Genomic DNA, 144,179 nt, shown 5'->3' with positions numbered 1-144,179 from the left:
GGCAATAATTACCGTTAACGACCTGCCATTGAAAGGGCGGAGATGTCCAGTGCTTGAACGGCCTCCCAGCCCTTTCCAATGGCATGTTCTTAAGGGCTCTTACAGCCCGCTGTGCGCCGCCGGCATGTGGCGGGCAATAAGAACCGTTAACGACCTGCCACTGAAAGGGCGGAGATGTCCAGTGCTTGAACGGCCTCCCAGCCCTTTCCAATGGCATGTTCTTAAGGGCTCTTACAGCCCGCTGTGCGCCGCCGGCATGTGGCGGGCAATAAGAACCGTTAACGACCTGCCACTGAAAGGGCGGAGATGTCCAGTGCTTGAACGGCCTCCCAGCCCTTTCCATATGCAGCCTGCTAAAGGCTCTTATTGTCTGCGAGGTGACTGGGGCGGGGAGCTGGTAATTAGACGACCAGATCCCCGCATTCGTTTTACCCCCAAAAAATAAAGCTTGCAGCCGCGTTGAAGCAAATGCGGTAATACCGCGCCGCGTTTATTTTAATGCGACTGCAAGCCTCGTAAAACGGATGCGGGGGGGGGGGGGCTGAGCCATCTAATTACCAGCTCCCCACATTTGTGTTACAAAAAAAACGCCTTGCAGGCGCATTAAAGCAAAGGCGGCAACACCGCGTTTGCTTTGATGTGCCTAGATGTTGCGCCTAGAGGCGGGCTGAGGCCGCCCTCTTTATGTTGACAGTTTGACCTGTCACCCACCAAGTATTCACTTGTCATGGAAGTTTGGGGGGTTAATATCACGGACTTCATTAATTGTCGCTTTACTTTATCCCATCCTAGTTTCAGTTTTTCTTCAGAAACTAGAGCAGTTTCTATTTTAGGGTTTCTTTTGTTTTGTGTATGCTCTTTAAAGTTCTGGATGGGCAGTTCCCTCCAGTAACTTGTAAATATATAGACAAAAAAAAACCTTTTTCATGTTACTTTATATTCTTATTGTATTTTTCTATATTGTTGCTGTTCCCTTTCCCATCTTTTTCATTTTACATTTTTCTAATCAACAACATTATAGACACAATATATTCGAACACGACGTTCAGCATTTATTTCAATGCGCCCTTAAGCAAGGCTGACTTTCCATCAAGCGGCTCCGTTTGGGCATTTTCGGACTTGTCTGCGTGTTTATTTCTGGCCGCGGCATTGAGGTGGGGTTTTCCTTCCCGGCTTGGGCTCCTGTTTCTCCGTGCCCAGCTGCTGTTTATTTATGGCCGTGGCCCTGAGGTGGGGTTTCCTTCCCAGCGTGGGCTCCTGTTTCTCCGTGCCCAGCTGCTGTTTATTTATGGCCGCGGCATTGAGGTGGGTTTCCTTCCCGGCGTGGGCTCCTGTTTCTCCGTGCCCAGCTGCTGTTTATTTATGGCCGTGGCCCTGAGGTGGGGTTTCCTTCCCAGCGTGGGCTCCTGTTTCTCCGTGCCCAGCTGCTGTTTATTTATGGCCGCGGCCCTGAGGTGGGTTTTCCTTCCCGGCGTGGGCTCCTGTTTCTCCGTGCCCAGCTGCTGTTTATTTATGGCCGCGGCATTGAGGTGGGGTTTTCCTTCCCGGCTTGGGCTCCTGTTTCTCCGTGCCCAGCTGCTGTTTATTTATGGCCGCGGCTTTGAGGTGGGTTTTCCTTCCCGGCGTGGGCTCCTGTTTCTCCGTGCCCAGCTGCTGTTTATTTATGGCCGCGGCATTGAGGTGGGGTTTTCCTTCCCGGCTTGGGCTCCTGTTTCTCCATGCCCAGCTGCTGTTTATTTATGGCCGTGGCCCTGAGGTGGGGTTTCCTTCCCAGCGTGGGCTCCTGTTTCTCCGTGCCCAGCTGCTGTTTATTTATGGCCGTGGCCCTGAGGTGGGGTTTCCTTCCCAGCGTGGGCTCCTGTTTCTCCGTGCCCAGCTGCTGTTTATTTATGGACGCGGCATTGAGGTGGGGTTGTCCTTCCCGGCTTTGGCTCCTGTTTCTCCGTGCCCAGCTGCTGTTTATTTATGGCCGCGGCATTGAGGTGGGGTTTTCCTTCCCGGCTTGGGCTCCTGTTTCTCCGTGCCCAGCTGCTGTTTATTTATGGCCGCGGCATTGAGGTGGGGTTTCCTTCCCGGCTTGAGCTCCTGTTTCTGCGTGCCCAGCTGCTGTTTATTTATGGCCACGGCATTGAGGTGGGTTTTCCTTCCCGGCGTGGGCTCGTTTTTCTCCGTGCCCAGCTGCTGTTTATTTATGGCCGCGGCATTGAGGTGGGTTTCCTTCCCGGCGTGGGCTCCTGTTTCTCCGTGCCCAGCTGCTGTTTATTTATGGCCGCGGCATTGAGGTGGGGTTTCCTTCCCGGCGTGGGCTCCTGTTTCTCCGTGCCCAGCTGCTGTTTATTTATGGCCGTGGCCCTGAGGTGGGGTTTCCTTCCCGGCTCCTGTTTCTCCGTGCCCAGCTGCTGTTTATTTCTGGCCGCGGCATTGAGGTGGGGTTTCCTTCCCGGCTTGTGCTCCTGTTTCTCCGTGCCCAGCTGCTGTTTATTTATGGCCGCGGCATTGAGGTGGGTTTTCCTTCCCGGCGTGGGCTCCTGTTTCTCCATGCCCAGCTGCTGTTTATTTATGGCCGCGGCATTGAGGTGGGGTTTCCTTCCCGGCGTGGGCTCCTGTTTCTCCGTGCCCAGCTGCTGTTTATTTATGGCCGTGGCCCTGAGGTGGGGTTTCCTTCCCGGCGTGGGCTCCTGTTTCTCCGTGCCCAGCTGCTGTTTATTTATGGCCGCGGCATTGAGGTGGGGTTTCCTTCCTGGCTTGTGCTCCTGTTTCTCCGTGCCCAGCTGCTGTTTATTTATGGCCGCGGCATTGAGGTGGGTTTTCCTTCCCGGCGTGGGCTCCTGTTTCTCCGTGCCCAGCTGCTGTTTATTTATGGCCGCGGCATTGAGGTGGGTTTTCCTTCCCGGCTTGGGCTCCTGTTTCTCCGTGCCCAGCTGCTGTTTATTTATGGCCGCGGCATTGAGGTGGGTTTTCCTTCCCGGCGTGGGCTCCTGTTTCTCCGTGCCCAGCTGCTGTTTATTTATGGCCGCGGCATTGAGGTGGGGTTTCCTTCCTGGCTTGGGCTCCTGTTTCTCCGTGCCCAGCTGCTGTTTATTTATGGCCGAGGCCCTGAGGTGGGTTTCCTTCCCGGCTTGGGCTCCTGTTTCTCCGTGCCCAGCTGCTGTTTATTTATGGCCGCGGCATTGAGGTGGGATTTCCTTCCCGGCGTGGGCTCCTGTTTCTCCGTGCCCAGCTGCTGTTTATTTATGGCCGCGGCATTGAGGTGGGTTTTCCTTCCCGGCGTGGGCTCCTGTTTCTGCGTGCCCAGCTGCTGTTTATTTATGGCCGCGGCCCTGAGGTGGGTTTTCCTTCCCGGCGTGAGCTCCTGTTTCTCCGTGCCCAGCTGCTGTTTATTTATGGCCGTGGCCCTGAGGTGGGGTTTCCTTCCCGGCGTGGGCTCCTGTTTCTCCGTGCCCAGCTGCTGTTTATTTATGGCCGCGGCATTGAGGTGGGTTTTCCTTCCCGGCGTGGGCTCCTGTTTCTGCGTGCCCAGCTGCTGTTTAGCTCTTGAAGGCGGGTGGTGCATCATGTTAGTAGTATCCGCCCGCTTGGATACTTATAGATGCATTTCGGGAGATCCTCTGCAGTCCCAGGGTTCCGACGGGCTCCCGCGCCATTCAAAGAATGGCTTCTTGGTGGGGGCCCCCCCTTAGTGCTGACGACCTCATTTGGGCATGGCGGGAACGAAGGCAAGGGGGGGTGGGGGCCACGCAGGTTAGCACCCAGAAGGGGGGGTGGGGTGACCCCATCAGCAGGCGACGCACAGGAAGTATGCCATAGCCGGAGACCCCTAGAAAAGGGGCCGGCTTGAGGTTACGGGTCTCTTCTCTACTTCGCCTGTTATCGTTGCCCTCCCACCCGCCCTTTTTCATGGTGTTGTTTATTGTCATATTTTCTCTTGCAGACACGCCCAGCGAATGTTACATGGTGTCCCGTTAGAAAGTCCTGGCGGATACCACAAGGGAACTGCGCCGCCATCAGCTTAGAATGAACGGCGCCCAGGAGTATTAGACTCAGGGAAGGCCCATGTTAAAGGGGAGGGTTAGGGGGCTTGGAAGACCTTCCAACTCCAACGGGGTGGGGGAAAATGGGGAGTGCATCGATGGAAAAGAAAAATTAAGAGGAACAATGAAGACAACAAAGGGGGGAAGGAAGGAAAAGAATTTTGAGTAAACTGGGCTCTGGCAAGTAGCTTGGGAAAGTTGGGGGGGAGGGGAACTGCCTGGGCCTTTGGGTCAGAGAGGGGGGGTAGTAAGAGGAATGGGGCCTTCGCAAGTGACAGCTAAGGAGAACTGAAAGTCAGGGTATGCTTGGGAGGGGGGTCCTTGGCATGCAGTGGGAAGTGGCCTAAGAGGAACAAGGGGGGAGTGTTGGGGAGGATCCCTGTTCAAGCGATGGACCTGGGGAGGGATGGGGAAGGAAGGCCGTTGGGCGGGGTGAAGGTAGCTTTAGAAGGGGCTTGTGAGAATATGAGGGTGACTTGGCTTTGGGTGATGCCTTTGTGATAGATCTGCACAAGTATGCCCTGGAAAGACACTTCGATGGCAATTTTGGTTTCGAAGGAGTGGACGCATTGTGGTGTGCTGTGTATGACCGCAGTTTTGCTGACGTGCATGCACTTTGCAGAGACCTGTAAACTTTTCGTACTGTCGATGTTCTCGTCATGCACTACGGTGGTATGCATATGTTTTACCTGGCTTGTTTAGGTTTCCTCCGTCGACTGAAGAGGTTGCTAAATGTCGTAAAGCAGCTTTTTCGCACTGCCAAAGTGCTTTGCTTGTCCATAACTCTAAGAAGAGTATGGGACAATGGTCATGGAGGTTGTTCCGAGCAAGAGTATGTAAGGTGTCTCTTGAACAGAAGCATGTATACTTTTTTGTCCGCTTGTGGGATGTTCTTCTGCAACAATGAACTCATTAGTTGTGGAAATGCAGAGTTTTTCCAAGCAAATGGCATTTCGTTGTCGCCCATTGGTAATGCTGTTTTGTTTGCCTGTCTACAGGATGCGGTGAAGACTTTACTGTAACAATGTGAGCACAAGAAAAAACAAAAGCATGTTTCACTAGAAGCACCTGCAATACAAAATAAAAAAAGGCTCTTTTCAGAGCCACCCTTACACACAAACTCCCCTACCCTGGTTGCAATTTATACCCCCACGCCCGCACGGAGCACGAAATCCACATCCGGGTATTTGGAGGATGGCCATGGAAATGGGACTGTGCAGGCTGAGGAATTGCGTAAATCCGTTTCTGGGTGTGGTGTGTACATAGAGGACTGGTGTAAAGAACTGATACTGTTAGATGGAGAGCTCTTCAATGTGATTGGTGGATGTGTGTGGAACCTTCTAACAGCAACCAATGACGGCGTGCTGGAAAGAAGGAAGAGGAAAGGGAAGAAGGAATGTTTCTGCTTCATTGGGGCACGGCCCTTGCCGTACTTGGAGAAAACGCACGTGCCACATACTACTGTTTTCAGTATGCTACCCATGGGAATGCGACAGTGGGGACTATCGAAAAAGAGGGTGTGGTTCATCGGAAGGGCCCTTAATACTTTTCTCGATTACTCTGCGTAGCGAGCCGGGCTGACATGGTTGCCATTGCTTGCAAAGGCAGTGTAGCAGAGCACATTCGGTCCGACATCAATTACAGGGCAAACCTATGTGGCCTGCTACTGTGCTCTGAAAAGCTACAAACACATTGCAGAGCAGCTCCGGGGTGCAGCCTTTTATAGCGCTGCTGTGAAGAACCTGCACCCGGAAAACAGGCCTACATTGTTCAAAAACATACATACATGTGCAAAGGCACATTCTGGTGTGTTTGCAAGTGTGTACTTTCTGAAACACACTCTGTACATTGCACAACACTGTACTTTTCCGCTGTCCAAGGGTCCAGATTGTGCCCCAAAATAAGGGCCCAGGCGTAGCGTGGGTGCGTTCGCCTTGTGACGTCGCCACTGTTCTCCCTTGGGACGGCTGTTTTGGGTGGAATACATTGTGCGCATGAGCATAAGTGTCCGATGCACACAGTTGCCACTTGTCTACTGAATAATAGTGCGACACACATGTGCGCCGGCCATTTTGGGAGACGCTGGTTGTTTACAGGGTGTAGCAGGTGGGATGTTTATCTGTATAGCTACCTGTAGGACGTGAGCAGGCGCCTCAAGCTAAATAAAGTTTGTTCCCATATGCTGCACAGTGGCGGTGTTACCAGGACACACAGGAACACATACACATGCGCCTACTTGCACAACAAACAAACGTCCGCTCCCACATGTAATTATAGGTGGTGCACAACATGCGGACATGAGGATTGTGCTGGCGTGGTGTTAGGGAGAATCCTCTTATAAGGCTGATTTCCCAAACCTAGTGAGTTCCCCAGCAGCTTTGCTGGATTTTTGACGTTTGTTTTTTTCTCCTGCTAAGAGTGAGACTGTTTTCTTCCCACGCTTAAGCATGATTTGAAGTATGTCTTGACTGTTTGTGTGCTTATGGGGGGCTATGGGGTCTTTCACTCCATAGGGTATCATCTTTTTTTGTATGTGTGTTACACAGCACCCTCAGTGCAGTAACACAAGGGTGTCATAGTGAGCCCCAAACATAGACTCCATACCCTAGGACTGACTACTGTCTCCCAGGGCATGTAAAGTCACCATTGGCTTTATTAGTCCTAAATTGTGAACAGAACCAGTACAAACCATCATATTGTGGAAGTACTGGAAGGGGTTAATAAGATTACCCCTGGGTCTGTCTTCAAGGGGGCACTGTCCAGTACCCCCTTGTCGAGTTTCTGGCTGGTGGCAGTGGTTATCACTCGAAATATTGCACCAGAATATTTCCTATTAGATTTTCCCATTCATTTTAAATGCACCACTTTTTGGTTCAATGTTAAAGATACCGCCGGTTTATTTATTTAATATTAAATCACCGGTTGGGTCTTTTTGCCAGAACTCGGTTCCAAAATGGCGTTTGTGTCCGTCTCTGTAACTCTGACCCAGGTCGAGCCCTTTGTTCCACTATTTTGGTGGGCTTCTCCACAGAAGCCCTCCAAATGGTGCCACTCTGTCTGGGGTCCACAGGATGTGTGGGAGGGGGAATAGGCACCCTGGACTGCGTTGCCTCGGCAACTCAAGTTGCACTCTATTCTGAGTAACAGCTAGGCTGTTGAATGGGGGTTTTTCTGCATAAAAGCAGGGCTTTGGGGACTGGAACTTCAGAAGTCGCCACCGGACCTAAAGAATCTGAAGAGGGGAGAAGGTGAGCCATCTGCAACGACGACACCACCAGTGGAGCCCTGCTGCAACGACCTCACAACTTTCCCGACGACAAGAGAAGATCTTCTGCTGAAAGAGTCTTCTTCCTTTGAGCTGGTGGGACCAACCAGTTCGCCATTCGCCTTCCAGGACGTCTCTTGGTCGAATCGCCGGTGCCAAGCACCCCGGTGGCCAGATAGCCAAGCTTCACCACTGTGACCGCGAATAAAAGATACACACCTTTTAACCGACGAACTCCGCGGCTGGTTTCATCCCTGGGCAGTGCACGACTCCAAGTTTTTCTCCTCGACGAGATCATCTCTTCCCCTGGTCGAAACAATGAACTGCACCCGCTGCCAGGAACAACTGCCACCGCTGGAGCTTCCTCACTTTTCAAGGTACTGTGTTCCGCCTGGCCTCCCTTTCTACGGATTGCTAAAGGTGACCCTTAAATCCTAGGCTTTCCAATTGGGTTGGCCCCAGACCTTCTAACTTTACCTCTCGTATTGAACCAACTTCTTTTGAACATTTCGCAAAGACTTTTAGTGCCGTTTTAACTGTGTGATCTTGGACACATTCCGCCTTGCTCTCTTCATAGTGGGCCTGGCCTGTGAACTTTGACTCTACAGTAGACTCTGCCTTCGCTAACTTGTTGTTATCTCCTAAAAGTGTTGGTAACTGTTTTATATTCGTGACCTGCCTTTTTCTCTCCGTTTAGTTTAATTATTGGAGTGCCATCTAAATTACGCGCTCACATCTGTTTTGACAAATAGCGGTGTTTTAACCTTGACTTGTCTAATAATTACTACAGGAGGTGTGTATACTTGGTTGATTGTGTTTTTGAACTTGCTTTGCCATATAGTGCTAGTGTAATTTCTAAAGTGTGTGTTAAATAAATAATTATATACTTTTGATACCAAAGCTCTGGTCAGTGTTTGCTTGTTCTACTGTGTTTTTAGCCCTATTGTGTATACTCTGCATACTGCCCTACTCACCTTGAGAGAAGTCTGACTGCTCAGCCACAGCTACCAGGTAAATCTGGGTGGTGCGGACTGCTACCAATTGAGTTTACTGCTTACTCCTGTAGTCTTAATCTTTTTGCAGTGTTCCCTAAGGGAACTGCACAGGATTCTGCCTAACACGTGGTACGGATGCCTAGATTGTAATTGCAGATAGACCGGGCAGGTGCGGTGTCTGTAGGACACCCACACTTTCATAAATTGCGGTCATTCCTACGAGGACTGTGAGCCGCTGTGTCAGAAGGGCATTTAAAAAAACAAACAATACCACATTTACACTCAGCAACAATTTAAATATCAACGTTACTTCCACACATTCATACACAGCATTAGGAAAGGGACGGGTGAGCAGTAGTGGATACTTATTGTGGGGATTTGGGGATTTCCACAAGTTGGTTGTGAGGGGAGGGGACGAAGAGATTAAGGTATCACCGTACCATCTGCCATCACACGGATTTTGAGGGGATGGCGGGCTGTGACATGGGGAAGGGGTACACGTGCAGGTCTGGCGGTGCTGTTTTATTTAGTCCATAATATACCCTTGTACGCAATCTTTTAAGGCAGCACAATAGTACACCAACTCTTCCATTTTGGCTTCCAGGCTGTCCATTTAGCTATTTACAGAGTTTATTTCCTTTCCTATGCCCGTATACTGTTGTGGAAGGGGTGTCGCTTGTGCTGCCTTGCTTTCCTTTCCAATATGTTCTCTTACGGAAAAGAAAATGTGTTAGGTGTACATGAAGCAATATATATTACATAATTTACGCTTCACACTTCTGGACAGATAGGGCATAATAGAGCTAAACTCTATGTAAAAATCAAATATGCCCGCCCTGAAACCCTGTTGTATATCCTTCGGGAAGCCTTGGAGGGGGGTAAAACGGATGCCCTGAACACATTCCAGGAGTTAAATTATCAACTCTTTGATAGAATCGGATGGTCTCCCAAATGGGAATATGGGGAAGGGGCTGTGTTAAAATCTCTCAAGGATTCGATAGAGAAGTGGGACTGAGTTGCCAGCCACGATAAGGTAGCTACTATGAGTTCTCTGTCTTCGTTTGCCAAGATGCCTTTCTCATATAAAAAGCCTCAAAACTATCTGAAATTGATGCCGTCTCAGGCCAATCGTATAATATTTCTGGATATTAGACTTAACTGCTTGAATGTATTAGGGATACGGGGATCCTGGTCTGGTGTTCCAGTTGAGAGAAGGAATTGCAGACTCTGTCTAGATGATATAGTGGTGGAAACTACTGGGCATGTGGTCACCTGCCGTCCGATGATGAGATCGACCTATGACAAATATTTTGCCAAATTTAAATATGATCAGGTATATATTGAAAGTGAAATCTTCCGGCTGAGGTGCCTCTCTGGGATGAATAAAAGTTTGGTCATTGCTATTACCCTGATTTGTAAGGTGGTTAATGAACACCTGCGAACATTTGAAGAGGAGGTCAAATTGCTGATGGATCTAGATACCTAGCCTAGAAGTAAAGATGCTAATGGTCACTATGTTTTCTTATTTGACCTGGCTGGGAGGTTGGTTATTGTATGTCTGACAATTGGGCATTATGCCCTTTGTTATTATATATACCACGTGTTTCGATATCGCTTGTGTGACTCGTGCCTAAGGAACCTGCTATGTAAGTTTGCTGTGCTCATTGTATCTTATGTCCTTTGACCTATGTCCTTTATCTTAATTCTTTTTGATTAGTTATAATTTCTAGCCCTGGCCTGGCCTTTTTGTTTCTTTTTATGTGTGTTTGTCTTATGTTATGTAATTAAGTTTAATCTCTTTTAAAATGTTACTGTAATGTGATGTCATCTTTGATGCCCTGGGTGTTAGTCTTAGCAGTGCAAAGTGGTGGCGCGAGTTATGGTTGCTTAGGTTACAATAACTGGCGAATTTGTAATGTTTTTTGGTCTTACTTGTAACCATAAGATGGATAGGTTGTTATTAGTGCAAAGTAAGTGTAACGTTCCTTTCAAGTACTTGTTGCACTGAATTTGATAGGTTTTTCTTAGGGGAACTGAAACATATTGTCCCTTTAACAACGTTTTTTGTCAGTGAATTACATAGCTTTGTAGTAGTAAGTGCAACTTACCCATAATGTCCCTGTAACAATGTTTTTTGTGAGTGAATTGCATAGTTTTTTACTAGTGCAATTTAACCATAACGTCCCTTTAACAATGTTTTTTGTCAGTGAATTACATAGCTTTGTAGTAGTGCAACTTACCCATAACGTCCCTTTAACAATGTTTTTTTGTGAGTGAATTGCATAGTTTTTTACTAGTGCAACTTAACCATAACGTCCCATAACAACGTTTTTTGTCAGTGAATATGTATATTCAATAATATAATTGCAAGCGGAAAAAGAATTGCTGCTATGTTTTTGCTAACAAATTAAGCACTTTCTTACGCATTATGCACTTTATTAAGGAAACAGCGATTGTTGCTGTTATGGTTCTGATGCACTAAGCACTTTACAATCCTAATGAAAACAAGAACAGTAATGTTCACCTTCTTTAAATGCATTAAGCACTTTATGATCACAATGCCGGAAAAAACTGCTGCTTTGGTTTTATTTACGAGCAAAGCACTACTCAAGTGTTATATGTTTTCATTGGATCCACAATAATTTTTGTGGTCATAACTCTGATGTATTTTAGCAACATACAAAAAATTGTCATTTTTTGTAAAACTGTATTTTCTACACAGGAAAATAGCCTCTGAAACATGGCTAATCATATTTGCCAGTGAAAAAACATGCCATAACTAAGCTCACACAAGCGTACCACTATTGGTTTAGAAAGTGGCTTAAAATGGCCGCCATGGTATTCGTGTGTAAAATAACAAACAGAATGCATTGAACATGGGGAAAAGAGGAAATAGACATAGGAAAATTGTGGAGTGGAAACCATAGAGACTAAAAATGTCAACGAGTATATGTATCACCTTGGTGTTTGAAACATCTGTACGTGAACAAGCAGCGAGCACGCTTCGAAACGCGTCATACTGAGCGTTCTCCTTTTTATAATCCTTTTTAATGGTTTAATAACCAAATTAATTTTGGACATTGCGAGAGGAAACAACCAAGTCAGGCTGGTTCAGGCTGGTTCTTGAAGTTTCAGCACAGCACAGACGTGCGGATCGATTGGAGTGCAGATCCTCCTTTGGGGTGCCGGAGGTCCGGCTGTTGTCCCCCTTTTTCAAATATATATATATGTTTATGTAAATGTTTTTTATAAGTAGAACCAGCCAGATTGATTAAACAAAGGCGCTGTTTGTAATAAAATAAGTTTTCATGTAAATGCTTTTATATGTATACCACTTCAAACTGTATAAACAAAGGATCTGCTTGTAATCAAATACACTGATTATTTATACCAACCAAACATTATTGCGTCTAATTATTTCAAGAATGTATATCACAACATTTTGTATTTTAAATTATTAATTAGAAATTAGACAAGTAAGAAAAGAGGCCATTGTTTAAAAGTACAACATGTTTTTTTTTTAATTTAGACATGTACACACTGCTAGTGTTTAGTAACAAGCGTACATTTCTGACAAAAGCTATATACATTTACAGGGGGACGGCGATATTTGATCTTGTTCACAAAATCAGTCACAATCCGATCATTTTGTCTGAGATTAAGAGAATAGGGCTGTATAATGGCCCGCAACAACTGTTTCTCAGACATTTTAGATACAAAGTAACAAGGGTGCTGCCCGCATGTCACATCTTCAGAATGTTGCACCTGTGTTCTATTATAATGTAATATGGGTGATATATGTTTAACATAGGCCAGTAGAGCAGCACCGTATATAGGGTGGCTTGGGAAGTTCCCCAGACTATCAGAAACAGTTATTGCACCATTGTCTATAAACATTGCTATCCAGTGGGTGCCTTCTTGATGCTGGGGATCGGTGCTCATCCCAAAGCAGACGGGCCGCTCACCAGGTTTATCCCTTGGAATGTCATCACACGAATACACACCCCGGAATGTTTTCATAGCCTGTTTGTCTTTACATAGGAAACACATGATCTGGTAGGTATCCATTACATATCATATAGCACCTGCCGCTGACTGTTGAGTTCTATGACCGAGTCAAATAGAGCCATTATAATAAGATTCACATGTTTGGTAAATTTGCTGCAAACCGGACCTCAATGCGTAAATTACCATTCCTAATCAGATTATAATGGCCTGATGATACATTATCGAGTCTCAAATCAAAAGGCAACAAGGTTTAACTGCAGTCGTAGCCGTCATGAGGTATCACAAATCCTTCATCACGCATGTGCTTGCCGCTGATGGCGACTAGTCCCATATACTCCCTAATTGTATTTTTGTGTTCAAAACTGGGGCTGTAGGCCTTGGCAGGTATGATGACCCCATCCTTAAAAAGAGCAGCCTTGTTAATGTTGTAATATTTAAAATTAAATGGATTGCTCTCATAATCCCCTGAAAAAGCAGCGTTATTCACAAAACCAATAATGATTATTTTAGGTAGTTGTCCCAGGAAAAAGCTATCTTGACTGGCGACCCAACTGCCCGCTGGTACACTGAAGATTTTCAAGGATGTCCTCTCCACTGGGCATTTCAAGTTAGATACTTGTAGAGTGTCAGCATGAGCGAGTCTGACCATAGGTGACATGGTGGCACTTTTAATCAATAAACTAGCTGATACTATTACCAGCTTGTATGCTTCTGCATCATCATTGTTAAGACAGAAGGTGTCTTTATTTTGAGAGAGTTTAATTTTCAGTTCAACACCAGTCACCATAAGTTTCTCCTGGAAAAACAGATCTGCGTGTAGATGCCCTAGTAAATCAAAAGTTCTGCTACTGCGCGCATACTGTCATGATCTCTGCTTCCAAGAGGTCAGGACTTGCCCAACTCCCTTGGAAGCAGACCCATAACCCAGGTTCCGAGCGCCAGCCAGTCCCAATTGGGACCTTTTGGACTCTGTCCTGGCGCCGGTGGCGCCAGGCTCATAAATGTGCCCAGCCCCAGCGCTGGAAGCGCCGGGCTCATAGTGCTTGGGTGGACTTACCTGCGGCAGACCATGCTGCTTACTTACCTGCCAGTTGAGCCTCTGATCCTCTTCTGTTCGGGACTACTTTTCCTGTTGGGTGGGGCAGGAGCCACTCCCTATGTTCAGAACCCTGGAACTCTTCTGGAAAGCAGGGACTCTTTTCTTTCCTAGGCATGGCTGTGGAAGGAGACACCTAAGCACTACAGGAGGCTATTTAAACCACACCCGATGGATGAATCTTGCTTTGTGTTATTCTGCATCCTCTGCAGCAGAACGCTCATCGTGTCTTCTGCATCTGATCCTGGGCCTAAGGAAAAAGGCTTACCATCCTGAATCCAGTCTTCAGCAACACCTATAAAGACAAGAAAGAACAGGTTAGCATTACGGTCTTCAGTGACAGCGCTCCTTTTACCTGATCCATCGGCTGTCATCAACGCCTCGCACTGCATTCCGGCATCTGAAAGACAAAAGCTTACCAATTCTGCGCACGCTCCGGAGGCCTTCGGCGCTGCATCCCGCATCTGAAAGATAAAACAAGGTGCGTTTAAAGACTTTGGGGAACTTAAATACTCACGAGCCATTACTCCTTTCACATCTAACCCAGTGGGTATTCGGGCACCCTGCAGCCACTCCGAACTTATACCTGCAAAAGAAAAAGACAGTTAGAGCGCGCCGTGAAGCAGGCAGCAAGCGCTTACTTACGTGCTTTAAGGCGCTTCTATTCATCACACGGGCTCCATCTTCGCCATCGCCGGAACCCTGCAAAACAAGATACAACATTACTAAAGACTTTTAAAGACATTTGAATTACTCAAAACTTACCGTGCGTGAAGAAAACGACGGACAGCAGTCCTCTGAAGTCAAGAGGCCTGCTTCCCTTATCCAGTGAGGAAACTGGTTTCAGCACCCTGCTCCGAAGCAGATGGAGAGCACGGCGTTCACTTACCTAAGGTGAGCGCGTTAACCTTTGGGGTCCTACAGGAGAAGAGAAAGGGAAGAAGAGAGAGACATTCAATAACCCAGTTCATTAATCCCATATTTTCTATCTGCAGACACCTTACCCTTCAAGTCAGACATACAGTGCACAGGGGTCCAGCCCAAAGAGCCAGCCGTGTGTTACACATCACCTTAGAAGATACGATATACGCCCAGTCAAGACCGGCGCCTCTACGGGAATCAGGTGAGCGTTACAGAACACAAAGCCTACCACAAAACTCCCGTCCAGGCGCTATGGAAACCTCGGATACCGACCAGCTAGCCCAGTTGCTTGGGGAACTAAGGGCAGAAGTGCATGCAGCCCGTCAGGAAACCAACGCTCTAAAAAGGGAACTGATTATTTCCAAGGAGCGAACAGATGATCTCGCTAGGCAATTGCTACAGTCACAAGCCGGACAGACCCCGTTACCCGCATCTGGGGGAAATCTTCCTTCTACATCCTCTATGAGTCCAGTGCAGATCAACCTACCTGGGAATGTACCTCTGGCTCCGCCCGAACGATTTTCTGGTGACCCAAAGAGGTTTGCAGTATTTATCAATCAGTGTCGGTTGCATTTCTTATGCCGGCCAGCAGCATTTCCAACTGATCAGGCTAAAGTAGCTTTCGTGCTTTCGTACCTTAGTGGTAATGCGGCAGACTGGTCGATCCCTCTAGTAAATCAAGATGATCCGGTCCTCCATGATTTTCAAGCTTTTCAGCTCAGTATGGAAAAACTTTTCGCAAGACATTCACAGGGGCAGGCTTTGGACAATGAGCTTCTTTCGTTGCGACAAGGTAATCAAGACCTTTTGGCTTATATTGCATCTTTCAACAGACTGATAGTGGAAACTCAATGGCCTGAGGACAAAAGGATTACGCTGTTTTATAGAGGTCTACGTGGAGAGCTCAAAGATGTGTTAGCCCAAGTAGTGAATCCCCCACAAGATTGTTCGGACTATATAGATTTAGTTGTTCAAATAGATCACAGACTGCAGAACAGGAAGGCTGATCGTTCCAAGTTTGATGCTCGAGTATTTTCCAAACCGCCAACCCCTTCCAAAGGAGTAGACTCCTGGGAACCCATGCAAATAGGGGGCCTGAAAGGTCCTCTAACACAAAAGGAGCGGGAAAGAAGAAAACAGTTGCAATTATGCCTCTATTGCGGAAACTCAGGGCACTTTCTTCGAGACTGTCCGGTGAAACCTGCCAAGAAGGCAGTTGGAGCTGCAGTTACCAAAGTTACAAACTCTGAGCAGGGAAACGACCTCGCCCGACAAGAATAGAGGTCCTCTTGCAGAGCGTGAAAACCAGTTCCGTGACCTCGCATTTCGTGATACCTATGGTCCTCATTAGCCCTGATAATCCGGATCGATTACATGCAATTGAAGCTTACGTCGACAGCGGTGCCATCGGCAATTATGTGGACCATGCAATGGTTTTGAGGATGAATCTAACTCTTTGTCCCAAGGCTGTAAAGGACGTCATTACTACGGTGGATGGAACGGAGATAGCCTCCGGACCAGTAACGCATACCACTCAAGAAGTGACGCTCGTAAGTCAAGATGGACACCATGAGAAGATAGTGTTCGATGTGATCAAGGCCCCTCAGTTTCAGGTTATTCTAGGAATTCCTTGGTTAGAGAAACACAATCCTCTGATCGATTGGTGAGCAAGAACGGTCCAGTTTCCAGAATGTGTCTCTACTTGTCATCCTCCACCTGGTGTCGCACTGGCAGCTACTTCTTCAGAGACGACTCCCCAGTTACCACCCGAATACCAAGAATACCAAGATGTTTTCCGGAAGGATCAGGCTAACTCTCTACCTCCTCATAGGTCTTATGACTGCCAGATAGACCTAATACCTGGATCTACTCCTCCTTGTAGTAGAATTTATGCCCTCACCGAGCCTGAGAACCTTCACCTTCATCAATACCTGGATCAATACCTGGCAAATGGGTTTATTCGTCCTTCCAAGTCCCCTGCTTCTTCAGCTTTGTTCTTCGTTCCAAAAAAGGAAGGAGACCTTAGAACTTGTATAGATTATCGCTCCCTGAACCAGATCACCGTCAAGAATAGATATCCGTTACCTTTGATCCCTGAACTCTTGGACCAGGTCAGAAAAGCATGCATATATACAAAGTTGGACCTTAGAGGAGCCTACCATTTGGTTCGAATAAAGGAGGGCGATGAATGGAAGACGGCCTTCCGCACCAAATATGGGCTATTTGAATATCAGGTCATGCCCTTTGGACTTTGCAATGCCCCGGCCGCCTTTCAATATTTTATGAACGATGTCCTCAGAGAGCTCATAGATGTGTGTGTTGTTGTTTACATTGACGACATCCTCGTTTATTCTTCATCGGAATCTGAACATCGGAAACACGTAAAAATGGTCCTCGAAAGATTGCGTCAACACAAACATTTCGCTAAGTTGGAAAAATGTGTTTTCAACGTGACTGAAGTTGAATTCTTGGGATTCATATTATCACCTAGCGGAGTACGTATGGATTCAAAGAAGGTCGATGCAATTCTCAAATGGCCATCACCATCCTCCTTAAAAGGTGTGCAAAGCATGTTAGGCTTCGCTAACTTTTACCGTAGGTTTATCCCCGAATTTTCTCGAATAGTCCAGCCCATCACTGCCTTGTTAAAGAAAAACAAACGTTTTGAATGGTCTACCGAGGTGGAACAAGCTTTCCAGGATTTGAAGACTAAATTTATCTCTGCACCAATCTTAAAACACCCTCGCCCCGAACTCCCCTACATCGTGGAAACTGATGCTTCAAGCCTTGCCATGGGGGCAGTTCTATCACAAAAGGACCCGGTAACCAATCAGTTGCATCCTGTGGCATTTTGGTCCCGCAAATTCTCGCCTCCTGAAATCAATTACACGATTACTGACAAGGAACTTCTGGCTATCAAGTCTGCTTTTAAGGCTTGGCGGCATTATCTGCTGGGGGCCCGACACACCGTTACTGTGATTACGGATCACCGAAACCTGCAATATTTGAAAACTGCAAAAGCCCAATCCTCTAGACAACTTTGTTGGGCATTATTCTTTGCTGAATTTGACTTTATAATTACCTATCGACCCGGTACAAAAAACGGTAAAGCCGATGCCCTTTCTCGAATGGGAGTGGAAGAACACTTGATCAACCCTAAACCTGTACCTATCATTCCCGAACAAAGAATCCTGGGTGTAATCGCCACACAATCCATAGAGGAAGTTAAGGATAAAGCCAGGCAACTTGTAACTCCAGCAGACATACAGAATTGGCCTTTAAAGGGAAAGGACTTTGCAGTAAAGGACAACTTGTTGTATTTCCAAGAACGATTATACCTGCCCAGCACAGATTTACAGAAAAAAGTAATCTCTTGTTATCACGATTCTTTAATGGAAGGACATCCCGGTATGACCAAGACTTCAGAAAAGATCAAGCGCTACTTCTGGTGGCCGTCTTGGAAAAAAGATATCAGAGACTTTATAATGTCCTGTGGAGTATGCGCCCAAAACAAGAGTCAAAAGGAAAGACCAGCAGGCCTCTTACGCCCTATTGACATCCCACCTCGCCCTTGGCATACGCTTTCTATGGACTTCATCACCGATCTACCTCCATGCTCCGGATACAATACGATTCTAGTAATCGTGGACTTATTCTCCAAGATGGCGCATTTCATTCCGCTCAAAGGCTTGCCAACAGCAGCAACTCTGGCCCGTGAATTTCTGGAAAACATCGTCCGACTGCACGGTTTTCCTTCGGTTCTAATATCGGATCGTGGTAGTCAATTTATTTCTAATTTTTGGCGAAGTTGCTGTCGGTCGGCTCAAATTGATGTGAGACTATCGACCAGTCACCACCCTCAGACCGACGGACAAACCGAGAGGACCAATCAAACTCTGGAACAGTATTTACACTGCATGCTGCAACAAACTGAAAAAACTTGGAAAGACATACTTTGGATAGCCGAATATGCCTACAATAAATCTGTCCATTCGGGAACTGGGAAAACCCCGTTTTTTCTTTTATACGGCAGTCAACCTCGGGGTTGGATCCCCTCCAAGATCTTGAAACACCAGCAGTAGAATACCTGCATGCTACAATCACCCAAGCCTTTAAGGAAGCTGTTTCTCACCTTCAAAGGGCTAAAGAACAATACAAGAAAGGAGCAGATCAACATCGGAAGGAAGCCCCTCAATATCAAGTAGGGGATCAAGTCTGGTTATCTACCAAATATCTACCTCTAAAAGGGCCACGTACATTCAACCCAAGATACCTTGGTCCCTATTCCATCACTACCATAGTAAACCCAGTAGCGGTCAATTTGGACTTGCCCCCGCACATGAAGATTCATCCGGTCTTCCACGTCTCTCTATTAAAACCCGTGCAACCTCAAACCCGACTAACTAAATCTCCAAAACCTATCCTAGTTGATGGAGAACTCGAGTTTGAAGTCAAAAGCATTCTGGACTCCAAGATCTCCAGATCTAAACTATTTTACCTAATTGACTGGAAAGGCTACGGCCCCCAAGAGAGATCCTGGGAACCTGCTGAATATGTCCACGCTCCTCGCCTAATCAAAAAATTTCATCGAACATTTCCTGACAAACCCAAACCCCCGGAGAAGCCCGGTTTGGGAGGGGCCTTGAGGGGGGGTACTGTCATGATCTCTGCTTCCAAGAGGTCAGGACTTGCCCAACTCCCTTGGAAGCAGACCCATAACCCAGGTTCCGAGCGCCAGCCGGTCCCAATTGGGACCTTTTGGACTCTGTCCTGGCGCCGGTGGCGCCAGGCTCATAAATGTGCCCAGTCCCAGCACTGGAAGCGCCGGGCTCATAGTGCTTGGGTGGACTTACCTGCGGCAGACCATGCTGCTTACTTACCTGCCAGTTGAGCCTCTGATCCTCTTCTGTTCGGGACTACTTTTCCTGTTGGGTGGGGCAGGAGCCACTCCCTAGGTTCAGAACCCTGGAACTCTTCTGGAAAGCAGGGACTCTTTTCTTTCCTAGGCGTGGCTGTGGAAGGAGACACCTAAGCACTACAGGAGGCTATTTAAACCACACCCGATGGATGAATCTTGCTTTGTGTTATTCTGCATCCTCTGCAGCAGAACGCTCATCGTGTCTTCTGCATCTGATCCTGGGCCTAAGGAAAAAGGCTTACCATCCTGAATCCAGTCTTCAGCAACACCTATAAAGACAAGAAAGAACAGGTTAGCATTACGGTCTTCAGTGACAGCGCTCCTTTTACCTGATCCATCGGCTGTCATCAACGCCTCGCACTGCATTCCGGCATCTGAAAGACAAAAGCTTACCAATTCTGCGCACGCTCCGGAGGCCTTCGGCGCTGCATCCCGCATCTGAAAGATAAAACAAGGTGCGTTTAAAGACTTTGGGGAACTTAAATACTCACGAGCCATTACTCCTTTCACATCTAACCCAGTGGGTATTCGGGCACCCTGCAGCCACTCCGAACTTATACCTGCAAAGGAAAAAGACAGTTAGAGCGCGCCGTGAAGCAGGCAGCAAGCACTTACTTACGTGCTTCAAGGCGCTTCTATTCATCACACAGGCTCCATCTTCGCCATCGCCGGAACCCTGCAAAACAAGATACAACATTACTAAAGACTTTTAAAGACATTTGAATTACTCGAAACTTACCGTGCGTGAAGAAAACGACGGACAGCAGTCCTCTGAAGTCAAGAGGCCTGCTTCCCTTATCCAGTGAGGAAACTGGTTTCAGCACCCTGCTCCGAAGCAGATGGAGAGCACGGCGTTCACTTACCTAAGGTGAGCGCGTTAACCTTTGGGGTCCTACAGGAGAAGAGAAAGGGAAGAAGAGAGAGACATTCAATAACCCAGTTCATTAATCCCATATTTTCTATCTGCAGACACCTTACCCTTCAAGTCAGACATACAGTGCACAGGGGTCCAGCCCAAAGAGCCAGCCGTGTGTTACACATCACCTTAGAAGATCACCGGCGCCTCTACGGGAATCAGGTGAGCGTTACACATACGCTGCGCTCTTTATAATGCCCTTGTTGTTTCCATCTAGAGCATAAGACTCCAAATGCCCCGCAGTGTCCTTATAAAAAAGCCCTGCAGTGAGCTGTGTGTCCAAAGTGTCATTGCTGTATTTCAGAATGCTTTCTATGTACGCTCTATAGGCGTACATATTGTGACTCTGTGTAATCAGTCGATCGCCTGGAATAATATCCACATGGTTGAAAAGGGTTGCCACGGGATAGGCAATCGTAGTGACCTTAGCAGCAGCTCTGATAGCGGTCCCATCCGCTTTTGTTATTCTACAGGATAGGTAGAGTAAGGTGTCATTCAGATCCAGGTACGTCTCCGTTGAGCCCGATATGTAAAACTCTATGGGCACTAAAGGAGATAGTGCTGCTAGGGGCACAACTTCCATGAAATGACTGATTTTGATGCTCGTCTGTGTCAGGGGTACGACTAACAGGCCTAGTTTAGATTTCACACACTCCCCCGAGGCACAATGGATAAAGGCCATCTTTTAGAAAATATTGATGCTTGGTTTGCTTTTATTTCGCTTGCCCCATCTGTTCTTTGACGTGCGTTTTCTCTTCTGAGAGGCTCTAGTTGTTGATCTTCGTTTCTCATGCGGCTTCAGATGCCCCCGGCTGTGCAAAGCTCGCCTTTTTCGTTTTGTTGGGCTTTTACCCACGTAAACCAGGCCCGAACCCTCTTGTGCTCGTTGGTTGAAACGATTTGCGATGGAGATTGTTGCCGTAGATAACACAACCTTAGCAATGTTTGTAGCAGCTCTTTTCATATGCGGCTTGGCTAATTCAAACCCTTTGCGCAGGAAGGGCATGGCTCTCTGAAAAAGATTTCTGAAAATACTTCCTAGACTCTCACCATACATAACCAGCGCTCCTTGGAAGTATGGTTGATCTCCATAACGGCCTGTCTGCAGTAATAATTGCTATAAGCATGCGGCTCCCCGTAATTCTTTATGATTACCATGGTCTAACTGTCTTTCTCTAGTCTAGGGCGCACGTGTAGTTTCACTAGGAACTTCCTTTAAATACAAGGACCTTGTATTTAAATGAGACCAGCTCACCCTGATCGTCCCTTATTGTATGTTGATGGTGTCAAAATGACACTTAGAAACAGGAATATAATCCGGTTTCATGTATTGTATATTAACAATGCTGTCATTTTCACCCTTGACTTGTGCGGTTCCCATCAGGGGGGCATATGAGCCGCAAACCCGTTGGTATTCTACTATATCACTGTAGATCATGAGGCTGTAAAATCCACCATCAATATCAGCATGTGTTCTGTCTGTATTTTTAGGATGGGCGTGAAATTACTGAGTTGAAAAGTCTGACGACCCCGCCCCCACATATACATATGCAAATATATGGGGGTCGGACTTTTGGGGGTCGGACTTTTCCACTTCAGTAATTTCGTCCTATTCCGTATTTTTATTATTATTTTTTATATGTTGAATGTTCCTCAACACCATAGCAAGTTTCCTGCTACATATAAACTCCACGGTAAGATCGGGCGATCTTACAAATACTTTCGGCCGTGAGCTATTTAGAAACAGCTGTATATCTGCATAGCGCTCGATGCTTGCGATCAATTTGATGATAGTATCGAGCAGCACTTGTATTGTGGAGTAGAAGCCATGAGGAAAACCCATGTTTAACAATTCAGCAGGTTCTCCACATTTGATGGTATACCAGGATTCTTTTTTGTCCAGGGTGTCCCACATATAGGGGTACTGAATCTCCATCAGACCCGCTTCCCACTGACCTTGTAAATTAACTGGCTTAGCCAGCTTAACAGAATAATCCACTATTTTGTTGTTGGGGAATGTATCTAAAGAGGCTTTGCTGGTCAAGGTGATATAAAAGCTGGTGTTTTCCATCTTCTTCTTCTTCTCAGGGAGCTCCTCTGCTTTTTACATCCTCTAGAGAAGCCGCGTTGACCCAACTGTTCAATTTCTCAGGCCAACCCACCCATTTTACCAGGTGCTGTTTCTTAGACCCCTTACCTTTACTCTGAATATTTTTCTCAACCCTATAAAGACGCTCGGGATCGTCAACCACTTTTTGTAACTCCTCGGTATAGAAATTACTGCTTACAACCACACCAGCATAATCCATCAGATGGTATTTGTACACCCCCTCGTTCACGGTTGCTTTTGTCACAATGAAAATTTTATTGGTAAAGGATTGATGGTAACCTTTTGTAAAGACACCTTTTAACTTGGATACTTGGACGTGGTAACCTACGCGTAAGGTTGTTTTCTTGATCTTCTCTGTTAACCTTCCAGCATACAGGTTTCTCCACGTCTAATGAGTTTTCAGACGTCACAGATTTTTGAGTCATTCTAATAGACTGGTGATAGCTGTCATTATACACATCTATAAAAGGCTGTAATATATCCACATAGCGCTGTGTATTATAGGCTGTGAAATATCTCCATAGTTTAGATTTCAGGGTTCTATTAAAATGTTCAACAACCGCTGCTTTAACCTCCATGTGTATTATAAAATGATGCACGCCGTGTTGTTTTAGAAGGTTTTGGAGGGTCCTATTCAGAAATTCCTTACTGGCATCAGTTTGTAATTTTACCGGTACTCATCCCTTGCTGAAAATATGCTTGAAAGTCGCGGCCACTCTTGCACCAGTCTTATCCCTCAAGATCTCTGCAAAGGTGTATTTTGATAAAACATCTATCACCGTCAAGATGTACTGTGCACCGTTGTTCTGCTTTTCAGAAGGACAAACGTCCACGAGACCAGCCTGCCACTGATGGTCTTTGCAGGATACAACGGTCATTCTTCTTTTAAAATGTTTTCTAGCATTTTTATGAAGGGTATATGTCTCCTGCCCAGATAGCCAAGTCTTAACATCTCCACGTGTGATGGTGTGTTTATCACGCTGTAATTTTCGAAAAAGCCCTTCAACACCACCATAACTCCCAACACCGCTTTTATGCAATCTTGAATGTTGTTATCCATTGAAGCACTACAAAAAAATAACCAGAGACCAAGCTGTTGTATAAGATTTTATTTTTCATAACGGGTCTTATACATGTGGGGTGTGACGCAGCGTTACCACCGCTGATATTTTATTGGACGCATTATAAAACATGCTATACACGCCCACTTGGTCCCCCTGTCTAAAACACTGCAGACACCAGATACTTATAGCATTTAACAGTTCAGATAGTTCAGAGGCTTGTAAATATGACCTTTAAGGCAGAGGTATCTTGCATGCCATTCAGCATCGTGTTGCTGCAACACCGTTCTAGGACACAGGTATAAAGATCCCACATCGTATCACCAGCATCTTGATGATGTTACATATGTCCCTTGTACAGATTTCCCTGTTATATGAATGTTATATGAATTCAACATAAAACATATCCGCCGTATTGCTGCTGCATGACGAAGGAGGAGTAAATAATCATGAGCATCCTGCTGGGGTCTTCGCCTTTATGGTCTTCACACCATCGGTAATAGCCCTGCTTCAAACATGTTTTCACAACACACGCAGCAAAAGCTTGAACTGCTAAAGGCTCCAAAGGGGTCATAGTTTAATTTTCTTCTTCATCAGAGCTTTCAAAGCATTTTAAAATGTCACATTTCTTATACAGATCACCGCTTGGGAATGCTGGACTTTCAATCCTTTTTGAACAGCACACGCAATAATAATTGACAGGATTGAATGTGTTGGTGAGGCCTACAGTGCCGTCAAGTTTATCTGGCATTTTCTGCAATTCAATAAAGAAAGAAGTTTAACTCCTGAGCCCATGTTTTCACAGGTTTTTTCACACACCTGCACCCTGGCATACTTTATTACTTACCATAGTACACGTTTCAGAGCCAGCATCTTCCAGCAAAGAGGCGCTAGTTATATCCATAAACAACTTGTCTTCAGTGGACGCTGGTTCCAACGAAGGTGTCATTACGGACTCTGGAAGCAGGCTCTCTAAAACATCCAGATTCTCATACGGGTGCTCCTTAAGAGCCGTAACAGACTCATCCATATCCGCATAGTCGGCATCTATATAGGGGTCATCTACACCATCAGAGGGCATGATAGTAGAAACAGGCTCTGTCAAGTAATCACAAGTCATGACAGGCTGGCTTTCACACATCTTATCCATAGCCGCAGCGTCATCAGGTTCGTTTTCGACAGTTGTCGTTGTTGCCGGCTGACTTTCAAGACTGTAGTATTTTTGAAGGGTGCTCAAATCATCGGCCTCTGTATTATTCTTAGAGTAGTAGCTGTAGTGCTTCATAATTCCCGGGATGGCTATCGCTGAGCTATCGGATATTTCCAGGGCTTCAGGAGTGGCTTGTACCTCCCGCCCAAACCCCAGCTGTATATATACACCCTACATGCCACACCCCTAAAGATGGCCGCCGGTCAGACATCACCTTCAGGTGCCCCACCGTGTCAGAACACTGCAACACACTTCTGTGGGGGGACATCGGTCTTTGTGGGGGACATCCGGTGGCAGCACCAGTGTGGGCCCTAGGGACTCCAGGCCTTGGGGAGACCTTCCTGCTAGCACCTATGATGTCACATCCGGTGGAACACACCCGCTAGCACCTGAGCTCTGGTTAAACACCCCTACATCACTTCCGGGATGGGATTTCTGCTCAGGCGGAACTTCTGGGGCACTCGTGCATGATATTACTTCCGACCCCGGGACCGCCGCTAGGGCGGGACATCTGGTTAAAGGGGCATGGCAAACTGTCAAGCTTAGTTTGATGACTAAAGGTATCATCCTTTTCTACTTACAAAGACAGGAAATGTCGAATGTGGGTTTAATTGATTGGGTTGATTAATTCATTTTCTATCAATTCATTGATTTGTGAGCACTTTTATCTTAATTTCCTCAATTTGTTCTTTAATGCCATATCTTCTTTAGCTGAGGGTTAAGGTATGGAAGGGCACACCCTGCAGATTTTACCACCACCACATCCTTCTCTTTACCCCACCTCCTCTGTCACAACTAGCTCCTTCCATGTTCACCTCTTCCCCACCCCTCCACTGTACCTATCACCACCTGCTCCTCTTTACCCCACCTCATCTGTCACTACCAGCTCCCTACATGCTCACCTCTTTCCCACCTCTCCACTGTACCTATTACCACCTGCTCCTCTTTACCCCACCTTTTCTGTCACTACCAGCTCCCTACATGTTCACCTCTTTCCCACCTCTCCACTGTACCTATTACCACCTGCTCCTCTTTACCCCACCTTCTCTGTCACTACCAGCTTCCTACATGCTCACCTCTTTCCCACCTCTCCAATGTACCTATTTCCACCTCTTTCTCTTTACCTCACCTCCTCTGTCACAAGCAGCTCCCTCCCTGCTCACCTTTCCCGCCTCTCCACTGTACCTATTACCACCTGCTCCTCTTTACCCCACCTCCTCTGTCACTACCAGCTCCCTACATGCTCACCTCTTTCCCACCTCTCCAATGTACCTATTTCCACCTCTTTCTCTTTACCTCACCTCTTCTGTCACAAGCAGCTCCCTCCCTGCTCACCTTTCTCGCCTCTCCACTGTACCTATTACCACCTGCTCCTCTTTACCCCACCTTTTCTGTCACTACCAGCTCCCTACATGTTCACCTCTTTCCCACCTCTCCACTGTACCTATTACCACCTGCTCCTCTTTACCCCACCTCCTCTGTCACTACCAGCTCCCTACTTGTTCACCTCTTTCCCACCTCTCCACTGTACCTATTACCACCTGCTCCTCTTTACCCCACCTCCTCTGTCACAAGTAGCTCCCTCCCTGTTCACCTCTTTCCCACCTCTCCACTGTACCTATTACCACCTGCTCCTCTTTACCCCACCTCCTCTGTCACTACCAGCTCCCTACATGTTCACCTCTTTCCCACCTCTCCAATGTACCTATTACCACCTCCTCCTCTTTACCCCTCCTCCTCTGTCACAAGTAGCTCTCTCCCTGTTCACCTCTTTCCCACCTCTCCACTGTACCTATCACCACCTCCTCCATTTTACCCTATCTCCTCTGTCACTACCAGCTCCCCTCCATGTTCACCTCTTTCCCACCCCTCCACTAAACCATTACCACCTCCTTCTCTTTACCCCCACCTCATCTGTCACTACCAGCTCCCGCCTTGTTTACCTACTTCCCACCCCTTCATGGAACCTATTACCACCTCCTCCTCCTCTTTACCTTACCTCCTCTGTCACAAGCAGCTCCCTCCATTCTCACCTCTTTCCCACCCCTCCACTAAACCATTACCACCTCCTTCTCTTTACCCCACCTCCTCTGTCACTACTAGCTCCCTCCTTGTTTACCTCTTTCCCACCCCTCCACTGAACCTATTACCACCTCCTTCTCTTTACCCCACCTCCTCTATCACTACCCATACCCTGAGTGTTAATCTTTTCAGTGGAGGGGTGGGTAAAAGGTAAACACTCAGGGTATGGGTAGTGATAGAGGAGGTGGGGTAAAGAGAAGGAGGTGGTAATGGTTCAGTGGAGGGGTGGGAAAGAGGTGAATATGGAGGGAGCAGGTCATGACCGAGGAAGTGGGGTAAAGAGAAGGAGGTGGTAATGGTTCAGTGGAGGGTGGGAAAGATGTGTACATGGAGGGAGCTGGTCGTGATGGAGGAGGTGGGGTAAAAAGAAGGAAGTGTTAATCTTTTCAGTGGAGGGGTGTGTAAAGGGTAAACACCTCCTTTTCCTTAACCACCTCCTCGTTCACTACCAGCTCCTTCCATGTTTACCTCTTCCCCACCTCTCCACTGAACCTATTAGCACCTCCTCCTCTGTCACTACCAGCTCCCTCCATTTTCACCTCTTTCTCACCCCTCCACTGAAAAGATTACCACCTCCTTCTTTTTATCCCACCTCCTCCACCATGACCACCTCCCTCCATGCTCACCTATCACACCCATCCACTCTTTACCCCATCTCTTCTGTCACTACCACCTCCGACCATGTTCACCCCTTTACCCACTACCAGCTCCCTCCATCTTCAGCTCTTTTCCACATCTCCACCAAACCTATTCCCACCTCCTCTGCCACTACCTGGTCCATATTTTACCTCCTTACCACCCCTCAACTGAACCTACCACCTCATATTTACCCCACCTCCTCTGTCACTACGAGCTCCCTCCATGTTCACCTCTTTACTCTGCACGGTAGGCGTTCTACTAATTCCTACTGCTTACACAAAAGCCCCGCCCAGCACGATGGGCGTGCAAAGTCGTGGAGAAAGTCAAGTTGTTACAGTTTTGCTGGCTTGAGGGCTGGGTTGCTTGCCCTGAAATATTCTCGTTTCAGCAGCATTCTTCTTAAAGCGGTAGGTGACCCATCAGGGCTTGGAAAGTTGTGGATAAACATTTTTATCAAGGCTTCTTTTTACCTATCTTTACAATCATCAAACTCGACTGAAATGTATTCTCAAGTTCACCACTTTGGGTTATAATCTTAGAAACGTGGTTCCTAAAGTTGGAAAATATGGCAGACCAAGCGATTATTTCAAAACAATTCATATATGAATTGAGGAGTGGGGCAAAGCAGGAGTAATGAATGTCTCAGCAGCAATGTCTCTCGCAAGGGAACTTCCTTTACCTATTTCTCTGGTTACAGTTACAGCCCCCGCCTTACAAGTCCCTGTTCTATCTATACCATTGCCACCGGCAAAGCCTGGGGTGGTGGGGGACGACACAGCCATTCCATGAGATAAGACCTAGGGGCCTCATTACGACCCTGGCGGAACGGGTTAAACGGTGCCATAAAAGGCTACGGCGCTGTTCAACCCGTTCCGCCACATTACGAGGTCCCCTCGCGGGACACGTTAGGCACGCCTGGGAAAACCAGGCGTGCATACCGGGTCCTGCGAGGGGAAGAGGGAGCAAACAACGGGCCATCTCGTAATGGCCCGTTGTTTACTCCCTCTCCCATTCCCATTCAGCCCTATGGGGGCTGAAATGGGAATGGGGATGAACCGTGTCCGTGTCCGTGTCCTCGAGTGAGGAATTACAAGACCGTCCAAACTCGGAATGGTCCGGTAAGTCCTCATTCCGAGGACACGGACACGGATGTGGTTTTGCCGGCAGCCATGCCGCAAATTGCGGCATGGCTACCAGCATAACCTGTAATGAGGGCCCAGGTCTCTAAACACAGTGGGACTCATTACGAGTATGGCGGTATGGTGAGAATGGTGCCGGTAAGCTTCCTGGCACCGTTGTCACCATACTGCCATACTCCGAGTTGTACTCGCGGGTCTCGCTCTGCCCACCTGGTCTGACCTGGCAGGAAGTGCAGCGCCCACGAGCACAACTCGTGAATGCACGGGCACTGTTATGAACGGTGCCGGTGCATCCATGCTCTCCATTCCCATTCAGCCCTATGGGGCAGAATGGGGATGGGGAGCCCCTTATTACCGGCACCCGCGAATGGGCAATTACCGGGTCCGCCGAACTCAGCATGACCCGGTAATTGCCCATTTGTGGGTGCCGGTAAAATCACAGGTTTGGCAGCAGCCGTGCCTATAGCACACCACCGCCAAACTCTTAATGAGGCCCATTGCCTCCTATTTCTCTACATTACCAAGGAGTAAAGTGAATGACCAACAACAACCAGGAACGTCGCCTAGGATAGAGGTTCTGAGTACAGTGATCCCTTGTTACCGTTGGTGACAGACCGGCAACTCTTTGTGGTACAGGAGGGAGAAGAAGAGGAATCAGTACAGAGGATTTTTATTTTTAATACCATGCCAGTTATTTCAGAGTCTGCAGATACAGAGTCGGACTCCTCAATAACCTCTTATTCTTCAACTCTGGCCCCAGCACAACAAACATTTGTCCACAATGATCAGGAACATTGATCAATCAGTGGGAGGAGCAACAGACTCCATTTCTATGGAATTAAACAAGGTTCTGAGGTTTTATTTTGGAAAAATGTAATTGCACTGGCTCAAGTTTACAGAAAAAGAATGTCGATTTGCTAATAAAAGACCCCATGGACGGACAAGAGTGTTTTAGAAACTGGGACAATCAACTCTGAGCGTGTCTCAGTCACGGGGTCATCTAGGGTGTCCTAGTAGAGAGGAGGTTTTTATAGTGGAAGAAAGAGCGGAAGTGGAAGGGTTGGGCCCTGAACCTCACCGTCCTCCTTCCAAAGTACTATAAACAAAGAACAGCCATATATTTCATACACGTGAAAACATAGATGCACTCTGTGCAACGATGTTTCACAAGAGCACATCCACAATGAACGATTTGGGTATGTATCTATACCAAATTCTGAAACTATTCAATTTCAACAGCTTCTGCAGAATGCAAGGCATGGCATATTATGCTCTTTTTGCAATCAATTCAGACAATCGTTCCGCCATAGAAATAAACTCACGTGCCAATATGGCATACTAATGCCTTTAAGGTACAATGCAGATGATACCAAAAATAACTGTAAGCTCACCAGCTTTAGACATGGCCACGTATCTCTTGGCAAGAAAACCTTCACAACAGTTGGCATAATATACCACTCTGGTGCCACAACCACTTCAGGCCACTATACTACGTTTGTGAAAAAAGAAGTGGTTGGTTTAAATGTAACGACACTTCGGTTACTCAAAAACCTAGGTTACCAGCAAATGTAACGAATGCCTACTTAACTTTCCTTCCACCAAAATGTTCTCAGTAAACTACACTAACAAATCTTAATACCTACAATACACAGTTAGAATATGCCAATGGGTATCGCACTTATAATTACATAACATATCCATATTAGTACAAAGCTAGGGTAGAGAGAAGGCTGGGCTCCAGATATGAACACTCCTGTGCTGAGCTGGTCATTTAGTCTAATGCTCCGGTTATATCTATGCAAGGTCCCAGGTAGTGCAATGCTAGGGTAGAGAGAAGGCGGGGCTCTAGATATGAACACTCCTGTGCTGAGCTAGTCATTTAGTCTAATGCTCCGGATATATCTATGCAAGGTCCCAGGTAGTGCAATGCTAGGGTAGAGAGAAGGCGGGGCTCTAGATATGAACACTCCTGTGCTGAGCTAGTCATTTAGTCTAATGCTCTGGATATATCTAGGCAAGGTCCCAGGTAGTACAATGCTAGGGTAGAGAGAAGGCGGGGCTCTAGATATGAACACTCCTGTGCTGAGCTAGTCATTTAGTCTAATGCTCCGGATATATCTATGCAAGGTCCCACATTGGTAGAAGCGAACCAACATCTCTAGTAAGGAAATTCTAGACAGTCCTGGTTACCTTGCAGTTTTTGGTTTTAGTGAATCTTATGCATAAACTGATTCTCATGCTAGGATGTAGTATTTCTCAGTGAGATTATTTATTTATTATGGTGTAGATACTTGGTCTAAATGGTGGTCAGCTGACACGTGTTTCGAGCCAAAGGGGTCCTTATCAAGGCAAGAATAATTGAAGAAAAAGATTGGGAGGGGTTGTTGCCCCAGGATGTGCCTCATATTATAGTTATATTGTCTTGTCTCTCCCAGATTTGGGTTAGTTGTTCAAAGCTGTTGCTTAGCGATCGTGGTCTATCCCTCACTTCACTTCCCCAAGTAGACCGCTGTGCTCATTTGATTTCCTGGGCATCGCGATTTCGCTCTTTGCACATCACATGACTCTGGGTTTAGGAGACTAAAAGTCCTTTGTAGGCTGTCTCAACTAACCAGGGCTTGGTTCTAGTGGATATTTGGGCACCAGGCCCCGTATTTGGAAAATTGGCACCAGTTGCAGAGCCCTCTCCAGTAATCTGTTCTGGCTTTCCACTGGGTGTTCCAATTGCTGCCGCCCCGCCGTGGTCAAGGCATTTACCAATGCAGAGGTTGGCGAAAAATCTTCCATATAAGCCAAGCTAAAGTCAGCTGGTTCACTCACACACTCTCTATGTCCGAATACACTTCCAGGATGCTGTGATCCGAACTTTTTACAGATTTTCCGGTGGGTTTTACAAACTTGTCAATTGGGCCCTTTAGCCCTTCCGCTGAGCCCTTTGTTTGCTTATTTGAGATCTTCGTTGCCTTCCTAGGGGGCACATGCTAGCTTTTTGCTTGTGTGTTTTGCAGGGGTTAAATTTGGTGGTGGTTGGTAGTTACAACCTCCTCGATTGTAGGGGGGAGACTGACTATGCCATAGGCTCCTCATGAAACTCTGTGATCCTCTTCACCCTCGTTTTGGGAGAATAGTCAGATTTTTGGGTTTCTTTGATTTTAAACTGACCCATTTTCTTTCCTTCCCCACTGTGTTTAATGTTCTCTGTTTTCACTGCTTGGTTCCTTTCTTTTTTGGAGAGAGGGGCTCAAGGCCAGAACTAGTACTGGCTTCTTGACCCCCCCCTCCCTCCTGACTGTGGTACCCCTACTGTGCCGGAACGTTCATCTTGGCATTGAACCCCTCCATGGATGAAACCCTCCAGAAACGCCAATTGGGAGGACATTGTAGTTAGGAGGGCGTGCTGTTTGCAAAATTCCTCAGAGATTGAGTTGTATGGATTCCCCGTCCGGAAAAGGGTAAAGATCAGAGCATGAAGGGCAGGGCCCGATTTGTTGGGTACGTTGTGTATGGTAGTATGCATGCAGATTGATCCCTCTTCATTTTGAGAGGAATCCTGCAGTGGAAGGTCCAGAGGTGAAGGCATTTGCTTAGGGTCCAAGAACTCTTAGGCAATAAAACAGTGGGGATTGGGACAAGTTTTCATCTGTCAAAAATTGAGGCCGTGGAGAAAAAGAAACATGCTGTGGTTCCAAGATTGGCTCAATCTGTTGTGGCAAAGCATGTTTTATTCGGGTGAACACTTCTTGCACTGGCTCGGCGGGGATCTCTATAATTTTTTTATTTGTTCGTAATAATACAAGATAGTTGTAGGAACGCAGTGTCTGTTCAAGGGGGAAGCACTGGAGATGCAGGGGGGCTTTGTTCTGTCTCGGCCCGGGTGTCTGCAGTAAAGGGCAATTCCTGTTTGCACCTGTCAGACCAGGAGGACCCAGGGCCCCGACCCCCTGCTCAGACAGAAGGTAAGCATGCACCAACATGTGTAACCCCCTCTGTCCCCACAGGCCTTCCCCACCCCCTCTGGTCCCCCTGTGATGTTCCCTTGTACCCCCCCTTCTCGCACACAGGTGTTGCCTGTTTTGCTTGATTCTTCTACCCTGCTCCCCCTCAACCTCCTCCAGCCTACATCTGGAGGAGTCTGTCCTGATACATTCTGGTTTCACCATCACCGTCTTGTGGCCAATGCTGGATTTGACTTTTATGGACTTCATTCATTCACAGTGCGTCACTCTTTCTCAACTCTCATGCTGGACTTTCTTTGCATCTTGTACTCATGGTGGCCCTGAATCATGCTGTTCATCTTGTATCCTGGCTTGCAACATTGGGCCTCATTACGACCCCGGCGCTATTAGCACCATGGTCCATGCTGGGGTCCGCCATGGTGAATGGCGGAATTACCTCCCCATTCCGAGGTTGGCAAGGTGGTAACTCCCCATTCACCATGGGCCCTTCCCCATTCCCATTTTTGCCCCATAGGGCTCAATGGGAATGGGGAAGGCGCTAAGTACGGCGCCGCAAATTGCGGCACCGTACTTAGCACCAAGGTCCCTTTTCGGCACCCTACTTTAACGGCTGGTCTACACCAGCTGTTAAGGTCGGGTCCCGCAAAGGGACCTCGTAATCAGGCGCTAAGTGTTTAACGGTGTCGTAGCCTTTTACGGCGCTGTTAAACACTTAGCGCCGGGGTCGTAATGACCCCCATTATGTGTTACTACTGACTTCTGCAATTGTATTCGCTCTCCACTCTTGCATCTCCACTCTTTTTGACTGCTTACTCTGTTCTCTCCTCCTTTCCCTTCTCCCTTTTCCTATCTCCTTCCCTTACTTTCTTCTATGCACTTACTCTATCAGAATTCTCCCTGGACCTAATATGATAGCAACCTCGTCTGTTTCCTCCACCCTCCCATTACTGTTCTTTTCCTCCCCACCTCCCTCCAGCACTATCTGAAATGTCGTCAGGCCTAGTATGATAGTTGCTTGTTTTGTTCCTCCCTCCCTTTCTGCACCCCTCTCCCTCACCTTTTGTTTTTCTCCGGCTCTACCGGAAATGTCGTCAGGCCTAGTACGGTAGTCGCCTGTCTGTTTCCATTACCTTCCCACTCTCCCCCTCCCTTCCTTATCTATGTCTTAGCTCTTGCACTATCTGAAATGTCGTCAGGCCGAGTACGATAGTTAATTTCACATCCTTACTGTTCATGGCCTGTAAGAATGTCATTGTATTTTCCCTTGTTCCCTCCCTTGCCTTGAAGCGCTTTGAAACACATTGTGTAGAGACGCGATATAAATAAACTATCATATCATATCCTGATCGGTTATCCCAATGTGTGCCGCCAGGTTTTCGGTGTGGAAGATCTTTGCACCACTCCTTAAAGAGTAAATACTCATTTGTGACAGGCTGGGCGGATTGAGCAAGTCTGTATAGAGGGAGAAAATAGAAATAGATGCCCCTTCTGGTTTACAACCTTCATGTCAATGCAAGGAGCGCTCGCTATGCTAAGAGTAGAAGAACCGTTTAGCAGGCACAGCATACCTGGGTGACTCACTTTACTCACCAGCAAGCACCCCCCTCCCCAGGCTTCCTTCCATTGCCTCTTTGAAAACACTGGCTCAAATGTCCCAATGTCCCCTGGGGTGATGCAACTTTTCCATAGAGCAGGGCTGGGAACATCAAGCAACCAGCAGGAAACACACTTGCACTAATCCGCTTCACTGTAGCTGCAGGTTTTCGCGTGGTTGCTCCTCCGTCACACAGATGGAGACTGTAGAAAGACTCTGGTTTGGACTGTCAGTGTAGAGCTCCAGTAACAGTAAACACACTAGCAGCACTCCCTGGCCTAACTGGTTTAATGTGTTGTGTCCATTGATCATTGTTACTAAAGTTCCTATTTTCAGAGCCTTGATTGACATTCTTTTATTTTGACACCATCGTAATATTGTTTGTGTTGCAACTTTATCAGCTCACACCGCCCCTGAAGATTAAGCCCATCCTCAGGCCACGTTAGCAAAAGAGGTGAAGGTGATACACCTATAAGGCTGTGCCAGTTTCACCCTTAGGATTTGGATCACTGCTGGTTTAGTAGCAATGTCGGTCCGGGTAGACAGTTTAGCCGGTACTCATCCCTGTACTCATGCAGATCACGAGTAATTTGTTCACAGCTATGAAGAGCCATGGTACAGTCGGTATGATAAATGCAGCTTGTATGTTGTTAGGTACTGCCACATATTATGAAATAATGTTACGCCCTCTGCTCCCAGACTTGTAACTTATCAAGTTACCCAGTCCATTCTTGCCACCCCAAATGGCTGTGCTCTACTCCCATCCCCTCGTGACTGTCTACTACTTCTACTACTCTATTAAACATCAGTGACACTCTCTCCAACACACTTACACACACCCTTCCAATTTTCGCCAGTCTCTTTTTTTTACCCCCACTCCCTTAGCAGGAACAGCACTCGTCTTTTGGTCGGCTGACACTTCCCATGATTCTTCCAATCCATTATCACCCAGGAACGGTTAAGGTGCTGACACCCCTGCCTTGCACCTACTGCTCTCGCATGTTCAACATCTTCCAGTTCACTGCAATCTTCCTAACCTACAATAGGTTGCCTGCTGTTCTACTCTGTCACTACTTCTGATGGGGGAGTTGGCTGGGGGGTGGCAGGGTATAAGAGTAAATACAGAACAGCTGATTCCATAAACACTTCTTAACACGTTGTGTCTCACTTCTGAACTATTTTAGATTTCATGAGCACATGGTGCTCAGCTGCATCGTCATAAATTGGGACACATGGACTCAGCAGCACCCTCACCTTAACACATTAACACCCAAATCCTATTTGAATTCCACAGTGAAACCTCCTCACCACTCTCTCGGATTTCTGATGCCTTCTGTACTGTTGCCAACTTTGTCCTTTTTGACTGTTGCACCACATCTTGCAGGGCAGTCCCCAAGCCTGTATTGCTACCTACTTACTGAAATGCCAGTTTTTCTCCTTCTTGCATGCCACAACATCCTCTTGACCCCCCTCTATCAGAGGAGTTCCTCAAGTGTGTGTTCTTTGACCTCTACAAGTTCCTCTTTACATACAGCTCCTAAGCAAGCACATTTTCTGATGTGGGTTCCCCTACCAGCTCTTATCCAAATACGTTTCTTTAACCAGAGCATTGTTCCCACAGCACTGATTATCTGTCTAAAATTCCCCCAGTGTGCGACAATTTACCACCCGATACTCAATTTCACCAAAACTCATGTCATCATCACCAGCACCTTTCCTCAAATTCTCGCCTCTTTCCCTCCACCATGACAGGTTCACATTCCCCATGACTAGGAACCCAGAGTGACCTTTCTGACTCCAATAGGAAAACAGGTGGATTCTGCGTGGGCGCAATGTTTTTATGCCCTGAATGAGGCAGGAGGTTGAAACATTTTCTTGGTATGAGTTCTGTCAGCAGGTGGAGCACCTTCATGAGAAAGCACTGGGACAAGGAACTGCTATTTCATGTTATTTATTGTTTGCTTGTTAGGCGCTTATACAGAAAATTAAGTTGGTTTATTAAAAGCGGCAAGAGGGGAGGGGGCGGGGGACATGGGATTGAAGTGCATTACAAACACAAATATAAATATAGTGAGTGAAGGAACGTTCAAACCTACGATGCCATGTGAATATTCAGACCGTGCAAGTGCAGGAAGGAAGAGGGCAGTGGTGTGGGTGCTGGGGTGTGCGTGCTCGTGGGTGTCTATATGGAGGTAATGCAGACTCGTGTGCAAAAAACACCAGAGAAATCACAATCCTGTGCAAAAAAAGCAAAGGAATCACAATGCCATGCAAAAATCATGGGATTTGATTATCTGATGGCATCATCACTCCTTTACCGGCGGTGACCTCCTCCCATGTGACCAGGGGACGGCTGTCACTACCTGAGCTGACCCTGGGGGCAGTTATATGAGGGAGGATCACATGGGGGAAGATATCCTCCAGGAGATGGTTATGGTGTCATCGGGTGAGACATGGTATCCCCATTTCCTTTGTGAAGATACATCTCCAATTCCCCATAGCCTATTGTAACACCTTCCCTCTTTCCCACATGGAGAGTAGTACAAATCTTGTTACACCCCGAAGGCCAACTCTCAAACTCTAATTGGCCTTGTAAAATTACAAAACACTTTTTCCAACTCCACCTACTCTTCTTCCAAACCTAGTTCCCTTTAAAACCCATTGCAAACATTCATACAGTGCATTCAGGAAGGCACCACTATTCCCACAATACTGGGATGAGGAAGAGGAGTGGAGTAATGCAGAGCACAGGAATCCACGAGCACAGGCAGCACTCTAGTAGCAGCAAGTGCACACCTGTGTCCTGTAAGGAAGGCACCACTATTCCCACAACACTGGGATGAGGAAGAGGGGTGGAGTAATGCAGAGCACAGGTATCCACGAGCACAGGCAGCGCTCTAGTGGCAGCAAGTGCACACCTGCGTCCTGTAAGGAAGGCACCACTATTCCCACAACACTGGGATGAGGAAGAGGGGTGGAGTAATGCAGAGCACAGGCAGTGCTCTAGTGGCAGCAAGTGCAAACCTATGTCCTGTAGGGAAGGCACCACTATTCCCACAACACTGGGATGAGGAAGAGGGGCGGAGTAATGCAGAGCACAGGCAGTGCTCTAGTGGCAGCAAGTGCAAACCTATGTCCTGTAAGGAAGGCACCGCTATTCCCACAACACTGGGATGAGGAAGAGGAGCGGAGTAATGCAGAGCACAGGTATCCATGAGCACAGGCAGCACTCTAGTGGCAGCAAGCGCACACCTGTGTCCTGTAAGGAAGGCATGGGTTCAAAGTAAGACAGACACAAGTGATTACAGTTCAAGGATGTTTATTAAACTGCAAAATTGGGCGAAATAAACCCCTAATCTAAACCTAAATCTAAGTTGGGAGCAAACTACAACCATCAAACATTAATAATACAGTCCTAGTGGAGCCTAGTCACATAAAAAGGGCCTATACTAACATAAAATATTGTCCATCCTTACCGCTATGCTAAAAAATAGTGTGGGATAATGTACACAAGAAAAAAAAAAGAGCGTTCACAAAATTCTAAGTCAGGATGCTAAAGCTGGGGTCTCCCTTCCCCACGTTTTTAGCATGGGGCAAGGCGGGACGATTGAGCACAGCACACTTTAGGGTTCCTCTGGCACAAGCTTACAATTCCTTTCCACAATAGAAGGGCCTTCTGTACCAAAGTCTCGTTCATGCAAAGTGTCTTGCTTCAGAGGCCTCATAGTTATAGACACAAAACAAAAGTTCCTTCTGTTAATCTTCCCATCATGCGGCTATTCTTCACCTTGGATCCCCCTCAGCCGGGCTCCGATCCTTTAATCAACATTAGCCCCCCACGATCAGGCTCAGACCATCAACTCACTGTGGACATCCCTCAGTCAGGATCATACTTGTCATCACAAAGTTCACGGGTATATTACTATTTACCCCAATTCGCAGGTATCCCTCAGTCAGGTTCACGTTTGCCAATTATCAGTGTTCATTTAGTTTTCACAACGTGTCAAAGACTTTCGACTGTACAAGGGATTTAGCATGACCCTCGTATGACCACTTTGAAACTTCAAGTTGGCCTTCCCTAGGCCTCTTGGTCTCTGTAGTTTCACTAACCAAAAAGTTCAATACTTTATCTTTCTTTCAGGAGAGCGGTACCAGCTTGAGTCTTTCGAATGAGCACCCACGTGGCACCGGACTACTCTATTGCTGGTACCAATTTCACTCACAAAAGACCTCTGTCTATTATCTTCACATACAATGGGCCTCATTACGACCCAGGCGGTAAGTTACCGCCTGGGTCGTACCTTTACCACCATGGCGTAAACTATGTTTACGCCATGGTGGTTGGCGGACTTACCCCCCATTCCGAGGTGAGTGGGGCGGTAAGTCCCCATTTACCCATTTACCCTTCCCCATTCCCCATTCCCATTTTTGCCCCATACGGCATAATGGGAGTGGGGAAGGCGTTAATTACGCCACCGTAAATTACGGTGGCGTAATTAACAACAAGGTCCCTTAGCGCCATGGATTTTAACACCTGCTAAAAGCAGGTGTTAAAACCTCCATGGCGCTAAGGGACCTCGTAATCAGGCGGTAAGGGTCGGCGCTGTTTACGCCGCCGTAAACCCCTTACCGCCTGGGTCGTAATGAGGCCCAATGTTGCCACTGAAACCTTCAGCCGAACACTGTCTGGTCTTATATCAGCTTCTTTTTACGACTCGCGGGCTGTGCTGAAATCGTTGGCATTTCCTTTGCCGCCAGAGTCAAGGACAGTACCACAATGGCAACCACTTCTCACCGCCCTGGCAAGCAGGGTGGGAGGGGTCCATGTATCGCTCACATCCGACACCACTCGCCAGCTGCGATTCTCAGTGTTGTGTTTCCTTTCAGAGAGGCTTTGCAGGTCTAAGTTGGAAAGGGCAAGGGTAATTCCCTCCTGGTCGTCCTTTCAGATCTCTACGCCTTTCTCCTCAGTTTTAACTGCCTTCCTGGAATGGCTGCTTCCTCGTGCATTCCGGCCTTGCTCAAGTGTGCTCTCATGCTCCGCCGCCTTTTATTCCAGTGGGGAAGGTAAAGGGCAGTCAAGTGTGTGTAGTTATCAGCACTGCCTGACCCTTGTGTTGGGACATGTCAAATAAATGGCTCTGGTGTTAGTCCATTATCTGTCACAGTGTGAGAAAGTGTTCGGGTTGGAAATGGGGGCGGGATAGAGCTTCTATGTATCCTACGGGGTAGGATGGGGGAAAAGGTGTCCTAAGGAAGGGTATACCGCATTTCACCCTTCGGTGTCCCACTTCTGCTCCCCAAAGACAAGCCCATCCAGGGGAACCTCCCGCAGCGGTTCAACCCAGGAAGTGGTTCCAATAGCGATGGCCGTGTCCTGGCCACCTGGATGACAAATACTCTGGGAATAGTGGGTGAGACACCTTCAGGTTTCTCACAGTCCGGGACATTTAAATCACTTAAGCAAGAAACGCAAGCTTGCAGGAGAGAGTTACATGTCTCTGTGCAAAGTGACACCTGGAAGGAAGCAGGTGAAGCTAACCGGCTTAGGAACCTGAAGGGACAAGGCTGCTGGAAGTGGATGACACACAGCAAGAACGCCAAAAGCCAGTGCAGGGCTCCTGGGTACTTGCTGGTGTTGGAGCACAGCGCTTTGCTCACCGGAATCCCATGCGAAGCAGACAAGCACAGCAGAAGCTTCAGGAAGCATGAGAACAGTGGAGAAACGGTTGCATGCAGAAAGCAACAGGAGAACAACAACAGGGGACTGTAGAAGAAGCGAGATGCCATCAAGAACAGTGCGCCCATAAAGGGACAGAGAAAACCGGGATGTATTGGTGGCTGCACCAAACTTAAATTACTGATAGTAAAACCAAAAAAGAGGGAAAATGAACAGTTTCTAAAGCCAGAGAAAGACTGAAAGAGCAGTTTTCTAAGAGGAGAGACTTTCAAGTTAGTCAATACATGCTGCAAGCATATGAGACAAAGACCATATATAAGAAACAATTATATTCGCCAAGGAGGCTAAAAAGAGGAACCATCAAAAGGTGGGAGAGTGGGCAGGAGTTCACATATGAAAAGCCCTGGGAGGAGAGTGTACCAGGTATCCGAATCACACATGAAAAGGAAGACAACCAGTTTGAAAAGAACTTTTGTTGATGACCCAAGGGAACGCAAAGAACTGTTCTTTGCACCCAGGAAAGACGGTCTGACCAATCAGAATCCACCTTTCCCAGGCGAGATTCTGCCTTTACTGCCCGCCGCCATAAAAAAAAGGGCCTTTGTCCCTTTTCAGATTATGTTGGCTATTTTTGAACATATTTTCAATAGCCGCCATCATCTGAAAAGGGACTTAGTCCCTCTTCCATTTTAAGGGTGGCTGCCATTTTTTATGTCATTTTTGTTTTCTTTAGGAGATGCGCTTATGCAGAGTGTATCTCCCGTCATGTAAAAGCAAAAAAAGCTATGCGTATCCTGTTTTAACGGCCCACAGTTCGGGCCTACAAAGCTCAGGCTGGTGGGCTGTTAAACACCATGTCTGACCCAGCAGCGGGGGTGGTTTAAGCTATACTTGTAACCCAAAAAAAGTGATGACGTGTCCAGCGGAAGGGAAAAACCCTCTGGAGCAAGGATGCCCATACTTGAAAGACTTCTTTTTTTGTGGGAGTTATACATTTTTCCTTTATTTTCAACATTTATACAACACTCAAGGCCAAAGATATTGGGCCTCATTACAAGTATGGCAGTACGGTAACAACAGTGCTGGTAAGCTACTGGCACCGTTGCTACCGTACCACCATACTATGAGTTCTGCAATCGGGTGCCTTTCTGCCTCCCAGGGCTGACCTTGCAGGGGACCGGCACCCGCTCGCAGACTTTGACGGTAGCACTGGTTATTAATGCTGCTGGTGCTACCGTCCTCCCCATTCCCATCAAGTCCTATGATCACCAAACAGACCTCCTCCAGACCATCTAGGTCTGCCTATGCCAATTGTATCACTGCACCTCCCACACGTAGAGTACGTGCTGGGGGTTCCAGTTTCCCAACCATGGCCGCAACATTTTGGAACACCCTCCCTGCCCCGATCAGGATGATTGATTCTCATGCAGCTTCAAAACCAGGCTATTTGTCTGAATGGCCCATCCCATCATGCTATGCATTTTTCGATCTGTGTTCTTCCTGTCGCTCATTTACTGTTTGTTCTGTAAAGTAACTTATTAGCCTGTAACCAAGCAAATTGTATTACGCATTTCTCCATGGGCCGCACTCCTGTAAGCCTCAAGCAAGCTCTCTTACATAGCCTTATAGCGCCTCAATGCGTGTGGCTGTAGCGCGTTCTACAAATCCAAAAATAAAATAAATACATAAATCTGGAATAGAGGTGGTCCCACTAATTAAAACAAATGAATCGCCGATGTTTCAGGAGGCAGTTTACACAAAAAGTCAGGGAAAAAGATTTAACACAAATGGAGTTCCTAACAATTTATTTTTAATGTGACATATTTTTACAGTGACATATTGGCTGAAGCTCAATATTCATTTCATCAGCATTTCACTCAGTGTATGAATCCGGGTGGGAGACTTTTACATTAGATATATCAGTTTATCCAAGACCAGCTTTATTTTATAAACACTATTTCTTCATGGAATTTAGAGAACAGCTGTGATATCATTAAACCCAAAATGCTCATTTCAGACAGAAAGGCACCATTTCATTTCCATATTTGCATGACTTTTATTGTCTCACAACACAGTGCATATTTCTATTACATTTGCCCTTTCTACACTATTCACAAAATGACACTTTTCTAAAATACATGTCCACATAATATGACATCTTCTCTGTGCCCTGCTCATCAAACCAATTTCTTTTAAGTTAGTGCTTTAATAGTGGGCATGCACCCTCACTTGTGTAATCACAACCCCACATGTCGATCCCAGGCTAGGGAACCATCTACTAATCCTAAATACTCCAACAGAGATAGGCAACAGTGTAATACAGTACAGGGGATCCTGAGGAGTAAAGAAAACTGTAGAACATGCTACAAAAAGTGGAAACACTGCAGCATTCAGCGAGGATGGCACTCCTGGTGAGGCATGCATTTCTTGGAAGCTGACTTCTAGAGTAATATTGGAGATTCCAGTTTTATGAATGCCATTATCCATGTTTTCCCTTTGGAAAACAGGCTTTGCTCATGTGTTGTGCCAAGCTTAGTCTAATTGCCATGTGAGAATATAGCCTTCTCCATTTTTATTATTCAGATCCCTGTGTGTTGATGTTGAAAGTAATATTACTTTATGGGGGTGTACAAATTAATTCCCAGTAGAGGCATTTCTAATGGATTCCTTCCTGCCACAGTTTACTCATTTATGATATCCATATTCCAGTGCAGCTGTTCTCTAGAAACATTTTTGCCGTCAGGGAGCTCGGCACGGCTCTGTGCCTCTATGCGCTTTGCACCAGAAGAGACATTGAGGCCAGTGTAAGTAGTGGAGCAATGCCCCATGACCTCCGTTCCTTCTTCCTCATTCATGACTAAACGTGAGCACGCCAGAGACCAGATATCCATTTCCATTCATAGTCATTAGTATGTATTGGTAAGCACATGAACAATGTTATAAGTTAGAGACACACATTTATTTATTTTAGAATCAAGACTATGGGCCTAATTATAACTTTGGCGGTACGGTGTGAACGGTGCATCCATGCTCCCCATCCCCATTCTGCCCTATGGGCAGAATGGGGATGGGGAGGGCGGTAACACCGCCACCCGCGAATGGTCAATTACCGGCCCATTCAACTCGCAATGGGCCGGTAATTGCCCATTCGCAGGTGGCAGTAGCCATGCATGCCATACAGGGACGGCTACCGCCAACCAAGCGTTTGCATAAAAGAGAAAAGTTGAAGAGGGGCCATTAAGAATCACTGCAAAAGGGAGTATACAAATTTGACAATTTTTGATTCAGTGCTGGTAAATAAGACATACCTTATGACTAAACCAGTTCCCACACAACACAGTTATGCATTTTTTTTTACCTGCATGTGTTCTCTGGTGGATAATAAGATGTCCCTTCCAAGCAAACCCTTTCCCACATTCAATGCATTCTTAAGGTTTGCCACCTGTATGTGTTCTCTGGTGCTTACTAAGAAATCTCTTTGTATCAAACCCTTTCCCATATTCAGTGCATTAATAAGGTTTCTCACCTGTGTGTGTTATCTGGTGATTAATAAGATGTTCTTTCCGAGCAAACTCATGTCCACATTCAGTGCACTCACAAGGCTTTTCACCTGTATGTGTTCTCTGGTGCTTACTAAGAACTCCCTTTGTAGCAAACCCTTTCCCATATTCAGTGCACTCATAAGGATTCTCACCTGTATGTGTTATCTGGTGATTAATAAGATGTTCTTTCCGAGCAAACCCATGTCCACATTCAGTGCACTCATAAGGCTTCACAACTGTATGTGTTCTCTGCTGGCTAATACGTTTTCCATTCTGAGCAAACCCTTTTCCAAGTTCAATGCACTCATAAGGTTTCTCACCTGTGTGTGTTCTCTGGTGGATAGTAAGATCTCCCGTCTGAGCAAACCATTTTCCACATTCAATGCACTCATAAGGCTTCACACCTGTATGCGTTCTCTGGTGGACAGTAAACTCTTGCTTTGTAGTAAACACTTTCCCACATTCAGTGCACTCATAAGGTTTGTCTCCTTTATGTGTTCTATGGTGGATAATAAGATCTCTGTTTGTAGCAAACCCTTTCTCACATTCAGTGCACTCATGAGGTTTGTCACCTGTATGTGTTATCTGGTGATTAATAAGATGTTCTTTCCGAGCAAACCCATGTCCACATTCAGTGCACTCATAAGGTTTCTCACCTGTATGTGTTTTCTGGTGATTAATAAGATGTCCTTTCTGAGCAAACACATGTCCACATTCAGTGCACTCATAAGGTTTCTCACCTGTATGTGTTCTATGGTGCCTAATAAGGTGTCCTCTCCGAGCAAATCCTTTTCCACATTCAATGCACTCATAAGGCTTCTCACCTGTATGCATTCTCTGGTGCCTAATAAGTTGTCCTTTCTGAGCAAATCCTTTTCCACATTCAATGCACTCATAAGGCTTCCCACCTGTATGCGTTCTCTGGTGGACAGTAAGCTCTTGCTTTGTAGCAAACCCTTTCCCACATTCAGTGCACTCATAAGGTTTCACACCTGTATGTGTTCTCTGGTGGATAGTAAGCTCTTGCTTTGTTGCAAACCCTTTCCCACATTCAGTGCACTCATAAGGTTTGTCACCTGTATGTGTTCTCTGGTGGATAGTAAGATATCTGTTTGTAGCAAACCCTTTCCCACATTCAGTGCACTCATAAGGTTTGTCACTTGTATGTGTTCTCTGGTGGATAGTAAGATCTCCCTTCTGAGAAAACCCTTTTCCACATTCAATGCACTCATAAGGCTTCTCACCTGTATGTGTTCTCTGGTGGATAGTAAGCTCTTGCTTTGTAGCAAACCCTTTCCCACATTCAGTGCACTCATAAGGCTTATCACCTGTATGCTTTCTCTGGTGCCTAATAAGTTTTCCTTTCTGAGCAAATCCTTTTCCACATTCAATGCACTCATAAGGATTCTCACCTGTATGCGTTCTCTGGTGGATAGTAAGCTCTTGCTTTGTAGCAAACCCTTTCCCACATTCAGTGCACTCATAAGGTTTCTCACCTGTATGCGTTCTCTGGTGGATAGTAAGCACTTGCTTTGTAGCAAACCCTTTCCCACATTCAGTGCACTCATAAGGCTTATCTCCTGTATGTGTTCTCTGGTGATTAATAAGGTGTTCTTTCCGAGCAAACCCATGTCCACATTCAGTGCACTCATAAGGCTTCTCACCTGTATGTGTTCTCTGGTGGATAGCAAGCTCCCCCTTTGTAGCAAACCCTTTCTGACATTGAATGCACTCATAAGGTTTGTCACCTTTATTCATTTGCTGGTGGCTAATAATGACGTCCATTTGCATGATACAGTTATCAAATTCAGTGCACTGATAAATAAGGTTTTTCACCTATGTCCTCATGTGGGCAGTAAGTATGCTCTTGAGATGGCAATTGTTCACACATTTTGTGCACGTGTAACGTGTCTTGCCAGTTTATTTTGTCAGGCGCCTTCTCTTAAGAGGAGCCTTTTCAATTAACCTTTTCCAAATTCAGAGCTCAAATGAAAAATGCTTTCCTTACTGCACATAACACATTGTCATTTTCATGCTAGATATACCTCTCCCCCAGGATTTACAGAATGAACACGCTTGGTCACTGGATGTTACCACAAAGTGGTTGCATGGATGGAAGCCATCATGTATCAACAGGCTTCGCTGCCCAGTTCCTAAATACTCTGAAAAGGCAACTTGACCACAAATGTGCGCACTTCTAAGATGCTTGGAAATTGCATATTCCAACAATGAGGCTTTTCACCGCGATAGTCCAGAGAATCGAACAATCACTGTTTTTGCTTTTCTGGGGCAGTCACCTATTAACATAAAAGGAGAAGCACATTATTAGTTTCAATACGTTCACAATCGCAGGCAGCATATTTAATAAGACTCTACTCAGTAGTAGTGATGTTAACTCCTCATGTAGTAACTTATTTGACTTTGAAGTGCAATCTATTGGGGAAAAGGCACCCTAATAGGTGGCAGAGAAGTGGTGCTCCAATGGGAACATTTAGTGGAACAGAGGTAACATGCAGCAGGAATAATACGATTCATTTTTATTTTGAAATGTTTTGCATCCAAAACACTAGGGAAAAACACAGGCTTGGTGAAGAAACATTTTAAATGCATATTTTATATATTTATTCAGAAATGACTAAATTAGCACATGGAAGCTCCCATTTTCCATACACAAATGATAAAAGGCAGCTGTTTGCCACCAATCAGACGCCTGCTTGACCAGTCCATTATGTAATCACTGATGACTTGTGTATTGGCCCAAACATGAATAATATAACCAACAGCACAATCTAGGAAACAAGGACAGAATTGTGATTTAAAAAAGGAAAGCACCAATCCCTTCCCATGGTGAGAATGGCTCAGGTCATGCTGCCACTACATTCAAAACATTGACTTTAAACCTAGATAAACTGGAGATGAGGGATGGATTTGGAGTTTGTGTCAGAGACCAAAAGAATAAAAAGTATGAAAGACTCTGTGAACTCCACAATATCACCCAATTTGCCTTCCTAATTGTTATATAAATGCCCCGTTGCCAAGTACTAAATTTAATTGGCCAGAGGATCCCACTTCCGTTTCCCTGTTCAAAATACCACAGTGTTGTTTTCAGGAGGTGGTACACACTGTTTTACTGTTAAGGAGTGGGTGTAAATGGGTCTGTTACTTACCAGGCTCCCCTAACCTGACCCAGACCCTTTTTTGTGGATTCTGATCCTTGCACCTTAGGTTCAATCTCAGCGTGCCCGTGTATCCTCTGTGCTGTGACCAACAACTGCTTTCATCACATCCCTGGTAACTAATGGGGATGTTGCCCCATCACCATTGATATCCACAAATTGATGCCACCCTTCAGTGATTACACACATGATTCCCGTTGATCTAATGTGGAGATTCTACTCAACCTACTCCAGGGGAATCTGCTCAACATAATCCCACAGATCCATGATCTGAAAGGGTGAGAATTCTAAAGCCGGCATCTCTTGCAACCCATATGGCAGCGACCCTGGTATAAGATGTATGTACGTGTTAATAGTATGCATAGTCACCCCAACTGTCCACCTGTTTCTCTGCCAGACCAACATTTATTGTGTGTCTAGTGTAGGTATTGCGGGTCTAGTGTAGGTATTGCATGTCTGGTGTAGGTATTATGTGTCTAGTGTAGGTATTGCATGTCTGGTGTAGGTATTGTGTGTCTAGTGTAGGTATTGCGTGTCTAGTGTAGGTATTGCGGGTCTAGTGTAGGTATTGTGGGTCTAGTGTAGGTATTGTGGGTCTAGTGTAGGTATTGTGGGTCTAGTGTAGGTATTGTGGGTCTAGTGTAGGTATTGTGGGTCTAGTGTAGGTATTGTGGGTCTAGTGTAGGTATTGCATGTCTGGTGTAGGTATTGTGTGTCTAGTGTAGGTATTGCGTGTCTAGTGTAGGTATTGCGGGTCTAGTGTAGGTATTGTGGGTCTAGTGTAGGTATTGTGGGTCTAGTGTAGGTATTGTGGGTCTAGTGTAGGTATTGTGGGTCTAGTGTAGGTATTGTGTGTCTAGTTTAGGTAGCCATCACAACATTATATGCGTGAACCTTTGAGCTTTCCATTATGGGGGACAAACACCAGTTTGAGGTGACACAATGAAGTCTTTTTTTTGGGAGTGCTCTATGCTCAGAGTGGATAATCCTTAGAAGACAAGCTCCCCCTCATCTGTTGTCAGGTGCATCATCTGTGTAGCCACCACCTTAGGCTGTGCAAGCTTACCCACCCTCCAGAAGCAACACCTCTTTTTTAGGCTGTCAAGGCCAACAATATTTAACAATCTTGGCCTAACCATATCCTTGTGTGGCGCACATCAATCTTGAGTCCCCTTTAAATCCAATTTCTGGGCTCCCCGAATGTTGATCCATTTATCTGGCCACAATGTACTATAATTAGCGATTGCAATAAAAAGTAGAATGCCCTGCTGTACCTCAACACCCTCCATCCTAGTCTCTACATGCGTGCTTCTGAACTCGCTTAGTGGAAACTAATAAAAAACTCCATAATTAAGGTTCTTTACTAATAAGCAGAATGAGCCAGAGTCCTGCCCTTGACCCAGTCCCCTCCCAACATAGCAAAGACCATTGATTCATTCATGAGACATATCTTTATCATCTTCCTCTACCACAAATGTAATGCACAGGTTTTCCCACATCCTTGCATTGTTTCACAAGTTGGTGAACTGCTCTCAGCTGGGCTGTCAGGAACCTACAGCTGAACACTACCACAAGTTGGCAAGGTAATTCTAGCAGGAGTAAAGGCTGTGCCTGGCCCAGACACTCTCTCTCCCTGCATCATTAATATCGCATCAGGCTGCTGTGATACTGTGAATACCTTTGCCCGCCAGTGCTTGGTCTATTAAACCACGCCTTCCTGCTGCCTTCAGCCATGCCCATCTCTCTGTACTCTAGTGCCTGGCTATTATCGTCAATGCTTCCTTTTCCCAGGACGTCTGCCCAATGGACCATCCCACCATGGTAGGGGCAAACCTGCAGGAAGCCTGAGCAACGGGTTGGTGGGAGATCTCTGGAAAGCCTAGATATGGATTGCTCATTCGTTCTCTCCTCGGCCTCACAGGTGTTATATTGTGCTGTTGCCTTCCACAGCCCTCCTCCTCTGCATTGGGTATGCATGAAGAACGAGGCATACTCCTCTCGAGTCCAGATGATCCATGTCCTCTTGCCTTTCTGACATTCCCCTGCTGGGTAGTGTTGGAAGGTTTGGGAGTCTGTGGCAAGCATATAGTCTAAGACGGTGTATATGCAAAGCTATCATAGTATACAATAAGTGGCGAGCACCAACGTTACTTGAGAAACTAAAAACCAAACTGGGGTGTGAAACAAATCACATTAATGTTGGTCACAAATGAATGTATTCTATGCAAATGGACTCCATAAATTTGTTATAAGTAAATCTTTCTCCGTTGGCTAATTGTTAGCTAAGCCCAAATTGTTTGGTTATTACTTACAATCTATTACCGTTGTGTGTTTACTTTAGAAGTACGCAAGATAATTAGCATAAACAGTTGGCACAATGAAATCTCTTGGCACGCTGAAATCCGCGCCTGCCTGAAATCTCTTCTCCATCCCCCGCCCTGACCTCCTTCACTTCTCTCTTGGATCCCTATTCTCCCTCCTACCCACCTTTCCCATCCTCTCCTTTCCCTCTTATGTCTCCTCCTATCCCCCTTGAAACTTCATCTATATTCCCCATGTTGACTCCCTCTTCTCTTCCCTTACTCCTCACCCCTCCCTTCACACCTTTCTACTACCTAGGTAAATTGTTCTACATATTGCTTCATTGGTTTGTTTCACGTTTGTAAATATGCTTCTATTTCATTATTTTTTGTAATCATGTTGTAATAATGTAAAGCGCTTTGGATTAAAGCGCTATATAAACCTTATAAATACAAATAATAGACTTCACTGCAAATCAATGGACACATTTGAAGACACTAATGAGATTGTTATATTTAATGTGACATTTATATTTAATCGGTTGTCTGTCGACATGCTGTGTTTCCATCCACTTCGAGCTTAGTGTCTTATGGCTACGGCTAGTAGGGGACCTTCATCAGGACAAAAACAAGCATTGGCAAAACCATTCGTTTTGGCTTTTGTATGGACATGGGCTCAGGATTTACCAGGCCCTAGTACCTGGCAATAAAATGATAACATCTGGAAAATGGTGCGAGTACCTGGCCATATGATGTCAGTGTGTGCCAAATGTCTATCCTATACACAAGCCAAAAGTGTTGGCTTTGCCAGTGCTTTTTTAACAAAACTTCAATGCAAGGAACAGATGTGAGGAGACGTATTGCTTATAAATCGAGCAGCTGAAGGCACACTCAGTGATGGTATCTTTATTACACCAAAGGTTCCTTTACAGCTGCAATTGAGCCATTCTCAGATAAAAAATAACACTGGCAGGCCATATATGCACAGCATAACATTTGATGTTGCTGCTAGACAGATCTATCTCAAATAGGCTTCAGAAGGATGTATTTTGGGTGGGAAGGGTAGGTAGGGAGTGGGAATGGCCATAGAGATTGGCCTGGCAATAGGCAGTCAATTGAGTCAGTAAAATGCCAAACACAGACAAGCTGTGTTTCCCTCACTCCTATCGGATCTCCCTCTTATCGATATTCTAAGGCAAAACATTTGGCTTCTAGCACCAGCTAATACCCAAAACTAAGAAGGGGTGTACAGATAACATGCAATCATCTGGTCACCCTCCTTTAGTAATAAAGAGAAATAAGATGGTCGGTTTTCACAAAATGGTTGTTCAATATAGGTAAAGAAAGAGAAATAATTTTTCTTAGAGGAGAGAGCTAGTCAATAATTAAAGTGGTATCCATAGTTTGCTAACAAGGTGCTAAACCTTTAAGGTTTGGTTCAGTTGTACAACTATTGAATAGTCAAAGATGATTGTTGCACGAGACGTGACGGAGGGCGTGCTATAAAAGGGCAGGGTGACATTATTGGTGTTCCAACCGCATCGGGAGAAGTACAGAAAAGCCAACTGCTTTTGGGTAGTACCATTCTTTTTACAGGTATTGGTATCAAATAGAAAGTTAAAGACAACAGGCGGTCAATTCAAATGGAAGGCACTCAAATCATCAGGTATTGCTATTATGTGCAAGGTACTTGCACAATTTGGCACGAGTTTTCCTTGCTGGAGCCTTGACACTCCTTCCCACGTTTGGACGCCTCTCACCCTTAACTAGTCATGGTCGCCATTGCTGAGAGGCGGGGGACGATGCGAGAAAAGGGATGGCCATGAGAGGTCAGGAAAAAGCCATTTTTTCTCGCGCGAACCCAAGCACTTCCACTGGCTCCCAGTTTCTGCAAGGATTAAATTAAATTCAAGACCCTCTGCATGTTCCACAAAGCTTTCTGGGGCCTGTGACCCCACTACATCCAACTCTCTCTCCCGAAATACCTACCTGCTAGAGCTCTTTGGTCACTGAGCTCCAACTATCCGCAGATCAGATGTTTCTCCAAGCAGAGAGTAAGGGGAAAGAGCTCTCCTCCACAGGTGGCTTACGCTGGAATGGCCTCGTGAGCCGGATCTCCTTAAGTTCCAGAAGCTTCTCAAGATCCTCCTTTTTCTTTTTCTCTCCCTCTCTTACTCCCCTGCCACAGTGACTCAAGCTCAAGACCTTCCCTTTTCTCTCTTCCTTCCCTCTCCCCTGCCAATTTTACCTCTCTGCCCTGGCATGGTTCCTTCAGAGTCTTACAGGGCACCAGCCCCCTTGTCCAGTCCACCCATGCCCTTGTTCTCCCCGGACCCACCACAACCTCCCTCCCTGTCCCCCCCTCCCCCCCTCCGCCTGCACATGACTGGATGGCCATTCCCTCCCTCTCAATTGCACTTAGCTTTGTTCCCCTTCTCTTCCCCGGCCCTGTCCTCGTCACGGGCCCAACTGCCCTGTTCCAGCACTTCGCCCCTCCTCCTGCACTTCTGGTTACTGCACTTGCATGATCTCAATGTCACATGGCCTAGTAAGATCCCTTTTGTCTCTCCTGTTTCTCCCCCTCTTCCCCCCAGCCTTGTTGCACCTCAAAATACTTGTGTATAGGCGCATTACAAATAAACAATATCGAGAACTACCGATTTGCTACCGCTATCCTTACAGTTACATGAAACTACATAGGGAAATATGGTACCCCGACATAACCAGAACAGCCACGTCTGTAGCTCAGTGGACTAATGCATCAACTATAGGGGCCTTTGTTTGACCTCATGGTCACAGGTTTGAATCCTGGCAGGTTCCCTCTGCCCTTCTTCCTTCCGAGATTGATAGGAGTAATAGTAAATTGGGTAAAAATAAACAACTGCTATTAGCACCAAGATGCCCCTACGGGGGTGAATGTGAGCTTTATAAATACACTGGTTATGTTACAGAGTTGCTAGCGCTATACTTAAGGTTACTTGGCACTACATAGTGAAATTTGGTACCCAGCATAACCATAACTACCGAGTTGTGTGGTGGGTCGGAAGAAGGAGTCGGACACACTGAGGACATTAATAAATATCTTTAATGAAATTATAAATAAAAGTCCCATCTTTCCCTATTGGTAGAGGGAATACTCTACCCATCTAAAGGAACGTGCTAGTCAGTTGTCAGGAAGTCCAAAGTAAACGTGTCCTCCTTCCGAACTAACTATCTCACCCTACAACTATATCCAATTAATTTAAATAGACCAGGAGAGTTTCTTATATTTGCCTGGTCTTCTCATCAGATAGTCTCTTTATTTATAACTTTTCTCTGTGGTACAGATATTTCTTGACATAGTCTCCTTGAATCGTCTCCGAGATCAGTTCTTAGTTTTCGTGCTTTCTGTGGTCCCTTGTAGACACTTCCCAGTCTCTAATTTCAGGCTTTCGCGAGTTGAGGTATCTTGACCCCTTATCAGGCTTTCCTAGTTATGAATAGACGGTCTAAAACTCACTCCTCTTTTATCCTGTTCATACAGTGTCTTCCCTACCTCCTAGGGGGACTCGTTTCCACTCTCTGTGTGTTCCCCCAACTGGTTTGGCTAATGCCCCTTTATATATTCTTTTCACTTCTCTTGTTAACTGGCTTCTTTTTACTATTTTGTCCTCAGGGCTGGGACAGGATTCTCATCTGATAATAACCCTCTTTCCTAACCGCAAAGTATAAATTAGTTTTACATAATTGATTAGCAGAGCAGGCTTTTCTAATATGATAAGTCATTTATAACGCATCTGTACACAAGTATTTCTAGGCATGAAAAGCCAAGGAAGGGAGGACAAAACAACAATCTTACTAGGCCTAGTGTCATTCAGAATGTGCAAGTGCAGGGGGAAGGGAGCGGGACAAGTGCCAAGGGGGTGGGAGGGAAAGAGCGAAGGAGAGTGCACATAACTAGTAAATGCTGACAGGAAGTGGCTCATAAGTGCAGGTGGTCAAGAGACTGTAGGGTTGCAGATACAGTCCCTTACGTGGCTGGGTAGCCTGAAGGCAGTGCAGGGGCAACTGATCATGCAGGAGCCTGAACCCCATAATATCAGTGGGTGGCCAGGTAGCCAGTATGCGCAGCAGTCGGGGACATCAGCAAAGGTGAGGCAGAGAGAAAGCGGAAGTGTAACATCCCCTTGTCTGACAATCCCCTCCCATTCGTAGGTGAATGTTGTTAATCAGTCCTAGGAACCGCCACTTAGCGGGACACAATCCAGGGACTGAAAGTGACCGCTGCATCCACGACACCTGGACCCTCTGCAACCGAACTAAGGGATCCCAGTGAATTTAGGAACCCTAGTGGTGGTTCTTAGCTTAATTGGAATAACGGGGAAAGCTTGCATAGGAATTATACCGCGCACACACCCATAACAGGGATTAAGGGGTGCAAGGTAGCCACCCTAACTCTTCCTTGCCCTATCATGATTGGTGTAGTTCTAGCCAAGGCCAAGGATTCTTTTTTTTTTAAAGGATTAAGGTGACTGCTTTTAATGGAAAATATAAGCAGTAGAACATCTGCTTACATTGTAAAGGGCATGGGCCCCCCTGGACATCGTTTAGGCCCCACTAAAGGAGACGGGGGGACCAACTTGTAGGTGGGGGGCCAGAAACAATATGTTTGTGGGAATATGGAGGTGGGAAGGGGGTAAGTATGAACAGGTTTGGAGACCACTGTACTAGTGTGATCAGATTTGGAAAGGACACCTAATCTCCCACACTTCACTGGAACAATATACTCATCTGTTGGCTTTAAAGACTCTTGACTCACTACAAAAAAATATTCTTCAAATTAAAGGCCACTGGGTCTACGTACCTTAACAGGGAAAGGCTCCACGCTAGAGGGCTTAAAGGCCACTGGGTCTACGTACCTTAACAGGAAAGTCTCCACGCTAGAGGGTTTATGTGTATGATTGGAGGGTTTACCATGATGAATGGCTGAGCCCAGAGTCTGCTGAATAAAAGCAAGTATATGAGATTGATTAAATTATCACCATAAAAGCTTTATTTTGACATACAATGTCATTAAAGCACATACAATACAAATTGTAAAAAGAATAAAATAAAAATACAATGAATCTCAACATTCATAAATATTACACCCTATTGCACAGCATTGGTTTATTATTTATTTATTGGGAATTTGTTAGGAGCTTGTACAAGAAGTAAATTGTGTTTCAAAGCACCCACAGGGAAACAGGGAGGGAACATGGTAGAGAAAACAATACACTGGAGGATAAAGACAAACCTACTAGGCCTTGTGAGCATTCAGAGCGTGCAAGTGCAGAGAGGAGAGTGGTAGAGTGGGGTGGGGGGGAGGGTCAGTGCTGAAGTGCTTGTGAGTGAGTAGCAGGTGTAAAAGTGCAGGCCTACAGTGGCGAAGGCTGTTAAGGTCAAGGCAAGAGCAGCGCACAGGCAGTGTGGGAGGCGATTAGGTGTGGAAGGCCAGGGCCCCGAACACCAATCACAGCGACTGAGATTCGTAGAGGAGGGAAGAAGGGATGGACGAGGTGAAAAGGAAAGTCTTGAAGAGCTTCCGGAATTTGAGGAGATCCGGCTCAAGAAGAAGGGGGAGGCTATTAAATAAGAGGGAGCCAACTGAGGAAAGAGATCTGCCTCCAGCCCTCTGTTTAGCGAAACGCGTGACACGCAGATAGTTAGTACCAGAGGAATGTAGAGGTCTAGAGGGTGAGTATTTAGTAAGAGCAAGTTGTAGATAGCGTGGCCCCAGACATCCGTATTGGATGATACAAAGGGATTTGGACTTGATCTTTGCAGCAACCCATAGCCAGTGAAGAGTTTTTAGGGAAGGAGAGATGTGGTCCCTGGGCTTGAGGCCAAGGATAAGTCTTACTGCTCTATTCTGGATTAGCTGCAGGCGTCATAGAGAGGATGAGGGTAGGTTCAAGAGAAGGCTGTTGCAGTAGTCTAGCCTAGAGAGAACCAGAGCTTTGGTAACAGTGAGCTTTTGTGGGAAAGTGAGAAATGGGAGAATTCCTTTGAGAAGGAAGAGTTGAAAGTTGAACTTCTTGGCAATGTCCTGAATTTGCGGGAGGAAGGAAAGATGAGTTAAAGATAACTCCAAGGTTTGCGGCGTCAGATGAAGAAGGGGGATAGCCCATAAAGGATGGCCAGTCTTGCTGTCATTGAGGCAGAGATTGTTGGAAGTGCACCAGGACTGGGTGGCAGATAGGCAGTCTGCAAGAGGGTCAGCAGGAAGTTGGAAAATAAATTGTGTCTCATCTGTGTAATACTGGAATCTGGGGGAGAAGGAGGAAATGTGGAGTGCCAGCTGAGAAAGTTAAATGTTAAAAAGCCAAGGGGGTGAGATTGGAGCCCTGGGGGACACCACAGGTGGAGAAAGATAGGTGAAGAGAAGGTGCCCAGATTAACTTGGACGAACAATCAGTTAGGAAGGAGGTCAGCCAGTCCAGTGCCTGCTCCAAGATATGAAGGGTTTCATGGAGCAGTTTTATGAGGATGGAGTGGTTGACCGTGTCAAAGGCAGAGGAGAGAGTGTCCAGAGATGGGAGCAGCTCTTCACAGGTGTTAAGAAGAGCAGTTTCCGTGCCTCTGGATGCTCGGAATCCAGATTGATGGTTGTGGAGACTGCCAACAAGTTGAGTATGTTAGGTAAGTTAGGGGAAGGCCAGCTTCTCCAGTAGTTTCCCAAGGAAGGGGTGACAGAAATAGGGCGGTAGTTGGCTGGACAGGTAGGGATCTGCTGACGTTTCTTTTCAGGAGGGGGTGCACAAGGGAGGAGGGGAAATTACCAGTAGCAAGAGTGAGAGAGTGAGAGAGGCTGGAGGAGAGGGTAGCAAGGGTGCTCAGGATGTCCAGAGTTTTAGTGGTGAAGTGTGTGACCAGTGCATTGCAGAGGGCCTTGGGACAAAAGAGAGAAGGAGGAGACTGCAGAAGGCTTGGCTAGTTCCCTGCAGATTTTAAAGAGTTCAGCCGTGTTGATGGATGCACCAGATACCCATGCCTGGATGTGGGCCCTTTTCTTGGCACGGGTAGTCTTTATCGTCTTTGGAGCCGGCGGCAGGACAGTTTGTCAGAGGGTGAACCCAAAGTTTGCCACTTCAGTTCCGCAGCTCTGCACTTGTGTTTCAGGGCTGCAAGTTCGGAGTCATACCAGGTATTGCGCTTGGGAAGCAGGTTTCAGGTGGATCCTCATGACTGGGGCACGAATGTCCAGAGTGTTAGTAATGGCCAGATGGAGGATGCTGAGAGCAGAGTCAGAGGTAGAGGCTGGGGTGGGGAGAGAGGGGATGAAGGTGGATGTGAAGACAGCACCTGACACTTGTTTCATCGGACAGATGTTTGTGAATGATATTTGCAGGGCTGGAGGAGGGGTGGTTAAAAACCGAGGGGTCCCAGGTAAGAAGGGAGGAGAGAGAGTGGTCTGACAATGAAAGTTGTGATCAGTGGCACGGGAGAGAGGGACAGATCAGAGTGGATGAGGGTGTCAAGAGTGTCCTGCTGTGTGGTTTGGAGCCGAGGGAAAATATTAGAGGGAGAGCGAGGTGAAGAGGTCAAGGAAGAGAATGGATGCTGTGGTAGAGTACAAGTGGATGTTGAAGTCACCCAAGAATGGAGTTTAGAGGAGGTTCAGAGGAGAGAGGAGCAGAAATCAGCCCATTCAGAGAGGGACAGGGTGGTAGCACGAGGGGGCCCGTAGACCGTGGCAATGGTCAGAGAGGAGGAGGGAGAGATGACCAACTTGCAAACCAAGCTCTCAAAGGAAGAGTAGAGCTGAGTGGGTAGGAGGGAGGAACCCACTCAGGGATAAGGGGCAACCCCACCGCCAGCACGGGTACGTCATGGCTTGGAAATGATCTCATAGCCATCAGGGAGAAGAGTCAAAAGCAGTGACCAAGCTGGCATTGAACCATGTTTCAGTAAGTGTGAGAATGTCGAGGTCAATGTCTTCAAGAAGGAGGCAGATGTCAGTGGAGTGTTTGATGGCCGACATATAGTGACTATAACATTTAGTGAATCATGTCAAAAATTCAAGAAGTACTCTTTAGATGTATGCATACCCACTCATACCAAGGCATGGAACCTCCAATAGTGCAGATCAAAAACAACACACAGAGGAAAACACCTCTGGCAATGGTGATCATTAGTACAGTAAATTGTCCCCAGATATAATCAACATGGTCTTTTCCTTCTCAGTCTCCATGCCCACACAAGATATTTACATGTTGAGAAAACTACTGGCACATCGCTAGAATCAGAGCAGAAATCACAAATGCAAACACACAGGGGGGCAAGTAAAAAAAAACAGAATGGTCCCACGTATTAGAGGCTAGTGATTGGTTGAGGCCCCATTAGAAATTTAGCATACAATGATCTTTCACATTTGGTGTTTACAAAACCCAAATACACTTCATAACCCATATACTGCTTCATATTACAGTAGCGCAACAAGGCCTGCATAACCCATATTCTGCTTCATATTACAGTAGCGCAGCAAGGCATGCATAACCCATATTCTGCTTCATATTACAGTAGCGCAGCAAGGCATGCATAACCCATATTCTGCTTCATATTACAGTATCGGAGCAAGGCCTGCATAACCCATATTCTGCTTCATATTACAGTAGTGCAGCAAGGCCCGCATAACCCATATTCTGCTTCATATTACAGTAGCGAAGCAAGGCATGCATAACCCATATTCTGCTTCATAATACAGTATCGGAGCAAGGCCCGCATAACCCATATTCTGCTTCATATTACAGTAGCCCAGCAAGGCCCGCATAACCCATATTCTGCTCCAAATTACAGTAGCGTAGCAAGGCCTGCATAACCCATATTCTGCTTCATATTACAGTATCGGAGCAAGGCCTGCATAACCCATATTCTGCTTCATATTACAGTAGTGCAGCAAGGCCCGCATAACCCATATTCTGCTTCATATTACAGTAGCGAAGCAAGGCATGCATAACCCATATTCTGCTTCATAATACAGTATCGGAGCAAGGCCCGCATAACCCATATTCTGCTTCATATTACAGTAGCGCAGCAAGGCCCGCATAACCCATATTCTGCTCCATATTACAGTAGCGTAGCAAGGACTGCATAACCCATATTCTGCTTCATATTACAGTAGCACAGCAAAGCAGTTGAACCTTCGGCTTTAGCAACAAAGTTGCATTCAAAATTCCTCCACATCGCTGATTTCACCTGTCTGGACTGCACCAGTCATAGCTGAGGGAATGCACCAAAGCTCACTCAAGCCCGGTACTCTCATTTCTACCTTAATATGTACGAACCACGCCAGAGCCGCAACCCCAGCCTGCGTCAAAACATCTTTCACAGCCTCCCTATACTTAACTAACAGTTCATTTGACCACAAGCAAACTCAGCAATAAATTGGCTGCTGTCGGCATGTAGACTTTGGATCCCCGTTTCAAACCAAACCGGTATATTCGAGGTAGCCAAATGGAAACCCAGCATGTTCGTTAGATATTTATTTTCAATTGTAGTTAGTAGTGAACAGTTTGTATGCCACCACTGCTCCGCTCCATAGATCGTGCCTGCCTTGCTTGGGCTTTGTAGGACAGCAACATTGCCAAAGTTGCTCGAGAACCTCTAGAGGGCCCCACTGTATGTAGCCAATGAGACCCTCGCTGTGGCCATGTGCAGATCCCAAAAGCAGGACAACGCCACCTTCAAGCCTAGATAATCATAGTGGTAGACCCGATCTATCAACTCTCTTCCAGTTCTAACCTTAGGGGTTTTGGTTTCTTCTTTTCCCCAACACTGAAGACCATGCTGCTAGTTTGTGCAGCATTGATGGCTAGGCAATTTCCCCCTTGGAAATCCCTGAATAGCTCAAATTGTTTCTTGGCACCTACCTGTTTAAGAGCGAGAAGGACTGTCATCACCAGTCAGTTTTGGGGCATCATTACATGCAGACACCAAATAAGAAATAATCCCATTGATGAAAATGCACAAGAGCTTGTGACCCAGCACACAACCCTGGCGGACTCCCTTCTCAATGCAAGAGGGTGGCGGGGCGCTCCCATCAGTGCCCTAGCGCACCATAGCCGCGTTGCCTGAATAAAGTATTTGAATGGCCGTAAGCGAATGCGATGGACTGTCTAAACTATGTAAAACTTCCCCAGGTTGCTCCTTGGCACAGTATCAAAAGCTGTACGAAGGACTACAAAGATGGCATACACATTGATGTTCCTTAATGCAGCGTACTTGTCACATATTAAGCGCAACCTCAAGCTTTGATCCACAGTGCTTAGGGTACTGCAGAAACCTGACTGACGGTTATCACTAATCCAGTCGGCTCAATACTACTTCAGCATATATTTTGCGTATGCGGCAGTGTGTACTGAGAGTTGCCATGGAGACAAGTCCTGATGCTGTATGGTATAGATGATGACCTCCTCATCTGGCAAGGCAGCGAGGAACAACTTGTAGCTTTCCATCAATGTCCCAATCTACGGAACCAACATATAAAATTTACCATGGAATGGGACTTTCAGACAATCAATTTCTTGGACTTACACACATATCGCTCTGGAAACAACCTCAAGACCGAACTTTTCAGGAAAACTACAGACAAAAACAGCCTCCTGCATTTTACAAGCTACCATCCAGAAGGACTTAAATACAACTTGCTGTACGGCCAATTCCTTCGCGTTTGCAGAAACTGCACCGAAAAAGAGAGATTTGAGTACCATGCCAAATAGCTACAAATACGTCTCACAGAGAGAGGGTTCCCAAGAAAATCGATACGAATGGCTAAAAAGAGAGCAAAAAACACAGGCCGCACCATCTGTCTTACCCCCAACGATAAGAATCCCATCGACAGCCCAGTCTGTGTCACCACCTTCAATCCCATCAGTAATCTCACCAAAGCCTCCCTCAATAAACATTGGTATCTCATCAAAAATGAGGGGACCCTGGCAAAAAAAAAAAACCTTTTTTTGCGTTCAAAAAGAACAAAAACCTACGAGACACACTGGTGCACACCTTCTTCGAACCGGAAAAAGAAATGCAAACATTATGGGAATTACCACTTGTGGTTGGACACTTCATCTGAGGTCGATGTGTGGCCTGTAGATGCACAAAATCCAGCAAAACATTCACCTATAAGGATTTTCAATCACACCAACTGCGAAAGCAAATTCGTCATCTATGTCATTAGTTGTCCGTGTGACCTAATCTATATCGGCAAAACAATCAGGCCCATCAAACAACGGATTAATGAACACAGGTCATGCATCAAAAATGCGGTGGCTGATAAACCACTTGTGGAACACTTCACCAAGAAAGGACACACCAATTAGCAATTTACATGGGCAATTGTACAGCAACTGACCCTACAAAAACGAGGTGGAGATATCAATCTATCCCTAACACAATTGAAACAAAAATGGGTACATAGATTAGGCACTGCGAAAAATGGACTGAATATCACAGTCGAATGGAAGCACTTTTGGAATTAACCCACCACACCTGGCACATGACATTGTTTGCCAGGTACCATACCACACGGGCATTTCTCACCTTTACTAACGCCCCACCATCATTTTACATTAGCAAGTACACAGCAGCATAGACTTTTGTAGCTTCAGTAATAGGTCATGACCTTGCCCAAACATATCTCGCCTTTGTAGCCCATAGTCTATTCTACTGAAAACCTGGAACACATCTTTCTTTGATGTACACAAATCAGTACCATGCCATGTATATATACCTGTATGAAATTATGCAAATGTACTGTTTTTGTTTGTAAAAATGCATCTGGTGCTCGAGATCTGCGACATAGACCACGCAATTACGATTCACAGAACAAATGTTGCTTGGGTCTTATTTTGTTGGATTTATTGCACATGGATTTGATCATTGATACCGCACAATTAATTTAGTTGTGTACAGACACACCTCTTTGATGGAACTTGTATCTAGTACCTAATCGAAAACCAGCCATCCATTGCACCTGCATGAAATTATGAAACAGTACTATATTGTATTCCACAAACAATAGCATCCAACACAATGTCTGAAAAAGTTCTCTCTGTAAAATGCATCTGGTGCCTTACACATTCGACTTAGACTACGTCATTACTTCTCATGGATGAAATGTTGCTTGAGTCTAATTCAGTTGGATGTTATGCACATGGATAGGATCATTGCTGTTACATTTTAACTCAGTTGTGCAACATAATAGATATAGCGGAGCTAGAGGCGAGGTAGAGGCAGTCTCCGGCAGTCCGCGGTCATGTCCGCGGTCCATGTTCCACCAACTATGACCACATCCGTCGAAGGTTCAGCGACCCCTTTACTTTCAGACTCGCAATTTTTGCAAGAAGAGCTTGAATCAGAGCAAAGACTCCTTAGAAGCAACTTCAAAATCTCCGGTGTAAAGATGACGACGCTAGCAACATCGGGAAAGCCACTTGGTCCAAAACCAAAGATCCCAAGGATCATAACATTGACCCCGGTGGCCAGCGGAATTCCTGGCTGTACCCCGCTACCACGGAAAACATGCTATGATTTTGAAAGCCCTTATTCTGGGAACAACCACTCACCACGTTTCTCCCCTACGTCTTTTGAGCAGCGTTTGAGCAGTATTACAACGGCTCCTAAAACAGACGATGTATCGCATAACCTTCATCCTCATGAAGAAGAAGAAGAAGAAGAAAACCAAGATGCACTTACCTTGGAGATACGCCCACAAACAACCGAAAAGGGCAGCGACGTGGCTGTTTGCACGGATAAATCGGGGCACCAGGTGGTGAGTCTTCGTGCAGCCTCACAATCGTCTCCCCTGAGAGTTTCTGTCTCCTTCTCCCCCTCCCGTGCCGGCATCCAGTCGGCCGAGCCTCCCCGCCAAAACACGGCGAGAGCTGCGGTCGTTTCAGCTGTCGGAGGACCGCCGGCACCTGCACCTGTGCCCTCTGGCTGGGTGTTCGGCCGAGAGGGGGCGGAGTCAAGTGAGGGTTTCCAGTCTGGCGATGGAGGTCTTGCTACGATAAATACCATGAATACAGAAGCACTGACACAAGAACGCCTGCAGAGGTTTTCGCCTCTTGGCAGCGCCCCGTCTGCGGTAGAGGCAACTTCCGATCTAACTGACGACCTAACAATCGATCTAACTGAGCCCGGAAAGAGTCCGAGGGAAAACATGGAAATGTTCGAAACTCACCGGTCCCCGGTGGAAATCTCAATCCAAATACGATACCGTCTAAAGAAAAAGACAAATTTGGCGAATCGTTACTTCAGTCCATCGATAAACCTCCGGAAAAAAAATGCAACAACGACCAACCGCTTCCTTCTCTCCTTTCGCTCCCAGACTCCACCAACCAAAATCTTCCGGAGACACAAACAAATCAGGATCAGTTCACCCAAACAGATGAATGCATTTTTCCTCTGGAACAACCATCACACTCTTCTCCACATTTTCGCTCGCCACCAAGAAACAGGAGACTCAGTGAAATAATTCCCCCTAACTCAAAGGAATCTCCCTAAAAAAAAAATGACTTAGCAACCATTATGTCGGCAATCACAATATCCTTAGCCCGCTTCGGGAAGCTTTACGAAAATATAAATGACTCTTTAAAGGATAGTATTACGGTGTCGGCAATGATGCACACAAAATTGATCTTCGTAGAAGGTTTTATCACTGCTTTGGAGCAAACCAATAAGAATCACTGAGAAGCCTGGGACGCGAAGCTATCAATTTTGGAAGAAAAACTACGGCAGCTTCAAACAACAAACCCTGGAAAAAACCCACTCGCGAAGAAAGAAGTTTCGACCTCACCGCAAATAATTTCTACTAAAATAGCATCAATCTTCTCTAATGAAAAACCTATTCCACCAGACAGAAGAGCTGATCCATCAAAGTCAGTGTCGACAAAAGCAAATTCTAAAAAAACTTCATCCTCATCTTGCCCCCAACCTTTACTGAAGCTAGCAAAAACTTCAACACCAGACTGTCCTAAGAGACATTTTGAACCTATAATAGAGCAAACAACAACTGCCAAGGATTTTTCTAAACAAACCAAAATACCAATAACAGACAAAGAAATGGAACACGAAAAACCTACCACTGACACAAACCAGCTCACTCGATCACCTCGTTCGGTGGAGGATTTCATCTGTCAAAGTTCTTTGATGGAAGTCTCTCAACATGATGACTCGATCGAAGCTATTGAATTTGATCTCCAGTTGAGAGCCCACAACAGCTATCCCGACAAAACTAAATTTCCACCAAAAAAAGAAGAAAGAAACACACCTACACTTACCGATACTGGTAAGGGTGGAATTGACACAAAGCAGACTGTGGATTTGAGTATTGATCAGCTATACGTGAAACTAAAATCTACCAGCTCCTCCATCTCGAATAGATCTCCAACAAATAAGGATAAACAGGCTAAACCTACACCTCGAGAGGAATCCTCTGTAAGAGCAAACGAAAAGACTCAAGATTCTGTGCGGCTTTTCAAGATTGAACAAGATTCAGTGGACGATCACTATATGATCTTGAACAGGAGAACTGTCCTAAAAATTTTGAAAAGGGTCGATATACTCAACACGCTGAAGTCCGATGATTTCGTGCTTATTGAACCGTACCACAGAAAAAACCAAGCAAAGGCTTATTTGCACATTAGGAACTCAGCGCTCCTGGTCGTCCCCCAAGAAGCCTACGCCAAAGTGGCACAAGAAGGATTTATCCTTTCTGAGATTACGCCTCAAAAATCCATTAATAGCCAGTCGGAAAACAGCAAAACTCCGGCACCAACAAAAAAAAAAAACATACAGATACAAATCACAAACGGAAGATCTTTACAGATCGAAAAGACGGGAACGAACACCATCCCGCTGGGAAAAACCAGTCGCCTATGAAATTAGAACGTCGCGGACAGCCCAACCAAGATCTGCACACTCGAGGTACTATCGAAACGTAAACGAAAGAAAGCCGGATAGAAAAGATCCAAAATACCGGAACGACCAAAGAAGATCAACCTCGCCACCAGATTTTCCCCGCCGGCAAAACAGACGACCAGTTTCGCCAGTTCACACCATGCGGACAAAACAAGAGGCTGTCCAATCTGCTACATATCGAGACGAAACAACCACCAAGGACTCTTGGTCCTGGTTCCGAAATGTGTTCACTCCGGGACAAAAGAAATAGCAACAAAGAGGAGTCGTCTCTAAGGTCCAGTCGCGTCGTGACTTTATAAACGAAGAACATACAAATGAAAGAATATCGATAGCGTCTTGGAACACGAGAGGTCACAAACACCTGACCAAAATCGGTAGTTATAATCTGGGAACCCACGACATTATCTGCCTCCAGGAAACGTGGCTCTTGAACAAACCTGCACTTGATTGCTACACGATCGCAATCTCACCTGCACTACAGGGTCCATTTGGCAGACCGTCTTCGGGCCTCCTGACAGCTATCCGGTCTGGGTCCAATCTTCAACTCCTTAAGACTATTGTAGCCACCTACGCCTTTTTGGGAGTGCTCGTAAGAACAACCCATGAAAACGATTCTGCGCTTTGGGCAATTGTCAATACATACTGGAATCCCCAAAGAATGTCTACCGATAAATTTTGCGATGAAGCTAGTAGGATCATCGACGAAATTATGATAGTCCATAAAACCTCTAATATCTTCCTCTCTGGTGACCTGAACTGTAATTGCAAAAAAGAAACTGAGTTAACGCCCGCATTGAAAAGAGGTTCTAAGTGGCGCGATCTAATGACTTCTAAAAACCTATGCAACGTGGCAAATTCAATAAACCACCCCACTATACCAACTTGGGAGCGTGAAAAATCTTCAGCAACTCTGGACTATATTTTCGTCTCAGAAAATATTGATCGAAGTATCACGTCCTTCAAAGTAATTAGAATGCAAAAAAGCGATCACAATCTGCTTCATCTTACATGTAGAACAAAGAGAGGCGATCAGCAATTCTACAATACAAACGTGGAGTCAAACACCCAACGCTCTCGCTTGCGTATGACGGTAAATGATGTCAAAAACCTAAGCAAGAAATATGAAGCGCTCATCAGAGACACTGAATCGAACAAAGAAATATCAAAGAGCAGCTATATTCCTCTACTCTTGCAATTCAAAAAACCTAGGAAAGAAGTGAGTAAGCGTCAAGAAAACTCTACCCACACCTACAATCGGGTCTTAGTCGTTAGACGGCGCCTCCTAAGGAAACTAAAAAAAGAGGCATCGATGATGAACTCGACCTACAGATGGGAAGCCTACCAAACGGAGCTTAGATCATACAAACAATGGCTTAGAAGCAATAGAGTTTTACTACATCAAGCCGATGCGGAAAGCATGATGTCAACCATAGCCAACAAAAGAACAAGGGATTTCTGGAAACTGATAAATGACACGAATCACAATTCGAACTTGCCCATGATAAATGCTGTGTCTGAAGAAAGTTGGCACAAATATTCTTACGAAGTATTTGATTATCCTCCCTCTGTCAGCGAGAGGGTTTTTCACCCACTCAAACTTAAAACGAATTGGATTGATTTGTCCGATACTGATGATATCAAGGAAATCATCACGAATTTGAAATCTTCACGAGCTCCAGGACCAGACGGTTTGGCAAACACAGACCTAAAGCAATACCCGGAAGAATGGTCATCAGTAATTAGCCTGATTTTCAACCAGTGTATGGAACGCAGGTCCATTCCCAGTTCATGGACGCGAGCAATTATCGCTCCGATTTTCAAAAAGGGTACGAGAGAAGATCCCTCTAACTATCGCCCAATCGCTTTACTAGATGTTATTGGAAAAGTTTTTGCCATCTCGCTGCTGAAACACTTTAGGAAATGGCAAATAACATCGCCAGCAATGGACACATTCCAAACAGGTTTCCTAAAAAACGCCAGTACCGCAGTGAATTTAATGATTCTTAACATTCTAAAAGAAAAAGTCCTACTTGGTTCTCCAAAAATCTATCTTGCCTTTGTCGACCTCTCTCAAGCTTTTTTCGACAGAGTAGACAGAGACAAACTGTGGGCCAAGTTGAATATGTGGAAGTGCCCCAGCCAGATTCTCGATCCAATCATGGCCTTACATACAGACACTGAAATATCGGTCAGACTTAACAACAGTGGCCTACTCTCCAAGCCAATACCCCCAAACAGAGGAGTCAAACAAGGCTGCCCTTTGGCTCCAGCTCTCTTTATATCCTTTCTTGGAGACTTTCAGACTACACAAGATTCGATCAGATCGTTTCCTCCAAAAATAGGAACTACTACGATTGCGAGACTCTTGTATGCAGACGACCTTATTATTCTAGACCAGACGAAGGTGGGTCTCCAACGTCAACTGGACAACTTGCAAAAATACATGGATGAAAATAATTTGGATATAAACAACTCAAAAACGAAAATCCTGATCCTCCAAAAGCAAGGTGGTAAGAAAAAAGAATAATTCAAGTGGTTCTTGAATCGATCGGAAATAGAAATAGTACTTTCTTTCAAATATCTGGGAATCACCGTCGACAGCTCAAAAAAAAAAAAAAATCGCTCAGTATGCAAAAAATTCTGTGGTCCAAAACCAAAAATTTAATAGCCCAATTACGCGCAGTGGATGGAAAGTTTGGCAAATTCAGTCTGCTCCCTGCAATTTAGTTCTACAGGGCCAAAATAGTGCCAGCCTTGACATACGGCATGGACGCGAATCTTACCATCCCCACGTCCATATGGGCGAAGCTTGAAGGTTTTATCTGGAGAACAACCCTAGGACTACCCAAATCAACACCAGTTGCGCCGATCAGACGGGAACTTGGGCTGCTCTCTTTGGAGGCGGTGGTTGCCCAGAGTACCATTCAGCTTTACAGAAAACTTCGAATTCAAGACAGTTTAGAAATATATAAAGTGATATCCGAAGAAATATCCAACGGAACCAACAAAACCCTTTTCGATTGGGCAGAGAAACAAAAACATACGCTTCATGAAATAGCCTGCTCAGAAGAGGAACTAATACAGAACCCTATGCGAATAAAATCAAAAATGAAATGGTTAGACTGGATAAGAACAAACGATAGCGCAATCGCTAACAAGTTACTAACCCATCTGCCACCTATTTGCAATAAACTAAAGCATCCAATGGAGTATTGCTTGAAATACCCGAACAAACGACTCATGAGAACCTTACTAAAAGCCCGGATGAATGTTCTACCGACTCGAGAAATTTTGGCAATTCGGAGTGCATCGAAAGAAAAATCTTGTAGACTTTGTAATGATCCTAGATCCATAGAAAACATTACACACCTTTTGATGGTGTGCCCGTCGATTGACCATGAGAGAGAAGCCTATCTTGGACACATAGTCAAGCAATCCTCCAATGTCATCGACTACAACACATGGTGGAATCGTTTGATCACGGGGGCTAAAACTAGCTGGTTAATAGCAGCCTCCATGCTAATCGACATTGCTTTGGAAAAAATTGCGCCAAAAACAAAACAAAAACCTGAAACTGGTGATCACCAATTCGCTGTGGTTTGAACATTTCTTTAAAACATGGGAGCTTTGTTTGTTTGTCTGACTTCTCTCTCTAGCCGACGACTAAGTAGGAAAGGAAAAATCTCGACTTTTGTAAAAATCTAATTTTGATTATATACAAATAAAAAATAAATAAAAAAAATAGATATATTTTCCGCAGTTGCATTCATTACATCATGGAACAGTCCTTACCAGTCATTTATTGTATCTTGCAAATCATGCCACCTTTACCAGTACCGAGAGTTATACACATAGCCTCACATAGAAACAGGGCTCACGTGTGAGCAGTTTCATCTGCTGCCTCCCAGCGGCTCTAATAACAGACTTTTTGCACAAATCCTGACATGGACGCTTGCTTGTGCAAGACTACAATTCCCATCATGCTTCAGGCATTAGGCGCCGTTTTGTGTGCACCTTGCTCGTATCCATGCAACCACATTTTCCAACATAATTAAGTCGGGATAATCCCCATCATTAAGTCCATTCATTATTGGTCAAGCTACATGTACCTTTAGCCAATCAGACTCACTTTCACTTCAGCTGTGCGCCACGTCACACGCACATCCCTGTCCCCATTGGCCCATCTGGCGCCCCACTATTGGTGGCGTCGGCCTGGGGGCTGGGCATACCATACAGCATCGGGACTTATCTCCAGGGCAACTCTCAGTACACACTGCCACATACTCAGTGAGAGTCAGACGCTCGCGGGTCCTACAAGTAAGTTTAGTCACAGAGGTCCTTTCACACCCTTATTACCCCACGGGTACGGACACGGATTTATGCACGATCCATCTGCCGCACGCACCCCATTGAGCATGTCCTCCAAATGCCATGCACGTTCAATCTCGTAGGTATCACCTAGTGAGTTTCAGACGCTTGAAAAGTCATTTATAACGTCCACGTCCCCACTACATCACGGGCACAGAAATGAACGCATGCATTGCCCATATATTTGGCCAGGATGTGGCAGCGCCTGTGAGTGGCAAGCAGAATCCCGAGGTCTGGGAGAAAAGGGACGAAAAATAACATGTATTTCCGTCAATTTAAAATAAATGAAACATGTCAAAACAAGGGTGATGCTGAGTGTTGGAGCATGCGTGATGACAGTGAAATACAAGGTGCCGGGAGGCATGCCGCATGGAATAAACTTTCCTCCCACCATCAACACCGGCTCCCACCAAACCCTCCGCTAGAGACTGGCAACCACCACCCGCAGCCAATTTCCCTTTACCACCATCACCCTTGCCACTTTTCTTCCCACTTGGGCTCCCCCCTCAAGTCCTAAGGGACCCCTTGTGAGATACACCACCACCAACCCCTGCAGACCCCAGGGTACCCTTACTACCCAATGTGTCACCCTCCCAGGCACAGCAGCCCCTGCAGCCCCCAGGGTACCCTTGCCTCACAATGCATCACCCCTGCAGACCCCAGGGTACCCTTGCCTCCCAATGCATCACCCTTCCAGGAGCAGCAACCCCTGCAGAGACCAGGGTACCCTTACTACACAATGCATCACCCCCCAGGCACAGCAGCTCCTGCAGACACCATAGTGCCCTTACTACCCAATGCATCACCCCTCCCAGGCGCAGGAAACCCTGCAGACCCCTGGGTACCCTTGCCTCCCAATGCATCACCCTCCCAGGAGCAGCAACCCCTGCAGAGCCCAGGGTACCCTTGCCTCCCAATGCATCACCCTCCCAGGCACAGCAGCTCCTGCAGAGCCCAGGGTACCCTTACTACCCAATGCATCTGCAAAGCCCAGGATGCCCTCGTCCTCCCAATGCATCATCCTCCCACGAGCAGCAACCCCTGCAGAGCCCAGGGTACTGTTGCCTCCCAATGCATCACCCCTGCAGACCCCAGGGTACCCTTGCCTCCCAATGCATCACACCTCCCAGGCACAGCAACCTCTGCAGACCGCAGGGTACCATTACTACCCAATGCATCACCCTCCCAGGCGCAGCAGCCCCTGCAGACCCCAGGGTACCCTTGCCTCCCAATGCATCATCCCTCCCAGGCACAGCAACCCCTGCAGACCCCAGGATACCCTGGCCTCCCAATGCATCATCCCTCCCAGGTGCAGCAACCCCTGCAGAGCCCAGGGTACCCTTACTACACAATGCATCACCCCCCAGGCACAGCAGCTCCTGCAGACCCCATAGTACCCTTACTACGCAATGCATCACCCCTCCCAGGCGCAGGAAACCCTGCAGACCCCTGGGTACCCTTGCCTCCCAATGCATCACCCTCCCAGGAGCAGCAACCCCTGCAGAGCCCAGGGTACCCTTACTACCCAATGCATCTGCAGAGCCCAGGATACCCTCGTCCTCCCAATGCATCACCCTCCCAGGCACAGCAGCTCCTGCAGACCCCAGGGTACTGTTGCCTCCCAATGCATCACCCCTGCAGACCCCAGGGTACCCTTGCCTCCCAATGCATCACCCCTCCCAGGCACAGCAACCTCTGCAGACCCCAGGGTACCATTACTACCCAATGCATCACCCTCCCAGGCGCAGCGGGCCCTGCAGACCCCAGGGTACCCTTGCCTCCCAATGCATCATCCCTCCCAGGCACAGCAACCCCTGCAGACCCCAGGATACCCTGGCCTCCCAATGCATCACCGTCCCAGGAGCAGCAACCCCTGCAGGAGCCCAGGGTACCCTGGCCTCCAAATGCATCATCCCTCCCAGGCGCAGCAACCCCTGCAGACCCAGGGTACCATTACTACCCAATGCATCACCCTCCCACGCGCAACAGTCCCTGCAGACCCCAGGGTACCCTGGGCTCGCAATGCATCATCCCTCCCAGGAGCAGCAACCCCTGCAGAGCCCAGGTTACCCTGGCCTCCCAATGCATCATCCCTCCCAGGTGCAGCAACCCTTGCAGACACTAGGGTACCCTGGCCTCCCAATGCATCACCCTCCCAGGAGCAGCAACCCCTGCAGAGCTCAGGGTACCCTGGCCTCCAAATGCATCATCCCTCCCAGGAGCAGCAACCCCTGCAGAGCCCAGGTTACCCTGGCCTCCCAATGCATCATCCCTCCCAGGTGCAGCAACCCTTGCAGACACTAGGGTACCCTGGCCTCCCAATGCATCACCCTCCCAGGAGCAGCAACCCCTGCAGAGCTCAGGGTACCCTGGCCTCCAAATGCATCATCCCTCCCAGGCGCAGGCCTTAGGCCATCTTGTACCCCCACCACCAGGAAGCCCTGCAGACCCCAGAGTACCCTTGCCTCCCAATGCAACCGTTTCAATCACCTCATGTTGTGACTGCTCTAGCGGGTGGGCAGGCAAGGGGAGTGTGTGTGTGTGTCTGTGATACTTCTGCACTCCATACCATTGTTTCTATTGACTCTACGGCGTGCCCTCAATTCCCCTCCAGAATGCTCACTCATTCATGCCTAGAAACAAAACTCCCACCAAAGTGCAGATCTGGTGTTCTGTTTCATTCAGCCCCTCCCGATTAAGGCTTTATCATCAATCCCTTCCCCCCCAGGTGATCAGCAAAGAGGACAACCAACACTAGGTGTAGCTACCAATGTGCTTATTTAACTCCCTTTTACAATTCCACTCCTCCACCCGATATAGAAAAGTGCTGAGATCCACCATACAGGTCCAATAGCGAATTACCAACAATAGCACGGCACAGAGGAAAGGATTAACATAACATACTATGTATTTGTAGAGTGCACCAAGCTCCCCCACACACACTGATGTATTTTGGTGCCCTAGACAGAAGGTAACAGATTTTCATTGTTACAAAACTCTGAGGCTCATTCTGTCAATCTTGGATGGATGAAGGGCTGGGTGGACCTGCAGGGATTCAAGCCAGTGACTATGAGATCACACAACCATGGATCCTACCAGAGAATGCATTAGTCCACTGAGCCACAGACCTGGATACTAAACTTGGATCTGGACACCAGTTTCAGGAAGAGGCGGGAATGGAGACAAGACAGGAGAGAAGGAGACATGAAGGGTACAGGAACGCAGGATGGGAGACCGGCCATCTTGTCAGTCCAGAAAAAGTAGACACCCCTCAATCAGGAGGCAATGTATTTTGTTGGACGAAGACCAACCGCATCATGCGTTTAGTATTAGAAAAATATAACCATATGCTTGACTAAAGTGCGGCCATCTTGAGGTGACTGAAATCGCCATGTTGTTTTCTCTAACGTTCACTTTTTACTTTCTGTTAAAGCCACTTTGCTGAAATCTTATTCTGCTCCACTAGTGCAAAACACAAGGCTGCGAGAGACATGTTGGAACATAACGCAGTAACCCAGACAGAAATGCCTGGTCTCCTCCCTCACAAATCCTTGGAAGTAAGCAGTGAGGCATTCTAATCAGCACACAGGTGCCAGCCAGTCTCGTTAACACAGTAGAAATGTTAGAAGCGAACATTAAATGGTTTGAATTATGCGCTTCTTACGTCCCCCTTTCCTGAGCCCTGTAGCGCCCTGGAGAGAAAATTGACCCCCAGTACACGAATAGAAACTAGGAGATAGCAAGGCCTGGAATGCGTTTCTCCAATGCGCGCAGCTTGCTTGCGAAAACAGAAGCACTGTGTTCTTTAAAACAAAGACTTATGTCTGAAGGCTCGAAATATTGCAAACTGTTGCTAAATTGAATGTTTGAAGGTGTCATACTCGTCACCATTATTCAATCATCGTGCCGAATTCAAAGGAAATGTATTAGGGGCGGTATTGGATGCGTCAGTACTGATTGTAAGATGCTTGCTTTGTATATATTTAACTGTTGTACGATTCTCGCTCTCTTGCGTCCCCCGGAGTTTGGAAACACACGTCGCGGGACATGGGACCCAGTTGGCCAACTGAGAGCATTTGCTTTGCAATAAACCCTAGCTTTTGGGAATACAACCTCGTGTCTGGCTTATCAGTTTGTGTGTGGCGATTGTGCCTTGTTTCCATGCACGAGGGTCCCTCAGGGGCCCCTTCAATCTCAGAAGTATAGGACAACCTTTGCAGACAAAAATGACAGCAGTTATTTACCTTTTGGTGCCTGTGCTCCTTAGGTTTTGCAGAGTAGGATGACGCAATATTGTGTTTAGATCTAGAAATGGAAGACATTATTAAGTTATTAAATACTACAAACGCAAGACATCCTATAACGATATATAATCGAAACATCCAAAGAGGAGCTTCTGTACTCTCCCCGCCCAGGAATGCACCGTCCATCACATACACAGAAGACGGGATTAACTGGAGGTTTATGAAGAACAAGCAGAGACAACGTAAATAACACTTGGCCAAAACAGATGATCACTTTCTCACTAAAAGAGGAGTGAATAGTCGCTGGTCTCTCACCCACAGCAAATGATCCCCAATGATTCTTTAAGACATTTCACATTTAAAAACGTAGCATTTGAGGTCCCAGGGAGATAAGGAGCCCATCCACCCAGGACAGTTACTAGTCCAGATGGTGCCCAGGGCGAAACACTAGCATGCGCCCCCTGCGCTCTGCATGCACGCCACTCCCGAACTACACCACACAGATAAGTAATTCCTACCCAATATCAATAAATAACTGCTATTCAAATGAAACAGGTTTTATTACATTGTGAGTCAAGAACTTTGCAAAAACGCAAAATGCTATCGTGGGAGTTTTTTCAGTCCAAGTGCGCCACTTTGATGAGTTGCTTCACTGTGCAACTAGTAGTTTTTAGCATTGTTGCTGAATAAATATCATTGCACACAATTTGCATTACATTTGATCAACAACCCCCCCCACACCCTCAAGTGGGTACTATTCAAACAGCCTGCCGCAAAAGGGATTAATTGCATTTTGCAACTATGGTCCATTTTTATATTGATATTTTATTTGTATCGCGCTCGTACACAGGTGTTCCAGAGCACGACAAGGGAGAACAAAAACACCACTCATCATCCTATGTACATCATTAAATGTATCTTCGCTGCCTTCACCACCGCTTGTAACCCGTCCGATCGACTGACACTCAGCCATCATATTAATAGTTGCGATAATAAAGCACAACAAATCCACCATTCTGATAGTGACACCCCCTCCAATCACCCTCTCAACCACCAAAGACTGAACCTCCCCCACCTCCAGTCGCTTCACCACTACCCACCACAACCACATGCTCCGCCCGCACCTTCTGAACTGCTGCAGCTGATGTTGTGACTCACCTTAGTGCTCACAACCTTACAGGCCTCCACCTGTGCAACACACACCCTAAAATAAGTAACGCGATCCCTACCACAATTACAACGATTTGGTGTACATGCAGAGACACAATCCTTAATATCATGGGGACCACCACACTTACCACACCTTCTCTCCGTCCTACAAGATCGCACCACGTAACCATACTCCTGACACTTATAGCACCTAAGGGGGGGGGTGCGGGTACATAAGGCTTCACCCGAAACCGCTGAAACCCCAAAAACATAAATCACACACACCCTCTCGCACCCCGGAGCTCAACCTATCAATGCTTACCTCCAGATCTCTGATGTCCATTCAACCCTCGTCCTCCCAATGCAACACCCTGCCAGGTGCAGCAACCCCTGAAGAGCCCAGAATACCCTTGCCTCCCAATGCAACACTCTCCCAGGCACAGCAGCTCCTGCAGACCCCAGGGTACTGTTGCCTCCCAATGCATCACCCCTCCCAGGAGCAGCAACCCCTGCAGACCCCATGGTACCTTTGCCTCCAAATCCATCATCCCTCCCAGGCGCAGGCCTTAGGCCATCTTGCACCCCCACCACCAGGAAGCCCTGCAGACCCCGGGGGGGGGGGGGTGTGGGGGGGGGGTGGGGGTGTGTGTGTGTGTGTGTCTGTCTGTGTGTGTGTGTCTGTGTCTGTGTGTGTCTGTGTCTGTGTCTGTGTGTGTGTCTGTGTGTGTCTGTGTCTGTGTCTGTGTCTGTGTGTGTGTGTGTGTGTGTGTGTTCTGCACTCCATACCATCGTTTCCATTGACTCTACGGCATGCCCTCAATTCCCCTCCAGAACGCTCATTCATTCATCATGCCTAGGAAAAAAAAATCCCACCAAAGTGCATATCTGGTGTTCTGTTTCATTCAGCCCCTCCCTATTAAAGCTTTATCATCAATCCCTTTCCCCCCCTCCTCCCCCCTCCCCTCTTCCCCCCCCCTCTCCCCTTCCCCTTCCCCTTCCCCCCTCTTCCCCCCCCCCCCCCCAGGTGATCAGCAAAGAGGACAACCAACACTGGGTGTAGCTACCAATGTGCTTATTTAACTCACTTTTACAATTCCACTCCTCCACCCGATATAGAAAAGTGCTGAGATCCACCATACAGGTCCAATAGCGAATTACCAACAATAGCACGGCACAGAGGAAAGGATTAACATAACATACTATGTATGTGTAGAGTGCACCAAGCTCCCCCACACACACTGATGTATTTTGGTGCCCTAGACAGAAGGTAACAGATTTTCATTGTTACAAAACTCTGAGGCTCATTCTGTCAATCTTGGATGGATGAAGGGCTGGGTGGACCTGCAGGGATTCAAGCCAGTGACTATGAGATCACACAACCATGGATCCTACCAGAGAATGCACTAGTCCACTGAGCCACAGACCTGGATACTAAACTTAGATCTGGACACCAGTTTCAGGAAGAGGCAGGAATGGAGACAAGACCGGAGAGAAGGAGACATGAAGGGTACAGGAACGCAGGATGGGAGACCGGCCATCTTGTCAGTCCAGAAAAAGTAGACACCCCTCAATCAGGAGGCAATGTACTTTGTTGGCCGAAGACCAACCGCATCATGCGTTTAGTATTAGAAAAATATAGCCATATGCTTGACTAAAGTGCGGCCATCTTGAGGTGACTGAAATCGCCATTTTGTTTTCTCTAACGTTCACTTTTTGCTTTCTGTTAAAGCCGCTTTGCTGAAATCTTATTCTGCTCCACTAGTGCATAACGCAAGGCCGTGAGAGACATGTTGAAACATAACGCAGCAACCCAGACAGAAATGCCTGGTCTCCTCCCTCACAAATCCCTGGAAGTAAGCAGTGAGGCATTCTAATCACCACACAGGTGCCAGCCAGTCTCGTTAACACAGTAGAAATGTTAGAAGCGAACATTAAATGGTTTGAATTATGCGCTTCTTACGTCCCCCCCTTTCCTGAGCCCTGTAGCGCCCTGGAGAGCAAGTTGACCCCCAGTACACAAATAGAAACTAGGAGATAGCAAGGCCTGGAATGCGTTTCTCCCATGCACGCAGCTTGCTTGCGAAAACAGAAACACTGTGTTCTTTAAAACAAAAACTTATGTCTGAAGGCTTGAAATATTGCAAACTGTTGCTAAAATGAATGTTTGAAGGTGTCATACTCGTCACCATTATTCAATCATCGTGCAGAATTCAAAGGAAATGTATTAGGGGCGGTATTGGATGTGTCAGTACTGATTGTAAGATGCTTGCTTTGTATATATTTAACTGTTGTACGATTCTCGCTCTCTTGCATCCCCCGGGGTTTGGAAACACACGTCACGGGACATGGGACCCAGTTGGCCAACTGAGACCATTTGCTTTGCAATAAACCCTAGCTTTTGGGAATACAACCTCGTGTCTGGCGCATCAGTTTGTGTGTGGTGATTGTGCCTGGTTTCCATACGCGAGGGTCCCTCGGGGGCCCCTTCAAAATGGCGCCCGAATAGGGACCCTCTCCCACTTGTTCCATCGTGTACGTTGTAAGATAAGGCAGGCGGCGAGAACGGGACAATCGAGCCGGGATCAAGAGGTGTTTGTGGGCGCCCCTGTGAAAATGACAAGACTCCTTTGCAGATCTGCACACAACTGATCCCTGATCGACGTGCCCGGCCAGAGAACAAGGAGGCGAGGGTCCCAAAATGAGGCAGAGTGAGCCAAGATATGCAGACACAACGTCATTGGTTGCGTCAGTATACGGACGAATTGCGTCTTAAAAGACGACTTGACTGATCAGGTGAGTCGTGCCCCGATTCAAAGTAGTCCTGATATTGGTTGAGAGTTGATTTTGCAAAATCAAACACCCAGTGTAAGGTTGATTAGCCATGGGTAAGGTTAAAACATGCCTGGGGTATTGTCCGCCTTAGCTGGATTTTTCCGCTGCAGTAGACAATCTTTGGAAACTGGCCAGGTTGCGCCACCCGTGGGAACGCCGGCGTATGAGATGTATGTGAAATATGGTGTAGGAGCGATAATGTTTTGTGAGATTTGGCACAGGCAAACCAGAAAGCAGGAAGATCTTCAGTGGGCGAATCATGGGAGTTTTTAGATTACGAGAATAGATAACTTGGAGAAGGTGTTGATGAAAAGGAAAACACTCCCTGCAGCATTTGATATCCTTAGAGACTGGAGCAGGGAAGCTATGCTTCGTTGGAAAAGTAGAGAGAAACATGCGCGCAGGCATAAGTCGAAAGCAGAGAGAGCGAAAGAAAAGGAGGAGGAGAGGAATGATAGTTTGAGAAAGTCAAAAAGACGCGATCAGTTGAGTATATAAAAATATACCCACAACGAGAGTTGCATTCATCAGATGAATTAATAAACAAAATATTGACTGATACGAAGCGAGGCCCAAGGGAACAGACTAAAAAGACTGCGTCAGTGGCTATTGCTCAGCCCCCTCCAGCTATTCAGCGCCTCCCATTAGTCAGCCCGCGCCGCAACAGTCACTTCCTGGTCCCGTTGTCCCATCTGCACCTCCCTCCCTAGAGATTGTTACTGTCCCATCCGCTCCACCGGTGATTGAACTTGTTGAAACGAGGGAAGGGGCTGGACAAAGTGGATGTGAGAGAGTGACCCACAGTGCGATTAGCAAGGAGAGAAAGCGAGAGTTGCAAGAACAGGCTGAGATGTATATAAACGGGAATGATGAAGCGTCAGAGCTAGCTTCGATATATGATTTCAGGAGGAGCAATGAAAGACAGGTATTGGAAAACCGGGGCCAAATATGGCGGCGTTACCAGCACGGATAATACAAAAATTGAAAGAAATTGTTCCCGAAAGAAGAATTCAATGGGACAAATTAACTGTGTGTGTTCAGGGAAAGGATGAGTTAGCTACAGATTATTTTAATAGATTTGAGGAAGTATTCAAAGACTTTAGTGGACAGGATGTAAGCACAGAAGCAGGTAAAAGGCCATTTGTCGATAAATTTGTGAGAGGGTTAATGCTTCCAATTCAAAACGTAATAATGATATCGGAAAGTGCACGGCAAGCAAAAACGTTGAGTGAAGCATTACATATGGCCCAATATTATGAGAATAGAGTGAACACGGAGAAAGAGAAAGAGGTGTAGGATAGGGCAAATTTGAAAACAAGGGTGCTACTCCAGCAAGTGGCGGGACACATTAGAGGGAGAGGAAACGCGCACGGCAGGGGTAATTCTGCAGATTAGGCATATCGTATAATTTGATGTTTCCAATCCACTTTGCAGTCATCACATTTAATTAGATGGAGTCCTAATTAAATGCACAAGGGTCAATCTTTTTTTTTTTTCAGCCTTGCCCAAACAAGGTAGTACGGTAACTGACTCTCTGCAAGGAGTATAAGTTCTTACAGATTGCTTTCCAATTCTTTGTGTGTATCCAGATTATAGTGGAGTGCAGCAATAGTAGTGAACCGTCACTTTGATAGTGGATGTGTTGGCAAAAAGAGGGTTACAGTTTGTGCAAAGAGATTTTCTTACAAATGCTAACCATGGTATATTCAAATAATTTGTTTTTGCTGCCCAACAACGAGATGATTTCTATGATCAGCCCTGCTTTCTCATTAGCCCATATTGTTATCCAAGTAATGACTAGTTGTATTTTTAGCTCGTCCTCAATTGGAGAGGCAAGTTTGTTCTGGACCTCCTAATTTGATGCAGATATTTGCAAACCTAAGACACATTTTAAAGAGTTTTCCACCACTGATGGAGAAGATGATTCCAAGCCCCATAAAGGGCTATGGCTTTTGGTTTTGCATTGTATGTTTTTTGTAAAATGGGAATCGGTTAACTATTGGAAAATCATTTTATGACCCCAATTGCCTGAATCATCTTAGATGCCAGTTTACTGCTTTCTGGACACATGGTATTTCGTTCCTGACTCTCTGGCGCTGCTAGCGAGTCCTTTCTTCATGTGAATCTTCCCCTCTTCATCATGCATTTAGAAGTATGCCCAATAGCCTCTCGGTGTGGAGGAGATGAGTGCGTGGAGGGGATAAATGCATAGCGAGTGTGAGGACATAACACGGACAAGTGCGTAGAGCGGGTGAGTGAGCAAAACAGATGAATGCATGGTGCGTGACATACATTGTATGGTTTGGAATGCAGGGAACGTTTGAAAGAGCATATAACCCATCATATCTCACCACCACGCTTACTCTCTTCTTTACACCACCACTCAACTAGAACACAGAGATACTATGACACCATTCGGTATAACTGTTCTCATACCAACATCCGCCGCTCACTCAACATCATTCTAAGTAAACACTGCTGGTTACACCCCCCCAGCCAGGCGTTCTCCTCAGGCCTAACACAGCCACATTCGGATCACATACTACCGATCTCTCAACGACCACACCCACCACTAAAAAGCAGCTATTACATGAATACCGCACCAGCTGCACACATACCCGGTGCTCACATGCACCTTGACTCTCTCTACTCGTTCTACTGACCTGAACTTCGGTTCCCAAGGGCGTTCAACCTACCAGCGCCTTCAGACCATACCAATGGTATATAAGGCGCTATATAAATGCAAAATAATATAACATAACATGCATGGAGGGCCTCTGGGATTAAATCAGTGTGCGTACTGCAGAGAGGAAGGTCAATGGCGAGCGCAATGTTCACATCTGCAAAATAGAAATGGGTATGGCCAGAGAAGATAGCATAGGGGGCATCCAGGATCACATGGGCAAAATAGAAATAACATGCAGCAGCACCAAAATAGCCAAGGGAATGGTACCCAAAATCAGAACCAAGCTCATAATCAAACTGCTTCTACTCAGAATCAGAGCTATCAAAACACGCAAAATGGGAATAGAGGAAGGGGTGGGAACATTTGACACTCAAACGCGTACTATAATAACAGTAGCGATTACACATCGGATGATGTGTTATTTCCTCAATAGGACAGCCCAAGACAGGGATCGGAACCAGTGCCTATTCCCATAAATCAGAAAGGACCCTACGTAGAAATGAAAATCGGGAATGGAGAGCATAGCTTTCTCGTAGATACGGGGGCACAATAGTGCTCGATAGATCATCAGTTGGTTCCAGAAATACCACTGTCAGGGCAAAGAAATATTTCAGTAGGGTTTGCAGGTACCACAGTGATAAATGCAGTGTCTCAACCAGTAGCAGTGACGTTAGGCCCATTTACTGAATATTGTCCATTTCTCTTGACAGAGAATTGTGGGGAGAATCTCTTGGGGTTACATTTATTGAAAAAATTGAGTGCAGTTATTCATTGCACACCCGATGGAGTATTTTTGACCATTTCACCACAGAATGTACCGGTATCTGAATTTTTGTCTAAACCTTTGCCAGGAGAATTGAGTGAAGTGCCAACTTGTATATGGGCGATGAATGACAATGAATCTCAGCAGAAGGAGAGAAAGGATTGAAAAGTATTGTTTTTGATTTGGTAAAATTGGGAGTGATTGAAGAGATTGCAGGCAGCACATGTAACAGCACCATTCTCCCGGTGTACAAGAAAGGAGGTAATGAGATACCGTATTGTTTCATAATTGATCTGCACGCATTAAACAAGGTGGTAGATCCTCAATTCCCATTGGTTCCAGACGTCACCACAATTTTGACAATGATTCCTGCCTCGGCAGAGTACTTCAGCGTTATTGATTTGAAGAATGCCTTCTTCAGCATTCCAGTACATAAGGAAAGCAGATATTTGTTTGCTTTCACATTAGGAGGGCGATCATTTATATTCACACGCATTCCGCAAGGCTACACAGAGAGTCAGAGTATTTACAGCAGAGCATTGAAAGAACAGCTAGATATGCTAGAATTACCGGCAGGTTGTGTATTGTTACAATTTATAGATGACTTATTGATCGCTGCTGACAGAGGAGATTTGTAAAAAGAGCACTGTTTTACTATTAACACACTTAGCAGCACATGGCCATAAAGCGAGTTTAAAGAAATTCCAATATTGTCGAAAGGAGGTGACTTATTTGGGTTACCTACTTTCGAGAGAAGGGAGAAGACGGACGCCAGAGAGGATAGAGAGCATTTCTGGTATGCCTATTCCAAAAACACAGAACAGAGTCAGAGCCATAATAGGCATAGCTTCTATTGCCGGCAGTGGATTGTGAACTTTGCTTTGATTGTGAAGCCAATGGTGGAATTGACAAAAAAAGGATGCTGTGATACCTTTGCTGTGGAATGAAGAATGTTGGAGAGCATTTGATTTGCTCAAAACTGCATTGTGTTCTGCTCCGGTTTTGGGTACACCAAATTATGAGAAAATTTTCAGATTGTTTGTATATGAGAGTGAAGGTTGTGCGTTGTCTGTTCTGACACAGGAACAAGGTGGAAGAAATAGGCCATGCAGCTATTTTTCTTCCGCGCTGGACCCTGTAGCGTGCGCACTGCCACGTTGTTTGCGAGCTGTTTCAGCGGCTGCTGCATCAGTGAAACAAACCGAAGGAATGGTATTGGGGCACACCTTAATTTTGATGGTGCCACATGCTATAGACTATAGCTATATTGAATAGAACACAGACGCAACACCTCACCTCTGCTAGATTGACGAGATACGAAATTGTCCTTTTTGCGCCAAACATCAAAATTATGAGGTGTAGCGCTTTGAATCCTGTAGAATTAATGCCACTGCCCACGGAAAAACTTGGTGAGAATGAATCACCTCCCCATGATTGCTTAATGGTAACTGAGGAAGAAACGAAGGGAAGAATTGATTTAAGAGATACCCCACAAAAAGAGCCAGATGGAGAACAGTTTTGTGACGGCTCCTGTTTTAAATTACCTGATGGCACATCAACTGTTGCCTATGCTATCACCACGTTAAAGAGTATTGTAGAAAGCAAAAGAATCCCCTACAATTCAGCACAAGCAGCTGAGATTATAGCTTTAACCAGAGCCAGTCTGAAAATCTGAGTGTAAACATATATACTGACAGCCAATACACCTTTGGCGTGGTTCATAACTTCTGGCCGACTCTGGGCGGAGAAGGGTTTCTTGACATCACATGGGGCCAGGATTCATCATGGCCCTTTGATTGTACGATTACTGTCTGCACTTACGTGTCCAAAGTGCCTAGCGATAGTCAAATGCGAGGCGTATTAAAAAGTAACCAGTAAAGTTGGAGAGGGAAACTAGAAGGTTGCTGGGTACACAAGAAAAGCAAAAACTGGACGCTGCCCAACTCCTATGTAACTGCAATGGTCACGATGGCCCACAGCCCTACACACATTTGTGCCAAAAAGATAGTTCAGCAGCTAGCTACATTATGGGGTAACACACACAAAGAAAAATGCAGAAAGGCTGGTCCAGAATTGCATCACGTGCCTACAACACAATGTGGGGAAGGGAACGGTGACTCCAACAGGCAGTTTCGGCCCTCCCTCTATGCCATTTGAGGTAATCCATTTTGATTTCATAGAGATGGAGAGATGCCAAAACTTGAAGTATGTCCTAGTGGTTATATGTGCATTCAGTAAATAGGTGGAAGCATATCCATTGAAAGACTGCACCGCCATGAGCACGGCAAAAGTAATGTTAAAAGAGTACTTCTCCCGTTTTGGTCTGCCCCGTGTCATATGGTCAGACAATGGTCCGCATTTCGTGGGCGCAGTGATATTACAGATTTGCACAGGTCTCCAGATTACTAAGAGATTTCATTGTTCCAGACACCCCACGAGTGCCAGTCTTATTGAACGTCACAACGGCATTTTAAAAGCCAAAATAAGTCAAATGTGTGCAGGGAACAAGTTAAGCTGGGTAGACGCATTGCCACTAGCACTACTGTGTATGCGTACGTCTGTGCAGGCAAGAACTGGGCTCTCCCCTTATGAAATTGTGATGGGGAGACCGGCAAATGTTTGGTGTGCACCGCAGCCAAAACGGCTAGGGGAACCGCATTTACTGTAATCTGTTAATTCAAAAATTGCGTTTGATTCATCAGCAGGTGCAGGAGGCATTACCAATCTGGTAAACTGGTCCGGGGAATGCACTGGAACCCGGAGATTGGGTACTAATCAAGAACTTTGAAGGGAAGACATTGCTTGCACCAAGGAGGCGTGGACCCTACTTGATCCTCTTGACCACGCAGACCGCAATCCGAGTGGACGGGAGGAAATCGTGGATTCATGCAACGCACGCTAAAAAGGTCCTGTCACCGTCTGAAAAACTGCCTGATCGAGACGACCAGAAAGAGACAGCGGTCCCAGAAACGACAGAAACCGTTGCCAGTTCTTTGCCACAAAATCTGCCTGATCTTGAAACGAAGCCTGAAAGGATTGCTATAAAAAAGGAAGGGCAAAGAGTGCCCCAACGTTGTCCAGCAGCATCTGCAACATTGCAGGCCGACACAAAACTTGTACCACTGGCGCCCACCATCTTTTGTTGCGCCGCAGCTTGAAACAAAATCTGCATCATCACTTTGGCGCCCGTCATTTTCCATTGCGCCACAGGCTGACTCAGAGCTTGAGCCTGGAAGTGCGTCCACACTATTCATTGATCATACGATACCAGGAGCAAGGCGGTATAATCTGCGGAACCGAAAGAAGGAGTGATCAAATCTCCATTTCTTTTGATCTTTTTTCTGCCTCTGTTTCCTATCACGGATGAAGTAGGAACCGGAGGTCTAGAGGAGAGCGGCGTGAGGGTTGTGCAAATCGGACAGCCCAAAAGCGAGGCTCCTCAGTGCTAAAAAATCCATGTGCAGATCACCCCTCCCGGACAAGAGGGGCTCACATGGTACGAAGGCAATTGATAACTGCTCTGGAGTTCTTTGAGCAAGGTGCACACGCACAAAGATCTTGCCCAACGCATAGCAATCCAGGCTGCTGAGAATTAGCAGAATAGACTGTGGGCGATTACCAAACTTATTTGACATTTCGAACGAGTGTAGCAAGAAGAGATATTCACGAACAATGTTGAAGAAGAAGAACAGCAAGAGAAAGATGCCGAAATCTGCCTTTGCCCCCTCCTCCACCACTGTTGATAATGAATTAAACAGAGACTGGAAGGTTACAAAAAAGAAATCGTCGAAATAAATGGTATGCTGATCTTAACGATAGTCATGTGTATCATGAGTATATTAGCCCCAATAATGACCGTATTGGTATTATGGTACTTAGAAGAAATACACCCCTTAGAAATATTCTTGCCCGTTGGAAACATCTCACTGAAAGCCCGATGCACGCGATTACTTACACTTTGTCCCCAATGGAAGAAAGACACAGGGAAGGTTATGGGAATAACACATTACTGCTAATAATGAATATGACACTCAATATTAAGGAAAAACAATTGCTGGGTCTGTGCACACTTGCCACAGCATGGTGGTAAGGGAATTGGTTGGTATGTGCAGCCCCTGCCATTGAGTTCTGCATGTTACGCTTCCTTAAGTGCATTGTACTATGGGAAATGGAACGAAAGTGAAACTGGTCAATTAGATAGAACAAATATGAATGAATTCGAAGAAATTATTATGAAACCCGTAGGCTGTTCCATATTTCACAAAACACGATTGATTACACCAGTAGTGATGCCACAAGATAGATTGTCTGTGCCCTATAGATCATCTGTAATCACATTTCAGATGAGCCCCGAAGGGAATAAAGATACAGTGCCCCCCTCTTATACAGTAAATTACAGCCCACGGTCCGTTCCTTTTTGCCTGAGGAAAGAGGGTTCCTATTTGGTAGGGACATTCACTAGATGCATGAATATAGCAGTTCTCGATAAGGAGGTAGAGCCAGTATATGTAGGAGATCCTGTTTATTTTATATGTGGAGAGTAAGCGTATCCCTGGTTACCTAGAAACTGGGGAGGTACTTGTTATTTAGGATTCCTATTCCCTGGGGTATTCCTTTCACAAACAGCAGACATAGCCAAATTGGCCAGGTCAAGACCACGGCGAAATGGGGAAGGAGGTTTGATCGCGGAGGACATGGCAAAATCATTTATACCATTTTGGGGCCAAGCAATAAACTCATAACATAAGACGACTGTCCAGAATATTAGAGGAAACAATAAATGGAACGACAGATATATTATATGACATGACATTAGAGGAAAAAGGAATCAGATTAATGTCACTCCAAAATTTGTAAGCGACTCCTCCCCTACGATTTTCGAAGCGATCAGATAATTGCACGTTTAAGCTCTGACCTACACCCCCCCAAAGGGAGTTGGGAATTAAACATAAGCTACTGGTTCTGGGAAGTATTACGATCATGGGGATGGAAATTATTTGCTATCCTAGTAGCAGTGCTAGGAATATTCACGACATGTTGCTGTTGCATACACTGCTTACCAATCATATGCACTGAAATAAGGGAGGAGTGTGTCCAGATGGTGGGGAAAAAAAAAGAGCACTAGTAAACCAAGTACTCACAGTAATGATGAATTAAAAAAAGTAAAAGAATTCATGTCAATCAAAAGTGATGATAACGAGGAGGAGACCAGTAGTATACAAGATTCAGAATCAGAGGCAGACTCAGATACTTGGTCGGGAGAGGATGCAATGTATGGATGAGGCGTTTGGCATACGGCCAAAAGGAGGGTTTACCAGTCCACAAAAAGTAGACACTCCTCAATCAGGAGGCAATGTACTTTGTTGGCCGAAGACCAACCACCTCATGCGTTTAGTATTAGAAAAATATAACCATATGCTTGACTAAAGTGCGGCCATCTTGAGGTGACTGAAATCGCCATGTTTTCTCTAACGTTCACTTTTTGCTTTCTGTTAAAGCCGCTTTGCTGAATTCTTATTCTGCTCCACTAGTGCATAACACAAGGCCGCGAGAGACATGTTGAAACATAACGCAGCAACCCAGACAGAAATGCCCGGTCTCCTCCCTCACAAATCCTTGGAAGTAAGCAGCGAGGCATTCTAATCAGCACACAGGTGCCAGCCAGTCTCGTTAACACAGTAGAAATGTTAGAAGCAAACATTAAATGGTTTGAATTATGCTCTTCTTACGGCCCCCCTTTCCTGAGCCCTGTAAGTTGACCCCCAGTACACGAATAGAAACTAGGAGAAAGCAAGGTCTGGAATACGTTTCTCCCCTGCACGCAGCTTGCTTAAGAAAACAGAAGCACTGTGTTCTTTAAAACAAAGGCTTATGTCTGAAGGCTTGAAATATTGCAAACTGTTCCTAAAATGAACGTTTGAAGGTGTCATATTCGTCACCATTGTCAATCATCGTGCCGAATTCAAAGGAAATGTATTAGGGGCGGTATTGGATGTGTCAGTACTGATTCTAAGATGCTTGCTTTGTATATATGTAACTGTTGTACAATTATCGCACTCTTGCGTCCCCCGGGGTTTGGAAACACATGTCGCGGGACGTGAGAACCAGTTGGCCAATTGAGACTATTTGATTTGCAATAAACCCTAGCTTTTGGGAATACAACCTTGTGTCTGGCATATCAGTTTGTGTGTGGCGATTGTGCCTTGTTTCCATACGTGAGGGTCCCTCAGGGGCCCCTTCAATTTCAGAAGCATAGGACAACCTGTGCAGACAAAAATTACAGCAGTTATTTACCTTTTGGTGCCTGTGCTTCTTAGGTTTTGCAGAGTAGGATGACGCAATATTGTGTTTAGATCTAGAAATGGAAGACATTATTACGTTATTAAATACTACAAATGCAAGATTTCCCATTGTTGCTGAATAAATATCATTGCACACAATTTGCATTACATTTGACCAACAACCCCCCTCCATCCCCCCAAGTGGGTACTATTCAAACAGCCTGCCGCAAAAGGAATTAATTGCATTTTGCAACAATGGTCCACTTTTATTTTGATATTTTATTTGTATCGCGCTCGTACACATGTGTTCCACAAGGGAGAACAAAAACACCACCACTCATCATCCTATGTACATCATTAAATGCATCTTCGCTGCCTTCACCACCGCATGTAACCCGTCCGGTCGACTGTAACATAGCCATCATATTAATAGTTGCGATAATAAAACACAACAAATCTGCCATTCTGATAGTGACACCCCCTCCAATCACCCTCTCAACCCCCAAAGACTGAACCTCCCCCACCTCCAGTCGCTTCACCACTACCCACCACAACCACATGCTCCGCCCGCACCTTCTGAACTGCTGCAGCTGATGTCATGACTCGCCTTAGTGCTCACAACCTTACAGGCCTCCATCTGTGCAACACACCCCCTAAAATAAGTAACGTGATCCCTACCACAATTACAACGATTTGGTGTACATACAGAGACACAATCCTTAATATCATGGGGACCACCACACTTACCACACCTTCTCTCCGTCCTACAAGATCGCACCACGTGACCATACTCCTGACACTTATAGCACCTAAGGGGGGGCGGGGGGGATGCGGGGACATAAGGCTTCACCCGAAACCGCTGAAACCCCAAAAACACATGCTCCGGCACCTCACTCTCCCTAAACCGAATAGCCACAGTCGTAGAAATGATACCCCCATCAGGATCTTTCCGACCTAACCGTCACACCTCCAAACCCTCCCCGCCGCCCCGCCCCCAACTCCTTCAACAAACTCAATGTCTCTGTCACGCACACAAAGGAGGTACACCATAAATCACTCCCTTACACACTGCACCACCCGTTTCCAACACAGAAACAGGATGTCTCCCAAGACTTCCCAAATCCAATGCCTTGTCCCTGGTCAGCTCACCCACACCCTTAACCAACAAACGCCCCCCACTGATGACCTGGACAGACTGCACAGCACCAATCCCTTTCCAGACCCACTCTGACATCACAAAACGGCCAACTACATTAAGATCATGATCGGGATTTGCCGACTTTATGACCACCTGCCACCCCAACTCTGCCCCCATGGATTCAACTGCAGCCTCACACCCACCCACACACACACACTGCCCTCCACCCTCCGATCCACTGCATCATCCCTCCCAGGCGCAGCAACCTCTGCAGACCCCAGGGTACCCTTACTACCCAATGCATCACCCTCCCAGGCACAGCAGCTCCTGCAGACCCCAGGGTACCCTTTCTACCCAATGCGTCACAGCAGCGCCTGCAGACCCCAGGGTCCCCTTGCCTCCCAATGCATCACCCTCCCAGGTGCAGCAACCCCTGCAGAACCCAGGGTACCCTTGTCTCCGCCCTCCCAGGAGTAGGCCTTACACCATCTTGCACCCCCAGGAATCCCTGCAGAGCCCAGGGTCCCCTTGCCTCCCAATGCATCACCCTCCCAGGCACAGCAGCCCCTGCAGACCCCAGGGTACCCTCGCCTCCCAATGCATCACCCTCCCAGGAGCCCCTGCAGACCCCAGGGTCCCAGGCGCAGGCCTTACACTATCTTGCACCTCCACCACGCAGCCTCCAGAGTATTCCCCTGCCCACTCATATCGGCCCCAGCATCGGACACACACAGCCCCCGCCAGGAGCAACACACGCCGCCTGTGCAAGAACGGCCGCCACTCCCATAGCCCCCCCCAACGTATCGCCAAAGGACTCAGACAGACACGTCCTTCTAGGTTCGGGCTTCCCGGTCGCCCCGTTTATTTATGATGCACGCAGCGGTGTGCAACGTCACGCCGCCGCGTGCGCGCCCGTCATCGGGCATCGCCACACTCCTCCTTTTTCCGGGAGGACAAACAAAACATAATACAACTAAACACTGCAACCAAAACACAAATTACAACACTAACATTTTGAAACGCCCCACCCCGAGGACACCTCTTTATTCACAACCACCCCGGTCCCCTTACTTTACTAGTTATATCCATCACAGTGATCAGCCAGATGTCCCAGTATGTAATCGGTGAGACGAGCAGGTTTCCCTCGCCCAGCCCTCTGGGGTACCTCCTGCTCACCTCCGGCACGGGTGATCTGTCCAAAGGTAGAGGCCGGAGACCCAGGCAGACAGTGTGTTTCATCATTGTCCTCAGGGACCTCCCCAGGGTCCGGGTCAGGAGGTGGATCAGTTCTTGGATCCCGCAGCTTTTTGAAGAAACTCATGTTGCGAGTGACCGCAGACCGGCCGTCCGAGGCAGTGACCATGGACTCCTTGACTGCGACCACATCCAGCGGCTCAGGTTCATATGGTAAGGAGAGCTTTCCGTGGGGATGTCTATTACGAATAAGGACCTCGTCACCCGGCTCCAGCTGCTGCGGGCGAAGCCCCCTCCAAACATTCTCTTGCTCGATTCGTGCTCGCCGGTCCATTTCGACTTGTTGGTCGTTGATCACCCCCGGTTTCTTTCTCCCCCACTTCCGGCAACAGCCCCCGAGGGCACCGCTTGAACAACGCCACTGCAGGGGCCACTTCGGTAGATGCATGGGGAGTGGTGCGGTACACCCGCAAAAACTGGTACAGAGCTCTCTGCAATGACTGCCCCTGAGCAATTCTAAAAGGTCTTGTTAAGAGTCCTCATGAGCCTTTCCGCTTCGCCATTGGCCCTTGGCCAGAGGGGTGTGATCTTCCGGTGCACCACCCCACAACTCTCCATCAGCTCCGAGAAGCGTTCGCTCTGGAATGGCGCCCCATTGCCGAGCACAGCGTGTGTGGAAACCCATGGGCCGCAAACACCTTCTCTACAGCCACCACGACGTGTTCGAATGTCACAGACTCCACAAACTCCACCTCAGGGTATCTTGAGTACTCATCAACCAGTACCAAGAAGTGGGTGCCCATCGTGGTGGAACCAAAGTCCGCGTGGACGACCTCCCATGGTCGCGTCCCCCGAGGCATTGCCTCTATGACCGGCTCACGCTGCAGGGGAGAGGCAGCCTGACACCACACACAGGCTGCCACAAAGTCATCCACTTTCCGCTCAAGTTCCGGAAACCACACCTTCAGCCTTAGGCGGGCCTTGGTAGCACCCTGGAGACCATGATGTGCCAGTGCAATTACATCATCCACCTTTGACTGGGGCACCACAATCCGATCTTTCCGGAGCAGTAGGCCAGATGTTAAAAACGATAGTTTGTCCCGGACCTTCCATAACTGTTCAAGTCCGGTCCTGGCCTCCTGAGTGCGCCCCGCCAGAGCTTCCAACACCGACTTCCAGGATCCTTGCTGCATGGAGTGCCTCAGAATCTTAAAGCACTCACCATCCGCCGCCGCCGCCGTCTCCAGCTCCTGAAGAGGCATGGCATTCGGCGTGGCCTCCTCCACCACCACCCGGACATGCTCGTCAGCCTCCTCCGCACATGCGTCAGGTTCTCCTCCTCCGGGTGCTCCGGGGTGTCTGGAGAGGTAGTCCGCCACATTATTCGCCCCTGGCCGGTATACTAGAGTGACTCCATACTCCAGAAGGGCGAGAATCCATCGCTCAATGCGAGCCGGAGGTTTGGATGACATCCCCGCCAAGATGGGAAGCAAAGGCTTGTGATCCGTCACCGGGCATCCGAGGACGTAGAGACGGAAATGCCGGCATCCCCAGAGCACTGCCAGTGCCTCGCGTTCAATTTGCGAGTACCGCTGCTCCGTCTCTGACAGCGCTTTGCTGGCATAAGCCACCGGGCAGACACCCCCCATCACGGCCAACCTGCGTGAGTACAGCACCGAGGCCGAACGGGCTGGCGTCGACGATGATCTCTGATGGCAATGCAGGGTCAAAGAATGACCATGGTGTCCTCCGCTGCCAGAGCCCCTCTGATGTCATCAAATGCTGCCTGTTCCAGCGGGCCCCAGTTGTAGATGGTATCCTTCCTAGTCAGTGCCCTGAGCGGTTCCGACCTGAAGGCAAGATTCTTTATGAACCGTCCAAGGTACATCACCATGCCCAGGAAACTCCTCACCTCGGACACAGATTCCGGAGCCTGGGCCTTCTTTATGTCCAGTACCTTCTTGGGGTCAGGAGACACCCCCCTTCCCTGAAGACAAAACCAAAAAATTTGATGGATGGTCGCAGGAATCCACACTTCTCTTTGTGGAGGGTGAGGCCCAAAGACCACAGTCTCTCAAACGTTTTCGCCAATCGCCTCAGATGGTCCACCTCCGTTCTGGCGAACACCAGGATGTCGTTGCTTATATTCAGAACGCCTTCTAGACCAGCTAGAGCACCCCGAATGATGTTTTGAAACACCTCTGCCGCCGAGGACACACCAACACTCAGTCTCTTGTAACGATAGAGCCCTCGATGTGTGATGAACGTGGTGATATACCTCGACTCGGGGTGAAGTATGACCTGGTGGTAGCCTGCCCGGAGATCAAGCTTTAAAAAGAACCGAGCACCCTGTACTTCCGCAATGATGTCATCTATCGTTGGGGTGAGGTGTCTTTCTCTTTTGATGGCCTTGTTCGGGAGCCTCATGTCTACACATATTCTGACAGCGTCCAGTTGTTTGGGGTGGATCCATAGCATCATAATGTCCACGTGCCAAACAGACGCCCCTGTGTCCACAAGGACGGGCACTGGAGATCGATTTACCTCAACCATGCACCTTGGCTGTCTCCTGTTCTTGCTCTTTAGGACCCCCACACTTGAAACAAAGAAGATATTCTCTTCGTCCTCCTCGTCCAGTTCCTCCGCCTGGGCATCCTCCTTGCTCTGATCCACTTGAGCAACATTGGATGGTCGACCCTGGCGAAAGAAGCTCGACCGTCCCGGGCCCCTCGGCACCAGTACAGGCATGGCCGCCTTGCAAACCACACCGTCCACAAGTCTTTCCTGCTGCAGGGCATTCTGCTGGGTGAGGCAGGTCGTACCCACATTTTTGGCATATTTCTCCTGCCCTCCCGCCTCCGACACCTCATGGCATCTCCCCAGTTCCAGGATGCCCTGAAGCGTGATGCCGGGTTCCCTCAATACTTGGCGCCTGAGCTTGCCTGATGAACACGCCTGAATGAGCATCGTCCTAATCATATCATCTGCATCTCCCCAGGCACAGGCTAGCGAGAGGCGCCTCAGGTGCCCATAGAAAGTATCCAGAGTCTCGTTGTCTTTCTGCTTGGCCGACAGCATCACGAAGCGCTCATAGTCCGCATTGGCGAGAGGCAAGAAGTAGGCCTGCAGAGCGGCTTTCGTCTGACCATACGATCCATCCCCATGCGGCAGCGACTCAAAGATCTCCTGAACAGAGGGCCCCGCCGAATACAGCATGGTCGCCAGCCTAGTGTCATCATCTACCACCTGGGCAGCTTGAAAATACATATCCAGGCGGTCCACCCACCTCCTCCATCTGGGCCCCAAGCTGGAAGGTGGGCCCGACACATCAAATTCCAGGATGGGCTGAAGTGCAGCCTGCGCACGCACCTGAGCCATGACAGGAGGGATCTGTTGAATAGCAGGTACCGCTGCTGGCTGCACGGGAGGACCTGGAAGGCCTGCCTGACCAACAGGAGGCTGCTGCGCCGGCTGCACTGGAGGTGGTACGCGCTGAGGCACCACTGGTGCACGTGGAGGCAGCTGCCCTGCCGCTGCTACTGCTTGTGCACCGTCTTGGTCATCGATGTCACTCATGGGTTCGAGCGCACAGGCACCCCCAGCATGGAGAACAGGGGCCGCAACTCAACCTCACAAAAGAGTCCAGGCAACCATGAGCAAATCTCTGCCCAGCATTCACCACAGAAGAGACAGTCACCGCAACACACCTCTGTGATGATGAAGAGGATGACGATCAGTGGGGCCACCAGTCTGATGATGAAGAAAATGAAGAGAAACCTCTCAGCCTTCAATTGTTCCAAAAATTGGAAGAAGAAAATGTGTGGGCTATACAAACTCAGACATTGTAGCTCTCCTTGCTTTCACTCGATGTAGAAGACCCAAGGAAATGACAAAATACACCTCAGGCACATGTGCATGCAGGTATGCCTGCCTGCAATCAAGAGTTCCAAAAATTAGGCCTGGGGTCGCTTCAGAGCCCAAACCGGAGCTTCGTGAAGTCCCACAGCCTGTTTGACAAAATGGCCGCCAGCCGCGTGGGTGACACACTACCCGCGGCGTGAAATAAAGTTTTCAATCCGACCTCGTTTCGGTGAAAAAATTGTATTAATAGTCACCGCCGGGCCCGGGCATCGTCTCCCCCACTCGTTGCCACTATTAGGGGTTGCTGGCACCCCCCTGCGCATCACCGTAAGCCCCCGGCACCGAAGGACTCAGACAGACATGTCCTCCAAGGTTCGGGCTTCCCGGTCGCTCTGCGCGGCCGGAAAATGCCCTGTTTATGTTGCACGCGGTGGCGTGCAATGTCACGCTGCCGCTTGCACGTCATCGGGCATCGCCACACCAATGCGTCGCACCATGGTGCTAGTTCCGCCCCCGGCAATGCATCAATGTCAGCATCCGCCGCCTGCTCCGCGTGGCTCCTCTCCCTGCGCCTGAATGACGTGCAAACACGCGCGCCGCCCCTGCTGCCGGCAACATTAACTCGGCACCACGCCCCCAGGCGGATCCACTCTCTGCCCCGGAAGCGCTTCCTTCATTGGTCCTGGAAAAGCACAACAATGACGTAGGGGTCATGTGAAGAAGAGCAGGCGGGCCACTGCTAAAGTCCGTTTCTCTAATGGGAACCAGCCACCACTGTAGCAAGTCACGTGGGGAATAGTGGGCGGGCTGATGCTATGGTCCGTTTCTCGGATGGGAACTATCCACTACCGCAAGGGAAGGATGACGGGTTAGCGCGAAAAGTAAGGGAACGTCGTACTCTTTTGTTCCTGCCCACTTTCAACGCTGGATGTATTTCACATTTGAAAGCGTAGTACTTATCTTCTTATACCCATAAACACACAACTCCACTCTCCCATAATCATCCATTCAACTCACCCACCACTTTTCCCAGACTACAAACATATCCACAGACCACAAAACGTAGTTCTGCTGCTCAAACATATTTCAGATCCGTGCAGGAATGTTCTGCACATTAAATGGTTTCCAACATGTGGCTCTCTATTCTATTGTTGGCTTTTCTGCTAGACAAAGCCCGGGCATGTTCACCCATTGTTGAATGCTTGTGTACCTAAGTGTGCTGTTGTGCTGGACACGCTGCTGGATTAGCTCTCTCTTGCCTGCTTTGGACCTGGCTCCACGCTGCATGCCTAACAGGAAGCCTCCCAGGCTGCCGTCACGTGGACTATAAACAGCAGCATATGGACTTTGTTGCTCTGAAGTGAATCTTTGCTCTTACTTTGTTCACTCTTACGTAAACTTCGTTGTTTTTTCAACCCCTAACTCCACAGCTTCTTTAATTTCCGTGCTGTCTGCTGCTCTGCCCACCCACTCTCAGAAACCCTACTTCAACTCTGTGCACGCGCACCCAAGTGTGCTGTTTGGGTGTGCGGGGTGCACAGGCTTTGTGATAATTTTCTTTTTTGTCCGTGCCCTGATAAACACTGTAGGTTTTTCATTTTTGAGTGCTAGTTTGTCTGGGCAATCACACTCGAGGACTTAAACACAGCCCTTTTTTGTGACGTTCCTACTGAAACGGAAAGGTAAAGTTTCTTGTTTTCTCTTTTAGTCGCGCTGTTCACTGATTCATCATTCTCATTACACACAAAGCCGAGCCTAGTTCTAACACTTCTACATGAAATCCTGCGCTTCCTGTATTTGTTTGAACGTGCTGCACATTTGTTTTTCTCTGTTTTTGAGTTGGAAATGTGCGTTGCTTATGCATAATCTGTACAACTTCTTTTCTGTGCAATTGACACTGCTGCCTGTGCTTGGGGGCGTACAGCTTTGGTTTTTCTTAGCGCTGACACCCTCAGTGGGGACACGTCTACACCAGCAGTTCACACACACCCCCCTTTTATGTCCCCCCATTACCTACCCGCTACCCTCCTCCCTGTGAACCCCCCCCCCTTGCAGCCCCCAAATGAGAGGCATGACCAGTTGTCTGAGTGGAAGTAAAATTGCTGCAGCAAACTTTATTAACATACATGAAGTTAGGAGTTAACAGACAGGTGTTCCGTTTCGCCGCTACCCTCAGGATTCTGCGCTGAGGAATAGCAGCCTAACCCCCCTGCCCCTTCCGGACCTTGCGGACCCGTCACGGGACCCGTCCCTCCTTATCTATCCCTCACTACCCTTTGGCCATTTTTCTTTTGTTTTTCATTTTTCTTTTTCATTTCTTTCCCATTTTTCTATTTAAGTGCATTTTCCTTTTCATTTATCGTTTCCATTCTTTCATGTTCTCCTTTCTTAGGATCCTTCCAATACTTCTCCTTTCCCCTCCTCATGCTTCCCTTTTCCAAGCTTCCCTCTCTTCCCCTTTTCCTTGGAGGTCTCTCTTTCTGACCGCTTTTGCCCCCCCCCGAAGGCCCATCCTTCCCCTAAACGCCCTCCTGTTCCCAAGAGCCCTCCACCCTACCATTGCTAGCTACCCCCCCGGAGCCCAGAGCCATTCCTTCCCCATCCTATTCCCCATATCCACGCTTGAAATCTCCTCCCCAGCTCTCCCCCCCTTCTCCCCTTAGGCCACTACCCCCAAGCTGCCAAGTCCCCCCCCCCAGGCATTACCCAGAGTTCTCCCTAAACGGTCCCTTGTAACTGCCCCAGTTCTCCTAATCCCCCCCAGCTAACCCATCGTTCCCAGTTCCCCTCCCAACTTTTTCATCCTCCTTCCTGACCCTGTTTGAACTAAAAAATGTTTATTCCTTCCCCTCCCCTTGTTGTATTCGTTGTTACTCCCTTTTCTTTTCCCATCGATGCACTTCCCTTTTTCCCCCACCCATGGTTGGAGTTGGAAGGTCTTCCAAGCCCCCTATCCCTGCCCTTTTATAGGGGCCTCCCCTGAGTGTAATACTCCTGGGCGCTGTTCATTCTAAGCTGATGGCTGTGCAGTTCCCCTTGTGGTATCCACCAGTACTTTCTAAAGGGAACACCATGTAACATCCGCTGGGCGTGTCCAACAGACACCTATTCACGCGACCGGTGCCTCTGCCATGACTCACTGCGGGCAACCGGCAGCAGTGAGTTCCCCATCAGGCATCTGGTCGCCTGTGCTGCCCAAGACCCCCGCTATAGACCCAGCACAATGTTCTTCTACCCTCATTCGTTCCATTCGCAACCAGCAAGCATGCCCTCCGGATTCCACCGGTGGCGTGATTTGTGCTGGGGATCGCCGCCCCTGACCGTCACCCTTGCGTGACGGCGTTCCTTGCCGGTTACCGATCCATTAGTTTGTACTCCATTGCAGGAGGGCCAACTGTCCAGACAGCGGCGTATTGGAAAAAAGGTCGTCCCTTGACCGGGTGGTTATTTTGTAGGAGGCCCCCCCGTCCGCCAGGGGTGGGGGGGCGTGTTGGACCTTTCTTGGCCGTTGTGATCCCTCCACGAGAGCCCTCAATTGTAAGCATTTAGATTATTTCTTTAATTTATTCAAGCAATGGATTACTGACTATTATTTGAATTTCATATTTTACCTTTTTCTTATCCTTTCTTCTTGCTGGGGATCCTGTCAAATTCTTCCATCCTCCCCCTCCCGTGTACGCTCTTACCTTCACCCACTCCTTTCCTTGCGCAGAATCTGCCCCTCCTAGCGTCACCCCCTTTGCCCCTCCTTCACATGCCCGCTAGAGCACCCCTCCCCCCGCAACAGGGAGAGGGGGATCCGGCCTGCGCACTCTACCTTCCCCATAGCTTGCTCCGCGCTATTGCCCATACCGCTTCTAAAGCCTGGGCCGGAGATTGCACCTGTGACGCTCCATATCGTTCCCCTTCCAGAGCGGGGGTGTTTGCCCTTGCGCCCAAACCCAAAATGCTCCGTATAGCCAAAGCTAAGCATGCAAGAACCTAACTGATGCCATTTGACTCTTGTACGCTCTCATGGGCATCTGTAGGCGTACCATATTCTGCCAGTTGTTCTAACCAAATGCTCTCCGCCTCTATCTATTGTTGGTTAATTTTATTCCTTGATCTGTGGGACATTTGACCAGAGTATAGTTGATGCACTTTAATAAGATCTGATAATAAAGTGGCGCGCGCCTCCCGTGAGCCCATCTGCCACCTCCCCCACCGAGTTTGCCACCATTCTAACCAGGCAATGCATTAAACCTATTGCCTGCACTGCCCCGCGGGTCCAAACCACGAGCCATCATGCCACCCAACACGTGGGCCACAGTACTTTTCCTTTCCTGATTGTAAACATGCTGTGTTTTAGTTGAAACTGGAGCCCCCTCAACGCACAGCCCGCCGGTGCCCCTGTTCAAAGCACCAATATTCTAATTCCAGCCTTGGGCCCCCCCCCACGCGCTGCCCCAGGGCTCAACCTATACAAAATGTAAAACATACCGTTGTCCCATTACAACGTTGCACCCCCTGCATCTGTAATGGCCCAGCAGTTTTTTTTATTTATTTGTTTGCGTGTTTGTTTGTTATGTGAGTGTGTTAAGCTCCCATCTGGCACCAATGTTAAACTGCTGCCAATTCCTACCCCTTCCTTTTATGTCCCTCTTCAGGCGACATATTCACGTCCTCTCCCAGACTTCCCACCTAAAGCACCGGAAACCTGCCCGCTAGGCTTGCACCTGCTAATCAGTACATTTAATATGGTGTTATCTGTGCAAAAATGCTAAAGGCCATTACAGGCATGCAATGAAGGCACCTGGCTATAGTCCATTGTAGCGTGCGGGGTAGTGGGCCGGGGGGGGGGGGGCTACAAACCGCTCGAGGTCCAGGACACGGACAAGAACTGAGGGAAAGGGTTTAACAGGGAGTTGGCTGCAAAATGGCCAGTACGCATTGGTATCATTGTAAGCAGCGCTGAGGTTTGAACGTGCTGAATCGTGCAAGGCCCATGGTGAATTGGCTCTGTCCCCTCGGTGGTCCTCTAGGTAGTTATGGCTTTTAGTAGGTGACTCCTGTGAACGTTGTGAAATTGATGAATTGTTCAGAATGATACTCTACTAATATTTGGTTCATTTGTAAGTTCCCTCTATAACAATGGTGCTTCCTTTTTGGTCTAATGCCAGCATCGTTATAAACTTCAAACTCTTTAAACTACTTTCTACCGCACGTGCCCGTGCGATCTGAAGCACTCCGAGATCCAGAGTGCACATCACACTTTGCTATGGCTTATTTTATAAGACCATGATTGAAAGACCCCAACGATATGTAAATAAACCATAGTTGCAGCCCATCCCCCGCGTTTTTTTATTTATTTATTTTTCTAACCATTTTTAACTGTAACCGACAACGCCATGAAAGTAAATTACAATTGAAACCCACTGAAACCACACGTGATCCATAGTGGATAGAATCATACACACGTCGCCTGCACCGCCCCCGACTCAAACCATACTCCCACCCCTACCCCGCACTGCGGTACATTTGATCTCATCATTATGAACTGGAACCACCTGCCCGCACTGCGGTACATTACATCTCATTATGAACTGGAACCCCCCGCCCGCACTGGGGTACATTACTGGAACCCCCTGCCCGCACTGCGGTACATTTCATCATTATGAAATGGAACCACCTGCCCACACTGGGGTGCATTTCATCTCATCATTATAAACTGGAACCCCCTGCCCGCACTGGGGTACATTGCATCTCATTATGAACTGGAACCCCCTGCCCGCACTGGGGTACATTACTGGAACCCCCTGCCCGCACTGCGGTACATTTCATTTAATCATTATGAACTGGAACCCCCTGCCCACACTGGGGTACATTTCATCTCATCATTATGAACTGGAACCACCTGCTCGCACTGGGGTACATTTCATCTCATCATTATGAACTGGAACCACCTGCTCGCACTGCGGTACATTTCATCATTATGAACTGGAACCCCGTGCCCGCATTGGGGTACATTACTGGAACCCCCTGCCCGCACTGGGGTACATTTCATCTCATCATTATGAACTGGAACCCCCTGCCCGCACTGGGGTACATGTCATCATTATGAACTGGAACCCCCTCCCCGCACTGAGGTACATTACTGGAACCCCCTGCCCGCACGGCGGTACATTTCATTTAATCATTATGAACTGGAACCCCCTCCCCGCACTGGGGTACATTACTGGAACCCCCTGCTCGCACTGCGGTACATTTCATCATTATGAACTGGAACCCCCTGCCCGCACTGGGGTACATTACTGGAACCCCCTGCCCGCACGGCGGTACATTTCATTTAATCATTATGAACTGGAACCACCTGCTCGCACTGCGGTACATTTCATCATTATGAACTGGAACCCCCTGCCCGCATTGGGGTACATTACTGGAACCCCTGCCCGCACTGGGGTACATTTCATCTCATCATTATGAACTGGAACCCCCTGCCCGCACTGGGGTACATTTCATCTCATCATTATGATCTGGAACCCCCTGCCAGCACTGCGGTACATTGCATCTCATTATGAACTGGAACCCCCCGCCCGCACTGGGGTACATTGCATCTCATTATGAACTGGAACCCCCCGCCCGCACTGGGGTACATTTCATTTAATCATTATGAACTGGAATCCCCTGCCCGCACTGGGGTACATTTCATCTCATCATTATGAACTGGAAACCCCCCGCCCGCACTAGGGTACATTTCATCTCATCATTATGAACTGGAATGCCCCCCCGCCCACCCCCACTGGGGTACATTTCATCTCATCATTATGAACTGGAACCCCCCCGCCCGCACTGGGGTACATTTCATCTCATCATTATAAACTGGAACCCCCCGCCCGCACTGAATTACCCACACGGAGCAAGAAGCAGCTCCCCCTCAACCCCACCCCCTGCAGTCTAATGGAGCCCGGTGTAGCTACAGCCCAGAATGCACCACCTCCCCCGTAACCAGCTGCCCGGTCTCAATAACCCCCCACCGTACCACCCCTGGCCGCACCCCCTGTCCCATCGCTCGAACCTTGTGATCTTGGGCGGGCGGGCGCTCTAGTGTAGAGCCCTTGCCATGCCCCTTTGTCCAACACAATGGAACCCACCAATGTGTTTCCGAGAAGCGGCCCCTGTCGCATGGGCCCCCTGTCGCATGCCCCCGATGCGTTCACATTCCGACTCTCCAGTACCTTCCCGCTCCTCTGCCCATACCTGGCTTGGCCTGTTTGCTGTGTCCTGACCATTCGCTGCCCTGCCCCCCCCCCCGAGGTATCCGTCACTCCTGTTTGCGTATTCCCCTCGCCGTCCGAGCTGGCCCTCCCACTTCCCTAGTCCTCCGGCCTTTCCTAGTAGCGCGGCATCCTGTGCCCTATTGACCCCGGTCGCCGCTCCCGTCCTAAGGTAACAAGGCCCCACAATCTAACCCCCCGTGCGGCGGCGGCATATGCTCACCATTACCCCCAACCACCTGCCGCGTCCCGATGTAGACCATTTACTGTAAAACTGGCCATGCCCCGGCCCCTTCCTGTTCCCGCCTCCTCTTCCTCTGAACCTCAACCTCCTATGCCACGTCCCGGAGCAGGAAACCTTGCACAATCCGCCAGAAGCGGCAACGCTCGGGGAACCAGTGTTGCCAACTCCTCAGCAAGAAAAGTAGCTATTGGCTTCTTCTTCTTCTTCTTCTTCTTCTTCTAAATTACTGAATGGTGGGCGGACCCACGCAGGGTGCTTCCCCATCCAATAGGATGATGTGCACCTACCCCCACCATTCATACACATTGCCCTCACAATCTCATAACTCATCCCACCGCCCCGTCTGCCTCACAAAATCCAACAACACACTGCTCCTCCTCCTGCCTCTCACCCCGTCACCTCCCAGAAAAGCCTTCCCACTCAGCTCAGCCACACCCAGCGCAGACATCCGAACTCTCATCAATTCTCTCTCCTCAACATGTCTCTCACACCTAAGCAGAAAATGTCCCACAGTCTCAGGCACCCCACACACTGCACAGTCCCTCGACTCACGCTTCCCCACTCGATATAGACAGTCATTCAGCCCCACATGTCCTATTCTCAACCGATTTAGCATCACCTCCTCCCCCTTTCTCCATTCCAGACTCCCCGCATCCACCTTCACCGACACTTTCCCACGGACAACAAACATCCACCTGCCCTTCACCCCACTCCCCCACCTCTCCTGCCACTCATCCATGACCCGTCTCACCACCACAGCCTTCACCTCATCCACACTCAAAGGCAACCTCACATCAACCGCTCCCCTCCTCATACCTTCACCCGTCGCCAGATCTACCAACTCATTACCCAAAATGCCACTGTGACTGGGGACCCACGCCAACTCCAAATCCATTCCCCCACGCACACACCGATCAATCTTCCTCCTGATGTCCAAAATCACATCCTTCCTATCACCATCCCCTGCCACAATCGCCTGCAAGCCACTCAATGAATCTGAGAACACCACCACTTTCACATACCCCAACTCGCACACCCTATCAATCGCCAATGCAATCGCCACCAACTCAGCCGTACAAATAGACACATCATTCGTCAGTCGCCCCACTTTATACTCCCCAGTGCTTTCCAGATAATATGCCATACCCACTCTCCCAGACACAGGATCTTTCGAACCATCCGTGAACACCATACATCCTTCCTTCCCTGCCACATATGCCTGACCCAAAACCTTGATCTCACCCCGCAAACCCCGCTTCTTCGACACCAGACTCGCCAACTCCAAACACACCTTTGGAGACCCCATCATCCACATCGGCCATCTCATCAAATCCGTGCCCGTCACAGCCAACAACTCGCCCACACCCCACTGCACCCCCTTCTCCCACATGTGAAACCCCAAAGTTCCCCCCTTCCTCCTCCACCGGTCCCTGTAGTAGTGAAACCTCCAATTATACTTCAAACATTCACGCACCGGATGAGCCACACTCTTCGCACTGCACTTCACCCACCACCTCATATTCAACGCATCCCTCCTCAACCCCAACGGCATCTCCCCCACAAGCACCTGCACCGCATTCACTGGAGAGGACCTCATCACACCCGAACACACCCTCAATGCCCTCGCCTGCACCCTATCCAACCGCAACTTCTGACTCGCTGTGAAACCCACTGCCACCTGACATCCAAAATCCATCACACTCAAAATCAACCCCTTATACAACATTCGTAAACACTTCTTCTGGGCACCCCATTCTTTCCCAGACACCGCCCGCAACAAATTCAACCTACGTTTACACTTATCCACCACACCATCCACCTGCAAATTCCAGTTCAACTTCCTATCCAAAATTACCCCCAAGTACCGAAACTCTTCTACGCTCTTCACCCTCACACCTTTCAAAACCAATTCTAACTCCTGCTGCACCCTTTTCCTCGAGAAAACCATACTCACACTTTTATCCACAGACACCGAAAAGCCCCATTTCCCACACCACTCCTCTTTACGCCCAATCGCAGCTTGCAGCCGACTCTGCACCAACAACAAACTCCGCCGTCTTACCCATACCACACCATCATCTGCGAAGAAATCCACCTGACACCCGATTCCTGCTAAGCCCGAATCAACCCATCCACCATCACATTAAACAGCATTGCACTAATCACACTCCCCTGCGGCGTCCCATTCTCCATCTTCCAAACTTCAGACAGCACCCCCCTCACTCTCACCTGAAAGGTCCTATCTGCCAAAAATGCCTTGATCCACCGAAACATCCTGCCCTTCACACCCATCTCCAACAGTCTCACCAACAACCCACTCCTCCACACCAGATCATACGCCTTCTCCAAATCCAAAAAGAACGCCCCCACCAGCTCCCCATCAGACAACGCCTCCTCCACTCCAGTCACCAACCTCACTAACGGATCAGCCACCGACCGATTCCTCCTGAACCCACTCTGAAAATCACTCAAACACCCATTCGACTCCAAATAAAACCCCAATCGCTCAACCACCATCCGTTCCATAACCTTACACAGCACAACAGTCAACGCAATCGGCCTATACGACTTACACTCCGTAGGAACCTTGCCACCCTTCAAAATCGCCACCACAATCGCTCTCTTCCACAACTTCGGCAAAACTCCACTCTTCCAGATCTCATTAAACAGCGCCAATACCTCCAACTTACATTCCACTGGCAACTTCTCCAAAAATACATACATGACCCCATCCACCCCTGGGCTAGACCACTTCCCCTTTCGAATCGCCCCATCCAACTCTACCATAGAAAACGGAACTTCATACCGCTCCTCCCAAGGCCCAACATCCGCCAACAACTCTCGCATCTCCTCCTCAACCACACCCATACCTAGCCTCACCGCTTCTGGGAAGTTCCCTGAACTGTGCACTCCTGCAAAATACTCCCCCCAACAAATTTGCCTTCTCCCCATCCTCACCGACTACCTCTTCCCCTTTCAACAACACTTACATACTACCCTGCGGCCTCATCAATCCGGACATCCACTTGAACTGTTTCCAAACCTCACCCACACCAGAATCACTCCCCAGGGTCCCACAGTAGCCCCTCCAATACCCACGCTTCCTTTCCCTAATCACCCTCTGCACCACCGCCTTAGCCTTCTTATATGCCACCAAATCCACCAACATTCCCGATCTCACTGCCCTGGCCCTAGCCTTCTTACGCGCCGCCACAGCCCTCGAACATTCCACCGACCACCAAGGAACCTCGACTTTCCCACCCTTCCCCTTCTCAATCTCAGGAACTGCCGCCACAGACGCTGCTCTTATTCCCTGCACCAGATGCTCATTCCATTCATCCACCTCCCCCATCCCTACCCCGAGGAACAATCAATTCCTGACACACTCCCTTATACACCTCCCAATCAGCCTTCCTAAAATTCAACCGACTCCCAGACATCCGTGGCCTGATCCCTACCTCTCCCCTCACAGTCACCAAAATACCAGAGTGGTCGCTCCCCATATCCCCATCCTCACGCACCTCCCAATCACATTCACCCGCAATCGCAGCAGACACCCAGGTTAAATCCAAACACAACTTCCCAGTCCTCGCATCCAACCGTGTACCTGAACCATCATTCAGCAAAAACAGACTCAATTCATCCGCCATGTCCTCCAACAGTTCTCCATTCGCATCTGTCCGGTCACTACCCCACAACTTATTGGCACTATTAAAATCGCCACACAAAACACAAGGTCCCACATGTCCCCTAATCACTCCAGACAACACGCCCAGCTCCACCACCTCACACGGATTATAATAATTCAATACCAATACTTCCGACCCTCCTACCCGAATCCCCGCCCCGATTGCTTCTACTTCTCCATCCACCACAATCTCCCTCGCAATCAACCCCTTCCGAACTGCCAAAGCCACACCCCTCCCTCTCCCCACCAGCCTATCCTTACGAAACAACTCAAAACCCGGAATCACAAACCTCAGATCATCCCTCAGCCATGTCTCCTGAATACAAACCACATCAACACTCAATTCTCCACACAACACCGCTTTCAACTCCTGACCATTCCTCAACAAACTCCTCACGTTCCACTGCAAAATCCTCATGCTGGTACCCCACTCTGCTTCCGCACTTTAGCAACCATCCTAAACACATCCTGTTCCGCCACATCCACAACACTCAAAAACCTCCTCCCAGCTTCCACCACTCCTTTCGTAAGATCCGACACACTGATAGACACATTCCCCTGGACCAGCTCCAGCACACTCACTATGAAGCACATAAACTCAGTTTTCGGGACAATCACCATTTCTACGCCTTTCACCTCACCCACCACTTTCTTCCTTCCCACAGCCTCATCCACCACCGGCTCTTTCGCACTCACCTCACTCACTACCCGTGCCGGTTTCACCCTTGCTACAGCCTTCGCATAAGACAAACCTTCCGCCGCCCTCACCTGCACTACCTCTCTCCCCACCCTGTGACTCTCACACCCCCTATACGCGGTAGAATGCGCCCCCACAATTCACACACTTCTCCGGGGTCTCCACCTTGCATTCCTTAATATCATGATCTCCACCACACCTCCCACAGTGTCTCTCATTCCTGCATACTCTCGCCACATGTCAAAACTGTTGACATTTATAACATCTCAAGGGCAATGCTACATAAACTTTCACACGGAACCTCTGATATCCCAACTCCACCACTTCCGGACACTCCGTCCTCGCAAACCTCACTGCCACAGTCGTAGACACCACATCCCCAAGTGCATCTCTCCTCCCCAACCTCCATGCTTCCACCACCCCCACATCCGCCAATTCCTTTTCCACCTTAGACATATTCACAGACACTGGCACTCCATACAGCACCCCCTTACACGACACACCACTTTGATCAATCACTCGCACCGCATGCCTACCCAGACAATGCACCTCCAGAATCTTAGCCTTGCTACCAGCATCCGTCCCCTCCACCAACAACCGGCCCCCAGCCACCACTAACACCCGAGTAACATCCCCCACAGCCGCCTCCACCCATCTAGCAATTTCCAACGGATTCACCCCCAGAAACGTCTTCTCGCGACTCTCAGGCTTCAACACCACCTTCCACACACTGTCACCCTGCATCTTCTCCTCCGCAGACCCACCGCTCTCTGAGGCTTCCAGCCCTTTCAAAACGTGCTTTTCCTGGATTACCGACCCAGTGTTGTTCCGGGCCAGCCCCCCTTCATCATCCCTCGGGGATCTTCTGCGATCCTGTCCCCCTCTCTCCTCCATCCCTCTTTCCACAGATGTAGATTTTATAGTCACCGTCCTCCCCCTCTTCACCCCTCCTCCACCTCCTTTTTCTTTCCTTTCTCCTTACCCATCCTTACCTCCTCCTTAGAGCTCATTCCTCCACAGCCCCAGCCTTGAGAGACCGCTCCACCTCCTCGAGCCCAGCACCCTCCACCCAGTCACCGCTCCGCCCTGCCTGAGTCCACCCACTGTTCTCATCTGCAGCCTGACTCTGTTTGCATGTTGATGACGTGGATGCCGGAACCGGCTTCAGTTGGGCACACCACTGTTTATAGACCATGTCCTTGTCTCCATCCGAGAAAAGGACCCTAGCAACGGCCCGCCCACTCTTCCTCACGTGACATCCTACAGTGGTGGATAAGTCCCATCTGAGAAAAGGACCCTAGCAACGGCCCACCCACTCTTCCTCACGTGACATCCTACAGTGGTGAATAAGTCCCATCCGAGAAAAGGACCCTAGCAACGGCCCGCCCACTCTTCCTCACGTGACATGCTACGGTGGTGGATAAATCCCATCTGAGAAAAGGACCCTAGCAACGGCCCGCCCACTCTTCCTCACGTGACATCCTACAGTGGTGGATAAGTCCCATCTGAGAAAAGGACCCTAGCAACGGCCCGCCCACTCTTCTCCATGTGACATCCTACAGTGGTGAATAAGTCCCATCCGAGAAAAGGACCCAAGCAACGGCCCGCCCACTCTTCCCCACGTGACATCCTACAGTGGTGGATAAGTCCCATCTGAGAAAAGGACCCTAGCAACGGCCCGCCCACTCTTCCTCACGTGACATCCTACAGTGGTGAATAAGTCCCATCCGAGAAAAGGACCCTAGCAACGGCCCGCCCACTCTTCCTCACGTGACATCCTACAGTGGTGGATAAGTCCCATCCGAGAAAAGGACTCTAGCAACGGCCCGCCCACTCTTCTCCACGTGACATCCTACAGTGGTGAGTAAGTCCCATCCGAGAAAAGGACCCTAGCAATGGCCCGCCCACTCTTCTCCACGTGACATCCTACAGTGGTGGATAAGTCCCATCCGAGAAAAGGACCCTAGCAACGGCCCGCCCACTCTTCCTCACCTGACATCCTACAGTGGTGAATAAGTCCCATCCGAGAAAAGGACCCTAGCAACGGCCCGCCCACCATTCCCCACGTGACATCCTACAGTGGTGGATAAGTCCCATCCGAGAAAAGGACCCTAGCAACGGCCCGCCCCCTCTTCTTCATGTGACTTCGATGTCATCCCTGTGATTCCGGCCGGAGCAGTGAAGCGCTTCCGGAGACGTTCAGTGAGCAGCCCGGGGTTGAGTGGGAATTCTGAATGCTCTGACTGCCGGTGCAAGTGCAACCGGACCCTGCCTGCCTTTGGCTTGCAGCGGATGGGGTGGGCATTTTCCTTGGGACCCTGCCTGCCTTTGGCTTGCAGCGGATGGGGTGGGCATTTTCCTTGGGACCCTGCCTGCCTTTGCCTTGCAGTGGATGGGGTGGGCATTTTCATTAAAACCCTGCCAGCCTTTTGCTTGCAGCGGATGGGGTGGGCATTTTCACTGGGACCGTGCCAGCCTTTTGCTTGCAGCGGATGGGGTGGGCATTTTCATTGGGACCCTGCCTGCCTTTGCCTTGCAGTGGATGGGGTGGGCATTTTCCGTGGGACCCTGCCTGCCTTTGCCTTGCAGCGGATGGGGTGGGCATTTTCCTTGGGACCCTGCCTGCCTTTGGTTTGCAGCGGATGGGGTGGACATTTTCATTGGGACCCTGCCTGCCTTTGCCTCGCAGCGGATGGGGTGGGCATTTTCCTTGGGACCCTGGCTGCCTTTTGCTTGCAGTGGATGGGGTGGGCATTTTACTTGTGACCCTGCCTGCCTTTGCCTCACAGCGGATGAGGTGGGCATTTTCCTTGTGACTCGGCCAGCCTTTTGCTTGCAGCGGATGGGGTGGGGTTGACATTCTCCTTGGGACCCTGCCTGCCTTTGCCTCGCAGCGGATGGGGTGGGCATTTTCCTTGTGACTCGGCCAGCCTTTTGCTTGCAGCGGATGGGGTGGGGTGGGCATTCTCCTTGGGACCCTGCCTGCCTTTGCCTCGCAGCGGATGGGGTGGGCATTTTCCTTGTGCCTCGGCAAGCCTTTTGCTTGCAGCGGATGGGGTGGGGTGGGCATTCTCCTTGGGACCCTGCCTGCCTTTGCATTGCAGTGGATGGGTGTGCATTTTCATTGGGACCCTGCCAGCCTTTGCCTTGCAGTGGATGGGGTGTGAATTTTCTCTGGGGACCCTACCTGCCTTAGCCTTGCAGCGGGTGGGGTGTGCATTTTCCTTGGGACCCTTCCTGCCTTTGCCTTGCAGCGGATGGGGTGGGCATTTTCCCTGCGACCCGGCCTACCTTTGCCCTGCAGCAGATGGGGTGGGCATTTTCCTTGGGACCCTGCCTGCCTTTGCCTTGCAGCGGATGGGGTGGGCATTTTCCTTGGGACCCTGCCTGCCTTTGCCTTGTAGCGGATGGGGTGGGCATTTTCCTTGGGACCTGGCCTGCCTTTGCCTTGCAATGGATGGGGTGGGCATTTTCCTTGAGACCCTGCCAGCCTTTGCCTTGCAGCGGATGGGGTGGGCATTATCCTTGAGACCCTGCCAGCCTTTGCCTTGCAGCGGATGGGGGTGGGTATTTTCCTTGGGACCCGGACAACCTTTGCCTTGCAGCGGATGGGGTGGGCATTTTCCTTGTGCCCCTGCCTGCCTTTGCCTTGCAGCGGATGGGGGTGGGCATTTTCCTTGGGACCTTGCCAGCCTTTTGCTTGCAGCGGATGGGGTGGGCATTTTCCTTGGGACCCTGCCTGCCTTTGCCTTGCAGCGAATGGGGTGAGCATTTTCCTTGGGACCCTGCCTGCCCTTGCCTTGCAGCGGATGGGGTGGGAATTTCCTTGTGACCCTGCCAGCCTTTTGCCTTGCAGCGGATGGGGTGGGCATTTTCCTTGGGACCCTGCCTGCCTTTGCCTCGCAGCGGCTGGGGTGGGCATTATCCTTGGGACCCGGCTTGCCTTTTCCTCGCAGCTTTTGGGGTGGGCGTTTTCATTGGGACCCTGCCTGCCTTTGCCTCCCAGCATTTGGGTGGGCATTTTCCTTGGGACCCTGCCTGCCTTTTGCTTGCAGCGGATGGGGTGGGCATTTTCCTTGTGACCCTGCCAGGCTTTGGCTTGCAGCGTTTGGGGTGGGCATTTTCATTGGGACCCTGCCTGCCTTTGCCTTGCAGCAGATGGGGTGAGCATTTTCCTTGTGACCCTGCCAGGCTTTGGCTTGCAGCGTTTGGGGTGGGCGTTTTCATTGGGACCCTGCCTGCCTTTTGCTTGCAGCGGATGGGGTGGGCATTTTCCTTGGGACCCTGCCAGCCTTTTGCTTGCAGCGGATGGGGTGGGCATTTTCCTTGTGACCCTGCCAGCCCTTTGCTTGCAGCAGATGGGGTGGGCATTTTCCTTGAGACCCTGCCAGCCTTTTGCTTGCAGCGGATGAGGTGGGCATTTTCCTTGTGACCCTGCCTGCCTTTGCCTCGCAGCGGATGGGGTGGGCATTTTCCTTGGGACCCTGCTTGCCAGCCTTTTGCTTGGAGCGTTTGGGGTGGGCATTTTCATTGGGACGGCGGGAACGTTTTTAGGAGACCCTGGAGCGTCCTGAGCGGCAAGGCTCTGGCTGCCAGGTTGCAATTTTCTTCCGGATACCGTGAATGTTCCTGCAAGACACCCGAGACACCCGATTTAGACAGGGGAGCGGGAAATTACATGTACTTTAAAAATCATGCTCATCTATTCAACATGAACGGTATGGAGGGCTAAGGGACAGGGAGACAGTGGATGGTGGTGTTTAACTGATCAAAGGGGGCTAATAGAATGATTTAATGTTTAATGAGCGTATGACTCTTAGAACGGGTGGTTTTACAGGGGGTTGGCTGGGGCTATCTGCGTGTAATTCGGGATTGGCACACAGGTATCTGTTGCAAGGGGGATGGGACATCTTGCTATTTGGAGGGAGGATGGGGCATTATGGTATTGGTCTAGACTAGAGGGAGGGATTGGGCATTTTGGTGGGGTCTGAATGGTAGGATAGGGGCATGCTGGTGTGGGTCTGGGGGATTGGGCACATTTGTGTGGATCTGGAGAAAGGGGCACATTGGTGTGGGTCTGGAGGGAGGGATAGGACATAGTGGTGTGGATCTGGGGGGGGGATGGGGACAGCGGTGTGGGTTTGGGGGGAGGGTTGGGGTACATTGGTGTGGATCTGGGTGGAGGGATGGTGCACATGGGTGTGTTTCTGGAGGGAGAGATGGGGCACAGTGGGTCTGGAGGGTGGCATGGGTCATCTAGGTGTGGGTTGGGAAGTGGGACGGGGCATCTTGGTGTGGCTCTGGAGGGAGGTGGTGGGGTCACATTGGTGTGGATCTGGGCGGAGGGATGGTGCACATGGGTGTGTTTCTGGAGGGAGAGATGGGGCACAGTGGGTCTGGAGGGTGGCATGGGTCATCTAGGTGTGGGTTGGGAAGTGGGATGGGGCATCTTGATGTGGCTCTGGAGGGAGGAGGTGGGGGCACATTGGTGTGGCTCTGGAGGGAGGTGGTGGGGGCACATGGGTGTGTTTCTGGAGGGAGAGATGGGGCAGTGTGGGTCTGGAGGGTGGCATGGGTCATCTAGGCGTGGGTTGGGAAATGGGACGGGACATCTTGGTGTGGCTCTGGAGGGAGGTGGTGGGGTCACATTGGTGTGGATCTGGGCGGAGCGATGGTGCACATGGGTGTGTTTCTGGAGGGATAGATGGGGCACAGTGGGTCTGGAGGGTGGCATGGGTCATCTAGGTGTGGGTTGGGAAGTGGGACGGGGCATCTTGGTGTGGCTCTGGAGGGAGGTGGTGGGGGCACATTGGTGTGGATCTGGGTGGAGGGATGTGAACATGGGTGTATTTCTGGAGGGAGAGATGGGGCACAGTGGGTCTGGAGGGTGGCATGGGTCATCTAGGTGTGGTGTGGGATGGGGCATCTTGGTGTGGCTCTGGAGGGAGGTGGCGGGGGCACATTGGTGTGCCTCTGGAGGGAGGTGGTGGGGGCACATTGTGGATGTGGGCGGAGGTATGGTGCACATGGGTGTGTTTCTGGAGGGAGAGATGGGGCACAGTGGGTCTGGGTCATCTAGGTGTGGGTTGGGAAGTGGGACGGGGCATCTTGGTGTGGCTCTGGAGTGAGGTGGTGGGTGCACATTGGTGTGGCTCTGGAGGGAGGTGGTGGGGGCACATTGGTGTGGATCTGGGCAGAGGGATGGTGCACATGGGTGTGTTTCTGGAGGGAGAGATGGGGCACAGTGGGTCTGTAGGGTGGCATGGGTCATCTAGGTGTGGGTTGGGAAGTGGGACGGGGCATCTTGGTGTGGCTCTGGAGGGAGGTGGTGGGGGCACATTGGTGTGGATCTGGGCAGAGGGATGGTGCACATGGGTGTGTTTCTGGAGGGAGAGATGGGGCACAGTGGGTTTGGAGGGTAGCATTGGTCATCTAGGTGTGGGTTGGGAAGTTGGACGGGGCATCTTGGTGTGGCTCTGGAGGGAGGTGGTGGGGGCACATTGGTGGGGCTCTGGAGGGAGGTGGTGGGGGCACATTGGTGGGGCTCTGGAGGGAGGGATGGTGCACATGGGTGTGTTTCTGGAAGGAGAGATAGGGCACAGTGGGTCTGGAGGGTGGCATGGGTCATCTAGGTGTGGGTTGGGAAGTGGGACGGGGCATCTTGGTGTGGATCTGGGCAGAAGGATGGTGCACATGGGTGTGTTTCTGGAGGGAGAGATGAGGCACAGTGGGTCTGGAGGGTGGCATGGGTCATCTAGATGTGGGTTGGGAAGTTGGACGGGGCATCTTGGTGTGGCTCTGGAAGGAGGTGGTGGGGGCACATTGGTGTGGGTTTGATGGGAGGGGCGGGGACATTGGTCTGGGGAGGGAGGCTGCATATTTGTGTGGGTCTGGAAGGAGGGGATGGGGCATATTGGTGTGGATCTGGAAGGAGGGGATGGGGCATATTGGTGTGGGTCTGGGTGGATGGGGGCATACTAGGATGGGTGGTTTTAGAGGGGGTTGGCTGGGGCTATCTGCATGTGATTCAGGATCGGCACATGGGCATCTGAGGCAAGGGGAAGGGGCATCTTGCTATGTGGAGGGAGGATGGGGCATTATGGTATTGGTCTAGAGGGAGGGATGGGGCACCTTGGTGTGGTTCTGAGAGGGAGGGATGGGGCATATTGGTGTGGGTCTGAGAGGAAGGGATGGTGCACATGGGTGTGCATCTGGAGGGAGGGATTGGGGCTCATTGGTCGGGGGACGGATAGGGGCATCTTTCTGTGTGGAGGGAGCATGGGCCATCATGGTATGGGTCTTGAGGAAGGGATTGGGCATCTTGGAGTCTGGATCGGAGGGGGCATTGTTGATCTGGAATGGAGGGACAGGGCATATGATGGAGGCATGTCAGGGAATGGTGGAGCATGTGGGTCAAGGCTGGAGCACTCTGGTGGGAAGGAAGGGGATATCTGGGTGTGAATGGAGGGATGGGGTATGTTTGTCTTGAAAGAAGGATGTTGGTTTATTGGAGTGGTGGGAGCATGTGTGTGTCGAAGGGATTGGGTAATCGGGCGTGGGTATAGAGAGAGAGCGAATGGCGCTATCTGAGTTTGAGTCTGGAGTTAGAGGTGAAGCATATGGGTGTGGCTCTGAGGGGTGGAAGATCTTGGTGTAGGTATGGAGGGATGTTGGTGTCTTTGTGTGGGTTTTGATGGAGGGATGGTGGCATGTGGGTCAGAAGGGAGGTGGCATTTGAATCTGGAACGTGTGTTTGGAAGGAGAAATGGGGCATTTGAGTGTGAATGGTATCTGCTTGTGGGTGGGGGCATGAAGGATCATTAACAGTGAAGCAGCGGGAGGGAGAGCCGTGGGCCCGACCTCGGTTGCATCCCAGACATGCACACCCACAGCCCGGGGCACCTCTCGCAGAGCAGTCCGGTGTGTGTGGTCCACCAGAGAGCGGGGATTCCCTTCTACCAGAGAGGGGTCCGCGACCCAGCAGATGGCCAGGGATGCCTGGCAGGGTTGGGTTAACCTGCTGGAGATGTCCCCAACCACGCAACGGAAATGAAGCCCTGCACAGCCCCTCTCCTCACTGAGCCCGTCTCTGTGCTGGCCGGGGGCGCGCACTACCCTCTCAGACCTGCCAGCGGGTGGGCATTGGTGGGCACACCCTGGTCAGCAGGGAGGCCCCGAGTGGGGGCAGCCTGGAGCCGAGGGGAACCCGACTGCTCTTGAGGGGCGCCTCCCCAGGCAGACAGGGGCCCGGAACGCCAGGCATGAGTCCTGAGCCATGGTGCAGCTGGCTTACTCGACGGTGGGCGCCAAGGTTCCAGCCGCCCACATCTATGGGCGAGCGATGGCCAGGCCCGCTGGCACAGTGGGTGACCTTCCCTCTTGCCCAGGTACCTGGAGCTGGGCCCTATGCGGCTGGGCTGGGGTTTGAAGACTCTAGCGGCCCCGCCCAACCCCCCCGTCTGTGCTGTCTCTGGCCCACCTCGCTGTCCGTCTCCCAGCCCCCTCCAAAAGGGAAGCGGAAGGGGTCTGGGAAGGAGGAGTGTATCGGGCCAGGTGGGCAGGTGGCGGAGCGGCCTACCTCCAATCCCCCTGGGAAGCGCTGTGCTGCTGCAGGTGGCGGTCAGGCTTCCCAGGCTGAGCATCTGGATTTTTTTTTCTTTTTTTAAACCACAATGGTTTCGGCCGAGCTAGACAGGGCGCTGGGCTGTCCCGCTACAGGCGGCGCTGCCTCCCCCGACCTCTCCTGCACCGGCAGGGTCAGGCCAACGTCTGGAACAAAGAAAAGTTGCCTGTGACGCTTGGTGGTGGATCACTCGACTTGTGCCTCGATGAAGAACGCAGCTAGCTGCAAGAATTAGTTTGAATTGCAGGACACATTGATCAACACTTCGAACGCACCATGTGGCCCTGGGTTTTTCCCGGGGCTACGCCTGTATGAGGGTCACTTGTACATCAATCGCCCCAGGGTTCCCTCCCAGGGCCGTGACTGGGGCTGTCGCAGAGACCCCATTCCATTCATCCCCCTAAGGTCAGACCCCGATCAGCACCGTCGCAAGATCCATGGATCTGGCACGCAAGCTCATTGCAGACGCGTCCTGGCCTCCCCAGTTTCCCCGCATCATGCTGGTTTCAGGAGGGCCGGGTGGCCGGCTCACCCCCCGGATGTGGTGGTGGCAGCAGCAGGCTTGAAAAAAGCCTGGCGCACCTTCACCCTACCCCGGGGCATCTGGCTGTGATGTGTGTGGCTGTCTTTGGTGTCCCATGGCTGCCGGCGCAGGATGACCATGGAGCGCGGACCTCGTGACCATGTGGGCTTCTGTCGCAGATTGGGACAGAGCACACTCGCCTGCGCCAGAGGCACAGGGTTGGAGCAACCCCCCCGTACGGGCCCGAGGCCAGCTGCCCTGAGCTTTGCGCATCCCCGACCACGGCCTCAGATCAGACGTGGCGACCTGCTGAATTTAAGCATATTACTAAGCAGAGGAAAAGAAACTAACCAAGATTCCCTCCGTAACGGCCAGTGAAAAGGGAATAGCCCAGCGCCGAATCCCCATTCAGCGGCAGGCGTGGGAAATGTGGCGTACAGAAGACAGACTCCCTGGCATCGCTCAGGGGGCTCAAGTCCTTCTGATTGAGTCTCACCACGCAGATGGTGTTAGGCCAATACCGGCCTCTTGCACACCGGGATCAGGTCTTCTTGGAGTCAGGTTGCTTGGGAATGCAGCCCAAAGCGTATGGTAAACTCTGTCTAAGGCTAAATACGGGCACGAGACTGATGGCCAACAAGTACTGTAAGGGAAAGTTGAACAGAAGTTTGAAGAGAGAGTTCAAGAGGGCGTGAAATAGTTGAGAGGTAAACTGGTGGGGTCTGTGTAGTCCGCCCACAGGATTCAACACGGCAGCCAGGTTGGTTACCTGGAACGGGGGAGGCCCTTGCGGGTCTGCGGCCCGGGCACATCCAGCCCCAGCAGGGTGCATTTCCTCTGTAGCGGTGCACCACGACTGGCTGGGAAGGCCCCAGGCGGCAGGTGGCTCTCTGCTCCAGCAGAGAGTGTTACAGCCCCCTGACAGCAGTTTTGCTGTGTCCACGGGGCTGAGGGAGATAGACCGCCACCGCGCCCTTATCCGGCAACCGTCCTGGCCACTCTTGGGGGGTCGCTAGAGTGGCGATGGGAGACAGGGCTCCCGATGCGACTGTGGTGGACTGCCCTCAATACGCCCCGACCACGTCGTGCTGCCGGGCGGGGCGGCCCACAAAGGGAGCCAGGGGTCCGAGGTGATGTCAGTTAACCACCCGACCTGTCTGGAAACACTGACCAAGGAGTATAACACGTGCCTGAGTCAGAGGGCCGAATTAAACCCTGTGATGCAATGATGTTGAGGGCCGGTGCTCGCCGATTGCAGTGGCATCCTGTCGCGGTGGGCCCTCCACCAACCCGTCTCGCCCGCTCTATCAGAGAGATGATGCATGAGCGTGTGTGATAGTACCCGAAAGATGGTGAACTCGACCTGGTGGAGGTCCGTAGCTGTCCTGATGTGTAAATTGATCATCCGACCTGGGGATAGGGGCAAAAGACTAATCGACCGATATAGTAGCTGGTTCTCTCCGAAGTTTCCCTCAGGATAGCTGGTGCACGAAAACCCCAGTTTTATCTAGCAAAGCGAATGATTAGATGTCTTGGGGCCAAAATTATCTCAACCTACTCTCAAACTTTAAATGGGTATTTAGCCCGGCTCGCTGGCGTGGTATTGTATGAAAGTGCTCAGTGGGCAACTTTTGGTAAGCAGAACTGGCGCTGCGGGATGAACCGCACCCCGGGTTAAGGCGCGTGATGCTGATGCTCATCAGACCTCAGAAATAGTGTTGGTTGATATAGACAGCATAATGGTGGCCATGGAAGTCGGAATCCGCTAAGGAGTGTGTAACAACTCACCTGCCGAATCAACTAGCCCTGAAAATGGATGGCGCTGGAGCGTCAGGCCCATACACGGCCCACGCTGAGAGCCGCGGGGACTAAGTCAGGCGAGTAGGAGGGCTGCTGCGGTACGCACAGAAGCCCAGAGCGAGGGCCCGGGTGGAGCTGCCACAGATGCAGATCTTGGTTATAGTAGCAAATATTCAAACGAGAACTTTGAAGGGTTAAGTGGAGAAAGGTTTCATGTGAACAGAAGTTGAACATGGGTCAGTCGGTCCTAAGAGATAGGCGAGCACTGTTCGGAAGGGATGGGCTATGGCCTCCGTTGCCCTCAGCCAATCGAAAGGGAGTTGGGTTCAGATCCCCGAACCCAGAGTGGCAGAGACAAGCGCCCTTGCGGCGTCCAGTGCGGTAACGCAAATGATCCCAGATAAGCCGGCGGTAGCCGCAGGGAGGAGAGTTATTTTCTTTGTGAAGGGCAGCTCACCCTGGAATGGGTAAGCCCTGAGAAAGAGGCCCGAGCCTCAGAAAGCGTTGCGGTTCTGGCGGCATCCGGTGAACTCTCGCTTGTCCTTGAAAATCTGGGTGAGATGTTGCAAATCTCGCGCCAGGCCGTACCCATATCCGCAGCAGGTCTCCAAGGCGGACAACCTCTGGCATGTCAGAACAATGTAGGTACGGGAAGTCGGCAAGTTAGATCCGTAACTTCGGGATAAGGATTGGCTCTAAGGGCTGGGTCGGTCGGGCTGGGGCGCAAAGCAGGGCTGGATGTGCACCATGGCTGGATGAGGTGTCTTCCCCCCCCAGGGGGGCGGCTCTGCCTCTGGATGCGAGCCAGGCCCTTCCTGTGGATCACCCCAGCTGCAGTGTTTGCCTCTCTCGTTCCCCCTCCTGGGGTTCAGGGCCGGCATTCTGCCTCGGCCGACAGCTAGCAGCTGACTTGGAACTGGTGCGGACTAGGGGAATCTGACTGTTTAATTAAAACAAAGCATTGCAAAGGCCCGTGGAGGGTGTTGACGCAATGTGATTTCTGCCAAGTGCTCTTAATGTCAAAGTGAAGAAATTCAATGAAGCGTGGGTAAACGGCTGGGGTAACTATGACCTTTAAGGTAGTCAAATGCCTTGTCATCTAATTAGTGATGTGCATGAATGGATGAATGAGATTCCCACTGTCCCTACCTACTATCTAGCGAAACCACAGCCAAGGGAACAAGCTTGGCAGAATCGTCTGCGTTGAGTTTGACTCTAGTCTGGCACTGTGAAGAGACATGAGAGGTAGGATAAGTGGGAGGCCCTTGGGCCGCTGGGAAATACCATACTCTTATTGTTTTTCCACTTACCCCGTGGGGCTCTCGCTTCTGGCTCCAAGCGCCCGGCACCTGCTGGGCACGACCCACTCCGGGGACAGTGGCAGGTGGGGAGTTTGACTGGGGTGGTACACCTGTCAAAGGATAACGCAGGTGTCCTAAGGCGAACTCGGGGAGGACAGAAACCTCCTGCAGTGCAGAAGGGCAAAAGCTAGCTTGATCTCAATTTTTCAGTATGAATACAGACCGTGAAAGCGGGGCTTCACGATCCTGCTGACTTTGGGTTTCAAGCAGGAGGTGTCAGAAAAGTTACCACAGGGATAACTGGCTTGTGGCGGACAAGCCTTCATAGCGACGTCGCTTTTTGATCCTTCGACGTCGACTCTTCCTGTCATTGTGAAACAGATTTCACCAAGCATCGGATTGTTCACCCACTAATAGGGAACGTGAGGTGGATTTAGACCGATGTGAGACAGGTTAGTTTTACCCTACTGATGTTGTGTTGTTGCAATAGTAATCCTGCTCAGTACGAGAGGAACCGCAGGTTCAGACATTTGGTGTGCATGCTTGGCTGAAGAGTCAATGGGGTGAAGCTACCATCTGTGGGATTATGACTGAACGCCTCTAAGTCAGAAATCCCCCCCCCCAGACCGTGATACTGCAGCGCTGTCGAGCATCTGTTGGCTTAGGATAGCCGGCCTCGCAGCCGGTGTGTAGAGCCGCTCGCCTTGGGACTTGGACAGAAGGGGGCCACCTCTCTCACCCGTAGTGCACCGCATGTTTGTGGGGAATCTGGTGCTAAATCATTCGTAGACAACCTGATTCTGGTTCAGGGTTTCATAAGTAGCAGAGCAGCTACCTCGCTGCGATCTATTGGAAGTCATCCTCTGAGCCTAGCTTTTGTCGCAAGGCGGCACCGTCACCAAGGTTCTCCATCCTTCCTCCTGGTGCCCGCAGGACGCACAGTAAAATACCACCCACCCTAGGTGCGCACCCACGGGGGTGTGCGGGCTGGGCGGGAGCACTCGTCTCAGCTTTCCTGGTCAGCCTGGCGGACCAGATGGTCTTGGCCCGGGCCTTCGAGGTGGTGCCTTAAGCCCCCGGACAGGGCAGGGGAAGAGAGGGTGCAAGCCACCCCAGGGCGCGGGATGGTACCTTAAGCCTGTGCCCCTGGACGGTGGGGGCAGGCACGGCCGCTGGGCCATCTGGCCCGGGGAGTAGGCCCAGATGGCCCGAGTTGTGGTTGCCGCGGCTGACTCCTGCATTTGTCTCGGTTGGCATGGAAGTGCCACCCTGCGGCCTCCAGGTCGGCCGTGGCGCAATTACCGGCTTCAGTTCAATGGCGTTGGTGGGTTGCTCCCGGTCCTCGGGCAAGTATCAACCACATGTGGTCAGGTCCAAGACGAGGTGCGTGTGTGAAGGGGCACCCTGAGCGGGTCCCTTTCCTCCGCGTGGGGGTAAATGCGCTTGCAGTGTCCGGCCCTGAGTTCCACAGTGTTTGTCGGTTAGTCCTGGAGGGAAAGGCTCTAATGTGGTGGGAGAAGCTCTGAGGGGGGCCTGGCCAGAGCTCCAGGGCGAAAGCCCCCGAACCCAGTGGTAGTCGCAGGGAGCCCTGGTCGAGTTCCCATCGCTCCCCACAGGGAAAAGCTCTAAAGGGGCCCTGCTAAAGCTCCAGGCTTGCTGGGGGGGGGGGGGGTGATGGTCCCCCCCAAGCACCCAGCCTTGGGTACCTGTCTCACATGTGGGTCGACTGTCCCTCCCCAGAGGGATAAGCTCCAAGGTGGATGAAAAACCTCTTACGTGGAGGGGGGGGGACTCTAAGGTTGCCTGGCCAGAGCTCGAGGATGACGATTGGTGCTGGCCCATGCCTTTGGGCACCTGCCGGTCCCCTGTCCTTTGTCAGGCGGGGGGGGCAAAGGCCCTTCCCGTCCAGGCCCATTGGAATGCATTTACCTACCGATGGCTGCTCTCTGAGCACGGCCATCTGGTCATTGCCCAGAGAAATGTCTGCAAGGACCAGGCGGCTGGGCTGCTCTGGAAGTCCCGATGGGCTTAAGTTTGACATTTTTCTCCAGTTGGGTCTATACCCGACGCTTTTGCAGAGAGGTCCTCTGGGTACACAGATGAAAAAGCTTAGTCACCTTCCTCTGGATTACTATAGACTGGGTGAGAGGAGCCTGTCTGAGCTCCTCTTGGTTCTCGCTGCCCAACCCGGGCTCCATGGTGAAACCACAGCACCTCCCCGGGCCGGCCGGGGGGCGTGCCCCACGCAATGCCCCAGCAGAGACTGGCCTGCTAGGGGTGCTCTTCCGAGCACTCCATGGGATCGATTTGGTGCACTTGGTCTGTATAGGGTTGGACTGTTTGGCCAGCCTCGGCTGTTTCAAGCAATTTGCTTCCACCCGCCTTGGGACCGTGTCAAGGGTGTGCTTCCCTCGGGGAGGACCCCCTCGAGTGGGCGGCTCTAGAGTGAAGGCCGAGCAGCCCGGAAACTCCCCAGTGGTCAGATCAGACGGGATCCCCTCGCAAGCCACGACGAGGCTCCTCCTCCACCAAGCACGTTTCTCCAGCAGTTCGGAACACAAGTTGGCTGCTGACCCCCTCTGTCGCCATACCAGTGGCAGCGTGCTGGCGAACCCCCCTACCGGTTCAAGTTGTGCCTTGGCCTGGCCACTATCTCCCACACACCGCCGGCGCCCGCGTGACCAACCTGTCCACCCGACCCACACACGTCTAGAGATGCTCTTTGGCACTTGGGTCCTGCAGACAGCCCCAGAGGGTGCAAAGGTTGGCTCTGAGGCAGTCGCACGGCTCCCCTTGTTGCCACCCTCCAGCAGGTGCGGCTACCTCGTTGATCCTGCCAGTAGCATATGCGTGTCTCAAAGATTAAGCCATGCACGTGTAAGTACAAACGACTGGTACAGTGAAACTGCAAATGGCTCATTAAATCAGTTATGGTTCCATTGATCGCTCCATCTGTTACTTGGATAACTGTGGTAATTCTAGAGCTAATACATGCCGACGAGCGCAGACCTCCCGGGATGCGTGCATTTATCAGACCCAAGACCAATCCGGGCTCGCCCGGCCACTTTGGTGACTCTAGATAACCTCAGGCCGATCGCACATCCATGTGACCGCGACAATGCATTCAGATGTCTGCCCTATCAACTTTTGATGGTACTTTCTGTGCCTACCATGGTGACCACAGGTGATGGGGAATCGGGGTTTGATTCTGGAGAGGGAGCCTGAGAAACGGCTACCACACCAAGGAATGCAGCAGGTGCCCAAATGACCCAATCCTGACTCCGGGAGGTAGTGACGGAAAATAACAATACAGGACCCTTTCGAGGCACTGTAATTGGAATGAATACACTTTAAATCCTTTAACGAGTACCCATTAGAGGGCAAGTCTGGTGCCAGCAGCCGCAGTAATTCCAGCTCCAATAGCATATATTAAAGTTGGTGCAGTTAAAAAGCTCATAGTTGGATCTTGGGATCGAGCTGGTGGTCTGCCGTGAGGCGAGCTACCACTGCCTGTCCAAGCCCCTGCCTCTTGGCACCGCCTTGATGCTCTTGACTGAGTGTCCTGGGTGTCTGAAGCGCTTACTTTGAATAAAGTACAGTGTTCAAAGCAGGCCGGTCACCTGAATACTTAAGTTAGGAATAAAGGAATAGGACACTGGTTCTATTTTGTGTTTTTCGGGAACTGGGGCCGTGATTAAGACGGACGGACAGGGGCATTCGTATTGTGCCACTAGAGGTGACATTCTTGGACCAGCGCAAGACGAACCAAAGTGAAAGCATTACCCAATAATGTTTTCATTAATCTACTGTCGTAGTTCCAAACATAAACTATGCCGATTAGCGATCTGGCAGTGCAGGAGCCTTGCAATCATTAGGCACAGGAGAATTACAATCATTATCTACACCATTTGGCATGGCAATTGTGCTAGCAGTGGGCTTGTAGGCAGCATACCTAATGATTATAATGCTCCTGTGCCTAATGATTGCATTGCTCCTGCACCAGTTCTCAGTACTGCCTACAAGCCCACCACTAGTACAATTGCCATGCCAAATGCCATACCTAATGATTGCAAGGCTACTGCACCAGTTCTCAGTACTGCCTACGAGCCCACTGCTAGTACAACTGCCATGCCAAATGCCATACCTAATGATTGTAATGCTCCTGTGCCTAATGATTGCATTGCTCCTGCACCAGTTTTCAGTACTGCCTGCGAGCCCACTGCTAGCACAATTGCCATGACATATGCCTACCCAATGATTGTAATGCTCCTCTGCCTAATGATTGTAATGCTCCTGCACCAGTTCGCAGTACTGCCTGCGAGCCCACTGCTAGCACAATTGCCATGACATATGCCTACCCAATGATTGTAATGCTCCTCTGCCTAATGATTGTAATGCTCCTGCACCAGTTCGCAGTACTGCCTGCGAGCCCAGTGCTAGCACAATTGCCATGCCAAATGATTGCAATGCTCTTGCACCAGTTCTCAATACTGCCTATGAGCCCACTGCTAGCACAATTGCCATGACATATGCCATACCTAATGATTGCAATGCTCTTGCACCAGTTCTCAATACTGCCTCTGAGCCCACTGCTAGCATAATTGCCATGACAAATGCCATACCTAATGATTGCAAGGCCCCTGCACCAGTTCTCAGTACTACCTTTGAGCCCACTGCTACTACAATTGCCATGCCAAATGCCATACCTAATGATTGCAAGGCTCCTGCACTGGTTCTCAGTACTTCCTGCGAGCCCACTGCTAGCACAATTGCCATGCCAAATGCCTACCCAATGATTGTAATGCTCCTGTGCCTAATGATTGCAAGGCTCCTGCACCAGTTCTCAGTACTGCCTATGAGCCCACTGCTAGTACAATTGCCATGCCAAATGCTGTACCTAATGATTGTAATGCTACTGTGCCCAATGATTGCAATGCTGCTGCACCAGTTCTCAGTACTGCCTACGAGCCCACTGCTAGTACAACTGCCATGTCAAATGCTATACCTAATGATTGTAATGCTCCTGTGCCTAATGATTGCAATGCTGCTGCACCAGTTCCCAGTACTGCCTCTGAGCCCACTGCTAGTACAATTGCCATGCCAAATGCCATACCTAATGATTGTAATGCTCCTGTACCTAATGATTGTAATGCTCCTGTGCCTAATGATTGCAATGCTGCTGCACCAGTTCTCAGTACTGCCTGCGAGCCCATTGCTAGTACAATTGCCATGCCAAATGCCATACCTAATGATTGCAATGCTTCTGCACCAGTTCTCAGTACTGCCTACAAGCCCACTGCTAGTACAATTGCCATGACAAATGCCATACCTAATGATTGCAATGCTCCTGCACTGGTTCTCAGTACTGCCTGCGAGCCCACCGCTAGTACAATTGCCATGACAAATGCCATACCTAATGATTGCAATGCTCCTGCACTGGTTCTCAGTACTGCCTGCGAGCCCACTGCTAGTACAATTGCCATGCCAAATGCCATACCAAATGATTGCAATGCTCTTGCACCAGTTTTCAGTACTGCCTGCGAGCCCACTGCTAGCACAATTGCCATGACATATGCCTACCCAATGATTGTAATGCTCCTCTGCCTAATGATTGCAATGCTGCTGCACCAGTTCTCAGTACTGCCTTCGAGCCCACTGCTAGTACAACTGCCATGCCAAATGCCATACCTAATGATTGCAATGCTGCTGCACCAGTTCTCAGTACTGCCTATGAGCCCACTGCTAGTACAATTGCCATGACAAATGCCATACCTAATGATTGCAAGGCTCCTGCACTGGTTCTCAGTACTTCCTGCGAGCCCACTGCTAGCACAATTGCCATGCCAAATGCCTACCCAATGATTGTAATGCTCCTGTGCCTAATGATTGCAAGGCTCCTGCACCAGTTCTCAGTACTGCCTATGAGCCCACTGCTAGTACAATTGCCATGTCAAATGCCATACCTAATGATTGCAAGGCTCCTGCACCAGTTCTCAGTACTGCCTCCGAACCCACTGCTAGTACAATTGCCATGCCAAATGCTGTACCTAATGATTGTAATGCTACTGTGCCCAATGATTGCAATGCTGCTGCACCAGTTCTCAGTACTGCCTGCGAGCCCACTGCTAGCACAATTGCCATGACAAATGCCATACCTAATGATTGCAGTTCTCAGTACTGCCTGCGAGCCCACTGCTAGCACAATTGCCATGACAAATGCCATACCTAATGATTGCAAGGTTCCTGCACCAGTTCTCAGTACTGCCTGTGAGCCCACTGCTAGCACAATTGCCATGACAAATGTCATACCTAATGATTGCAAGGCTCCTGCACCAGTTCTCAGTACTGCCCGCGAGCCCACTGCTAGCACAATTGCCATGACAAATGCCATACCTAATGATTGCAAGGCTCCTGCACCAGTTCTCAGTACTGCCCGTCCACTGCTAGCACAATTGCCATGACAAATGCCATACCAAATGATTGCAAGGCTCCTGCACCAGTTCTCAGTACTGCCTGTGAGCCCACTGCTAGCACAATTGCCATGACAAATGCCATACCTAATGATTGCAAGGCTCCTGCACCAGTTCTCAGTACTGCCCGTGAGCCCACTGCTAGCACAATTGCCATGACAAATGCCATACCAAATGATTGCAAGGCTCCTGCACCAGTTCTCAGTACTGCCTATGAACCCACTGCTAGCACAATTGCTATGTCAAATGCCATACCTAATGATTGTAATGCTCCTGTGCCTAATGATTGCAATGCTGCTGCACCAGTTCTCAGTACTGCCTGCGAGCCCATTGCTAGTACAATTGCCATGCCAAATGCCATACCAAATGATTGCAATGCTCTTGCACCAGTTTTCAGTACTGCCTGCGAGCCCACTGCTAGCACAATTGCCATGACATATGCCTACCCAATGATTGTAATGCTCCTCTGCCTAATGATTGCAATGCTGCTGCACCAGTTCTCAGTACTGCCTTCGAGCCCACTGCTAGTACAACTGCCATGCCAAATGCTGTACCTAATGATTGTAATGCTCCTGTGCCTAATGATTGTAATGCTCCTGCACCAGTTCGCAGTACTGCCTGCGAGCCCAGTGCTAGCACAATTGCCATGCCAAATGCTGTACCTAATGATTGCAATGCTGCTGCACCAGTTCTCAGTACTGCCTTCGAGCCCACTGCTAGTACAATTGCCATGCCAAATGCTGTACCTAATGATTGTAATGCTCCTGTGCCTAATGATTGTAATGCTCCTGCACCAGTTCGCAGTACTGCCTGCGAGCCCAGTGCTAGCACAATTGCCATGCCAAATGATTGCAATGCTCTTGCACCAGTTCTCAGTACTGCCTGCGAGCCCACTGCTAGCACAATTGCCATGCCAAATGGCATACCAAATGATTGCAATGCTCTTGCACCAGTTCTCAATACTGCCTATGAGCCCACTGCTAGCACAATTGCCATGACATATGCCATACCTAATGATTGCAATGCTCTTGCACCAGTTCTCAATACTGCCTCTGAGCCCACTGCTAGCATAATTGCCATACCTAATGATTGTAATGCTCCTACGCCTAATGATTGCAATGCTGCTGCACCAGTTCTCAGTACTGCCTTCGAGCCCACTGCTAGTACAACTGCCATGCCAAATGCCATACCTAATGATTGTAATGCTCCTACGCCTAATGATTGCAAAGCTCCTCCACCAGTTCTCAGTACTACCTTTGAGCCCACTGCTACTACAATTGCCATGCCAAATGCCATACCTAATGATTGCAATGCTGCTGCACCAGTTCTCAGTACTGCCTATGAGCCCACTGCTAGTACAATTGCCATGACAAATGCCATACCTAATGATTGCAAGGCTCCTGCACTGGTTCTCAGTACTTCCTGCGAGCCCACTGCTAGCACAATTGCCATGCCAAATGCCTACCCAATGATTGTAATGCTCCTGTGCCTAATGATTGCAAGGCTCCTGCACCAGTTCTCAGTACTGCCTATGAGCCCACTGCTAGTACAATTGCCATGTCAAATGCCATACCTAATGATTGCAAGGCTCCTGCACCAGTTCTCAGTACTGCCTCCGAACCCACTGCTAGTACAATTGCCATGCCAAATGCTGTACCTAATGATTGTAATGCTACTGTGCCCAATGATTGCAATGCTGCTGCACCAGTTCTCAGTACTGCCTGCGAGCCCACTGCTAGCACAATTGCCATGACAAATGCCATACCTAATGATTGCAGTTCTCAGTACTGCCTGCGAGCCCACTGCTAGCACAATTGCCATGACAAATGCCATACCTAATGATTGCAAGGTTCCTGCACCAGTTCTCAGTACTGCCTGTGAGCCCACTGCTAGCACAATTGCCATGACAAATGCCATACCTAATGATTGCAAGGCTCCTGCACCAGTTCTCAGTACTGCCCGCGAGCCCACTGCTAGCACAATTGCCATGACAAATGCCATACCTAATGATTGCAAGGCTCCTGCACCAGTTCTCAGTACTGCCCGTCCACTGCTAGCACAATTGCCATGACAAATGCCATACCAAATGATTGCAAGGCTCCTGCACCAGTTCTCAGTACTGCCCGTGAGCCCACTGCTAGCACAATTGCCATGACAAATGCCATACCAAATGATTGCAAGGCTCCTGCACCAGTTTTCAGTACTGCCTGCGAGCCCACTGCTAGCACAATTGCTATGTCAAATGCTATACCTAATGATTGTAATGCTCCTGTGCCTAATGATTGCAATGCTGCTGCACCAGTTCTCAGTACTGCCTGCGAGCCCATTGCTAGTACAATTGCCATGCCAAATGCCATACCAAATGATTGCAATGCTCTTGCACCAGTTTTCAGTACTGCCTGCGAGCCCACTGCTAGCACAATTGCCATGACATATGCCTACCCAATGATTGTAATGCTCCTCTGCCTAATGATTGCAATGCTGCTGCACCAGTTCTCAGTACTGCCTTCGAGCCCAGTGCTAGCACAATTGCCATGACATATGCCATACCTAATGATTGCAATGCTCTTGCACCAGTTCTCAATACTGCCTATGAGCCCACTGCTAGCACAATTGCCATGACATATGCCATACCTAATGATTGCAATGCTCTTGCACCAGTTCTCAATACTGCCTCTGAGCCCACTGCTAGCATAATTGCCATACCTAATGATTGTAATGCTCCTACGCCTAATGATTGCAAAGCTCCTGCACCAGTTCTCAGTACTGCCTCTGAGCCCACTGCTAGTACAATTGCCATGACAAATGCCATACCTAATGATTGCAATGCTGCTGCACCAGTTCTCAGTACTGCCTATGAGCCCACTGCTAGTACAATTGCCATGACAAATGCCATACCTAATGATTGCAAGGCTCCTGCACTGGTTCTCAGTACTTCCTGCGAGCCCACTGCTAGCACAATTGCCATGCCAAATGCCTACCCAATGATTGTAATGCTCCTGTGCCTAATGATTGCAAGGCTCCTGCACCAGTTCTCAGTACTGCCTATGAGCCCACTGCTAGTACAATTGCCATGCCAAATGCCTACCCAATGATTGTAATGCTCCTGTGCCTAATGATTGCAAGGCTCCTGCACCAGTTCTCAGTACTGCCTGTGAGCCCACTGCTAGCACAATTGCCATGACAAATGCCATACCTAATGATTGCAAGGCTCCTGCACCAGTTCTCAGTACTGCCCGCGAGCCCACTGCTAGCACAATTGCCATGACAAATGCCATACCTAATGATTGCAAGGCTCCTGCACCAGTTCTCAGTACTGCCTGCGAGCCCACTGCTAGCACAATTGCCATGACAAATGCCATACCAAATGATTGCAAGGCTCCTGCACCAGTTCTCAGTACTGCCTTCGAGCCCACTGCTAGTACAACTGCCAAGCCAAATGCCATACCTAATGATTGTAATGCTCCTGTGCCTAATGATTGCAAGGCTCCTGCACCAGTTCTCAGTACTGCCTGTGAGCCCACTGCTAGCACAATTGCCATGCCAAATGCCATGCCAAATGCCATACCCAATGATTGCAAGGCTCCTGCACCAGTTCTCAGTACTGCCCGTGAGCCCACTGCTAGCACAATTGCCATGACAAATGCCATACCAAATGATTGCAAGGCTCCTGCACCAGTTCTCAGTACTGCCTATGAACCCACTGCTAGCACAATTGCCATGACAAATGCCATACCTAATGATTGCAAGGCTCCTGCACCAGTTCTCAGTACTGCCTGTGAGCCCACTGCTAGCACAATTGCCATGACAAATGCCATACCTAATGATTGCAAGGCTCCTGCACCAGTTCTCAGTACTGCCTGCGAGCCCACTGCTAGCACAATTGCCATGACAAATGCCATACCAAATGATTGCAAGGCTCCTGCACCAGTTCTCAGTACTGCCTGCGAGCCCACTGCTAGCACAATTGCCATGCCAAATGCCATACCTAATGATTGCAAGGCTCCTGCACCAGTTCTCAGTACTGCCTGCGAGCCCACTGCTAGCACAATTGCCATGCCAAATGCCATGCCAAATGCCATACCCAATGATTGCAAGGCTCCTGCACCAGTTCTCAGTACTGCCCGTGAGCCCACTGCTAGCACAATTGCCATGACAAATGCCATACCAAATGATTGCAAGGCTCCTGCACCAGTTCTCAGTACTGCCTATGAACCCACTGCTAGCACAATTGCCATGACAAATGCCATACCTAATGATTGCAAGGCTCCTGCACCAGTTCTCAGTACTGCCTGTGAGCCCACTGCTAGCACAATTGCCATGACAAATGCCATACCTAATGATTGCAAGGCTCCTGCACCAGTTCTCAGTACTGCCTGCGAGCCCACTGCTAGTACAACTGCCATGCCAAATGCCTACCCAATGATTGTAGATTACAATGGGCTTCTCACCCGCCAAAAACAAAATCGGGTGATTTCACCCGCCTTTGCAACACAAATGGTTGAGAGCTATGTTTAAAGGACCCAAGCTACAGTCAGGGATAAAAAACCTCTCACCTCTCTCATGTCACCACGAGGTCCAAAGGCGGGAAAAACTCCAGAAACGAAGAAGAGGGCTCGAGGCAAAGAAGATGGCCCTGGGTCTTCAATCTGATGGCCCGCAAATACAGGGCGAGTAAGAGTTCATACTGCGCATGTGCAGAGAAGCCGTCTGTCTGCAGGGAGCCTGATAATTAACTGTAGAAGCACAATGCGCATGTGCAAAGAAGCAAAGTGAGCTGGCAAGTATCTATAGAAGCACAGTGCGCATGTGCACATAAGCGAAAGGATCATGCAAAGTAGCTATAGAAGCACAGTGCGCATGTGCACAGAAGCAGTGTTTTAAAAGTGAGCCTGGCAAGTAGCCATGGAAGCACAGGGCGCATGTGCACAGAAGCAGTGTTTTAGAAGTGAGCCTGGCAAGTAGCCATGGAAGCACAGTGCGCATGTGCACAGAAGCGATGGTTTAGAAGTAAGCCTGACAAGTAGCTATAGAAGCACAGTACGCATGTGCACAGAAGCAGTGTTTTAGAAGCGAGCCTGGCAGTAGATTGTTCTGATCGTGTCTCTGCAGTGAGTGTGTTTAGTAGTCTGTTGGGTTACAGTATGCATTACCTCCACGTCCACTCTTCCTCGTCCCAGTACTTACTTCATGAGGCACCTGCCTCCGACAGAGGACCTTCTTCTATTTCTTTAAATGTCTATAACTTCTCCCCCACATCCATGTCACTCAGTTTAATTTTTCCTGCCTCCGGCAGCTTGGACTTTTTCTTCCAGGTGCAGGGCACCAGGGAGCACCGATTGCTGGCCCCCTGGGGGGGGGGCTGTGTGGCGGGGCCCTCGGCTCCCTCAGGTGCAGCGCTGCTCCTGGGCCCCCTGCGGGGCTTGGGGTCACAGTTGAGCTGGATTGCCTCGCTCGGTTCTTTGCTGGGCTCCGGACCGCAGCGTGAGCATTGTGTCCCGGATCCTGCACGGCCGGGGGAAGGTAAGGAGAGGGGAGGACTGGGCTTGATGTTTTTCCCCTCTCCTCCTGTTTTGGCCATCTTGATTCGACTTGGCAGTATGGGCTAGCCTTCCCTTTTGTTGTGAGGCCTCTCTGCTTCTTGTCGTGGGGTGACAGTGGCAGATTGGGAGTGCGGGGGCTCTGTTCTGTCGCAGGCATGTCACATACCACCTGCTCCTCAGAGACACACGGCCCAGGATGCACCGGATGTTAGCTGCATTATCTGGGGGAAGGTAAGGAGAGGGGAGGACTGTGCTTGATATTTTTCCCCTCTCCTGCTGGTATGGCCATCTTGACTCCTTCGAAAGGCTGTTACCTCGTGCTCTGTGTACACATCTTTATTGGAAATGATGGCAAGCACTTGGCAGTATGGGCTAGCCTTCCCTTTTTGTTGTGAGGCCTCTCTGCTTCTTGTCGTGGGGTGACTGTGACAGAGTATTTGAAAGTGTGGGGGCTCTGTACTGTCACAGGCATGTCACATACCACCCGCTCCTCAGACACACACAGCCCAGGATGCACCGGATGTTGGCTGCATTCCTTGCGTGCTGCCTGTGAATACGGCGCAGATTTGGACACGTCTGCAAGCGGCCGGAAGGGTACCGGCCTGGCATAGTCTACACTTCGGATTCGAGTCTCAGCGGTGCTGACTCGGTCCTTCATCCTTCCTAGACCGACGCATTGGAACGATTTAGAGCATGGCGCTACCAGCTACTGGATACAGGGCTCAAGCCACCTCTCAGTCATGTGGCGTGTTAGTGGTGTGTTTGGGTCTGTGCTAGCTATGGACGCAGACTCCTTGTCCTGTCCTCTTCCTCTAAACTGCGCGAGCGAAAGTCAAAGGAGTTGATTTGCTTTTCCCTTGTCCGGCATGGGATTATGGAAAATGCATCATGGAAGTAACGGCCATGCAGGGGGTTCCCAGTGTCTCTTCTTTTAGGGCCTAGGTCCTCCGGTGCCGACGTGTTGCTTTCACGCCTCCTCTCAGACTTGTGGGAAGTGATAGGGCACATGGTGGCACATGTCTGTGCTTAGAGGGGTTCTCAGAGCCCCTGGTGCCAGTGGAGGGGGATGTCACTTCAGTGGGTTTTCCAGTATAGGCATACCTCAGGTAGGGGGTTGCCTTTGATGTCGGCTATCCGGGATGGATTGCTTTGCCCCGCTTTGTGACAGTACTCTGCCCTTTTGACGCCAGCCTGGTGGCTCCTCTGTCGGCTGGGTGGGGGCCATGGTCTGCTGGACTTCTGGGCTGTCCTGTATCTTCCTTTTGATAAGTGGGATCTTTTTGTGGGCTGACAAGCATGCTGTTATATTGTGGTGCAGACATACTTCAACATCCTGTGATTTTCCTCTGGTGCAAGTGCAGTGACTGGCGGTTTTCCCTGGCTCCTCGTCTCTATCTTCTCAGTGGTGTATGGGACCGGTGGGGTTCGGCTTCCTGGGTAATGGGCTCCTTCCAGAGGGGGGGTATCAGTTGCAGTTCCTGTCTCCTCCTGTTCAGGTTTGCATGGTTAGGACTTTGGTACCCAGCTCACGGTCCAAGTAGTTGGCCATGGGATCAGTTCTCTCCGAACGATTGTTGTGGGTTACCGTCTTGCCCATTCCTCTCCCTGTTCAGGGTCAGGTTTTCTACTTGCGGGTGTTCGGTCCCTATGCCTTCTAGGATGTGTCAACTGCTTATGGGTCTCAAGACCCTGCACTGATTGTCCGGACGTCTGGGGAGAGCGTACTCTGGATGTTGTGCAGGGGGGGCGCTTGCTGGCTGGTTTGAGCTGGGTTCTCAGAAGGCAGTGTGTCTCGGCTCGCCTGTTGCTGAAGTTACAGGGCACGTGGCGTCTTGCGTGGCTTTCCGGTTCCTTGAGCCCGTCTTCGGTTACGTCCCCTGGTGTCTTATACTCTCTTCCACTGGCTTCCGACGTCTCGGCTTTCGTAGTTGTGTTTTCAGTGTCCCCAGCGCTGCAAGTCTCCCTGCTGTGGTGGCGGGGGGGTTTCAGGTCACATGCTGAGGTGTGGGTGGTCCATCCTCCTGTGGCCTCTCTTACTACCGACGCCGGCAGAAAGGGTCTACATTGGGGGTCCTGTCAGCTCAAGGGTTGTGGGATCTGGGGAGAGCCGGCGATTATCCAATTGGCAAGAGTTGTGCCATTGTCCAAGCTCTGGTGTACTACAAGGAGTTGCTGGACGGTCGGCAGTTTTGATCCGATCAGACAATACGACGGCCTTGGCATATGTCAACTGCAAAAGGGGTTCCGGCCGCTCCTTGAATGCTCTGGCAGCACTGATAGGCACCTGGGAGAAATCTCATCTGGTGTCTCTGGTGGCCTCACGTATCAGAAGGGTGGACAATGTTCAAGCAGATCTTCTCAGACGCCGGTTTTCACTCCTCGGTGGAACTGGTCCTGTTGGCCCAGGTCTTTGCGGTGACCTTTGTCAGATTAGGGTCCCCGGTTCTAGACCTGTTTGCATCCCTGGGCTCAGCAGAAGTTCCCCTCTTCTGCTCTCGGTTTCAGGCCGGGGGGATTGGGGGATGGACTCCCTCTCTGTACAGTGGCCTTGGGGTTTTCCTTTATGCCTTTCCGCCTATTCCCCTTCTGCCCTGGGTGTGTTTGGTGCATCAGAGTGTCCAGGGTGACTGTGTTGTTGTTAGCTCAGTTCTGGTCCCGCCGGAGTTGGCTCCCCTCTCTGTTGGAGCTTCGGTCCTAGGAACCTTGGCTGGTTCCGAGGTGGCCGTGTCCCCTTCAAGGGGATCTGCGGTTGGAATTCCACTGGATGCAATGAGCAGTGTGGCTATTGCTCGGTCTAGGTTGATATCTCAGGGGTTCTCAGATCCTGTAGTTGAGTACATAATGGATGCTCTTAGACCCTCCACTCTGAAGTTGTTCGGCAGGCATTGGGGCCATTTCTGAGACTGGTATGGGCGGTTGGGATCACTCCCCTGCGTTCTGGCCTCTGCTATCCTTCGATTCCTCCAGAAGGGCATTTGACAGGGGCCTGGCAGTTGTTTTTTTTCCCAGGCTTCACTCTCAGTGGGCCTCCATGAAATTGATTTTGGGGGACTCTGATGGTCACTTGGATGGGGAGGTGTTGGTGGGGAAGTTGCTCCAGGCTTTTTCTTCTTCCTGTCCTTGTGCTGATAAAGGGCTTCCCCCTTGAGATCTCCCTCTTGTATTACGGTTCCTTCAAGGGCCTCCTTTTGAGCCCTTTTGCGAGATTGATATCAAACATCTTGCACTGAAATCTGCTTTTCTTATTGCCCTCGCTTCTGCCCGTAGGCTTGGGGAGATTGGGGCTCTCTTATGTCACCCTCCTTTCCTGAGGGTGCTGCCAGACTCGGTGCTGCTGAGGTGTGGTCCGAAGTTCCTCCCTTAAATTGTATCTCGGTTTTCACACCTCTCAGAATCTGGCTCTCCCTGACTTCTTTCATGATCCGAGACTGCATGAGGAGGTGGCTTGGCTTAATATTATGTCCGGCGGGACGTGTTGGAGTATTTGGCTAGGTTTTTTTTTTTTCACCAATCTGATAGTCTTCTGATTGCTTGTGGTTCGGCTGGGGCTGGGCATAACACATCTGTGGTTTCCATTTTCCGATGGTTCCGGGTTGTGATCTCCAGGGCCTATGTGGCTTTTGGCTTGCACGTGCCTGCGCACGATCAGGGGCGGTCCGCCAGGGGTTTGGCGGCTTCCTGGGCCGATGCAAGGAGGGTTTTCTCTGCAAGAGATTTGTATGGCTGCCGCCTTGGCTGGTCTAGGGATTTTCATCAACCGCTATGGGTTGAGTTTCTCCCACTCGGGGGGGTTGGTTCCTTCGTGGTTGGAGTTTTATCTATGGGGATATGAATTAAGAGTTATTGTGGGTGTGTTTGGCTCTGTGTCTCATTGGGACCTTTTCCCCGTTGCTGCTTTGGTATACCTCATGAAGTAAGTACTGGGACGAGGAAGAGTGGACGTGGAGGTAATGCTTTGATTACTTACCGGTAATCTTCATTACTCCTAGTCCTACTCTTCCTCGTCACAGTACTGACACCCCTCCTCACCCTCCCTGCGGGGAAGGTCCCATGCTCTGGCTTGGTAATATGAAACTGAGTGACGTGGATGTGGGGGAGGAGTTATAGGAATTTAAAGAAATAGAAGAAGGTCCTGTGTCGGAGGCAGGGGCCTCATGAAGTAAGTACTGTGACGAGGAAGAGTAGGACCAGGAGTAATGAAGATTACCGGCAAGTAATCAAAGCATTACTTCCTCGGAATATCATGAGTGGATGCAGAAAATGAAGTTGTGTACTGGATATACAGGGAGGGGTGCTGTGTTCACGCATGGCCCCCGGACTGTACTCAGGGAGTGAGTAACCCGTGTGCACACAGATGCAAAGTGGTGCTGTGTACTGTATATACAGGGAGGGGTGCTGTGTTCACGCATGGTCCCCGGACTGTACACGGAGTGAGTAACCCGTGTGCACACAGATGCAAAGTGGTGCTGTGTACTGTATATACAGCGAGGGGTGCCCTGTTCACGCATGTAGATGTTTGGGAGTCTGTAGCAATGATAATATCATAGAGGCCCTTTATAGAGCCGAAATAAGGCAGGAGGACAAAACCGCTGTCTCACAAGGGCTGATCATTCATAGGAGGTTTGGTAGGTACTCACGTGACCTTGTGGTACTATATTATAAGCAAAAGCTGGCCCCAACCTTGGTGTATCATGGTTACGTGGAGAGCCCTAGCCTTCTTGAGGAAGTGCCTGTCAGTACAAAAACTCGATTCTCCCCTTTATTGGAAATTTGTTAGAGGATGAAACTGACCGATTAATGCTGAAATGGAATGGAGAATGTTTCAAATCGCTATCCGTAGTGGATAGCTCCCTATATATCTTGTTGTTGACCCCTGATAAGGCAAAACGGAAATGACAGTGGTATGATTGGTCTATGACATTGGAACAATATAAAGGTTTTAAAAAAATGTAAATATGAGATAAAGCCAATTAATTGGATACCTTATTATTTATAGAAGTTCCCATGACATAAATGTTGCACCTGGTTTCTGAAACTACGTTTTGATTTGTGGCGAACACGGAAGTCAGAGGGAGAAGGCCGAATTGGTCTGAAAAGGAGCAAAGCTGTCGCTTTTATGATAATCCTGATGAACTGGAAACGTTGAAACATTTTCTGGTATCTTGTCCTAAATTAACAGAAATAAGAAATGTATACCAGACTAAGCACTTTGAGAACTATAGACATTTATCCGAAGAAAAAGTATGGTTGATGATTTTTAGTGGACAATATATGTCATTGATTTTAGCGACAATTGGATTTTTTGCTTGCAATTGACATTTTACCTGATTCAGGGCATAAGCAGAGTAAATAAGAAGTCTGATATTTGATTAATTGTCTTATGACATTGAGTAAATGTTTTTCTTTTGCTAATGTATGAGATTTTGATTGTATTGTAAGGTTGAATAATTTCAGACATAACCATAACAAAACAAAAAAAGCCAAGCTCCCACTCCAGAATTCTCCAATGTTTGAACAAAAAACAGGAGGTTATATACCATGAATGAGTCAGTGTGATATCACAGCTATGAAAACCTATTGCTCCTGCTTATTGGCTCCCTCTACTAAGCTATATATGGAACCTATATGTGCACATCTATGGATTGGACAACCGTTATCTAAGACCCAATGAAATAGGTACGTGTGTTCGCTCAAGTTGTCGTGCGCTAGTGACCACTCTCTAATACCTATAAGAGAACAAGCAATGAAAAGAGAATGTATAGGTGTAACGCAATGTAATGGGTGTCAGCAAGCTCACTATTCCCACAAACCACCCACAGGGTTTGTGAAATTGGAAGCAGTAGAATTAAGGGTTTGGAAAGGCAACTTGCGCACAACCCTAAAAAAATGACTGAAAATGCAATTTTATCAATAAAAATACTAGCATCTGTTCTGATATGACAGGAACATAATTTAATTGTAGATGATGGACAGCCGACATGTGTTTCGACCTACGGGTCATTTTCAGGGCTGTTACAAAATGTTGCCATGAACATATTTGAGAGAACACATGATACAAAGCATAAGTGAGAAAATCAAAGTGAACGTCACGTTTGTAATTTATATGAATAACATGAACGATTTTAAGGAAGAAAAGAAAAATATAATAAAAACATACCAACATTGTCACAGATCAGGTCAGGGATGGGGGTAGTCGTATACACGCATATGTGGAACAAAAACCATCAATTAGAAAACATAAGTATTGAATCTCATGTATATGAAATTAATAAAGGAATAGATGTATGATGTTGTATTAAAGTAATACAATTAAAGTCATTGCATCCTTTTGAATGGAAACGTGTGACGAGTGTGAATGTAAAGACTAGTCTCTTTAGCCATCGACAGTACACCTTTGGTGATCCTGAGTGTATAGGTAGTCCTTTAGACCCATGCCATGGAATAGATTGACCACAGATGGTCACCAAAAGGAGTGCACATAGGTGTCATGCATCACCTATGTGGAGATCCTACTGTGATACGTTATGGACGAGCGAGAAGCAAGGCTTACCGTATGAGTATTTTACTCACAAATTCTTCTTTGTTGAAAATTAAGTAAATAGTAAGGAAAAAGCTATCCAGCAAATATTGATGGTGTAAATACTGGTATTAGAAATACGTTGGACGTACCTTATACTATTAATTCAGTCCTCAAAAATATACTTGTGTTATGTGTGTGTATGAGGTACGAATGACATTTTGTCTGGAGTGATTTGCATGAAGGGGTTTGTGGGTTTTACAGCGGGAGGGATTTATCTAGTGACAACAAGCCATCAATAACTTAAGAATTATGAGGCCCTCCTCCTAGAATACTGCATCCCTCATGATGGGGTCACCACCTTCCCCTGACAGCCCACTCCTCCCATGTGATCCTCCCCCCTAGTACCACCCCCAGGGTGAGGAACAGGTAGCGACTACCGTCCCTTGGTCACATGGGAGGAGATCAACGCCGGGGCATCAGTGATGACTCCACAGGATTCATAACACCTGTCACACCGCCCTGATCTTTAATTCAGGCGAGATCACCCAGGATGGAAACCAGTACAGGCTCAGTGCCCACAAGTGGGCAGAAACCCAATTGTGCAGGATCCAGAACTTGCTGGTCTTCCAAAAAAGACCTAAGCTGGGGAGTGACTACTGACTCCAACAATTTCATAAAGAAAGGGAGTAAAGAAATGGGACTGTAGTTTGCTAGCACTGTAGCATCCAAAGATGGTTTCTTCAATAGTGGGATAACCAACGCATGTTTCAGAGTGGCAGGAAAGAAACCATGAGCAAGAGACGAATTGAGGTCTCCAGTGAGAAACTCGCCTATCTCCTTGGCTATAGAGTTAAAGATGGAAAGAGGAAAATCATCTAGAGATGAGGCTGATTTTAGACAAAGACCCATGTTTACTGTTGTGGGGAGGCTAATAAGTTGGAAAGACTGGAACCTCTGTAAAGGTACCACAGTCTAGGAAGGAGGTACAGAAGTTTGCAACACAGATGTAGAGGACACTTGGTTTCTGATGTTATCCCCAATAACCTTGATTTTATTTGTGGGTTGGGGGGCCGATTGTTGCAATGTTTCTGGGAAGCTAGCACAACCGATGGCAGTTTCTGAGCAGAAAGATCTTTCACTGTCTGGAAAAGTAGCTTTGGAGCATTGACAGCCGATTTAAAAATGCTACCAAAGTAAGATTTTTTGTAGCCTTTATTCCAAGATGATATGAGACTAACTCATCTTAAAAGAAAGTTTCAAGGCAGGATAAAAATATATGCAGCATTTCTGCTCAGCTCTATGGACAGTTGCCCACCATGCCCGGAGATCCGGCTAGAACCAGAGAGCTGAGGGACATGCAGCTTTCTTTACCAATGTTTTTTTGTAAATTTATTTTTATTAACTTTTGACAGGGTCAAGCAATGAAGCAATTTAACAACATGAGGGGTGGACTCTCTAAACATACTGTAATCAACTGGACACATTACCGTCTTGTTACCCCCCCGTCCCCACCCCTATGCAGCCAGAGTTTTTCATTCTCTTTGTAATTTTACGATTGGAACAGTGTAAGTCCTGGACCAAGTGGGCTATTTACGAGAGAGTCCTGTACCTTTCGAGCCCGTGTCTTTCCTCTCATGTTCAGCGTTTTGTCAGGCTGGGCCGGTCCTTTCACTGAAACCTATAGTGGAATTGCAACCATTCCGATTCCACTATGGAGCTACTCCCGTGGAGTGCTGCCGTTATCTTTTCCATAAGGTAAATGTCCTTTGCTGTGGACGACCACTCTTGCATCGTGGGAAGGGACCCCCTTTTCCAGAATCTGGCCCGACATGCGCAAGCCGCCAGTAGCAAAACATGCACTAAGGGCGTGGGTGTTCCCCATCTCTCCTCCCCATGTTCTAAGCCGAAGAGAACCAGCATCGGGTCTAACCTGCGTACTACCCCGCCCACGTCCCTGATCCATCCCAGGACCTCTGTCCAGAACACCTGCACCCTGGGGCAGTCCCACCACATGTGCCATTAGTTGGCCCTAGCTCTGCATCCATGCCATCAGTGGGGATCAACTGCTGGAAACATTCTGGAGAGCGTACAGGGTCATATTGTCAACGATGAAGCAGCTTTATGGCATGCAACTTGTACTGACAGGAGATGGATGTTTTAAAAGCCTGTCTACACATTTGCCTCCACAGGTTGTCTCCCAGCTCCATGCTTAAGTCTTTCCCCCAGCGTGTTCCGAGCCCTTGTATAGCCGCTGCCCTGGGCTCCAGCATTGCTCCATAGAGGCGGGAGATGAGTCCCCTCATATCCGGATGTTCGTCTAGAACCCTCTCAACCGGAAAGAGGTCTCTCTGGGGGCATTCTTTTTTACATTTTTCTGACATGAGCATTCCCTTCAGTCTAAGGTATAACAGTACGGACGGTGTGCCTAGGCCCAGTGCCTCCTCCAACTCCTAAATGCTTGTGAAATCCCCTTTTTTTTCCTTTTTTTTACTAGTTGACCCACTCTGGCTAATCCCCCTTCGAATCAGGCCTAGTAATGCTCGACCTCCGAAATAGCGTCCCTGACTGGTGGTGCCCAGTTGTGGCTCATCGGGTAGGGCCACGTGGTGATCTTCTCCCCCCTAACCCCTATGGCCAGTACCTCCCAGTGGACCCCCAGTATTGGATGATCTCTGGTCCACCTCAGGAGTTTATTTCTAGGAACCCAGAGCCATTCTCCCACTGTTACAGGGAGTAGGTGTTGATTTTCCAGGAACACCCACTGTTTGTTCGCGTCCTCCCTCAAGTGTGGCACCAGCGCTCCAAGTTGTGCCGCTCTATAGTACATTGTCAGGTCTGGGAGACCTACCCCTCCCACATCTTTGGGTAGAATAAGACTCTCATATCCCACCCTGGGCTTATGGCCCTGCCAGAGGAACCGCACGATACGCCGTTTGGCCTCTTTCAGGTATACCTCAGGTGGTCAAATCGGAAGCATTTGGAAGAGGTAAAGCACCCTCGGAAGTAGGTTCATCTTTATGGCGTTGAGCCTCCCCATCCAAGACAGCTGTCCCTTACCCCATGCCTCCATTTCGCTAAAAAGTTTGTCAAACGGGGGCTGGGGGTAGTTAGCTAGGCCCAGATCTTGCCCAGGCCGGATGATGTTAACTCCAAGGTACATCACTGCCTCCAACCGAATCCGAAGCCCCAGGGGTCTCAGTTCTCCCACCCATCTGTCCCCATCCCGAATGCCTCCCAAAGTTCTCTATCACTTCCATGGAAGCGGGTATGGACTGAACAGGATTCCTCAAGTGTAGCATGATGTCATCAGCATACAAACCGAGTTTGAACTCTCGATCACCAACCCTGATACCTTCTACTTGCGGGGTCCTTCTCAGATCCTCTTCTAGCACTTCCATCGTTAAAGCAAAGAGCAGGGGTGACAGAGGGGACCCCTGTCTGGTTCCCCTTTGAAGAGAGAAGGTCTGTGACAACCTTCCTTTGACTGTAACTCTGTCCGTCAGGTTTTCATACAACGCCCGAATAGCCTGCTGAATCCCTTTGCCAAACCCACATTTCTGAAGAACCCCATACAGGAAGCCCAAGCCCACCCGATTAAAAGCCTTCTCTGCGTCTTTGGCCGCCAGGACCGGGTTGCCCCCCTTTCCCGCAGAGGCCTCCATAAGATGCAGGGTCTTGCGCATGGTGTCGGCTCCCTGTCTACCTTTGATGAACAAAATAACAACAAGCAGGGTAAGCTACTATGAGCAAGAGGACACAGACAAGCCATTGAATTCCTTTCAACCGTTAACAGAATAGACGTGATAGCACAAAAACAACGGTTTTGTAGGAAAAGAGCAATTCATTGGTTTCAGTGAAACAGAAAAACTGGTAATACAGTTGCTCAAACTCAAGAACAAGGGGTTTTTTTTGTTGGGGTATGGGCAAATCCACTTTGGTTATTTCAGCACTGTCCAGAACTGTGGATTAGATTCTGTAGCTGCCTCGATGGAGTTGAAACGACCTGTGATTAGGTCAACTGTTCGTATTCCTTTTCAAGTGTCCATTTTTAATCATTCCCATGGGTCACAAAGAATCAGCAATACTTGTAGTTCAAATTTTGGAAAAGCCAGGAGCAGGCAAGATAAAAAATTATAAAAAACAAGCCAAGGGGCCGTGGGGTGTGAGAAAGTCTCTTATAAAAGTGCACACTCTTCCCATCTGGGTGTGCGCAGGAGCGATTTGAAGTCACAATATCTTTTTCCTTATATTAGAGATATTTGTTGTGGGTCATGAGAGCCCTCATGACCTCTGGGGTCGACAGGTTTCAATGGCATGCAAGGTTGGAGCCATCTTCGTCAGGACCGTGATTCCATGTACAGACCAAATCCAAAAGTTCAGAGCGGCAGAACTTGGTCAGGCATCTCCTGCAGGGACACAGAAAGGGGGGGGACATGGCAAAACAGAAACATGTTAAGGGGGGGTGTTGATTGAAAAGATCTGGCATTTAGAAAGAAGGGGCAACACACAACTGTGTAAATGCTACTAGCAGCAAGCAGAGAACCCAAGACTAGGTCCAGTTCATAAACCCAAACCCAAAAAGATTTTTTACTGTGGGGTGGACTCAAGTCTATTCATGAAGGAAAGAATAGAACAACGTTGTGGCTGAAGACAGAAGGATAGAGCGAAACAAGGATACTATCCGTGCCTACTGTGCACTCTCAGCTAGGTTGCAGTGTTACAACGCCTGTCTAATAGTGACAGAATAAGAACTACCAGTAAAACCAGGGGAGAGGGAAAAGAAGAGTAAACCCAGGAAGAAAAAAGAGAATCAGTTTTTCTCTTCAAAACAACTCATGTGACATCTAATGGGGTAAACAGTTTTTAAAAGCCCATTGATTGTCACACTAATCCTGGGGTACTCAAGTTTTAAAATAACACAAAATGAAGGAAGTAGGAAAAATTCCCATTCCCAAAAACACAAACAAAGACAATACAATCACCACTTCCCATGTGGAATCAGCTTTATACTCATGGGAAGTGGGGCAATGTAAAAAAGGGGGCAAATTGGAGCCCTTTTAGATGTAACAAACACAGTCGACCAGTTTCAGTGGCCTAATTTTAGTAACGCCACATTCATCAGGACAGTCTAAGCTTCCTCAAAAGCTGGTGTATTTCATTCTTTGACAACCAGTTTTATGAGAGAAAAAGGTTAAAAACGGTAGATGGCATAGTACATTACCACCTTGCCGTCGGTGTCATAGGGCTGGAGCAGTCAGGGTGAGAAACCTGTGGGATCAAAAAGATGATTAACCACAGTTACTGGGCAGCTGCTAAATTCCACCTATTGAATTAGGATGGCACAGAACTAGCGTACCATCTAAACAAACAAACACAGCCCATGGCTATCGCAAACCACCCCCTCATCACTCAATCTCGGTTTCTAAATCTCATCTCCTTGGTATCAAAAATGTCACCTATATTAGATAACCACAGTGCTATTTGGGAATAAACACACTATATGCGGTAGTTCTAACATTGACATAGCGTGCTCTTTAGAAAAGATTTATACAAATGTGTTTAAAAACAGAGAGGCCACAACTCACCCTTGGTGTTCTCTCCCTCTTGTTCTAGAAAATGGTGTGCCTCAGAGTAGGGCACAACTTAACTGTCCAGGTCGTGTGTAAAGCATCTGTAAATAATTACAGAAAGGTGAACAGTGTTCTAGGTACTGGGAATCATAAGATGTTAATACAAGGAGACCACAAAATAAATCATGTGGATAGTTAATAAAGGGCAGAGATGTTGTATAGGCAAGAAATGCTATCCCAATTACAAGTGGAAGCTTTAAAACATACATTCCACCATCCATCTTCACATGTACTCACAGAGCAGTGTTCTGGGTACTGGCTATCATAAGATATTAATTCAAAAATACCACGAAATGAATCGTGTGGATAGTTATTTAAAGGGCAGAGATGTTGTATGGGCAAAGAATGCACAGAGTCCCAAAGGGAGATCCCAACATACTTAATTTGGCAAAGTATACAATAGAGGAGGGAACAGCTCGACTATCCCAATTACGAGTAGGTAGTTCAAACATCCATTTCACCATCTATCTTTACATGTACTCACTTTTGATCTGCAGCACACGGGCACCTTCTCAATCCAAACGAAGTGCTCGGCATAGGCACATGTATTGCCTTACTAGACACCCCTATAGTAAAATAGGAAAAGTGAAAGCGGAACCGTTTGCATTGCCGAATCACGTGACACGCGACAGTGTGTCACGTGCACACTTATCTGCCTACGCGATTGGCCAGCTCAGGGCAAAGAACGTCCCCTGAGAAGCACGTGCATCTCTGCACGTGCTAGAAGCCAAGCGGAAGTGCCCGAACAAGGTCAGGCACCGCGTACAAGGCTAAGGAAACGCCCCCTTTAGTGCGCGTGCATCTCCATGCATATAGAGATCAGAAAGAAGTACCCGCACGGAATTGAATGTCGCACAATAACCACAGTACTGGGCAGCACTGCCCGCGAGCAACGCACTCAAGCTGCATATATGCAGCAAACAGCAGCAACCCGTCAAGGAGGCAGCCTCCCTCCAGTGCCACTTATTTAGGAGAATTAATTAAGTGCTTGTCAAAAACACGCAAAAACTCCCTCGGGCATGTACTTACTCACAGGGAACACTAGGTCTAATATCCATTCTGGTGAAGATCTTGGCATCCACATTGTGCATGGAAATGGGAGGAAACGATTTACAGATCTCGGGGTTCTTATCTGCCTTCGGTATAACAGTAATCAATGCTGTCCTAAAAGGGGGGGTCCGCGTGGCTATAATGTTGGAGAAGAGGTCTCCCAAGTGTCGCGCCAGGGGCCCTGCAAAGGTCTTGTAAAACCCTGCTGTATAACTATCCTCCCCCGTGGCATTTCCCAGTTTCAATCCTGCTATGGCTTTCAGGACCTCTTCCGGTGTGATTGGCTTATCTAACTCAAGGCTCTCTCCATCCCGGAGCCTTGGTGGGGGACCTTGGCGAAGAACCATTTTAGAGAGTCCTCGTTGGTGTCTCCTCTTTTCTGTATAAATATTCGTAGAATGCAGCTAATTTGCCGGCGACTTCCCCTGCCTCAGTGCGCTTGGGCCCTTCGTCCCCCTGGACCGCCTTCATCCACCTCTCCGCCCTCTGGCCCCAGAGTTTCGCTGCCAGTATTGTGTCTGCCTTGTCCCATTGATCATAATATTTTTGTTTCAGGAACTGCAGGCTCGACAACAACCTACTCATCTCTATGTCTCTGAGTTCCTGGCATTTTCCCCTTGTCACCCCTACGGTCTTCAGCCAGTTTTGCGTCGTCCATACCTTCCACCCTCTTTAGGTTGCAAATCTCCCCCCAGAGGTTTCAGGCTAGTAGGGTCCTAATTCTCTTTTTGGTGGCACCCTCCCTAATAAGGAGAACCCGCCATGTTATCTTTGCCGCGTCCCAGACCATACCCTTCTCGACCTCCCCTGTGTCATTGAGACAGAAGTATTCCCCAATTGCCTCCTTCATTTTCTCGGCGAAGACTGTGTCCCTGAGGAGGAGGTCATTGCATCTCCAAATAGATTCCCGTGGTGTCAGGCCTGACAGGACCACGTCCAGTCTCACCATGTCGTGGTCTGACCAGCTGATCGGGAGATGCTCGCTTTTACTAGCCCTGTTGATTTGCTGTTGTTGCATGAACTAGTAATCTATCCTCGTTCTAGGCCTGTGGACTGCCGAGTAAAATGTACAACCCTTCACGGTCGGGTTGGCATCTCACCATACATCAACCAACCCTTGGTCCCACATGAAGTCTCCCAGTCCCTCTCCCGTGGTCCCAGATCTGCCCCCGGAGGTGACTTGCCCTCCTGTGGTCCATTTCCTTGTCTGCCCACATGTTGAAGTCTCCCCTCAGGATAAGAAGACCCTCTGTCCTACTCAATATCTCACCCATGACTTCCCTCAGAACTTGCATTTGGCCTATGTTTGGGCAGTAGACTGATACAATGGTTACTTTGAAGTGTTTGAGGAAGACCGGGGCTCTCTCATCTACCCTTGTGTTGGGACATGTCAGGTAAACGGCTTGTTTGTTAGGCCGTTGTCTGTCACAGTGTAGGACAGTGTTTTTGTTGGAAAAGGGGTAGGGGGTAGAATATCTGAGTATCCTATGGGGTAGGATGGGGAAAATGTGTTATAGGGAAGGTGGTACTGCATCTCGCCCATTGGTGTCCCACTTCCACTCCCCGAGGGCCCCTCATCCAGGTGATCCTCCCACACCCGTCCACCCCCAGGAACTGGATCCAATAGCGATGGCCGTGTCTTGGTCACTTGGATGACAGATCCCCGGGCACTAGCGGGTGAGACACCTTCAGGTTTCTCACAGGGCATACATTAGTTTTCAAAAATTGACTAGCAGCCTTTGCTAATTAATATTTCTTCAGAATGGGGTCTGGCATGGATTCACATGCTTATGAATATTCCCTGTCGTCAGGCTGAGAATCCTCGGTAACAGAAAAAAAATCTGTTTCATTTCTGAACTGTATTTCTCCTAACTAATCCCTGAGCTCTGGGTCATAATGCCCCTAGCCAATGACTGTGCTCTACATAAGCCCCTCCTCTGGCAGCCATCTTCAGATTTTTACCGCTCGTTCAAGTGTTGCCACACTGCAGTTGTTTATTGATATACGACCAGGGAGCAAGGTCTGAGATTAGGGCAGTGTACATATTTTAAAATTAAAATCTCAAAACTTTCAAGTGTATAACCCTTACTATTCAGGGGTTTAATGCCCCAGTAAAACACAAGAAATTGGCATCGACCAGACATTTTAGCTTTACAGGAAACCCATATACAACAACAGAACAGGTCCCGACTTTATATTACACACTATTCCATTATATTATCATTATTATTATATTCAGAGAGATAACCCTAAGCGTGTCCCTCTTAGCCATTGTCGTGGTGCGCCCCTCAGAATGCATCTGTGGTTGACAGCCTTTGATTGGGACCCCCATCCCCTCCCCCACTTCCCTGTTTCCCTTCCCTCTAGCCCACACCTCTCCACTGTGCGGGCTCAACCAGCCTCTAGCCCCTCACTGACCCTCCGTCTCACGAGTTGAGCCCTAGCTGCATCCCAGCGTATTTCTGTGCTGGTACCCTTGACCCATGAAATATTCCAAGATAGCCTTTTCTCTTAACCCTCTCCCGGTGCCTCCTTCTAAACACCCAACCCAGGTGGGCCTTATGCATAATCCTGTGGGACCAAAATCAATCACTTTGTAGTGATCTTGGACACCGTCCGGGGGTAAAGGGGGTCCCATCTCCCTCTGACCCTCTGTGTGGGCCATTTGGAACACATTTCTTCTTGGAGCTCTTCGATGTGTGTTTAGTCCACTCCCAGGACTTCCTCTTGACCGGCACCCTT

General features: G+C 48.7%; 1 protein-coding gene and 2 non-coding genes across 6 annotated transcripts; 2 read left to right on the top strand and 1 right to left on the bottom strand.

The window, feature by feature from the left end:
* Window positions 1-41,409: 41,409 nt before the first annotated feature.
* LOC138498502 (zinc finger protein 268-like) lies at window positions 41,410-127,390 on the bottom strand. Of its 4 annotated transcripts, none has more exons than XM_069622263.1 (5): window positions 127,251-127,390; window positions 85,916-85,976; window positions 72,192-72,252; window positions 53,538-53,620; window positions 41,410-45,460 (listed from the first exon to the last, which is right to left on the bottom strand). In XM_069622263.1, exon 5 carries the CDS (start codon window positions 44,952-44,954, stop codon window positions 43,131-43,133), a length of 1,824 nt encoding a protein of 607 aa, XP_069478364.1. In that variant the 5' UTR covers window positions 44,955-45,460; window positions 53,538-53,620; window positions 72,192-72,252; window positions 85,916-85,976; window positions 127,251-127,390; the 3' UTR covers window positions 41,410-43,130. The 4 variants fall into 4 exon arrangements, with proteins under 4 accessions (XP_069478364.1, XP_069478365.1, XP_069478366.1 ...); XM_069622264.1 differs by having other exon boundaries at window positions 53,538-53,617; XM_069622265.1 differs by lacking the exon at window positions 53,538-53,620.
* LOC138499369 (5.8S ribosomal RNA) lies at window positions 112,771-112,921 on the top strand. The gene has a single exon (XR_011279378.1). It is a non-coding gene; the product is annotated as a 5.8S ribosomal RNA (ribosomal RNA).
* On the top strand, window positions 113,406-117,104 carry LOC138499081 (28S ribosomal RNA). The gene has a single exon (XR_011279120.1). It is a non-coding gene; the product is annotated as a 28S ribosomal RNA (ribosomal RNA).
* Window positions 127,391-144,179: the final 16,789 nt, after the last annotated feature.

The sequence above is a fragment of the Ambystoma mexicanum genome, chromosome 5q (genome assembly GCF_040938575.1).
Source record: "Ambystoma mexicanum isolate Mex_15411 chromosome 5q, UKY_AmexF1_1, whole genome shotgun sequence".
Classification (NCBI taxonomy): Eukaryota; Metazoa; Chordata; class Amphibia; order Caudata; family Ambystomatidae; genus Ambystoma; species Ambystoma mexicanum.
Note: the sequence above shows the minus strand (reverse complement) of the source record. Positions and strands in the feature narration are given on the sequence as shown.

Bases quoted from the DNA above. Each gene is read 5' to 3' on its own strand.
- LOC138498502 (XM_069622263.1), bottom strand. From the start codon at position 44,954: ATGCAAATGGACGTCATTATTAGCCACCAGCAAATGAATAAAGGTGAC.